The sequence below is a fragment of the Salvelinus fontinalis genome, chromosome 1 (assembly GCF_029448725.1).
Source record: "Salvelinus fontinalis isolate EN_2023a chromosome 1, ASM2944872v1, whole genome shotgun sequence".
Classification (NCBI taxonomy): domain Eukaryota; kingdom Metazoa; phylum Chordata; class Actinopteri; order Salmoniformes; family Salmonidae; genus Salvelinus; species Salvelinus fontinalis.
The window spans coordinates 68,097,731-68,241,909 of record NC_074665.1 but is presented as its reverse complement, the minus strand read 5'-3'; the positions used below and the strand labels follow the sequence as shown (position 1 = coordinate 68,241,909).

General features: G+C 43.2%; 7 protein-coding genes across 19 annotated transcripts in view; 4 read left to right on the top strand and 3 right to left on the bottom strand.

Annotated features, from left to right (window-relative positions):
• LOC129860553 (E3 ubiquitin ligase RNF157-like) overlaps positions 1-32,571 on the bottom strand; it is a 36,009-nt gene extending 3,438 nt beyond the window's left edge. The window contains exons 1-17 of one of the 8 annotated variants that reach the window (XM_055931074.1): positions 32,048-32,571; positions 29,396-29,514; positions 24,771-24,859; positions 24,363-24,512; positions 23,943-24,060; positions 23,689-23,799; positions 23,241-23,288; positions 22,957-23,028; positions 21,034-21,193; positions 20,692-20,804; positions 13,515-13,747; positions 11,924-12,026; positions 11,735-11,843; positions 11,409-11,617; positions 4,767-4,815; positions 2,929-3,036; positions 1,451-1,485 (exon numbers count right to left, since the gene is read on the bottom strand). In XM_055931074.1, the coding sequence (XP_055787049.1) occupies positions 1,451-1,485; positions 2,929-3,036; positions 4,767-4,815; positions 11,409-11,617; positions 11,735-11,843; positions 11,924-12,026; positions 13,515-13,747; positions 20,692-20,804; positions 21,034-21,193; positions 22,957-23,028; positions 23,241-23,288; positions 23,689-23,799; positions 23,943-24,060; positions 24,363-24,512; positions 24,771-24,859; positions 29,396-29,514; positions 32,048-32,135 (1,914 nt within the window). In that variant the 5' untranslated portion in view covers positions 32,136-32,571. The remainder of the gene's footprint in view (positions 1-1,450; positions 1,486-2,928; positions 3,037-4,766; positions 4,816-11,408; positions 11,618-11,734; positions 11,844-11,923; positions 12,027-13,514; positions 13,748-20,691; positions 20,805-21,033; positions 21,194-22,956; positions 23,029-23,240; positions 23,289-23,688; positions 23,800-23,942; positions 24,061-24,362; positions 24,513-24,770; positions 24,860-29,395; positions 29,515-32,047) is intronic. The other 7 variants (XM_055931057.1, XM_055931065.1, XM_055931082.1 and 4 more) reach the window with 7 other exon arrangements.
• A 4,780-nt stretch (positions 32,572-37,351) lies between these two features.
• On the top strand, positions 37,352-42,987 carry LOC129860533 (serine/arginine-rich splicing factor 2-like). Of its 2 annotated transcripts, none has more exons than XM_055931021.1 (3): positions 37,352-37,867; positions 38,485-38,761; positions 40,236-42,987. In XM_055931021.1, the coding sequence occupies exons 1-2, from the start codon at positions 37,512-37,514 to the stop codon at positions 38,726-38,728; spliced, it is 600 nt and encodes a 199-aa protein (XP_055786996.1). In that variant the 5' UTR covers positions 37,352-37,511; the 3' UTR covers positions 38,729-38,761; positions 40,236-42,987. The 2 variants fall into 2 exon arrangements, with proteins under 2 accessions (XP_055786996.1, XP_055786987.1); XM_055931012.1 differs by having other exon boundaries at positions 38,485-38,753; positions 40,236-41,875.
• Positions 42,988-45,816: 2,829 nt separating this feature from the next.
• LOC129860525 (uncharacterized) lies at positions 45,817-69,037 on the top strand. 3 transcript variants are annotated; one of them, XR_008760386.1, is made up of 5 exons: positions 45,817-46,523; positions 64,239-64,398; positions 64,674-64,776; positions 65,734-65,823; positions 67,139-67,227. XR_008760386.1 is itself a non-coding variant. In XM_055930984.1 (4 exons), the coding sequence occupies exons 1-4, from the start codon at positions 46,119-46,121 to the stop codon at positions 67,251-67,253; spliced, it is 783 nt and encodes a 260-aa protein (XP_055786959.1). In that variant the 5' UTR covers positions 45,817-46,118; the 3' UTR covers positions 67,254-69,037. The 3 variants fall into 3 exon arrangements, 2 of the variants coding, with proteins under 2 accessions (XP_055786959.1, XP_055786970.1); XM_055930984.1 differs by lacking the exon at positions 65,734-65,823 and having other exon boundaries at positions 67,139-69,037; XM_055930995.1 differs by lacking the exon at positions 65,734-65,823 and having other exon boundaries at positions 45,819-46,505; positions 67,139-69,037.
• A 9-nt stretch (positions 69,038-69,046) lies between these two features.
• Positions 69,047-77,335, top strand: LOC129860508 (E3 ubiquitin-protein ligase TRIM8-like). The gene is made up of 6 exons (XM_055930947.1): positions 69,047-69,160; positions 71,293-71,928; positions 73,444-73,539; positions 73,710-73,975; positions 74,251-74,366; positions 74,504-77,335. The coding sequence occupies exons 1-6, from the start codon at positions 69,047-69,049 to the stop codon at positions 75,160-75,162; spliced, it is 1,887 nt and encodes a 628-aa protein (XP_055786922.1). The 3' UTR covers positions 75,163-77,335.
• Positions 77,336-86,645: 9,310 nt separating this feature from the next.
• LOC129860544 (ADP-ribosylation factor-like protein 3) lies at positions 86,646-109,625 on the bottom strand. 2 transcript variants are annotated; one of them, XM_055931034.1, is made up of 6 exons: positions 109,312-109,625; positions 94,889-95,032; positions 88,794-88,910; positions 88,605-88,655; positions 88,312-88,497; positions 86,646-88,210 (listed from the first exon to the last, which is right to left on the bottom strand). In XM_055931034.1, the coding sequence occupies exons 1-6, from the start codon at positions 109,312-109,314 to the stop codon at positions 88,163-88,165; spliced, it is 549 nt and encodes a 182-aa protein (XP_055787009.1). In that variant the 5' UTR covers positions 109,315-109,625; the 3' UTR covers positions 86,646-88,162. The 2 variants fall into 2 exon arrangements, with proteins under 2 accessions (XP_055787009.1, XP_055787018.1); XM_055931043.1 differs by lacking the exon at positions 109,312-109,625 and adding an exon at positions 95,518-95,612.
• Positions 109,626-109,722: 97 nt separating this feature from the next.
• sfxn2 (sideroflexin 2) lies at positions 109,723-115,665 on the top strand. Of its 2 annotated transcripts, XM_055930970.1 has the most exons (13): positions 109,723-109,843; positions 111,379-111,487; positions 112,572-112,875; positions 113,260-113,430; positions 113,566-113,664; positions 113,784-113,859; positions 113,950-114,035; positions 114,144-114,204; positions 114,331-114,397; positions 114,594-114,643; positions 114,848-114,897; positions 115,064-115,111; positions 115,229-115,665. In XM_055930970.1, the coding sequence occupies exons 3-13, from the start codon at positions 112,721-112,723 to the stop codon at positions 115,326-115,328; spliced, it is 963 nt and encodes a 320-aa protein (XP_055786945.1). In that variant the 5' UTR covers positions 109,723-109,843; positions 111,379-111,487; positions 112,572-112,720; the 3' UTR covers positions 115,329-115,665. The 2 variants fall into 2 exon arrangements, with proteins under 2 accessions (XP_055786945.1, XP_055786935.1); XM_055930960.1 differs by lacking the exon at positions 111,379-111,487.
• An 8,175-nt stretch (positions 115,666-123,840) lies between these two features.
• Positions 123,841-139,807, bottom strand: LOC129860504 (metalloproteinase inhibitor 2-like). The gene is made up of 5 exons (XM_055930934.1): positions 139,277-139,807; positions 129,537-129,637; positions 129,321-129,429; positions 128,552-128,676; positions 123,841-126,594 (listed from the first exon to the last, which is right to left on the bottom strand). The coding sequence occupies exons 1-5, from the start codon at positions 139,404-139,406 to the stop codon at positions 126,397-126,399; spliced, it is 663 nt and encodes a 220-aa protein (XP_055786909.1). The 5' UTR covers positions 139,407-139,807; the 3' UTR covers positions 123,841-126,396.
• Between the last annotated feature and the right edge of the window lie 4,372 nt (positions 139,808-144,179).

Sequence of the window (144,179 nt, the reverse complement as noted above, 5' to 3'; positions counted from 1 at the left end):
TTATTTTGCAACGCATGTGACGTGAGCGGTGTGGTCAGCATGTAACTAGTCATAGAGATGGGGGGTTAAAGGCCTGCTGGGCTGGATGCACATTCAACAAGGGACCAATCCCAACTTCAGAAATGTGCACAAAACACTTTTACTAGACGTGTTTCTCAAGTTGGATTCGTCCATGAAAAACAGGAGAGCTGCGGTAGCTAGATGCAGGGTTGTGTACCAGCCCAACACCGACTGCACCTGAATGAACTAATCAAGGTGTCCTTGAGGATTAGTCAAAATGGGTGAATAAGTGCTGGACTGAAACTAATATAAACTCTGCACACCATTTGGCTCTCCAGGACCAAGGTGATAGGTCACTGCTCTACATCATGCAGCTACTAGTGGTTAATAATAGGTAGTGCATCTTCTTTGTTTCGTTGACGTTGAGTGAGAGGTTATTATCCTGAGAGCCCTCACCGCCTCCCTGTAGGCTGTCTCGTTGATGTTGGTAATCAAGCCTACCACTGTAGTGTTGTCTGCAAACTTGACGATTGAGTTGGAGGCGTGCATGACCATGCAGTCATGGGTGAACAGGGAGTACAGGAAAAGGCTGAGAACGCACCCTTGTGGGGCCCCAGTGTTGAGGATCAGCGGGATGGAGATGTTGTTTCCTACCTTCACCACCTGGGGGCGGCAAGGAGTCCAGGACCCAGTTGAATGCTGAGCTGTAGTCAATGAACAGCATTCTTACATAGGTATTCCTCTTGTCCAGATGGGATAGGGCAGTGTGATGACGATTGCATCGTCTGTGGACCGATTTGGGCGGTAAGAAAATTGAAGTGGGTCTAGGGTGTCAGGTAGGGTGGAGGTCATATGAACCTTGAATAGTCTCTCAAAGAACTTCATGATGACAGAAGTGAGTGCTACGTGGCGATAGTCATTTAGTTCAGTTACCTTAGCTTTCTTGGGAACAGGAACAAATGGTAGCCATCTTGAAAAATGTGGGGACAACAGACTGGGATTGGGATTGATTGAATATGTCCGTAAACACACCAGACAGCTGGTCTGCGCATGCTCTGTGGACGCGGCTAGGGATGCTATCTGGGCCGGCAGCCTTGCGAGGGTTAACACGTTTAAATGTTTTACTCACATCAGAGGAGAGCCCACAGTCTTTGGTAGCGGGCCATGTCGGTGGCACTGTATTGTACTCAAAGCGCACAAAGAAGTTGTTTAATTTGTCTGGGAGCAAGACGTCGATGTCCGCGATGGGGCTGGTTTTCTTTTTGTAATCCGTGATTGTCTGTAGAACCTGTGTTTGAGCCGTTGAATTCTTTGTCTCTATACTGACGCTTTGCTTGTTTGATTGCCTCCTTGCCATGATTAAATGTGGTGCTCCTCGCTTTCAGTTCTGAAAGTGCGAAGTTTAGTGAACAATCTCTAACCTATCAGCTAGCCACAGCTATAGCCATACCTATTCCTCAATGTGCACAGGGCACGAGTCCGCATCTGTCCATCCGAAAGAGAGAGAGAGAGGAGGAGCATCGAAAAGGAGACAGAAAATATTAAATGATGGATAAAGGAGAGAAACAAAGAGAGAGAATATAACACATTTACGCCACAGAGAATTCATCTGACAACAACCACAAAGAGTAGGGAGAGCGAGGTGAGGGGGCAGTGGGGGCAATACGTTGGGAGTTACAGGAATGGGAGGAGCTAAGGCTTCGTCTGCAATTATTATTATTTTTAATTTAGGCAGATTCCTTAAAGATTGACTTCCTTTTAAGACACATTTTTGAGAGTTAACGACGTGGTCTCTTCATTGAAATAACAGACATCCGTTAAAATAGGGAATGCTCTGAAGTAGCCAGACCTCTAAATCTCTGCGTTCACTCTGCAGCCTGAGCTTTTTAATAAAAAGGCCAGAAAACAGGGACTAGTCGTTTGAGAGTTGGTGGCCACAGAAACAGCACCCATATTAGAGTGCTACAGACTTAGAGAAACAAAGCTAAAGTGCAGTTTTTACACCTGTTTTTGGATACTAGTTGTTCTTGCCAAAACCAGCACCTGGATCTTGACACACTGCACTGGGTTTTCTCTTGCTCTTTGCATAGAGAAACAAAGCCTTTCACTCCCCTTCCCTCACTGTAACCTGCTTCAGCACAGCAGAGAGAGGACATCTAGCAAGCGAGGGAGAAGCAAAGGAGAAGGAGAGATAAGTCGCAGACGATAAGCAAAGTGGCTCGGAGCTGGCAGACACTGAACATTAACTTGGAACTCTGGGATGGAGCATAGAGAACAACCACACACCCACGCTCTCACACACACACACATGCTCTCACATACACGCTCTCACACACAAATGTAAAGACACACACACTTTCTCACACACAGGAGCTTTTTGCTGGGAGGAGAGGAGGAAGAGAGTGCATAACTACCCACTACTGAGAAAAACAACAAGAACGAACAACAACCACGGCAGTGAAGGATGGGGGGATGATGAGAAGAAAGAGGCCTCCTGTTCTAACTGCTGAGAAAGATACACTGTCTTGTGTTTGGTATGGATGGATCACCAATTACAGCCTCATTTATTTTGGGTCAATATTTTCTTCCTTCAATGTCACTGAATCTATTTCCTGAGCCATTTGAGATGAAACAACTCTAGTAGACCAACATTTTATGGGGTATATAATCCAATTCTCTCCCCTCTTCACTTTCTCCATTTGTAGTAATTAAAATATCAGCTAGAAACATAGGAACCTCAGTTGACTAAAAACTCTGTCTCCCTCTACCCTCTCCATTGTCTCTCTACCCTGACTTCTGTTCCACTGTTTCTCCTCTCCATGATCCCTCGCTCCCTTCTTATTTCCTTTCACTGACATCCCCATCTCTCCCCCGCCCCATGCCCAGTCTCAGCTTTGATTGGTCCATGTTCAGCAGGTTGCCACTCACCGGCGAATCGGCAGTCGGGAACCTGCTCATTGTCCAGCCCCCCCAAACAGGGTGTGTCGCAGAGGGCGTGATTGTTATTGGCCAACTCTGGACACCTGCTCCGCCCACCTGCAAGCGGGGGCAAAGGTCAAACAACAGTAGCCATGCACAGAAGGGGGTAGGGAGAGGGGGGTGTAAATGGGGGTCAGTAGCTTTTCGATGACTATGCGTGTGTGTGTGTGTGTGTGTGTAAAAGAGTGCATGGGTGAGATGATGTGATGATGGTTAGCATGTGGCTCAGGCTCAGAGGATGCACAAGGAGAAGCAGTGACACACGCGTGCAAACATGCATCACATGCACATGAACATATATAGAGACAGGATTCCTTTGGTTTCCTTATTAACTAATTCATTCATTGTCTGTTTATTGTTCACCACTCCACACATCCACTACAACTGGACTGGAGAAAAATACATATTAAGAAGATGCATGATGATAAAGATAATGTCACAAACAAACACACACAAAAGACACAAACATGCATAGTATTTAAACACACATTCATAAATAACACACACACACACACACACAAACTCTGGACAAACAAACACACACTCACACACACAAACTTTGAGGTCACGCACACGCACATTCACACACACTCAAACTCTGGGGACACAGAGGCAGGGTTAGAGGTTCAATCCCAATTTATCTGACTTTGAATGGTGGAATAGAGGAGGGAAAGCAGAGGAGAAGGAGAGGTGGGGAGGATATGACTCCAAACATATGTGCAACAAGAGAGACACACACAAACACACAAATATACTGTACACACACATTACATATCAGGGTGTGGAATCTAAGCAGTGCATGCAGAGCACAGCAGGCAAACATACACCAGCATTGGAAAACCAACGACATACACATACACACACAGAGCAAACTGAACCAAATGCATATGTGCAAACGGATGATTAGCGATGGTTTCACCGATGGTCAGTGTTATAACACTTTTTATGGATAGTTTGTAGAGCATCTACATATGGACTATCGACTCACTATGTACTAACCCTAGCCCTAACCCTAACCTTAGCAAGCAGTTGCTTATCAACAGGTAGTTTGTTGATAGTATGACCATTGTTCGAGCATCTACAGACGGAAAGTCCAGACTAGCCAAATAAAGTGTGTGACCAGTATTTTAGCCCACCTTATCATTTACAGTAAAGAGAATCTAGCATGGCACCCCTTAAAACACCCTGCCATCTCACTAATAATGAGCTTTATATGGTAGTTTATAGGATAGGGTGCTGTAACAGGGTAGTCAGTCACTAAAAGGCCATGTTAGAAAGGACAAAAGTGGAAATATTGTAAGAATTGATGAGCGAGTAAACCCTGAGACATTTTTTACTTAAATACATGTAGTAATTTGAATTCAAAGTCAATGAAAAGTAATTACTACTTAAAATGTATATGTGGTACTGACTCAAAACTAAATGAGAAGTCACATCAAGTTATAATAACAAATTAACCTTTTTCCCAGCATGCTCTACTGTAGGTATATTTTTGGGAATTGTTTTTAATATCTGTGTTTTTGCATGTACATTTTGTGATGACAGCACATTGGGGTTTACAGTGCAGTGTACAGATGATATTTATTCCCCAATGTAGGGCTTAGGCAAGGAGTTAGTTAGGGTGAGGCTTTAAGTTAGGATTAGTGGGTAACATTGTAATTGTGCTTAGACTGCTATGTACTTCTATCCTTTCCAGCATGGCCAGATAGTGAGGAGGGTAAAGTAGAGAGGGGTCAGAGGTGAGAGGTATAGGTATAGGTGAGAGGTCAATGATAGGTCCTATTTACCCTGCTTGTGGGAAGGAGAGGGGGAGTGTTCCTCTGTGACATAATTTCCCTGTGAGAAGGAGAGAGACAGATTCATGTTGTATTGTATATTTTATTTATTTACATGTTTTAATCTATAGCCATTCCTATAGCCAGCAGCATACCACCCTGCATACCACTACTGGCTTGCTTCTGAAGCTAAGCAGGGTTGGTCCTGGTCAGGCCCTGGATGGGAGACCAGATGCTGCTGGAAGTGGTGTTGGAGGGCCAGTAGGAGGCACTCTTTCCTCTGGTCTAAAAAATATCCCAATGCCCCAGGGCAGTGATTGGGGACACTGCCCTGTGTAGGGTGCCGTCTTTCGGATGGGACGTTAAACGGGTGTCCTGACTCTGAGGTCATTAAAGATCCCATGGCACTTATCGTAAGAGTAGGGGTGTTAACCCCGGTGTCCTGGCTAAATTCCCAATCTGGCCCTCAAACCATCATGGTCACCTAATAATCCCCAGTTTACAATTGGCTCATTCCTCCTCTCCCCTGTAACTATTCCCCAGGTCGTTGCTGCAAATGAGAACGTGTTCTCAGTCAACTTACCTGGTAAAATAAAATAAAAAATAAATAGTTTAGGTACTATATGGTATATGTATCTCTGAATCCTGCTCTTCTGACACAGCGACTGAGAAGTTATAATCTTTTGGCTCTATGGGTAGTTCCTTCACTATGAGGAAACACAAAAACAGTACAGAAATGCACTAAGAAATAATAAGGAACAGCATGTCAGAAAGCTCAATGTGAAGGAAGAACCCATAGAATCAAATCCCTTCTGGGAAAATTGGAACACAAACAACAACACGAAGAGCTACCTATCCAAAATGGAGATGTATGGATAAAACACTTCTCCAACCTTTTTGGCCATATAACAAAGAACATAAATGTATACATGATAATTTACAAAACTTAGAACCAGTTATTAAAAAGTACTACCAGAACCCATTGGATTATCCAATTCCATTGGATAAGCTACAGGACTAAATACAAACCTTCCAACCCAAAAAGGCCTGTATATTGATGGTATACTGAACTAAATGATAAAATATACAGACCATGAATTCAAATGGGCTATTCTTAAACTCTTCAACATTATCCTCAGCTCTGGCATCTTCACAATATTTGGAACCAAATTTGACCCCAATGATTACCGTGAAATCTGCGTCAACAGCAAAATCTTCTACAGTATCATCAATAGCAGTGAAAACAATGTCCCGAGACAATGTCAAATTGGCTTCTTACCAAAATACCGTGCGACAGACCATGTATACACCCTGAACATCCTTACAAATAAACAAAAGCACATTTTTCTAATTTTGTTTATTTAAAATTAGTTGACTCAATTTGGAGTCTGATGTACAAATTGATGGAAACTAGTGTTGAAAGAAAAAATGACATGATAAAATCAATGTACACAAACAACAAGTGTGCGTTAAAATTGGCAATAAACACAGATTTCTTTCTTCAGGGCCGTGAGGTGTGACAGGGATGCAGCTTGAGCCCACCCTCTTCAACATTTATATCAATGAATTGGCGTGGGCACTAGAACAGTCTGCAGCACCCGGCCTCACCCTACGGGACTCGGAAATAAAATGTCTACTGTTTGCTGATGATCTGGTGCTTCCGTCCCCAACCAAGGAGGGCCTACAGCAGCACCTACAGTCCCGTGAAAAAGTATATTTGAGATTCTTCAAAGTAGCCACCCTTTGCCTTGATGACAGCCCTGCACACTCTTGGCATTCTCTCAACCAGCTTCATGAGGTAGTCACCTGGAATGCATTTCAATTAACATGTGTGCCTTGTTAAACGTTAATTTGTGGAATTTCTTTCCTTAATGCATTTGAGCCAATCAGTTGTGTTGTGACAAGGTAGGGGTGGTATACAGAAGAAAACCCTATTTGGTAAAAGACAAAGTCCATATTATGTTAAGAACAGCTCAAATAAGCAAAGAGAAATGACAATCCATTGTTACTTTATGACATGAAGGTCAGTCAATGCTGAAAATGTCAAGACCTTTGAAAGTGCAGTCGCAAAAACCATCAAGCGCTATGATGAAACAGGAAAGGAAGACCCAGAGTTACCTCTGCTGCAGAGGATATATTTATTAGAGTTAACTGCACCTCAGATTGCAGCCCAAATAAGAAGAGACTTACTTCGGCCAAGAAACACGAGCAATGGATATTAGACCGGTGGAAATCTGTTGTTTGGTCTGACGAGTCCAAATTTGAGATTTTTGGTTCCAACCGCCGTGTCTTTGTGAGACGCGGAGTAGGTGAACGGATGATCTCTACATGTGTGGTTCCCACCGTGAAGCATGGAGGAGGAGGTGTGGGGTTGCTTTGCTTCTGAAACTGTGATTTATTTAGAATACAAGGCACACTTAACCAGCATGGCTACCACAGCATTCTGCAGCGATAAGCCATCCCATCTGGTTTGCGCTTAGTGGGACTAACATTTGTTTTTCAACAAGACAATGACTCAACACATCTCTAGACTGTGTAAGGGCTGTTTGACCAAGGAGAGTGATGGAGTGCTGCAACAGATGACCTGGCCTCCACAATCACCTGACCTCAAACCAATTGAGATGGTTTGGGATGAATTGGACCGCAGAGTGAAGGAAAAGCAGCCAGCAATTGCCCAGCATTTGTGAGAACTCCTTCAAGACCGTTGGAAAAGCATTCCAGGTGAAGCTGGTTGAGAGAATGCCAAGAGTGTGCAAAGCTGTCATCAAGGCAAAGGTTGGATACTTTGAAGAATCTAAAATATATTTTGATTTGTTTAACACTTTTTTGGTTTGTACATGATTCCATATCTGTTAGTTCATAGTATTGATGTCTTCACTATTATTCTACAATGGAGAAAATAGTAAAAATAAAGAAAAACCCTTGAATGAGTAGGTACTGTATATACTTATTTGGATGAGATGTGTCCCATTATGTCTGGCGAAAATCAAACATTTCACCCCACAGTAAGAACCTCAACGGTCAAGCATGGTGGTGGTAATTGGTTTGGGAATGCCTTGCTGAGTCAGGACCTGGATGACTTGCCTTAATAAAAGGAACCATTAATTCTGCTCTGTATCAGACAATTCTACAGGAGAATGTCAGGCCATCTGTCTGTGAGCTGAAGCTGAAGCACAGCTGGGTCAAGCAGCAAGACAATGATACGAAACATAATCAATACTGCATGAAAATTGATAAAAAGCAACAAATTTGAAGCTTTGCAATGGCCTAGTCAAAGTCCAGACCTAATCCCAATTGAGATGTTGTGGCAGAACTTGAAACGAGCAGTACACGCTTGAATACCCACAAATGTGGCTGAGTTAATGCAGTTCTGCATGCAAGAGTGGGCCAAAATTCCTTCACAGCGATGTGAGAGACTGATCAACAACTACAGAAAGCCTTTGGTTGCAGTCATTGCAGCTAAAGATGGCACAACCAGTTAAGGGGGCAATTACTTTTTCACACGAGGGAATTGGGTGTTTTTCCCTTTATCTAATAATAGGTTTTGGTTGAAGATCTGATAACATTCAGTATCAAAAATATGCAAAAGTAGAGAAAATCAGAAAGGAGTCAAATACTTTTTCACAACACTGTAGATCTTCTGCACAGATTCTGTCAGACTTGGGCCCTGACAGTGAAACTCAGTAAGACAAAAATAATGGTGCCCCAAAAAAGGTCCAGGTGCCAGGACAACAAATACAAATTCTATCTAGACACGGTTGCCCTAGCGCACACAAAGAATTATACCTACCTCAGCCTAGACATCAATAACACAGGTAACTTCGACAAGGTTGTGAATGATCTAAGAGACAAGGCAAGAAGGGCCTTCTATGACATAAACTCGACGTCCCAATTAGAATCTGGCCCAAAACTACTTCAATCAGTTATAGAATCCATTGCCCTTTATGGTTGTGAGGTCTGGGGTCCACTCGCCAACCAAGAATTCACAAAATGGGACAAACACCCAAATGACACTCTGCATGCAGAATTCTGACAAAATATACTTTGTGTACAACGCAAAACCCCAAACAATGCATGCAGAGCAGAATTAAGACTATAGTTATCACAATCTGGAGAAGAGCTGTTAAATTCCACTATCACCTAAAAGGAAGCGATGCCCACACATTCCACATCAAAGCCCTCATCTACAGATGAGAAGTCCTCATCTACCTAGAGAAGTCCCCTCAGCCAGCTGGTTCTGGGGCTTTATTCACACCCACAAACAGAACCCACAGAGCCCCAGACCAGCAACACAATTAGACCCAACCAAATTATGAGAAAGCAAAAATATTACTATGACACACTGGAAAGAATCAACCAAAAAACAGAGCAAATTAGAATGCTACCTGGCCCTAAACAGAGAGTACACAGTACACACTGAGACTGACCCAAATGTAAGAAGATTCTTGACTATGTACAGACCCAGTGAGCAGAGTCTTGCTATTGAGAGAGGTCGCCATAGTCACACCTGGCTCTGAAGTGCCCACTGTCCACAAAAGGAAACTGAGCTGCACTTCCTAACCTCCTGCCAAATGTATGACCACATTACCACAGATCACACAGACCCACAAAGAATTTGAAAACAAATCCAACATTGATAAACTGCCATACCTGTTAGGCGAAATACCACAATGTGACATCACAGCAGCAAGATTTGTGGCCCGTTGCAATGACAAGAGGGCAACCAGTGGAGCACAAACATTCTAAATACCACCAATATTTATCGTTTATTTATCTTCCCCCACTATTCGTACTACAACTATTTGCACATTGCTAAATCCAGCAGCATACCACCACTGGCTTGCTTCTGAAGCTAAGCAGGGTTGGTCCTGGTCAGTCCCTGGATGGGAGACCAGATGCTGCTGGAAGTGGTGTTGGAGGGCCAGTAGGAGGCACTCTTTCCTCTGGTCTAAAAAAAATATCCCAATGCCCCAGGGCAGTGATTGGGATTTGACACTGCCCTGTGTAGGGTGCCGTCTTTCGGATGGGACGTTAAACGGGTGTCCTGACTCTCTGAGGTCATTAAAGATCCCATGGCACTTATCGTAAGAGTAGGGGTGTTAACCCCGGTGTCCTGGCTAAATTCCCAATCTGGCCCTCAAACCATCATGGTCACCTAATAATCCCCAGTTTACAATTGGCTCATTCATCCCCCTCCTCTCCCCTGTAACTATTCCCCAGGTCGTTGCTGCAAATGAGAACGTGTTCTCAGTCAACTTACCTGGTAAAATAACGGTAAAATAAAAATAAATAAAATAAAGATGTTCGATTGGGTTCAAGTCCGGGCTCTGGCTGGGCCACTCAAGGACATTAAGACTTGTCCCGAAGCCATTCATGCGTTGTATTGGCTGTGTGCTTAGGGTCGTTGTTCTGTTTGAAGGTGAATCTTTGCCACAGTCTGAGGTCCTGAGAGCTCTGGAGCAGGTTTTCATCAAGGATCTCTCTGTACTTTGCCTCGATCACACCCAGTCTCCCAGTCCCTGACACTGAAAAACATCCCCACAGCATGATGCTGCCACCACCATGCTTCACTGTAGGGATGGTGCCAGGTTTCCTCCAGACGTGACACTTGGCATTCAGGCCAAAGAGTTCAATCGTAGTTTCATCAGACCAGAGAATCTTCTTTTCATGGTCCGAGAGTTTTTAGGTGCCTTTTTGCAAACTCCAAGTGGGCTGTCATGTGCCTTTTAATGAGGAGTGGCTTATGTCTGGCCACTCTACCATAAAGGCCTGATTGGTGGAGTGCTACAGAGATGGTTGTCTTTATGGAAGGTTCTCCCATCTCCACAGAGGAATTCTAGAGCTCTGTCAGAGTGACCATTGGGTTTTGGTCCCCTCCCTGACCAAGGTCTTTCTTCCCCGATTACTCAATTTGGCTGGGCAGCCAGCTCTAGGAAGAGTCTCGGTGGTTCCAAACTTCTTCCATTTAAGAATGGTGGAGGCCACTGTTCTTGGGGACCTTCAATGCTGCAGAAATGTTTTGGTACCCTTCCGTAGATCTGTGCCTCGACACAATCCTGTCTCGGAGCTCTACGGACAATTCCTTCAACCTTATGGTTTCGTTTTTGCTCTGACATACACTGTCAACTCTGGGACCTTATATAGACAGGAGTGTGCCTTTCCAAATCATGTCCAATCAATTGAATTTAACACAGGTGGACTCCAATCAAGTTGTAGAAACATCTCAAGGATGAGCAATGGAAACAGAAAGAATCTGAGCTCAATTTCAAGTCTCATAGCAAAGCGTTGGAATACTAATGTAAAGAAGTTTTTTGTTGTTGAAATTTTTAAAATAAATTTGCAAAAATGTCTAAAACCTGTATTCACTTTGTCATTACAGGGTATTGTGTGTCAATTGCTGAGGAAAAACATTTATTTAATCATTTTTAGAATAAAGCTGTAACGTAACAAAATGTGGTAAAAGTCAAGGGGTCTGAATATTTCCGAAGGCACTGTATGTTTCCAATGCCAATACATCCCCATTGAATTGAATTGAGAGAGTGAGAGACAGAGAAAAGAGAGAGGGGGGTATTCTCTATATCACAACAAGCCATTTTTCTAGGAGTACCCCACTCTATCCTCTCTCCTCCCCCTGTTCCCCCTCATGTTTCTCACCTCCCCGTCCTGCTGTGATGGTCCCCGGCTCTCCATCGGTGCGTCCTGGATCTTCTCCCCCTCTGTGTCTCCCCCCTCCACCTCTCCCTCCGGTCCGGCCAGGTAGGAACCAGACATGGAGGACAGGGTGTCAGTGCTGATCTGAGAGTGCTGGCTGTGGGAGAAAGCCATGGACATGACTGACTGGGCCAGGCTACTGCTCACTGGATCTGTGTGGGAGAGAGAGAGAGAGCGAGAGAGAGGAGGAGACAATTAACATGTTTTATAATTTGACACATTGGACACATTTTCCATTGCCCACCCCCTGACAGCCCCAGCAGGACTACCTTCAGGGGAGGTGATGGTGGAGGAGAAAGGTGTCCCAGTACAGGAGGACTGGTCTATGGCTCCAGACGAGGATAGAGTCAGGTTCTCACTCTCTGAAGTTACACCACTCTGGAACAGAGAGAGTAAGGTCAAACATACACCGGACAGACAAACACGCATACACAAACTGTGTCAGAATGTCAGTGTACCTCAAGTTGTTGTTTCCGGCGGCAGGCCTGAACCTCTGATTCACTGTGTTGTGACTTCTTTCCCTCCTCCCCTGGCAGCACCGAAGAATTCTGGGGGGGAGACCTGACACATCCCACAATGCAACCGTCAGAATCATAAACACCACAGCAAACACTAACAACTCTCCCTTTGTCCGGACATAAACACTACATGAATAGTATAGCCCATCTGTGAACACCTGCTCATCGAACATCTCATTCCAAATCATGGGCATTAATATGGAGTTGGTCCCCCCCTTTGCTGCTACAACAGCCTCCACTCTTCTGGGAGTGTTTTCCACTAAATGTTGGAACATTTCTGCGGGGACTTGCTCCATTCAGCCACAAGAGCATCAGTGAGGTCATGCACGGATGTTGGGCTATTAGGCCTGGCTCGCAGTCAACGTTCCAATTCATACCAAAGTTAGTCGATGGGGATGAGATCAGGGCTCTGTGCAGGCCAGTCAAGTTCTTCCACACCGATCTCGACAAACCATTTCTGTATGGACCTCGCTTTGTGCACGGGAGCATTGTCATGCTGAAACAGGAAAGGGCCTTCCCCAAACTGTTGCCACAAAGTTGGAAGCACAGAATCGTCTACAATGTACTTGTATGTTGTAGCGTTAAGATTCCCCTTCACTGGAGCTAAGGGGACTAGCTCGAACCATGAAAAACAGCCCCAGACCATTATTCTTCCTCCACCAAACTTTACAGTTGGCACTTTGCATTCGGGCAGGTAGCGTTCTCCTGGCATCAGCCAAACACAGATTTGTCCGTTGGACTGCCAGATGGTGAAGCATGATTCATCACTCCAGTGAAGGCGTCCAATGGCGGCAAGCTTTACAACCACTCCAGCCGACGCTTGTCATTGCGCCTGGTGATCTTAGGCTTGTGTGCGGCTGTTCAGCCTTGGAAACCCATTTCATGAAGCTCCCGACGAACAGTTCTTGGGCTGACGTTTCTTCCAGAGGCAGTTTGGAACTTGGTAGTGAGTGTTGCAACTGAGGACAGAGAATTTTTTCAGCACTCTGCGGTCCCGTTCTGTGAGCTTGTGTGGCCTACCACTTCACGGCTGAGCCATTGTTGCTCATAGACATTTCCACTTCACAATAACAGCACTTATAGTTCACCAGGGCAGCTCTAGCTGGGCAGAAATTTGACGAACTGACTTGTTGGAAAGATGGCATCCTATGAAGGTGCCACGTTGAAAGTCACTGAGCTCTTCAGTAAGGCCATTCTACTGCCAATGTTTGTCTATGGAGATTGCTTGAATGTGTGCTCGATTTTATACAACTGTCATTAATGGGTGTGGCTAAAATAGCCAAATCCTCTAATTTTGAAGGGGTGTCCACATACTTTTGAATATATAGTGTATTTTCTATTAGCTAAATAGGAAATGAATTCCTATTCAAATGTACAGTATGTTTGTATGTGTCTGCATCCCAAATGGCACCCTACTCCCCATGTAGTGCACAACTTTTGAACAGACCTCAGGTCAAAACTAGTGCACTTTATAGGGAATATGGTGCCATTTGGGACATAACCCATGTCCCCAGGTGTTTGCACCACTTACTTGGAGCCGCTCTTCTTCAGTTTGAGTCCCTGGCTTGAGTTGGAGTGGTCCAGGGGGGACATTGAGTGTGCCGGGGCGGGGTGGGTCTCACTGCTGTAGGGGGGCAGGGTCCCCGAGATGTGGCCCCCAGAGAGGTCCTGCAGAGGGGGAGCAGAGGGAGACACGCTCAGGGGCCCGTTCAGAGCCTCCAGGAGGGACACGACCTCATACCCTGGGGGAATGTGATCCGACACCTGGGGGAGGGTGGGGGGAAAGGAGAGAGAGGAAGGATGTGACAAGGGTAGAAAGAACAAAAAAAAGAGATGAGCTGTTATGTTGCTATACGCCAGCGGTCACTAAACGATTACATTTTTTCATGTTGCTCTGTTGGCGGGAAGGTGCACTTCATTCAGAAGCCCTGCACACCGGGTAGGCAAAGTGTTCCCATTTTGAACCATTTCATCTGTCTGAAAAGACAAACTCCACCTACCCTGTGGACCGGGAGATCTGTGGCTAAATCGAGTGTGCCTACTGCCCTGGCCAATCAGATAGCTCAAATCACCATGCCTACAGCTATATATACAGTTGAAGTTGGAGGTTTACATACACTAAGGTTGGAGAGCTAACCATGTCTTGCTCCCAGACAAACTAAACAACTTCTTTGCTCACTGAGGACAATGCTCGCTTTGAGGACAATACAGTGCCACCGACACGGCCCGCTACCAAAACCTGCGGGCTCTCCTTCACCGCAGCCAATGTGAGTAAAACATTTAAACGTGTTAACCCTCGCAAGACTGCCAGCCCAGACGGTATCCCTAGCCGCATCCTCAGAGCATGCGCAGACCAGCTGGCTGGTGTGTTTACGGACATATTCAATCAATCCCTATCCCAGTCTGCTGTTCCCACATTTTTCAAGATGGCTACCATTGTTCCTGTTCCCAAGAAAGCCAAGGTAACTGAGCTAAACGACTATCGCCCCATAGCACTCACTTCTGTCATCATGAAGTGCTTTGAGAGACTAGTCAAGGATCATATCACCTCAACCCTACCTGACACCCTAGACCCACTCCAATTTGCTTACCGCCACAATAGGTCCACAGATGACACTATCACACTGCCCTAACCCATCTGGACAAGAGGAATACCTATGTAATACCTATGTATCGACTACAGCTCAGCATTTAACACCATAGTACCCTCCAAACTCGTCATTAAGCTCAAGACCCTGGGTCTCGACCTCGCCCTGTGCAACTGGGTCCTGGACTTTCTGACAGGACGCCCCCAGGTGGTGAGGGTAGGAAACAACATCTCCACCCCGCTGATCCTCAACACTGGGGCCCCACAAGGGTGCGTTCTCAGCCCTCTCCTGTACTCCCTGTTCACCCATGACTGCGTGGCCATGCACGCCTCCAACTCAATCGTCAAGTTTGCAGACAACACTACAGTGGTAGGCTTGATTACCAACAATGACGAGACGGCCTACAAGGAGGATGTGAGGGCCCTCGGAGTGTGGTATCAAGAAAATAACCTCACACTCAACGTCAACAAAACAAAGGAGATGATTGTGGACTTCAAGAAACAGCAGAGGGAGCACCCCACTATCCACATCGACGGGACAGTAGTGGAGAAGGTGGAAAGTTAAGCTCCTCGGTGTACACATCACGGACAAACTGAAATGGTCCCCCCACACAGACAGCGTGGTGAAGAAAGCGCAACAACGCCTCTTCAACCTCAGGAGGCTGATGAAATTTGTCTTGTCACCAAAAACACTCAAACTTTTACAGATGCACAATCGAGAGCATCCTGACGGGCTGTATCACTGCCTCGTGCGGCAACTTTTCCGCCCACAACAATAAGGATCTCCAGAGGGTAGTGAGGTCTGCACAATGCATCACCGGGGGCAAACTACCTGCCCTCCAGGACACCTACACCACCCAATGTCACAGGAAGGCCAAAAAGATCATCAAGGACAACAACCACCCGAGCCACTGCCTGTTCACCCCGCTATCATCCAGAAGGTGAGGTCAGTACAGGTGCATCAAAACAACTTCTATCTCAAGGCCATCAGAATGTTAAACAGCCATCACTAACATTGAGTGACTGCTGCCAACATACTGACTCAAATCTCTAGCCACTTTAATAATAAAAAATTGGATGTAATAAATGTATCACTAGTCACTTTAAACAATACCCCTTTATATAATGGTTACATACCCTACATTACTCATTGTAATGTCTGGAGAGTGATGGGTGTGGAGTCAGACGCAGAGAGCAGAAGGTTGACGGGAAAAAGGCTTTAATGTCCTTTCGTAAAGTAACCAGTTACAAACATGGGTGAAGCCCAAAACACAGGCGCAACAAACCCAAAACCATAGTTACCAAAATACCGGACAGCGAAAACCCAAAAGAACACAAACACCACTAACGTAAAATAACAACAAGACCGCACAAACACCAGCGGGCTAAACGAACTTAAATAACACCCATCCCAAAACCCCAACAAGGAACAGGTGAAAACAATTAGACAAAAACAAACGAAAAGGAAAAAGGGATCGGTGGCAGCTAGTAGACCGGCGACAACGACCGCCGAGCGCCACCCAAACAGGAAGGGGAGCCACCTTCGGTGGTATTCGTGACACTCATCCCATATGTATATACTGCACTCTACCATCTACTGCATCTTGCCTATGCCATACGGCCATCGCTCATCCATATATTTATATGTAAATATTCTTATTCATTCCTTTACACTTGTGTGTAAAATGTAGTTATTGTGAAATTGTTAGATTACTTGTTAGATATTACTGCATGGTCGGAACTAGAAGCACAAGCATTTCGCTACACTCACATTAACATCTGCTAACCATGTGTATGTGACGAATAAAATGTGATTTGATTTAAGTCATTAAACCTAATTTTTCAAGCACTCCACAAATTTCTTGTTAACAAACTATAGTTTTGGTAAGTCGGTTAGGACATCTACTTTGTGCATGACACAAGCCATTTTTCCAACAATTGTTTACAGACAGATAATTTCACTTATACTTCACTGTGTCACAATTCCAGTGGGTCAGAAGTTTACATACACTAAGTTGACTGTGCCTTTAAACAGCTTGGAAAATTCCAGAATATTCTGTCATGGCTTTAGAAAATTCTGATAGGCTAATTGACATAAGTTGAGTCAATTGGAGGTGTACCGCTGGATGTATTTCAAGGCCTACCTTCAAACTCAGTGCCTCTTTGCTTGACATCATGGGAAAAACAAAAGAAATCAGCCAAGACTCCAGAAAAAAACTTGTAGACCTCCACAAGTCTGGTTCATCCTTTCGGAGCAATTTCTAAATGCCTGAAGGTACCACTCTCATCTGTACAAACAATAGTACCAAAGTATAAACACCATGGGACCACACAGACGTCATACCGCTCAGGAAGGAGACGCGTTCTGTCTCCTAGAGATGAACGTACTTTGGTGTGAAAAGTGCAAATCAATCCCAGAACAACAGCAAAGGACCTTGTCAAGATGCTGGAGGAAACAGGTACAAAAGTATCTATATCCACAGTAAAACGAGTCCTATATTGACATAACCTGAAAGGCCGCTCAGCAAGGAAGAAGCCCCTGCTCCAAAACTGCCATAAAAAAAGCCAGACTACGGTTCGCAACTGCACATGGTGACTTTTTGGAGAAATGTCCTCTGTTCTGATGAAACAAAAATAGAACTGTTTGGCCATAATGACCATTGTTACGTTTGGAGGAAAAAGGGGGAGGCTTGCAAGCCAAAGAACACCATCCCAACTGTGAAGCACAGGGGTGGCAGCATCATGTTGTGGGGGTGCTTTGCTGCAGGAGGGACTGGTCCACTTCACAAAACAGATGGCATCATGAGGTAGGAAAATTATGTGAATATATTGAAGCAACATCTCAAGACATCGGTCAGGAAGTTAAAGCTTGGGCGCAAATGGGTCTTCCAAATGGACAATGACCCCAAGCATACTTCCAAAGTTGTGGCAAAAGGGCTTAAGGACAACAAAGTCAAGGTATTGGAGTGGCCATCACAAAGCCCTGACCTCAATCCAATAGAACATTTGTGGGCAGAACTGAAAAAGTGTGCGCGAGCAAGGAGGCCTACAAACCTGACTCAGTTACACCAGCTCTGTCAGGATGAATGGGCCAAAATTCACCCAACTTATTGTGGGAAGCTTGTGGAAGGCTACCCGAAACGTTTGACCCATGTTAAACTTCTGACCCACTGGGAATGTGATGAAAGAAATAAAAGCTGAAATAAATAATTTCTCTCTACTATTATTCTAACATTTCACATTCTTAAAATAAAGTGATGATCCTAACTGACCTAAGACAGGGAATTTTTACTAGGATTAAATGTCAGGAATTGCAAAAAACTGAGTTTAAATGTATTTGGCTAAGGTGTATGTAAACTTACGACTTCAACAGTATACAGACCAGTCAAAATTTTGGACACACCTACTCATTCAAGGGTTTTTCTTTATTTTTACTATTTTCTACATTGTAGAATAGCGAATACATCAAAACTATGAAATAACACATATGGAATCATGTACTAACCAAAAAAGTGTTAAACAAATTTTGTAGCCACCCTTTGCCTTGATGACAGCTTTGCACACTCTTAGCATTCTCTCAACCAGCTTCATGAGATAGTCACCTGGAATGCATTTCAATTAACAGGTGTGCATTGATAAAAGTTAATTTGTGTAATTTCTTTCCTTCATAATGCATTTGAGCCAATCAGTTGTGTTGTGACAAGGTAGGGGTGGTATACAGAAGATAGCACTATTTGGTAAAAGACCAAGTCCATAGTATGTTAAGAACAGCTCAAATAAGCAAAGAGAAACGACAATACCTTGTTACTTTAAAACATGAAGGTCAATCAATGCTGAAAATGTCAAGACCTTTGAAAGTACAGTCGCAAAAACCATCAAGCGCTATGATGAAACTGACTCTCATGAGGACCGCCACAGGAAAGGAAGACCCAGAGTTACCTCTGCTGCAGAGGATACATTTATTAAAGTTAACTGCACCTCAGATTGCAGCCCAAATAAATGCTTCACAGAGTTCAAGTAACAGACACAACTCAAAATCAACTGTTCAGATGAGTCTGCGTGAATCAGGCCTTCGTGGTCGAATTGCAGCAGAGAAACCACTACCAGAGCACACCAATAAGACGAAGAGACTTGCTTGGGCCAAGAAACACGAGCAATGGACATTAGACAGGTGGAAATTTGACCTTTGGTATGATGAGTACACATTTTTGATTTTTGATTCTGACATTGTCAGTGATTTATTTTGAATACAAGGCACACTTAACCAGCATGGCTGGTTTGCGCTTAATGGGACTATCATTTGTTTCTCAACAGGACAATGACCCAACACACCCCCAGGCTGTGTAAGGGCTATTTGACCAAGAAGGAGAGTGATGGAGTGCTGCATCAAATGACCTGGCCTCCACAGCCACCCGACCTCAACCTGTCACGCCTGCTACTGCTCCCCCTCTCTGGCGCTCGAGGGGGCCAGGCTGCCCATCATTACGCACACCTGTCACCATCATTATGCGCATCAGCACTTCATTGGACTCACCTGGACTCCTTCACTTTGTTGATTGCCTCCTCTACATATGTCTGCTTCTCAGTTTGTTCCCCGTATCAGCATTAATGTTGTTTTGTTTTCCCTGTCCAGACGCTGTCTGTGTGTTGTTTCATGTATGTTATTTATTAAATGTTCACTCCCTTTACTTACTTTTGTCTCCCAGCATCTGTCCTTACAAAATGCTGACACCAATGTTGGAAGCATCAGGGAGTTTGTTTTGTTTTTTGTTTTGGTTGGTGACGTCGGGTCCGGGTGCCGCTGCCGAAGGAACCGGGGGTGCAGCCGACTCGTCAGGCTCCCACCCCTCAGCCACCTCGTCAGGCTCCCACGCCTCAGCGGGCTCGGCAGGCTCCCATCCCGCATCACGCCTCAGCCGACTCGTCGGGCTCCCACGCCTCAGCCGACTCGTCGGGCTCCCACGCCTCGGCCGGGCCATCAGGCCCGCCCAAGTGGGACGGGGGGGGGGTACTGTCACGCCTGCTCCCGCTCCCCCTCTCTGGTGCTCAAGGGCGCAGGCTGCCCATCATTACGCACACCTGTCACCATCATTATGTGCATCATCGCTTCATTGGACCTGGTGTCACGGATCCCTCCGTAACTTTCATTACGCACACCTGTCCCCTATTTCCACTGATTGTATTTGTATATATGTGCCCTTTGGTTTCCATTGGGCTGTTGTTTATTGTTACTATGTCCGTTGGTGCCTGTGAGTACCTGTGCTGTGTGTTTTGCCTTTTTTGCGGATTGTGCAGATGATTACGGGTCTCGTCCCGTGTGTTAATCATTGTGCGCATGTGTTATTTATTCGAGGTACTCCTCGCTCTTTTGTTTTGGGTTTCTACCCTGTGTTTTGTTACGTGTTTGTATGGTATTCGTCCCCGTGGCTTTACACAGCACACCGTACTTTGGGCTTAATTAAAATAAAATATTACGTATTCCTGTGCCTGTCTCCCGAATCTCTTCATACCAACGTGACACCTGGACTTCTTCACTTTGTTGATTGCCCCCTCTATATCTGTCTGCTCCTCAGTTTGTTCCCCATGTCAGCATTAATGTTGTTTTGTTTTCCCTGTCTGTGTTTTGTTTCATGCTCGTTATTTATTAAATGTTCACTCCCTGTACTTGCTTCTCGTCTCCCAACGTCTGTCCTTACACAACCCAATTGAGATGGTTTGGGATGAGTTGGACTGCAGAGTGAAGAAAAAGCAGCCAACAAGTGCTCAGCATATGTGGGAACTCCTTCAAGACTGTTGGAAAAGCATTCCAGGTGAAGCTGGTTGAGTGAAGATGGTTGAGAGAATGCCAAGAGTGTGCAAAGCTGTCATTAAGGCAAAGGGTGGCTACTTTGAAGAATCTCAAATCTAAAATATATTTTGATTTGTTTAACACTTTTCTGGTTATTAAATGATTCCATATGTGTTATTTCATAGTTGTGATGTCTTCACTATTATTCTACAATGTAGAAAATAGTAAAAATAAAGAAAAACGCTTGAATGAGTAGTTGTGTCCAAACTTTTGGATGTTGCTGTATGTATATATATATATATTTTTTAAAGTGTGTGTATGTGTACATATTACCGAGTGTTCCTCTGAGTCAGAGATCTGGGAGGTGATGACGGGGTTAAATCTGGCAGGAGAGAGAGGACTCAACTTCTTCCTCATTGCTCGGATCTGCAGCAGTGCCCGGAACGCTGAAGACGCATTATAACATGCTTAAGTATTGATGTGAAGGTCTTATGCAGCATTATAGACTCACACAGTCTGCAGATAGGGCAGCAGTTAGCCTGATAACTGAGCATGTATTACTGTAGGTATTGCTATGAAGGTCCTAAGCATCTATTAAGTATTGCTATGAAGGTATTAGGAATGCCAACATATGGCTTACAAAGGTCTTATGTAGCATCATAAACATAGACTCACGCAGTCTGCAGATGGGGCAACAGTTGGCCTGGTAGCGGAGTGTGTCGGCGCAGGCATTGCAGAGACACAGGTGTCTGCAGGGCAGGATGAGTGTGTCGCGGACGTCCGACAGACACACCACACACTCCGCACTGTTATCACTGATCTCATCATCCACAACCTGGGGCCAACATAATCAATGAATCAATACATAAATCAATCAATCCATCAATAAATCATTTACATTCACAGAGCAGTATGGTAGCTTGAGCAAGCAATATTGTAAAAATAAATTCCTTTGCATATTCATAGGAAACAACTTTGCCAGCACTATCATGTCATAAAATAGCCAGATGGAAATGTCATTAGCTAGCAAAGTTTGTCAAAAATAGCTAGCAATGCTAACATTAGCTAGCTAAAACCGGGGGCCTCAGCTCAATCTTAGCTAGCTAGCTAATGTTATACTGCATATAAAGTCAATCTGGAGACATCAAAATGATGAGAAGAGGTTTTCCTACTAGTTATTTGCCTTCCTTTGAATGTCATTGTATTTCCAAGCCACTATAATGCACTTTCGATGAAATATTCTTCAGCGCTAATTGACAATGCATTGAGTAGAATGCTCTGTCGAGCATCAGTCCAAAACGAATGTTCAAAACAATATTGTGACGAAACATGCAACTCATGAATACTCTAATCAATTCTACAGAGAGTGATTTGGAAAGTTTTTTAACAAAAAGTGTTGTGGTCACTACACTGTAACATAAAACTGTAAATTATACGGTAATTTTGGGTATAATCAACAGTAAAATACTCTGAAACGTTTTAGTGCAGCATACTGTAAATGATGGTGCATTGTGGGAAAATGTTGTGGAATTGCTGTATTTCGATTGGTACTCTAATTCTACCCCACAGAAGACATTACTGTACCATATCCTTGGAATGACAAAAATCTTTTGACCACTAGTGGATACATGATATAGTTCCCAAACTTTTTCACTCAGGCCCCCCTTCCAGCACTGGGGAACATCGCGCCCCCCTGTGCTGGTGGCTGCCAAGTCTATTTCTATGGGCACAAGCACTGTTCATGACTCAAGCTGTTCACATCCCTCTTGTTGGTGGGAAGAAAGGGTTAAAGCTTATTTTTGCTGTTTTAAAGCAAATTTTCTTATAATGCTATACATTTTGCCATGTCTAATGTGTATTCATGTGATATTTGAATGACAGGAACATTACTACAAAATCTATGGCCTACAAAAACTAGCTACATTTTTTTAGCTGACATAGGGTAGTTGATCGGAACATTTCTGAAAAGTTATAAATAGCTCTCTAAGATGTGCAATGACTGACATGATAAGAGGAAAACTGATGATGCACTACTCATGAGTATGATGCACCCCCGAATCCCCCTGCCGCCCCCTCCTTGGGGGCACGCCCCACAGTTTAGGAACCCCTGGTATAGGGGAAAAATTGGAGTGGCAACAAGTCTTAAACCTTAAATGGTTGAGCATTTTGCCATGTGCTTTTGGTCTGTTTTGCCCTGTAGTCACTACCAGTTTGGAAGCCTTTGTGAAGGCCTCTAGAAGTGCAAGTGATATAAACACCAAATATTCATGAATAAACCTGCTGTAATGTGTAAACACTTCACCTAGCATCCAACCTGCTTGCACCAATCCCTTGTAATTACAGTAAAATACTGTGAAAAGCAAACTCATCCCTTCCGTTCATTCATTCATTTATTCCGATGTACTTTTTTTACAGTAAGATAAGGTAAATTTTACAGTATTGTACTGTGCTTTGATACCCTATTTATATTACAGTAGGTGAACTGTAATATGACATACATCATTTTACTTTCCACTGAGCTGTCTGTAAGCTACTGTCAAATTCCCAGGAACCCCTTTACAGTGTAGTCCCTAAACAACCAAATTCTCAGCTGTGTACCTTTGATTCTTGGCTATTGTACTTGTTCTCGATGCCGTAGATCTCCTGAAGAAGGTAACTCACTCCATCTACCTGGAGAGGACAGGAAACATGTTGGGGATGAGAGAGAAGGTTTCAGTATAAAACATACCAGGAATGATAGTGAAAGGGGGAGCGAGAGATTGGAAGAGAGAGGGGAAATAGGTAAGCAAGGCAGGAAAAAGGGGTGGTAAGGTACAGTTCAGAGTGAGATGAGAGCAGGAGGAGAGAGAGAGAAGAGGAGAACTTGGTGGAAACAAACTCACCACTTGTTTCTGCTTCAGAGGTTTGACACAGTAGCTTCCATCCATGTGCTGTGGAACAAACAGTAGATACTTAGCCAATGCTTATACCAATCCAGTCCCACTGGACAAAGACATCAGTTCAACGTCTAGTTTTGATTGACATTTTATTGGGTTGTCAACTAACATCAATTCATCGTGAAATCAACATAACATTTAACCACGTCACTGGGTTTTAAAAGTTGAATGAAAAAAAGACAAACATTCCCCAAATTCCTTTATGTTGATGACTCCACTCAGTGTATTTATGTGTTGAAATAATGTGGAAACAACGTTCATTCAACCAGTTTGTGCCCAGTGGGATGCTTTTAAATCCAGAGTCAACTGCATCTCAAAACATGATAGACAAACTTTAAATTAATTGAACACTTGACTTGCAATACTACAGCACATCCAACTCCAAGCTCCTTACCTTTTCAAAGGTGGCCAGAAGAACATGGGAGTGACCCATGTGATCTTCCCCCTCGTCTACTGTCGCTTGAATGACCATGGGAAACACATCCTTATCCATGTCAAACAGCAACTAGTAAGATGGAGGGAGAGCGAGAGAGTGGAGGAAGAGAGAGAAAAGAGGGAGATAAAGATAGGTTATACACTGAAACACACACTTACTTCCTATTAATATGAATAAACACACACTCACACGCTCACACACACAGCCCATACCTCCTCATCGGCCCACTCTGACAGGTTGACGGAGTGCGAGGACAGACAGAACTGCTGACAGACTCCTCTCTTAAAGTGCACCATTTCTGACTGGAGAGAGCTGTCCTGGGGAAGGTAACTATAGGAGAGATACACACTCTTAGAAAAAGAAGATGATATCTAGAACCGTAAAGTGTTCTTCAGCTGTCCCCATCAAAGAACCGTTTGAAGAACCCTTTTTGGATGCAGGTAGAACGCTTATGGTTCCAGGTAGAACACTTTTGGGTTCCAAGTATAACCTGTTCTGTTACCCAAAAGGGTTCTACCTGGAACCAAAAAGGGTTCTCCTATGGGGACAGAGGAAGAACCCCTTTGGAAGCCTTTTTTCTAAGAGTGCAGAAAGATAAACACACAAGCATGCACACACACACACAGACTTACATTGGCACTCCGTTGTGGAACTCCTCTATAGCTTGATAGTAGATGGTGATGGCCACCTGTGTGTCAGCATCGAAGGTGAACTCTATGCTGTAACAGGCTTTGCTTTTCCCTGCCACTTCCTCCCCTGGCAGCTTCAGGCAGTCACTACACCTGCCATACCACACCGAAACACAGCTAGCATCATCTACACACTGTTACAATTAGCATAGTAAGAGTAAAGGGAGTAATCACAGGACCCAGAACCAAAGCTTGCGAAAGCCTCCGGCCAGCTACTCGACTTGGTTCTGGGGGGGATAAGTGGAGATGTTGGACTAGTGCAATAAAACACAGACTAAGCATAAGTGAAATAATAATAATAAAAGGGATATAAACTACAAATCAATTATGTGTTTTGTGAGAGATACTCACCGTACAAGCCTCAGCGTATCCTTACGGATGTTTATAAGGCTTCGTAGCGTCTTCACTGGCTCCTGAGGTGGCGGGGCTGCATAGGGGAACTGTAAAGGAACCAAACACAAAAGGTCACATCAACAACAATATCAACAACAAAAGAGTCACATGATCTGATTTACTAATCACCAAGCCCTTGATCAGTTGAATCAGGTGTGTTAGTGCTGGAACAAAAGCTTGCACACTCTATCTGCATACCCAATTAAAACATTAGATATATTTTCTTTACACCATTTTTTTTTACTGTACTTTACACAATCTTTGCACAAACTGTGTTTTTGTTGCTGACTCTGTGTAAGAAGAAAGTTGTGGGTGGTTAACAGGAAAGGCTCCTGCTGGGCCCAGATTTGTTATTATACTGAATACTGTGGCATTCATTAAAACGCACACACACCAGGAAAATTCTGCTATGGGATCTGTAGAGTAGGAATGACAAGGCTGTTTTTCAGTACAGGGAAGACACACGCATTCATGCACACACACACATAAACACTCCCTTCCCTCTCTCTTTGCAGTCTGAAAATGACTGTATTACAGCAGTAAACTGCTGTTTAAATCCCCAATATATCAGGCCTGAGTGTTTATAGAAACAGCTGTCGAGGTCCAGCCACACACACGGACACACATAATATAGGCTATACATATCTAGTGCAGGGGGACTAGACCTATGCTGCAGATCACAGTTAACAACTCAGGGACAGATGAGAGAAATGTACTAAGTGGGGTAGGGAGATGTGGGTCTGCATTGCCATCTGCTTAGAGAGGGCAGTATGACTCATATAGCAGGATATGAGAGAGAGAGTTTGAACCGCTTTGGCTGTAAGCTATTATGACCCCACTCCTGAAAGCTAAGATCCTCTGGAGCATGGATGTGCTTTCTGTTCCCCTCATAGGAATATAGTTGAATGGCCCTGTCATAGCCCTTCTATGGATAGCCGTTCCACTCCCTATTTAATCTTGTTACTGACTGGGTTCGAACCAGGTCGTAGTGAACCATTCATGTAAGCTTGCGGGATCAGATGAGCAACCTTGGCTGAGACATGAATACGTGTTAGTTTGGCTAATGAGGGTCTAACCCAGGTCTCCTGTGCACCAGATAATGCAACTTTTCAGGTCTTTTCAGACAAGTTACTCGTCACATGAATGTGGTTACCAAACTACCTGTGTTACACTTCTCCCCCCTTTTACCTCCTCCTTGAAGAGACCAAACCTAACAAGGTGAGACCCAAATGCAGACACAGGAGGCAGATGGTTGGAGTCTTACAATGTTTATTAATCCAAAGGGGTAGGCAAGAGAATGGTCGTGGACAGGCAAAAACCAGATCAGAGTCCAGGAGGTACAGAGTGGCAGACAGGCTTGTGGTCAAGGCAGGCAGGTACAAAGTCCAGAATCAGGCAAGGGTCAAAACCGGGAGGAATAGAAAAAGGAGAACGCAAAAAGCAGGAGAACGGGAAAACCGCTCGTTGACTTAGAAACATACAAGACGAACTGGCACAGAGGAACAGGAAACACAGCGATAAATACACTGGGGAAAATAAGCGACACCTGGAGGGGGTGGAGACAATCACAAGGACATGTGAAACAGATCAGGGCGTGACAAAACCAAGTCAAAGGACCAATGTTTAAGGTTTTAGCTCAACAGGCTAACACATTCTTAACCCAGTCAGTCACATGTTAACCTTATAATATCTACAATAAATCAGCCCTGGAATTTCTAAACAACACAATGTAACTCCAAGTCAATCTCACTTCTGTGAAATCAAACTGTCCACTTAGGAAGCAACACTGATTGACAATAAATTTCACATGCTGTTGTGCAAATGGAATAGACAAAAGGTGGAAATTATAGGCAATTAGCAAGACACCCCCAATAAAGGAGTGGTTCTGCAGGTGGTGACCACAGACCACTTCTCAGTTCCTATGCTTCCTGGCTGATGTTTTGGTCACTTTTGAATGCTGGCGGTGCTTTCACTCTAGTGGTAGCATGAGACGGAGTCTACAACCCACACAAGTGGCTCAGGTAGTGCAGCTCATCCAGGATGGCACATCAATGCGAGCTGTGGCAAGAAGGTTTGCTGTGTCTGTCAGCGTAGTGTCCAGAGCATGGAGGCGCTACCAGGAGACAGGCCAGTACATCAGGAGACGTGGAGGAGGCCGTAGGAGGGCAACAACCCAGCAGCAGGACCGCTACCTCACGCCTTTGTGCAAGGAGGAGCAGGTGGAGCACTGCCAGAGCCCTGCAAAATGACCTCCAGCAGGCCACAAATGTGCATGTGTCTGCTCAAACGGTCAGAAACAGACTCCATGAGGGTGGTATGAGGGCCCGATGTCCACAGGTGGGGGTTGTGCTTACAGCCCAACACCGTGCAGGATGTTTGGCATTTGCCAGAGAACACCAAGATTGGCAAATTCGCCACTGGCGCCCTGTGCTCTTCACAGATGAAAGCAGGTTCACACTGAGCACATGTGACAGACGTGACAGAGTCTGGAGACGCCGTGGAGAACGTTCTGCTGCCTGCAACATCCTCCAGCATGACCGGTTTGGCGGTGGGTCAGTCATGGTGTGGGGTGGCATTTCTTTGGGGGGCCGCACAGCCCTCCATGTGCTCGCCAGAGGTAGCCTAACTGCCATTAGGTACCGATATGAGATCCTCAGACCCCTTGTGAGACCATATGCTGGTGCGGTTGGCCCTGGGTTCCTCCTAAGGCAAGACAATGCTAGACCTCATGTGGCTGGAGTGTGTCAGCAGTTCCTGCAAGAGGAAGGCATTGATGCTATGGACTGGCCCGCCCGTTCCCCAGACCTGAATCCAATTGAGCACATCTGGGACATCATGTCTCGCTCCATCCACCAACGCCACGTTGCACCACAGACTGTCCAGGAGTTGGCGGATGCTTTAGTCCAGGTCTGGGAAGAGATCCCTCAGGAGACCATCCGCCACCTCATCAGGAGCATGCCCAGGCGTTGTAGGGAGGTCATACCAGCACGTGGAGGCCACACACACACTACTGAGCCTCATTTTGACTTGTTTTAAGGACATTACATCAAAGTTGGATCAGCCTGTAGTGTGGTTTTCCACTTTAATTTTGAGTGTGACTCCAAATCCAGACCTCCATGTGTTGATACATTTGATTTACATTGATCATTTTTGTGTGATTTTGTTGTCAGCACATTCAACTATGTAAAGAAAAAAGTATTTAATAAGAATATTTCATTCATTCAGATCTAGGATGTGTTCCCTTTATTTTTTTGAGCAGTGTATATTCTAATGGGGGTCAAATTTAGTTTTTGTGTGAAACTCCCTTCTAACGCATCCCGCCATCATCATAGAGGGAAACAGAAGGCATGTCCATGTTCCGGAGAGTGTTAGGTTTCAGGAATGGGGTCATAGTAGTTCATAGCCAAAACATTTCAAATGCTAGAGCCAAATTCACTGGAAGAGCATTTATTCAACATGCCACATTGGCTTCAGAAACCGCCATCAGTTTCTGTTTACCAAAGGAAGCGTTTGATTCTATCTGCTGTCCTCTACCTTTCCTGGGTGGTAAAGTACCAGGATGTCGTCTCTGGTTTTAAATCTGAATTTAAAGAACTGAATTTGAAAACTGAATCTGAATGCATCTGAGAAGTTGAATATATGAAACTTTGATAAACTTGAAATTATAGTTTGTAAACTTAATACACAGACAGTTAATGCAATATCTACCATAATGAAATTGAACAGGCCTATATAAATATATAAATTAATTTGAATATTCAATTGAATTTAAATATAATTTTTAAATGAATGCAATATTCATTAATTTCCACTTCAATTCATGAAATACAAGTTCAATTTACAAATTCAATGATTAAATGTGTACATTACAATTTTAAAAACATGACATTTAAATTCAATTTCCTAATACAAATTCAAAATTATGAAATTCAAATACAATTCCTGTCGTCACTGAAATCGCTCCATACCACACCCCCAGTCTCAGGATTCTATGGTATTCCCCTTGTCCATACAGCAGAGATGATGAGAATTGCAATCGGAGGTATTTGGAACAAAACCTGCCGCCCAAATGGTACCCTATTCTCTATATTGTGCAATACTTTTAAACAGGGCCCATAGGGCTCTGGTCAAAAGTAGTGCACTATAGTGAACAAGGTGCCATTCGGGACCCATTACAACTATTCCCTTATGAGTGTTTGACACACAGTGGAGTGAGTTTATATAGCAAATGGATGTTCCCTTCTAGTATGTGCTGTGCTCTCTAGAACTGGAATTCAGACTGTTCTGAGCATCATAGCCAGGTCATAATGTAGACTCCCCCCTCTTGAGGACAAAGCTGAGCTGCCCTCATCATCATCATCATTATCATAGTCATCATCCACAAGCTTGTCTTAAGAATTAGACAGACGGTATTGTAGCTGGAGACTTAGAAGGTAGTGTAGTGTAGTGTAGTGTAGTGTAGAGTACTGCAGTGTACTGTGTATTGTACTATACTGTGTAGTGTCCTGTGTAGTGTAGTGTAGTGTAGTGTAGTGTAGTGTAGTGTAGTGTAGTGTAGTGTAGTGTACTGTGACAATCCGTACCACCACTGGTCTGGTTCCCAGAAAGTTGAGGTCGGTGTTCTCTCCGAACAGATATCCCTCGGGGTGGGTGGAGTCAAACTTCTCCCCGCCCATGATGAAGTGGCTAGCAAAATAACTTCCTGTGGGGAACAGGAAGAGGAATTGAGCAAACCTGATCCCAAAGATTCCACCTCCTCATATACACAGAAGCCCAATTCTGTTCCTCCCCTTTTACATGAACAGAGGACAGTTACAGGAGCTCATTGAACTAGGTCCAGGTGTTCCAACCCTGGTTCCGGGGAATAGGTTGAGTAGACATTGCCTCTAACCACTGATCTTAGATCAGAAATGTCTTAACCACATATTTTAGAAAATATGCATATAATACATCCTCCAAATGCAACATCTGCCTACGCCCACACATATTGTCTCAATTATTTATTTTAATTCCCTCATACACAAAATTAGGCTTAGCTAATTTCAAAAAGACATCTGTCAATAGCGAATAATCATTCATCATATTCTAAAACCGGTGAAATGTCTAAACTGCATCTGCATACCAATCATTTGATCTCCATCAGTTTCGTGGGAATATGGATTTAGATCTTCTTGAATGATCTCAGCCTATAGTGTAGGCCTAACCAGTGGCGGGCGAAGTCAGAAGATATATAAAGCAATCTGTGCATTTGAACAGCAGCATAAATACTCATATTTCACTTTTGGATATCATAAACCGAATGACCATTTCTGCACTGTTTTGAACAGATTAGAACATACTATTTACCATTTAGAAAGAGCAGCCAGCTCATGAACGCATGCAGATGCAATAAATGAAAACACATTATCTTACTGGGAATAGCTAACATAATGTCACAAAGCATGATGCGCTAGCCAGTTCACTTTCATTCTGAAATAACTTCATATTTCCGAGTTAAAACGATATTAGTTTAGATAGACTTGAAATTGCTCCTTATCAAAGGTAGATAACTAGTTAATTTCACCCAGAAAATGTACCTCTCAATGTTTCTCAAAATTACTGCAGCTCGCTAATTAATTTGATCATGCTTTGTGATACACCCGGTTTTATGCTGTTTTAATCCACACAACACGTCGCCCTATCACCTACAATAGAACATGATGAACACCATGGCATAGTAGAAACAATCAAGTTGGCCAGCCACAGTTATGTTTTTTTGTCCTACCAGATCAACGATGAGAAGGTTCTAGCTTGTGTATCACTCTGTCCTTCGACTGTTGTTGGATATCGATGTCCAGTATATCAGGTCCCAGACTCCCATAACTGTTACGATGATTTATTTACAAGGTAATTACAATGACCTTTTTGCTTTAGCGCCATCTGTAGCTGAAAGAGCAGATCTAGTTTCATGTGCGGAAGAAAGCCGTCTGGAGCGAAAGACTCATTGGGAGACACAATTGAGCGCCCCAGTAGAGTCCATTTACCTTGTGCTGTTAAAATGTATGCTGTGAAATCCTGCGATTTCATTGAGGCAATTCCTCCTCTTAGCAAGTCACTGAGGGGCACAATAGTACGTTTGTTTTTTATCAACTGAGTGTACAAAACATTAAGAACACCTTCATATTGAGTTGCACCCCCCGTCCCCTTCTGAATCATTGTACCATCTAAACCGCTGTGAAATATATTTTACATAACCAAAAATATTGTATTTTCAGGTGTTTGAAGCTGGTGTACAAAACTACAAGTAAAAGATGCAAAAAATTAAGAACGAGAAGCATAAAAATAGTGCACATGAAACAGATCAGCTTCTTAGATTTGCTTCAATGCGAATGACATGTATATAACACATTCTAATGTGAATTTGGTCGGGTCACTCAAAAAGTTACATATTGCAGCTTTACATTTTGGCGCATATTTTTTGTTTGTTCACTCGGCTAATCAACCTACATCTCATAAGAAATTAGGTGGTGTTTTTGGTTCAACAGTAACGTTATACTATGCTATTCGGTTATGTTATGTAGAATACAAATAAAACATTGTGACTTTACAGACATTGATTCAGCTTTGATCTAGACCTAATGGAGCACCATTGTGAGAAGTGTCTAAGCGACGCTTGAGTGCGCTGCAGCAGCACTACACCCCTGCAATCTTCAGTTTGCTCCTTTTTCCTATTTTAATTGGAATTGTAAAAAATGAATGTGGTATAATGCTTTTCAGCGTCATTCTGCTGGGAGGCTGGTGGTCAGGCTGATACTGACCCGACCAACATCACATAGGCCTCGTGTTTTTCCATGTGTGTTTCAAACACGACAATTATATGATTGGCACTCGATGTCTGGTAGACCAGTTTTTTCATGAACGCTCTATTGCTGATGTTTTCTATCCACATTTAGCCACCCTAGCACTGAGGCCTATAGGTGCGGACAGGATGCAGGGCATACGGGGTACCGAACACCTTGTCCTCTGATGTAATGATTGTGATTCATCATTATATTTAAATAATAGATAATACAAATAAGTCATAGGCCTATAATTATCGAATATTAATAAATAGGCCTTATAATATCCTAATAATATATCCCTACGTCTTTTTTCCCAAACCGAGAAGGCAGATATAGGCTGTCCTGGAATATGCTGTGGGTTGAATAGGTTCGCTCCTGTTAGGCTACTGTCGTCTATGGGGAACAGGCACCTACCAGATTTAGGTGGATAGCGGTACACCGAGGTGGATGGTATATCGACCTCTTCCACTCCTGCGTTCTGTCTGCTGGTCAAAGCTCCCATTTCCACATAAAATAAAAGCTCAAATTAACGAACATAACAAGAAAACATTCGCTATTTCTCTAAAACCCCTCTACCCCCTTTCATTTAATCCAGTTCGTGTTGCCATTTCCATTTTTTTAAATCTCGGTTTATGTCCTTGGTTCCCTGCCGGTGGCAGCTATAGCCTAGTTGTGCTCGTTCTGGGATTAGTTGTTGTTCTTGTCTGCTTTATCCAAAGCCCAGTGGGGTTGGTGTTGTCGCCAAAACTGATCGATGGTTTGTTTTCCGACAGAAAAGCAGTAGTATGCATCCCTTTAATAGCAAAGCAATTTATCCATTCACTTCGTGACGCATTCTTCGCTCCAATTCAGCGCGTTTCGGGAAAACGAGGTCTCTCACTATGTATCACTGTCAGGGCCGGCCCTAGCCTTTTGGAGGCCCTATGGTCCCTCACATCGCAGGCAAAACATTTTAGTGGCCCCCCTCTTGACAGAGGAGAGAAATAATTGAAGATTCCTGATACCCCCCCCCCCCAAAAAAAATCTAATTAGGCGTAGAAAAATTTCGGCAGTTTAAGCGAATTTATTTTACAGTACAGCTACTGTAGGGAAGAGCCAGGATGAAAGTACCACGCCCATTTTCTCAAATTACAAGAAACTTGAATTTTGTAATAAGGCATGCACGTGCCCAATACAGAAGATGACCTCCTTGCAAGATATCAGCACGCTGCGTCAACATTTGAAGGTTGTTTTAAGCGAGGTAAAGTAAAAAGAATGACCCAGAAGTTTTTTTTCACTTGTAGAGTTGTGTTTATTTTTTTACGTTTCCAAACATATTTTATTTTCTTAACCCATCTAGTGACTTAATGACAGCATAGGTTTGAAGTATTGTGCTAGCTAGTCTTGGATGCTTGCAAGGAGAAGTTACAGGAGAGAGGGGTGAGACGGAAGTAACAGAACGTTTCTTTTGCCCTGCAATAACTTAGAATGTGTTTTCATTTGTGTTTCACTTCTTTCTTGACAGAATATTGACAGGACATGCCCAGAAATAGGGTCAAAACAGACAGAGCGAGGTTTCATCCAGAGACCTACGAAAGAGCTTCCCAGAAGTGCTGGTAGGAGTCCAGTCAGCCTGGGGTGCAGCAACGGTACATGGTGTGTGCCATGTTACACTCTCAAGATACTGTAGGAGGTTGAAGGATAGTCCTAATGCCCGAATGCCAGCCTACAGAGCCCACAAAGTATTTAGTGAGGAGCAGGAGAGGAGTCTGAAGGAGTATCTGTTAAGGGCTGCAGATATTTACTTGAAGAGGTAGTCTTACACAATAGAAATGGCCCAAAAGGGCATACTCACAATAAAAATAAATTATGTTTAAAAGGTTAAAATGTTTGTTTTTTTAAAGGAAATGTTGTGTTTGTTATTTAGGTAAGGAAATGTGCATATCAGCTTGCCAAACACTATCGCTTCAAGTATCCTGAGACCTGAGACACCAAGGAAATGTCTGGGAAGGATTGGTTCACCTCTTTCCGCCAAAGTCACCCCAGCTTCTTCATCCGCCAGCATCAAGCCACAAGTCTGTCAAGGACGACCAGTTTCAACCCAACAAACCGCTCCCAGTTCTTGGAACTGAACGACAAAGTCTATGACTGTAGCCTATTGCCGCTTTGATGACTTATGATTGGCCAACAACAAGCAACACTCTCATGAAAAGCAAGAGAAGCAGCATAAAATATAAAATGTCTCTCTTTCTCTGCAGCAGTTGCATTTGGAACTGTGCGGGCCCTTCCAGTAAAGTCAGTTAAAATTACACATACCCAAAACCGTGACAATCATATCAGATTCGACCCAGACCCGTAACATTATTTAGAATTCAGGATCCAGACCCACTCGGGTCCCGGAACAGGTCTCGGTATTCGGGTACAGGTGGATCCATGAAGATCTCCAGCAGCAGGTCCAAGTCCAATCCACCTCTGAGGACTTCAGCTCTGCGTCTGTCCGACCTTTTCCCAAGGATGGGCCCAGGAATGATGTGATAAAGGGCCGAAGGAGAAGATCGACTGCCATCCTCAATGATACACCTGTTACAGTAAGTGTGCCCTGGAAGAGGAGAAAATAAATTAAGTGAGACCAAAGGCCAAACCAAAGGCCAAGTGCAGCTTGAATGAGGGCGCTCAGAAGAGAGCTAACCAGAAGCGTCCCACTAACCAATGTCACATGTCTCGTCTGAGGAGTTTTTTGGCTCCTCCAAGCCAGGGTCTCAACTAATTAGGCCTACCTTGAATAATTCTGACAAGAATAGCTCGAGCGCAACTGATTGGTAAGGCATGATGGATTCGGGTAGAATAGTAATTGAAAATGGTGAAAAACATCTCCTACTCCATTGCCATGAAAGTGAATCAGGAAATAATGGTTAATATAGCTATAATGTAACCCATTTTAGTCTGATTCATATTGTAAGGCAACATGTGGATTTTCTCATGGTTCATTTTCATATATATCGAACTTATAGCAATAACAAGCACGTGTATGTGACAAATATAATTTGATTACTCAAATCAACACAAACATGAAATTATGGCTGATAGTACATTTGTTGAAGGTAATATTATTACAAACCAGAAATAAGAGCCCCGAGAAGCTCTATCAAACTCTGAGTAAAGAGGAAAGATCTAAAAGTGTTACTTCTATCCCAACTCTACCCTAATCTATTTTTACCGTACCAAAAATGTTACTGCAATCTAATTTACAGTACCAAGTCAGATACTGTAATCTAATTTCCAGTTCTAATTACAATTACAGCATATAATTGTAATTACCAAATGCCATATAACTCAGTCGAAAGTTTGAATGACATTTACATTTTGGTTATTTAGTGGGCTCATTCAACCAAGGTTGATTAATAAAACACATATCACTGTCATAGCAAGTAAAACATCTCTGTAACCATTACTGAAAATGTTATTTAAGTTAAGGATACACTGGTCTTCAAAATAATTTGAAGGTATGCGTCGAAATTGCTGAGCAGTGTACTTCAAAGCCATGTGCCGAAGCCTGTATCACTTTATCAGAAGCACGTGATCAATGATGTCTGATGCTTTGTTTCATCTAACAACCACCTGATTGGTTTGGTATTGGTTTCGGTAGAAGACAAAAAAGCTACACTGTGCATGCGCTATGGAGTGTGGGACATCATCTATAATAATTTCTCTGCTCTGAATTCTTTTGACATGCAGGTGCCACTAGTGTAAACTTTGTTGATCAAAGCCTCAAGTAAAGAACCTATTTTCGACACAAATGTCTGGAAAGACTCAATGCTTCAGGAAGCTTTGTTTCCGCACCACTAATGAATACTAGGTGTTTTATATCACTTGCACTTCTATAGGCCTAAACAAAGGCTTTGAAATTGGCTGTGATTCCAGGGCAAAACAGATCAAATGGTCATGGTTAAATATTCAACCATTAAACGTTTAAGACCTGCTGCCACTCGGATCAGTCCCCTATATAAATGTAATTGTTAGGGAACTACTACACATATCACTTAAATTGGTACAGGACTCTCAACAAATACGGCCACTTACAAAGCATGCCTAAAAATATGTTAACGAGTCAAAACATTTTTAGCTTACATGAAAACTGCTGATACACAACCACATTTCAAAATTGCACCTTGTGTATTCTAGTATTCTAACACTCAACAGAACGTTGAGACTGCCAATTGAGTTCCTAAATATATATATTTTTTACTTTGTTGAGGCCGTGGGGCCCTAAGCGGTCGACTCGACTAGGGCCGGCCCTGAGCACCATATAATGGTCCACATATTTTCTGTTCCTTCTCTCCCATTTGTATGGCTGTGCTGGGATGCTGATGGCTAGGTTGAAGATTACATATATTTTCGACCAAGGCTGATGGCTATCTGTGCTCATGCTCTCCATGCTCTTGCCCCAAAGAACAAATCTAATGGCTACCCATGACGTCATGCACAAATCCGAACAATGGGTTCTGCTATGGGTTTTGCTCAGTACAATTCAGCAGGCAAGCAGTTCCCACTGGTTTGCTATAACTTGACCTTCCCCAAACGTGGGAATCACTGCCATGCTACAGCAGATGATGGCTTAATAATGCAATGCAAGTTGCGTAATTATATTTATCTATCTATCAAGTCAAATATATCTTTTACATTTAGAAAGAAATAGATAAACAATCAGCTTAGGCTACACAAATATTGATATACAATTCGACAATAAATATATAGGCCTGTTTTGTGTTAGAACATGATACACACTGGTAGCATCCTACATAGCTAGTCTAGTGTAGCCAAACCTCCAAAAGCAACTTTTTTGTCTCCTCATACAGTAGTAATAAAGGCCCAGTGCACTAATTCTGTTGAAAACAATATTTTCTAAAAAACTCAAACAAATTTGTATTCTGATTTATCAGGGGGTGCTTCAGCACCCGTACTTCTCGCGGCTATGGTTGTTAGGGAAGCCTAGATCACAAAGTGCCTATGTAACCAATGTGAAATGGCTAGCTAGTTAGCGGGTGCGCGCTAATAGGTGACGTCACTCGCTCTGAGACCTTGAAGTGGTTGTTCCCCTTGCGCTGCAAGGGCGTGGCGTTTGTGGAGCAATGGGTAACGATGCTTCGAGGGTGGCTGTTATCGATGTGTGCAAGAAGGTCCCTGGTTCGAGCCCAGGTAGGGGCGAGGAGAGGGACGGAAGCTATACTGTTGCTCCTTTCCAATAAATATCGAGGGTCTAATTCTTTATGCGGATTTTTAGAATATTCGCATGAAAATCTCTTGCCAATTGGAAGAAAACCTACTGTAGCTAGAGTTACACGAACCAGACAGTTTTCACAATTATATGCAGCAACATATCATAGTGAGACTCCAAGTTTACTTCGATATGATGGTTATTATATAAGTATTTGTGCATTAGGCGTTCCACCACCATTTCTCGAATCATTCATTTTACTGACACAAAAAGATCCCACCATGTCTAACAAGCAAATCATCTGTCAGCATTTATAACATTGTAACGAAATGTACTGTTTCCATCACAGCTGCCGTGATTTTTTAAAATATGGTATGCCTTACTGGCATAAAATCTGGATGGAAACGTGGTTTCTGTTGTTATTTTCATCTTGATACGGTCAATTAGCATTCTAACTGTTCTGCCACTCCAATCCGCTACGGCGCGCTGTAGTTCCAAGACGGAGTAGTTATTAACCCGCCTACCAGCCAACACAAAAAGGAAGCTCCTGAGCCGCCATTTCATATGCGAGCAGCTGAGAGAACGGGGTGAGTTGGGAATACAAATCAGCAAAACAAAAACAAATTTAGTCTACAATAACGATTTTTAATCTTCGTCTGGCTATCTCATTTTTGGGGAGCAAAGATGAGCTACGGAAGGCCTCCGCCCGATGTCGAGGGTATGTCCTCGCTCAAAGTGGACAATCTCACGTACCGGACTTCGCCTGAGACCCTACGCCGAGTTTTCGAGAAGTATGGCCGGGTGGGAGACGTGTACATCCCCCGCGATCGGTACACCAAGGAGAGCCGCGGTTTCGCCTTTGTGCGGTTCCACGATAAGCGCGACGCTGAAGACGCGATGGACGCCATGGACGGGGCCTTGCTCGATGGGCGGGAACTGCGAGTGCAGATGGCGCGATATGGCCGTCCACCAGACTCCCACTTCGGGCGCCGAGGCGGCAGTGGACCCCCAAGGAGGCACGGAGGCTACGGGCGCAGGAGGTAACCTCTGATTCCAGTTTTAGTTAACATTGTAGTTAGCCAAGTGTATCTAGCAATTGTAATATTGATGTAACTACAATATACTGGCCAATTTCAGCTAAATGTGCAATAGTTTTTACTTTAGCTAGCTAGTTTAACTTTTTATAGTTAACTTAACGTAGCTAGTTGACAGCACATAGGCCGGCAGATGGCGATAGAGGTATTTCATTTTACCAATCCAAAGGCAATGTATTCAGCGGCATACACATATCCCCGTGGACCGATTTTGTACATAAAATATTCTCCATTCAGGCTGCAAAGGTGTTGTTTTTCTTAACTCTATTTAATGGCAATAAGGCGGGTAAAGAGGAACTAAAACCTTTGTAGTCTGAATGGAAATTGTTCTGTAAAAACCAGTCCACGGGGGATATAGCCAGCTACATAAATTCCTATTGGATGGTAAGATGAAGCAACATGATATGGCCTTTGGGCAAGTTAGCTAGCTATTACGTTATCAGTTGATTTTGCAAGCTGCAATTGCAAATCTCTAATTAGTCAATAAAAAACAGACTTGTATAAACCAAGTTGCAGTTAATTTTATCTAGCTAAACATGACATTTTCTTCTGACCCTCCCCAGTCGTTCGGCCAGCCCCCGCCGGCGAAGACACAGTCGTTCCCGAAGCAGGAACCGCAGTCGTGGCCGCGACTACAGCCGCTCACGGTCTCGTTCCTACTCTAGGTCCCGTTCCAAGTCCCGCACACCCCGCAAGAGCAAGTCCCCATCAAGGTCCCGCAGCCGCACCCCGCCTTCTAACAGAGGCTCACGGTCGAGGTCCAAGAGCTTGCCCAAATCCCCCGATGACAACGGAACCGAGTCTTAGTAACAACAGTTCCAACCCAGACCCAGTAAGACGGTACACAGGGCATGGAAGAATGGGGGTGACCATCAGACAGCCTCATATGTTTGAGTCATAGAGATAGTTATAGGATGCCGCATTGCATCTGTCCTGTTATGGTGTCTGTGAGAGCATGTGCAGTGCCATTGAGGCCATCTCCATACATTTTTATTCTACTATGAGTTAGTAAACAAACTGAACGGTTGGTGATTTGCTGCCACCTGCAGTTATAGAATGTTTGCTCACTAGTATAATTAATTTGCTGTTGACCTGGATGCAATTATGTGATCCTTAAACCATTAGTCCCAACCGGTTGACTACAAAGTGATACAATTCCTCAATGGTGTTGCCCATGCTAAAACTGGCTTCTGGGCACCAGTCTGTCTATGGTTTGAGTATAGTTTGCTGAATGTAGGGCACATAATTACGTAAGGAACAATTATAGGAACTCTATGGTAGGACACTACAGGACAGGTTAAATTCAAATGCAGTTGGACAGTGTTCTGCAACCTTAATAGTCCTTTGAATATTAGTGTTTAGTCACCAGAGTTGCAGTGTACCAGTCAATACTTCAGAATCCTGACCCTGGCATTTTACTTGGTGTTGTAGAGGAAACTGGAAATGTAAGTAGTGTACAAAACAAACGTTAAGTTGTGTGTAGAACGTGCAAGCTACACAAAGTAAAGTCAGGAAATAGAGATGGATATCTGCAGTGCACACTGAATGTGCCCACAGATCTAATCAACAGTGTGTGGGTGTCTGCCAATGTTTTAACCACAACCAAACTGTCACATCAGCTAACATTGGTTTGGGGTGGATGTTATCTGCAGGTCAGGGGTATAGTTGGCCAAAATTGTTTACAACATTTATAAAATGTGCCAAGGCTTATATATTTTCTTTTTTTTGAGATTGGGTATATTTATTGCGGGGTGCTAAAATCAAACATTCGTTTACCTATATGTGGAATTCTCTCCTCCAAGCTGCGGTGTCCTGTTGTCAAACCGAGAGGCTGTGGGGGTGTGGCAGATGGCAGTGTAAGAGCAGTTAGTGTGTTGTGACGCGACCTGCCTGAGGCTGTTGGTGGGGGGCGATGGCGGTTGCTATGGAGCAGGGCGGTGCGGTGGTCCGTGCTGTCAGTTGGTGAGGTACTGTATGTTCACAGGACCACAGACAGAATGCTGCTGGCTGTACCGATGTGTGTCTGGTCTCACTGGTGCAGGGGGGAGGACCCCAAGGTTTGTTGTCCAATAAATGCCTGAGTAAAAATAGGAACAAATTGAGTGGTAGCTGTGGGTGGGGGGCCCTTGTAGTGTGAAGACATCCTACGTTGTTAGGAACTCTGTTCTATGCCAGTAACGTGGACAACTGACGAGCCCTCAGTGGAATGGTTAAGGGGTGTTTTCTGATTTTAGATTGAGAACAGTTGGTTGTGTCAAACTAGCAACCTACCCTTTGACCTCCACCAATGCAGCTTGTCTTGTTTTCTTTCCAGATGTCAGACGATTGAGACTTCTTCTCTGTGGACGTCGACCAGAGCTTAAGTCTGCCAGTGGACACCTCTCTACGCCTAACAGAATACTGACCAAAAGGTTGTGACTTGGTCTTAAATGTTTTGGTTTCAGTTGCCCAGAAATAGACTGTACTATATATTTACCAATGCGTGTAATGCCGTTGACTAGAGTGAAGGACATGTTTTCAGGTGAACTGTATTTTGTCTCATTGTTAGTGCAGGTTTGTTGTATTTTAAATCAAATTAATCTTATGAAGTAGCCCCCCCTTTTATTTATTGAAGCCCTTATTTAGTAGTCTAATTCTCTACAGAAGGATTCCCGTATTGAGTTACTGATGTTCTTTTGGAGAGTTGAATTTAGCAGAGTTACCCTAAAGAAAATGTTCTGTTATTTTCTAAGCAAAACCAGCAACATGTAGAGGCAAACCATATAAGCCAAGATTGTATCAAAAATATTTAACATTTTATGTAATTCGCTAACCTAACTAGGAGTGCAGATATTGTTTTTTTATGTATGTATGTACACTGAGTACACAACATTAGGAACACCTTCCTTATATTGAGTTGCACCTCCCCCTTTGCCCTCAGAACAGCCTCATTTCGTGAGTGAATAGACTCTACAAGGTGTAGAAAGTGTTCCACAGGGATGCTGGCCCATGTTGACTCCAATGCTTCCCACGGTTGTCAAGTTGGCTGGATCTCCTCTGGGTGATGAACCATTCTTGATACACACGGAGCTGTTGAGCATTAAAACCCCAGCAGCGTTGCAGTTCTTGACACAAACCTGTGTGCCTGGCACCTACTATCATACCCTGTTCAAGGGCACTTAAATCTTTTATCTTGCGCATTCACCCTCTGAATGGCACACACAATCCATGTCTCAATGCTTAAAAAATCCTCCTTTAACCCATCTCCCCTTCATCTACACTGATCGATGTTTCTTTAGCAAGTGACACCAATGAGGGATCATACTTTCACCTGGTCAGTCTGTCATAGAAAGAGCAGGTGTTCTTAATGTTTTCTATACTCAGTGTATATTGTTGATATAAAAAGTCTCTGGTATGCATTTACTTTCCTGTGAATTCTAATCCCCTCTTGTGTCATCTTTTGTGCACTAGGCGCAGTTGTGTAGCAGTTGAGTATTGCTGGTTAGCTGTTAAGGTGCGACGCAGTGCTGATGGTGAGGTGGCAGTGCAGTGGCTGGCGGGGGTGTTGCGGTGCCCGGTGCCGTTGCCGCCCTGTTATCGACTTGGTGCTGCTGCCGTTTGATTTATTCTTACAGACCAGAACCAGGCAATCACTGCTGTGGTGGCAGATCTGATCATCCCATCTCTCTCCCTCTGTCTTATGGTCTCTTACCATTGTTGATGTACCAATACTATCCTCTTCCTCCATCCCTAGCCTGGTGTAACCAGTCTGATCGCTGTTTAACATTTTATTATCGATCAGGCTGGTTCCACTACCCCCCCCCCCCCCAAACTGTGGTTTAGTCCTCTGTTGTACCCAGTGTTGATGGAAGAGTCTCATGGCTCGATAAAGGGTGTCCCATTAGCTTGATAAATTAGTCTCGCAAGATGTCTTGTAAATGCTCCAGGTGAAGGCTAATAAAAATGTCAAATTTGTTTTGTTATGAACTGTTATTCAAGCAAATCTTGCGAGAGCCTATCTATTGTCAGCTTTGCTCCTTCAGAGCTAGCCAAGACAAATTAATTGTTATTGAGCCAATACATTTGTCACCATAATCCTTGAGTTAAAAGCCGAATACAAACATGGTTTCTTGCGTAAGGTGAGAGCGCCAACCTAAACATCCGTAGTGGGAAAGGTACCCAATTGACTAAAAGTGGCAGACCACGTAACAACACCTGCACAGGATCGGTACATCCGAACATCACACCAGGTACAGGATGTCAACGACAACTGCCCGAATTACACCAGGAACGCACAATCCCTCCATCGGTGCTCAGACTGTCTGCAATAGGCTGAGAGAGAAGCTGGACTGAGGGCTTGTAGACCTGTTGTAAGGCAGGTCCTCACCAGACATCACCAGCAGCAATGTCGCCTATGGGCACAATCCCACCGTCGCTGGACCAGACAGGACTGGCAAAAAGTGCTCTTCACTGACGAGTTACGGTTTTGTCTCACCAGGGGTGATGGTCGGAATCGCGTTTATCGTCGAAGGAATGAACGTTACACTGAGGCCTGTACTCTGGAACCGGATCAATGTGGAGGGGGCGGTGTGTCACAGCATCATCGGACTGAGCTTGTCATTGCAGGCAATCTCAACACTGCTTTACAGGGAAGACATCCTGACATGATCCCAGCCATATAGCTCGTTCTGTGCGTGATTTTGACAGGAATGTCAGTGTTCTGCCAGCGCAAAGCCTGGATCTCAGTCCCTGTTGGATAGGAGGCTGAGGGCTAGGGCCATTCCCCCCCAGAAATGTCTGGGAACTTGCAGTTGCCTTGGTGGAAGAGTGGGGAAACATCTCACAGCAAGAACTGGCAAATCTGGTGCCGTCCATGAGGAGGAGATGCACTGCAGTACTTAATGCAGCTGGTGGCCACACCAGATACTGTCTTACTTTTGATTATGACCTCCCCTCCTTGTTCAGGGACACATTCCATTTCTGTTAGTCACATGTCTGGAACTTGTTCAGTTTGTCTGTTGTTGAACCTTAGGTTCATACAAATATTTGCACATGTTACGTTTGAAAATAAACGCAATTGACAGTGAGGACGTTTCTTTTTTTGCTGCGTTTAAAATAAAATTAAGCTACCCAGTAAAAAGTACTACTTGAGTAGAAGCCTAAAAGTATTCGCTTTTAATACACTTAAGTATATTTTAGCAATTACATTTAATTTTGATACTTAAGTATGAGGTGAAAGTATAAGTCATTTAAAATACCTTTTATATTATGCAAACTAGACGGCACAATTTTCTTGTTTATTTTTAAGTTACAGATTGTCAGGGGCACACTCCAACAATTTACAAACGAAGCATTTGTGTTTAGTGAGTCCGTGTTTGTGTGAATTGAACCATTGTTCTGCCCTAAGCGTTCACAATGTAATGACTACTTTTGGGTGTCAGGGAAAATGGAGTAAAAAGTACCTTGTTTTCTTAAGGAATGTAGTATAGTAAAAGTTGTCAAATATAAGCAGTAAAGTACAGATACCCCAAATAAACTACCTTAGTAGGCTACTTTTAAAGTATTTTTACTTAAGGACTTTACACCACTGCTGAAGGTCACTGACATGATTCAACCTAGTTGTTTTCCCTGAGTTCCTGTTGTCTTGAAAGCGCCATAAATCCAGAGACTGACAGACTTTGACTTTTGTCACAAAGAAGGACCGATCTTCCTGTTCAAGTGAGCACAGCACAACAGTGAGTCCAAAAATACATCTTGTATGCTGTTGCATAAAGGATGTAATATGGCAGGATATATATATATATATATATATATATATCTCAGCCTAAGCATTTGGTCCCTCTCCCCCTCAGAATTTAGCCTGCTGTTCTGACTTGGTGGTGCACATTTAGCCTATAGCATGTTTTAGAGAAATGTCATTGAATATTGTAAGAGCGTTCATTGTCTGCTTATATGCCCCTGTTATTTATCCTACGGTTCTGACTTGGTGTACAGGGAGAATACTGTAAGAACAGCCCATGTTCTGAATTCTGTCGTCCATTTCAAAAGTGTTTAACAAATGGGCATATCGATTACGTCCGTCTTAGCTCGCTCATTAATGTCTTAAATCGACAATACGGCTTGCCTCTTATCTGCTCCACTCATCGTTCCCTTATGCCATAGTTTGTATCTCAATTTACCATACAAATGTACCGTACAAAAAGCTTATTTCTCAAAAATGTTGTGCACAAATGTGTTAACATCCCTGTTAGTGGGCATTTCTCCTTTGCCAAGATAATCCATCCACCTGACAGGTGTGGCATATCAAGAAACTGATTAAACAGCATGGTCATTACACAGGTGCACCTTGTGCTTGGGACAATAAAAGGCCACTAACATATGCAGTTTTGTCACACAACAAGTCTCAAGTTGAGGGAGCATGCAATTGGCATGCACAAAAGTACCATTATGAGATCCTGAGACCCACTTTTCTTTTTAGGTATGAGACCAACAGATGCATATCTGTATTCTCAGTAATGTGAAATTCATAGATTAGAGCATAATTTAAATTGACTGATTTCCTCATACTGTATGAACTAACTCAATCAAATCAACTAAATTGTTGCATGTTGTGTTTATTTTAGTTCAGTATATATAATGTGTTTGGGTCTGTAACCATGTTTGCAAAGTTCAGTAATAGACCCATATAATTCCGGTTGATATTGCGAGGGTTGGCTTGTTTGCGCAATGCACTGTCTGTGCGTCAGTATAGGCCTATTGTCTGATAAAGTGGATCTTCGTGATTGTATTTTCTCTTAGACCAAATAGGGCTAATAAAAGACTACAAATGGTAGGCTAACCGTGTCTCTCGCTCCCTCTCTCGCTGGTGACTTAAAGAGTAAAGTTAAAGCCTCAACCTTTTGCTGAATTTGTCTGAACTGACATCTGAATTTCTGTCGGTGTCCATTTTGAAAGTGCTGAACCAAGTCCTACCTCGTCACAGCTCATTTGCTTGCACTTATACTTAGAGCTATGTGTTAATGATAAGAACAAACATTAATTTACTTAACATTAATGTAATAATGATTGTGTGGTTCAAAAGTCAAAACTCATGTCAGTATTCGTTATTATTGAAGGAGAATGCGGTTCTTATCGAGTTACACAAATCCACAAGGAGTCGTAGAAACCATACAGTGTATTCAGACCCCTTTACTTTCCCCACGTTTCAGCGGCAGGGAGACTAGTCAGGATCGAGGGAAAGATGAACGGAGCAAAGTACAGAGAGATCCTTGATGAAAACCTGCTCCAGAGCAGGTGAAGGTTCACCTTCCAACAGGACAATGACCCTAAGCACACTGCCAAGACAACGCAGGAGTGGCTTCCGGACAAGTCTCAATGTCCTTGAGTGGCCCAGCCAGAGCCTCTGGAGAGACCTGAAAATAGCTGTGCAGTGACCCTTCCCATCCAACCTGACAGAGCTTGAGAAGATCTGCAGAGAACATTGGGAGAAACTCCCCATATACAGGTGTGCCAAGCTTGTAGCATCGTACCCAAAAAGACTCAAGGCTGTAATGAACTGTTTCGCCGCCAGAGGCTCCACTGATAGCCAGATGTAGCGGGGCAATAATTCAGTAAGGTGTCAGGACAGCTTTATGTAGGCCTTAAGTTTGTGGGCACCGTTTGGCACCGTTATAGTGCAATTCATGTATTCGTGTTGTGTAGTGGCTTTGCTGGCATGCAATATTTACATGCTAAAATCGCCATAGGTAACAAGTATGCTTACTTTCCACTGATAGTAGGTGCTTTACAGGTAATCCTAAGTGAGAAGCTTGCAATGTGATGGTCACCCTATTTATCCTGTCCTGTGTGTTTTGTGCTGCTTGGGTGAAGCTTTCCTAAAGCATTAGCTATGGAGGCGTGGCCTTAAATTACGTTTCGTTTCGAGGCGTGTCAAGGCGATCAAAGTACAGTACATTTTTTCTCCCACTGTCTCGGAGCTACAGTGGACACGGTTGTCGGTAGGCTAATATTACAGCAACAAAGCCAACGGGATGCAGGGTAGGCAAATCGACTGACAATCGCAGGAGTGAGGATACCAGGGAGAGGGGGTTTTAACGGTATTTCTCAGGTATAGGCTGTAGAGCCTACATGTTTTAGAACAGACAAAAATAGAAGACAAAAGGACAAACGGGTCATATTTTGCTGGCTCGAAAAGTCGACTCGCTTTCAGTCTGCAACAATGGAATTAAGTTTTATATTGCCTGCTATTCTTTTCACGCTGTTCGCTATTATTCTGGTGACAACATTGTTCAGTACCAACGATACTTCGACTGTCTCGTCCTCTGGCACTGCTGCATCCAAAGCGTATCACTCAGGGGAGGGATCTTTGGCGCAGTCCGGGAGAGAGGTGGTGAAAACGGGATTAGCTAAATCAGGACCGTCGGTAAATCTTACGGAGAAACAGGGGACAGCAGCAGGACTAACCTTAACGGACAAATCGGAGGAGGACAGTGAATGTCGATCTGTCGGAAAAATAATGGATCCGGTGGCAGCGGACAGAAGGACAGTTGAGGAGGAGGGGCTGCCCGCTGCAGAAGTTAGGACCCATGCTGCTCACGAGAAAAAGGTGAAATCTGGCATTATGGTAGGCTAATATAATGTGCAGTATGAGTAGTGTATATGCCTAATATTTTATCAGGTTTGGGAGTAGCGGATTACAAAATAACTAGATGTAATCCGTTACATGACATTTAATCCGATTACATATTTTTGAAAACATTACTTCTAGGATTACTTTTCAATTCAGAAGGGATGTTTGCGGGAAAAAAATGACACTTTTCTGAATAGCTAGGTTTCTATCCAAGTGGTGACAGATTTGAATGGAAATACTCTAGAATCCACATAAGAAAATGTGCATTTTCCAACCAGTGGTGTTTTCACCAAATATACTTTTGCTGATAAAATCTGTGCTTGATGACAGTGTGCACAAATTTGACTTTTTCAGTTTAAGTTTATGTATCGAATAAAAATCTAAAATTCAATATGTTTCCATCCCATTTTCAACTCTTCCTATAGTTGTCACAAAAACGGTTGCTTTAAAAGAAAATGTGCCTACTGTGCAGGCTAGGGTGTGCAGGTATAGTCTACACATGAGATTATTATTAACAGGAGCGAGATTATTTTTATTTGTCAAACGGCAGCCAAACATCGATGATCAGGTCACCAGAATAAGATCCTCGATATTTATTCCATTGGCAACAGATTTTCATGCAAGTATAAAATAAAAAAATCGGCATAAAAACAATATGCTAATTTTCTCACCAGAGATGTCTTTCCATCAAATTGACTTGTGGATAAAAGTCTGTGCGTGATGACGTAGTCCACATACAAATACATTTTGCGGTTAAATTCCCATGTACCTAATAAAAAAATAGAAATTAAATGTGTTTCAATCACATTTTCAACATTACTGATGGTTTACTCAACAACAAAAAATGAGTTATAGCGAGTGTGTCTACTCTGGTATTGGCAGGTGTGCTCTAGCCAACAGCTCACATAAATCATAAATAGTGCGGACAGACTACCAACATGAGATTATTATGGACAAATTAGCAAGATTATTTTTATTTGTCAAAAGGCAGCCAAGCATAGATGATCATGTCACCAGAATAAGACCCGTTGATATTTATTGGAAAGGAGCATCAACCTCATCACCTGGCACGTTCACCACCCCTTGAAGTTATTTAATCTGTAGTCTAATAAACTGTATGCTTTCCCGAGTTGTAGTGGACATTTCTAGAATAATTAATTTGGACATTTCTCGCATAATTCATTTTACCGACACAAAAAGAACGCACCATGTCTAACATATTTATTTGGTCGACATTTGGAACGTTTACTTACAATTTTCTGTTTCTTTCATGACATGTTTTATCCGAAAAGGACTTTACTCTCATAAAAAGGTTGGATGGAGACCTGGTTAGTGATACCAAATTAATTTGATGGATCGTGGGAAAAGAGCAGGTATGGGTTTTTGTAGGCTACAGTCTGTCTTCCAATGGTGCGATTGCTGTCGGCATCCAAAGATGATCAAATTTGAATAAACACTTGGACGTAAAGACGACAGCAGTGGTGTAGACTACGGGCGATACGGATATAATTATTATTGATATCTACATAGCACATTGATGGGAATCACACTGCTGTTCTCTCATTTAGCTATTTGCGCCTTACCGATTGTGGTTGTTGTGGATGGCTGTCCACAAATGTATGTGTATTTTAACCCAATAATGGTTGAATTGAAGAAGATGAATCTACCTTTCAATCGTTGTTTTTGCGACCAGTGGAACAATGCGCTCTTGCATCAAACGCAGTCCGGATCCCAAACTATGGAATAAAAGTTTAAGGGACTTCCTCTCTTCTGAACTGAACCGTATTGTAGTGCTCCAAAAACGTGTTAATTCAAGAAGTCCACGAGTAGGGCTTTTATTGCTCAATCTAATTCGTACTGATTCCCCACCCCCCACAAAGTCCATAGGCCTAACTGCATATGCGCAAACTCGCGCACTTTTGATATACTTCCACAGCTGGAAATTATCGAGATATCAAAGTGTCACAAACAAAAAAGTTAACAATGGGCCTATAGCAAATGCTGCGCATGGCATTAATTGTTCATATGCAAATAGCACTTTTCGGTAGTGCTCAATGCATGCCATTCCAAAAACAGCATTCATTTTTCAACTCGACGCAATGAGCTCAATCAGTCCTCCATGACAACAAAATAATAAAATAATCTGATTTTGTGGCTGTGCCAGCTACTGGCCACTCTGCAGAACTGCCTCCAGAAAAAGATTCATGACGAAAATCGCTAGTTTGCGCCTCTTAAGGGAAAAGTAATCAAAGTAATCAGATTATGTTACTGAGTATGGGGTTAAGATAGCTAGGTGAGACAACAACACATTACAATTGTATAAAGTACAGTTTCCCTCAACAGAATACACTACTTCTCTCCTTGGTCAGGTAGGTATTGCAGGTAATGCCCATTATATGCAGCTTTCTGGACCAATAAATTGACACTGTTTGCTACACAGCCAACTCAATCGGCTTGTTCGCAATTGCAGCTGACAGTGCAGGCGACTGTCGACTGACTGATTTACAAAGAACCTTGCATCATAAATAATTCATTATTATTTGTAGATCAGTCATTCACAATTTACCCATGATACCTTACGGTTTTGATTCTCTTGAACACGGCCATTGACAATGGGCGCGTTCGAGAGGATCACTATTGTCAAGTCGGTGACCATCTGTTGGTCAACACCTTCAAAAGTGTGTTGCATTATGTTAAAAATAGTACGACTTGTGCCGACATGTTGACTGCATAAACTTTACATAAATCGTGATCAAAGGTCATGATGTTTTGACTGCAAGTTTCTGCAGTTGCTCTTCACCAACGTTGTACTGCAGCCATCGCCTGCATTGTGGGAGGCTCTATTGTCAATCAATCATTAGGGTGTTTTTGTTTGACCCACACGGATGTGACCAAAGACATGACTGAAACAGGAACCAACTTCATGTAGGCTTTACAGTGGATAGCCTATATGCAAATAATTATGATTTTTGAGGCTCTCTCTCTCAGATTGTACAATTTCAGTGTATGGTGGTTGGTGCCATGTGTAATTTGGCATTATAAAGAAAACCACATTAGTGTCTGACTTTTGGCTGTCGCAGATGCACCTCCATTGACTTCACCCCTCAACTTTTATCTACAATCGTTTGCTTTCGCCTTACCACTCAAACACACACATTCTCACACGGATAGGCTACAAGAGCCTTGGCCAATACATCACAAATGTCATATTTCTATGGTAGAGTAAATCACCTCTAACTGAGTCATGTCTATGCCGCAAGTAACCTAGTCTACAAGCATGCCTCAATTATTTGCTGAAGTGCACAGTGGGTGGCAGTCCAGTATGGCACTGGATGAACCATCACCATAGATACTGAGGAGAAACCATAAAGGTGTGAAACACTGGGGTGTCAGTACCTTGGAGAGAGGTAAGATGTGTGACATACTGCACCCCAGCACAGAGGGAGGGAGACTACCTAAGCCTGTGTGATTGTAAAGGTGACACATGGGGAGAGTCAAGTGCCAGGTCAGCAGCCTGCCGAGAGAGAGGTAACGAAATGGGGGAGGGGAGTGAGGAGTAGATGAGACTAGGGCAGTCATGACATTTTGTCAAGCCGATTATTGTCATGCAAATAGCTGCTGGTCTTGTGATAATTTACCATTAACTTGAGTGATTTAGCAGATGTTCTTATCCAGAGTGACTTACAGTAGTGAGTGCACACATTTTCATATTGGTCATATAAGCTAGATCCTTGCAATGTCTCATTGAAGATCTATATAACTTTTCTGGACTCTGGACTAAAACCTAATTATGATAAGTGTACAATATTACGTATTGGATCTTTATAAAATACAACTTTTACATTACCTTGCAGTTTACCTAAAGAATGGGCTGACGGTGAAATAGACACACTTGTTATTCATATCATAAAAGATAGAAATGAGCTCTCCACAATACATTTCAATAGAAAACGAATATTAATAGACAAGACCCTGCAACCATGGAGAGGTAAATATGTCTCTATTTATGGAGAAATTACACTGATGAACTCCTTAGTCATATCTCAGTTTACTCACTTACTTAGCCTACTCCTGACCTGTTTTTCAAATCATACGAGCGAAAAATATTTTGTTCTATCTGGGATGCTAAACCAGATAAAGCGGGTTGAGATGATTAAATATAAAAGCACTATACCTCTCTATAAAAGCTTCACTTACACAAAAGTTTTACTTGAAACCTAAATGGTTCTCAAGTAGATTACTAAGAAAAGCTCATCCATTGTTTAAAAATTGCCTTTTTGCTTCTGTGCCGATTGCCATGTCTCATTTTCAATGAATTGAAGATTAAACGTTTTTCAAAGTGTCTCTCTTTTTCGAACAAGCATTGCAGAGCTGTTTACAATTTCAATTTCATCCCCCTGAAAAGATAGAACAAATATTATAACAAATATTATGGTTGAACTCAAATGTACTGGTTGATAAAATACCTGTATTTATGGAAAAGATGTTTGAAAGGGGTATTTTGTTTTAAAATTATGATGTAAATTGGAATGGTAGAGTTATGTCTTTCATGGAGTTATCAGAATTATATGGGAAGGTCGGCTCAATCCAAGATTACAACCAATTGATTACAGAATTACTACAAAAATGGAGGAGGCAGGTGGCAGCGGGAGGAGGTAGGGAATTGGTCTATCTGCCAAATATAAACAATCAAAACTTGCTGAGGAATAAAAATAGATTTTTGATGTACCAATTCCATGGTACTGGGTGTATGAGTTGATATATAAAATTACGCAAGATTCAAGACTTCGTGCCTTTCAGCTAAAATTATTGTACAGAATTCTTGCCACCAACAAAATGTTGAATATTTGGTGCATACAATCATCAGAGCTCTGCAGATTTAGACCATTTGTTTTGGTATTGCCCTGTGGTAGCCTGTTTCTGGTCTCAAATTCAGGAATGGCTGAAAAGCACTACAATAATCTAAAATTGACACTAGAAATGCATTGTTGGGAGATCTGGAGAGACCGGGTCAGTCAATTACTAATATACTAATAATCTTAGCAAAAGTATTTATCTTCAACTCACAATCTGTGGATTCAATTCGATTAGATAGATTCAAATTGTATGTTAAACATCACAGCGTAGTTGGAAGAAATATGGCGCATAGAAATCCGAAGAGGGTGGCCAGCAGAGATATGTGGGATGGGTTGAGGGAAGCTGAGGGTTGGGAAGTGGAATTGGAGACAAGTAGGAGTGGAGTTGCTAGGTGGGGGATAGAATGACTGTCAAAGTTAAAAGTCAAAAGTAAAGTCAAATAAAAAAAGTAAGTTTGAATGACACTGAGGGGCAACGTTGTTACATCTAATGCCTGTTTGCCTGAGGCGGATGCCGCGCAGGTGTTTGTACACGTGTACACATGCATATACACACACTCACATTCAAATGTGCACACATACACACATGTAAATAGTGCCATACGTGCACTGAAACGTATTCAGTTGGCCTTGCTGTTATGATTTTTTGTTTTTGCAAAAAAATCTTTTGTTTTTGCATTGTTTTTCTCCTTTTTCTCTTTTGTTAATTTTGTTGGTTGTTGGTGCATTGGGAGACGGTGGCTTGAGGGAGGAACTTGGGCCGGTGGCTGATAGGTCGCTGGTTCGGTCCCCATTTTGACCCTGTGGGAGATCTGTCGACGTGCTCTTGGGCAAGGCGTTGACCCTGGTTGTTTCTGTGGGTCGCTCTGGATGGGAGTCTGTTAGATGACTGAATGTAATGTAAATGTTGAGCGGCTTCACTGCAAGTAGATTGTATGTTTTAATATTCAATAATAAAAAATACTAATTAAACATCAGTGGCGACCCGTCATTCAGGGCAGGTTGGGACGAGCCCCACCTGTTTTGAGCCGTACCTGTTTAGCAAAATACAGTACATATTTATATTTATATACTGTACATATTCACGCCTTGGATGCTGCCATAGATTTACATTAGAAGTGCCCGCCCAAGAAGGCACAAGGTCATTGACCACAGATAAAATGACATCAAATCATGTTATATCTACTGTAGCTTTGATTAGACTGATCATGTCAACATCATACTTAAAAAATCTTAGCAAGCTAGCTAGCTAGACAAGCAGTCATCATCATGAATCACGTTGACAATCTACTGGTAAATACCTTTCAATCCTTGTCATATAAAGATAAATAATATACTGATAAAAAAAAATATAAACGCAACATGCAACAATTTCAATGATTTTACTAAGTTACAGTTCATATAAGGAAATCAGTCAACTAAAATAAATTCATTAGGCCCTAATCTATGGATTTCACATGACTGGGGAGCCAGGCCCAGCCAATCAGAAATAGTTTTTCCCCACAAAAGGGCTTTAATACTCCTTAGTTTCATCAGCTGTCCGGGTGGCTGGTCTCAGACCATCCCGTAGGTGAAGAAGCCGGATGTGGAGGTCCTGGGCTCGCGTGGTTACACGTGGTCTGTGGTTGTGAAATTAACATTAAATTATCTGGCAACAGCTCTGTTGGACATTCCTGCAGTCACTATGCCAATTGCAATCCTTGATACATCTGTAGCATTGTGTTATGTGACAAAACTGTACATTTCAGAGTGGCCTTTTATGTCCCCAGCACAAGGTGCACCTGTGTAATGATCATGCTATTTAATCAGCTTCTTGATATGCCACACCTGTGAGGTGGATGGATTATCTTGGCCAATGAGAAATGCTCACTAACAGGGATGTAAACAAATTTGTGCACACAATTTGAGAGAAATAAGCTTTTTGTGCGTATGGAACATTTCTGGGATCTTTTATTTTAGCTTATGAAACATGGGACCAACACTTTACATGTTGCGTTTATATTTTTGTTCTGTATAGATAAAACATATCGGTGCTCATCGACCATTGGACATAAACGTTACAAAACAAGTCAGAAATCACAAATTCAACAATAAGTGGTTTGGAAGGAATCAGTGGCTAACCGATGCAAAGCAATCAGTATTTGGCGGAGAGGGTGTATGGTCCAAGTCTGGGTTTAAGGATCTAAAACATCTGTCTGAAAGGGTATCTTTTCCAACCTTAAAAGGATAAACATTCACACGTAACACCATGGCCAGATTGAATACATTCAGCATGATTTCAGCCGGGTTCATAACAACTGAGAACTCAAAACTGGGATATCTTTGACTTTGGTGCTTTCAAGACAACTGGGAACTCGCATAAAAAACGAGCTCATACTGGGAAAATACGTTTTGAACGGTCATCCAACTCGGAGTTCCAAGTCAGGAACTCAGGTCTCTTTCTAGAGCTCCGACTTTCCGATTTGAAGATCACTGACGCCATGATTCAACCTCGAGTTCCCAGCACCATAAATCCAGAGAATGCCAGATTTTGATGACAAAGTTTGCCCACAAGGACAACCTTCCTGAACACTTTCCTGTTCAAGTGAGCTCAGCACAACAACAATGAGTCCAAAAAAAGGCCTACTCCTTGTATGCTGCTACATAAATGATGTAATATACCGGGGATATACAGTGCCTTCGGAAAGTATTCAGACCCCTTGACTTTTTCCACATTTTGTTACATTACAGCCTTATTCTAAAATTGGTTAAATTGCCCCTCCCCCCACCCCCATCAATGAACATACAACACCCCATAATGACAAAGCCAAAACAGTCTTTTAGAAATTTTTGCAAATGTAAAAAATAAATAAATTAAATATCACATCCCGTTGGCTTTGTTACTGTAATATTAGCCTACCGACCATGTCCACTGTAGCTCCCAGACAGTAGACAAAAGGTACTTTGATCGCAGTGACACGCCCCATAGCTAATGCTTTAGAAAAGCTTCACCCAAGCAGCTCCCAAACACACAGGACAGGATAAATAGGGTGACCAACACGTTGCAAGCTTCTCACTTAGTAGGTGCTTTACAGTTAATCCTATCAGTGGAGAGTGAGCATACTTGTGACCCGTGGCGATTTTAGCATGTAAATATTACTGGGGCAAACACATGCTAGGAAACCACTACATAACACTAAACAATACATTAATTGCACTATAACGTTGCCCACAAACTGTTAGGGCCTACATAAAGCTGTCCCGACAGCACCACTTTCCTTTAAGCACTATGGAGTGAATTATTACACTGGCTACACCTTGCTATCAGCGGAGCCTCTAGAGGCAGCGAAACAGTTCATTCAGCCTCATTTACTGCATTTAAAAAAAAAACATAGCTAATATGGCTGAATTGATTAAATACATACGTTTGGTAAGTATTCAGACCCCTTACAAAAAAAGATTGCCATTTTTAAACTGCTGTAAAAGTGCAGTAACTGCAGTCAACTGGTATTTTGGACACAGTAAATGCAGAATAACTGCATTGTACTGCAGTTGAACTGCATATATACTGCACTCTAGCTGCATTTACACTGCAAAATTACTGCAGTAAAAAACTGTTATTTTGGACGCAGTATTTGATGCAGTTATACTGCACTCTGAATGCAATCTTTTTTCGTAATGGACACCTTGACTTTTTCCACATTTTGTTACGTTACAGCCTTCTTCTAAAATTGATTAAATGTTTTTTTCCCCTCATCAATCTACACACAATACCCCATAATGACAAGGCAATACAGGTTTTTATATATTTTTTGCAAATGTTTAAAAAATAAAAAACGGAATTATCACAGTGTATTCAGACCCTTTACTCAGTACTTTGTTGAAGCACCTTTGGCAGCGATTTACAGCCTCGAGTCTTCTTGGGTAGGACGCTACAAGCTCAGCACACCTGTGTTTGGGGAGTTTCTCCCATTCTTCTCTGCAGATCCTCTCAATCTCTGTCAGGTTGGATGGGGAGGGTCGCTGCACAGCTATCTTCAGGTCTCTCCAGAGATGTTTGATCAGGTTCAAGTCTGGGCTCTGTCTGGGCCACTCAGAGAAGCCACTCTTGCATTATCTTGGCTGTGTACTAAGGGTCGTTGTCCTATTGGAAGATGAACCTTCGCCCCAAATCAAATCAAAGTTTATTTGTCACGTGCGTCGAATACAACAGGTGTAGTAGACCTTACAGTGAAATGCTTACTTACAGGCTCTAACCAGTAGTGCGAAAAAAGTTGTGTGTGTGTGTGTAGGTAAGTAAAGAAATAAAACAACAGTAAAAATACATTTGAAAATAAGAGTAGCAAGGCTATATACAGACACCGGTTAGTTAGGCTTATTGAGGTAGTATGTACATGTCGGTATGGTTAAAGTGACTTTGCATATATGATGAACAGAGTAGCAGTAGCGTAAAAGGAGGGGTTGGCAGGAGGTGGGACACAATGCAGATAGCCCAGTTAGCCAATGTGCGGGAGCACTGGTTGGTCGGGCCAATTGAGCTAGTATGTACATGGATGTATGGTTAAAGTGACTATGCATATAAGATAAACAGAGAGTAGCAGCAGAGTAAAAGAGGGGTTGGGGGGGCACACAATGTAAATAGTCCGGGTAGCCATTGGTTACCTGTGCAGAAGTCTTATGGCTTGGGGGTAAAAACTGTTGAGAAGCCTTTTTGTCCTAGACTTGGCACTCCGGTACCGCTTGCCATGCGGTAGTAGAGAGAACAGTCTATGACTGGGGTGGCTGGGGTCTTTGACGATATTTAGGGCCTTCCTCTGACACCGCCTGGTGTAGAGGTCCTGGATGGCAGGCAGCTTTGCCCCAGTGATGTATTGGGCCGTACGCACTACCCTCTGAAGTGCCTTGCGGTCAGAGGCCGAGCAATTGCCGTACCAGGCAGTGATGCAAACGGTCAGGATGCTCTCGATGTTGCAGCTGTAGAACCTTTTGAGGATCTCAGGACCCATGCCAAATCCTTTTAGTTTCCTGAGGGGGAATAGGCCTTGTGGTGCCCTCTTCACGACTGTCTTGGTGTGTTTGGACCATTCTAGTTTGTTGGTGATGTGGACACCAAGGAATTTGAAGCTCTCAACCTGCTCCACTACAGCCCCGTCAATGAGAATGGGGACGTGCTCGGTTCTCCTTTTCCTATAGTCCACAATCATCTCCTTAGTCTTGGTTACGTTGAGGGATAGGTTGTTATTCTGGCACCACCCGGCCAGGTCTCTGACCTCCTTCCTATAGGCTGTCTCGTCGTTGTCGGTGATCAGGCCTACCACTGTTGTGTTGTCTGCAAACTTAATGATGGTGTTGGACCCGTGCCTGGCCATGCAGCTGAATATCCATGTCGTCATTCAGCCACGATTCCATGAAGCATAGGATATTACAGTTTTTGATGTCCCGTTGGTAGGATATTCGTGATCGTACCTCGTCTAGTTTATTGTCCAATGATTGCACGTTGGCGAGTAATATTGACGGTAACGGCAGCTTTCCTACTCGCCTTCTGCGGATCCGGACGAGGCATCCGGCTCTACTTCCTCTGCGTCGCTTCCTTATGCGAATAATTGGGATGTCTGCCCTGCTGGGTGTTTGGAGAATATCGTGTGAGTCCTGCTTGTTGCTGCTGTTGTTGTTGTTGAACAAATCTTTGTCTAATCCGAGGTGAGTGATCGCTGTCCTGATATCCAGAAGCTCTTTTCTGCCGTAAGATATGGTTGCAGAAACATTATCTACAAAATAATTTACAAATATCGCAAAAGAAACACATAATAGCACAATTGGTTAAGAGACCGTAAAACGGCTGAGGTCCTGAGCTCTCTGGAGCAGGTTTTCATCAAGGATCTCTCTGTACTTTTCTCCGTTCATCTTTCTCTTGATCCTGACTAGGTTCTCAGTCCCTGCCGCTGAAAAACATCCCCACAGCATGATTCTGCCACCACCATGCTTCACCGTAAGGATGGTGCCAGGCTTCCTCCAGACGTAATGTTTGGCATTCAGGCCAAAGAGCTCAATCTTGGTTTCATCAGACCAGAGAATCTTGTTTCTCTTGGTCTGAGAGTCCTTGAGGTGCCTTTTGGGAAACTCCAAACGGTCTGTCATGTACCTTTTACTGAGGAGTGGCATCTGTCTGGCCACTCTGCCATAAGGCCTGATTGGTGGAGTGCTGTATAGATGGTTGTCCTTCTGGAAGGTTCTCCTATCTCCACAGAGGAACTCTGGAGCTCTGTCAGAGTGACCATCGGGATCTTGGTCACCTGTCTTTATGGTTCCAAACTTCTTCCATTTAAAAATGATAGAGACCACTGTGTTCTTCGGGACCTTCAATGCTGCAAAACAATTTGGTACCCTTCCCCAGATCAATCTTGTCTCGGAGAACAATCCTGTCTCCTTTCACCTCATTGTTGATTTTTGCTCTGACTGTCAACTGTGGTACCTTATATAGACAGGTGTGGGCATTTCCAAATCATGTCCAATCAATTGAATTTACCACAGGTGTACTTCAATCAAGTTGTAGAAACATCTCAAGGATTATCAATGGAAGCAGGATGCACCTGAGCTCAATTTCGAGTCTCATAGCAAAGGGTCTGAATACTTATGTAAATAAGGTATTTCTGTTTTTTTATATAGAATAAATTTGCCAAAATTTCTACAAATTTCTTTTTTGCTTTGTCATTATGGGGTAGTGTGTAGATTTATGAGGGGAAAAAATATGTAATCAATTTTAGAATAAGGCTATAACGTAACAAAATGTGGAAAAAGTCAAGGGGTCGCAATACTTTCCAATTGCACGGTATGTATACTGTAGCTAAAACAGTAATACTAAATGTATGTTGTGTAGTAAGCTGTTAGTAGCCCATGTGTCTCACCCTAACACGGAACCCAAACCGGCTGCGCGCGTGCGCCATCGTGTGCTATTGTGCATAAATTTATTTTGCCCCCCCCACACCAAACGTGATCACGACACGCAGGTTAATATATCAAAACAAACTCTGAACCAATGACATTCATTTGGGGACAAGTCGAAAAGCATTACACATGTATGGCAATTTAGCTAGTTAGCTTGCACTTGCTAATTTGTCCTGGGATATAAACATTGAGTTGTTGTTTTACCTGAAATGCACAAGGACCTCTACTCCGACAATTAATCCACACATAAAACAGCCAACCGAATCGTTTCTAGTCCTCTCTCCTCCTTCCAGGCTTTTTCATCTTTGAACTTATATGTTGATCGCATCTAAACTTTCATAGTATTACCACGACATCCGGTAACAAAGTTCGTCTTTCAATCACCCATGTGGGTATAACCAATGAGGAGATGGCACGTGGATACCTGCTTCTATAAACCAATGAGGAGATGACTTTCAGAGCGATCTGCGTCAGAAATAGGAACAATTTCTATTTTAGCCCTTGGCGTCGCAGACTCTCGTTGGCGCGTGCGAGCAGTGTGGGTGCAATAATTGAATAACATGGATTTCTAAATTTATTTTGTGACGCTCGTGCACGCGACGTGTCCGGTCTGGTCAGCATGTAAGAATTTGGTCCCTCTTCCCTTCAGAACTTAGCCTATACTGTTCAGACTTTGTGGTGCACATTTGTATTTTTGTATTTATTAAGGATCCCCATTAGTTCCTGCCAAAGCAGCAGCTACTCTTCCTGGGATCCAGCAACATTAAGGCAGTTATATACAATTAAAGAATTACATGACATTACATTTAAAAACACTTTTTACACATTAAGTGTCTTCCCTCAGGCCACTACTCTATCACATATCTACAATACAAAATCCATGTGTACGTGTGTGTAGAATGTCTTATCATGTGTATGTGATTCTGTGCCTGTGTGTGTGTCTCTTCACACTCCCCGCTGTTCCGTAAGGTGTAGTTTTATATATTTTTTATCTGATTCTACTGCTTGCATCAGTTACCTGATGTGGAATAGAGTTCCATGTAGCCATGACTCTATGTGGTACTGTGTACCTCCCATAGTCTGTTCTGGGCTTGGGCATTGTGAAGAGATGTCAACACTTCAGCATGTCAACACTTCTTACAAAAACAAGTAGTGATGAAGTCAATCTCTCTTCCACTTTGAGCCATGAGAGATTTACATGCATATGATTAATGTTAGCTCTCCATGTACATTTAAGGGATGTTCTTTTTTCCCAAGGTTCCTCTTTGTGACACCTGACCACACAACTGAATAGTAGTACAGGTGTAACAAAACTAGGGTCTGTAGGACCTGCCTTGTTGATAGTGTTGTTAAAAAGCAGAGCAGTGCTTTATTACTGTTGTATCAACATGTTTTGACCATGACAGTTTACATTCGTTATTATGGAAAGTGAATGCATTTTTTTTTTAGTTACACAAACACACAAGGAATCAGTAAAAACAGTAGGCTATTTGTTTAAGCAAGTCAGCCATATTAGCTATGGTTTTTAAAAAGGCAGTAAATGAGGCTGAATGAACTTTTCCGCTGCCAGATGAGGCTCCGCTGATAGCCAGGTGTAGCGGTGGTAAGGATTCACTCCAGGTGTAGAAAAGAAAGCTCCGCTGTCGGGACAGCTTCATGTAGGCCCTAACAGTTTGTGGGCATCGTTTGTCACCGTTATAGTGCAATTAATGCTTTGTTTAATGTTATGTTGTGTAGTGGCTTTGCTGGCATGCATCTAAAAAAAATTGTTGGATTTGCCCCACCAAGATTGGGGCAAATGTGTACAAGCCCTATACAGGCCTCCATGTGTACAAGCCCTATACAAGTGCCTTTGGAACATTTACATTTAAAGATACACTATGCAGAAATCGCTCAGCCATTTTCTGGTTGCTAAAATTCTACTAGTTTACCTAATTTCAGATTATGTGACAAAACAAGAAAGTATATTGTAGAGAATCATCTAAACTGCTGTGAAACATATTTTCAATGACCAAAAATATTGTATTTTCTGCTGTTAAACAAAACTTAAAAACAGGAAGTATAGAAATAGTGCACATAGAATAGTTCTACCACTTTTTAGACTTGCAGATCTATAACTTACATTTCTATGGGAATTTTGTCAGGTCACCCAAAACGTTACTTAATGCAGCTTTAGAAAAGTATAATAAATCCATTTAATATACACTATCACAATAAATCCATTATATATTTTAGGCAGGTCTGAAGAAACATGATATGAAGGAAATATATTTCAGAAGAACCGAACACAAGTTGGCCTACTGTATGTTATCTGGCTATGCGCCATGGCATAGGCTGTAGGCCAGTTCATTTAGCAGACAAGATATTCTTATAAGTTCCGTGCCAATTATTTTATATGACAGTGCCATGTTGAAAGTCAATAAGTTCTTTAGTAAGGCCGTTCTACTGCCAATGTTTGTCTATGGAGATTGTATGGCAGTGTGCTTGATTTTATACATCTGTCAGCAACAGGTGTGGCTGAAATAGCAGATTTCATAGTAAGAATAATATAATTGAACTTAGCTGAATAAAATAAAAAGGATATTTTATTTTATTCCTGAGAATAAAAAAGTATGCAAATGAAGTGGCTCTGTTGAGTGTAAAAGAGATAATTTGAAACAGGTCCTATACACTAGATGAAGAGTTATTTGTCAAATTTGAATTATACAAACCTTAGAATGTCTTAAAAATATAAACATATATGGGCTGCAAAGATTATAGCCTATTGACTATTTGAAAAAGTCGCAAAAAAGCTTGTACTCTTTTCCTTGGCTAAATCAAATCAAATTTTATTGGTCACATACACATGGTTAGCAGATGTTAATGCGAGTGTAGCGAAATGCTTGTGCTTATAGTTCCGACAATGCAGTAATATCTAACAAGTAATCTAACAAAGTAATTAACAAATTCACAACAACTACCTTATACACACAAATGTAAAGGGTTGAATAAAAATATGTACATATAAATATATGGATGAGCAATGTCTGTGCGGCATAGGCAAGATGCAATAGATGGTATAGAGTACAGTATATACATATGAGATGAGTAATGTAGGATATGTAAACATTATTAAAGTAGCGTTATTTAAAGTGACTAGTGATACCTTTATTAAGTCAATTTATTAAAGTGGCCAGAGATTTGAGTCTGTATGTTGGCAGCAGCCTATCAATGTTAGTGGTGGCTGTTTAACAGCCTGATGGCCTTGAGATGGAAGCTGTTTTTCAGTCTCTCAGTCCCAGCTTTGATGCACCTGTACTGACCTCGCCTTCTGGATGGAAGCAGGGTAAACAGGCAGTGGCTCGGGCGGTTGTTGATCTTTTTGGCCTTCCTGTGTAGCTAAGGCTGTACATTGTGTTCTTTCATCAAGTGATCATATTTTCACCCATGAGACTATTCTCAATTTAATATTGTCTTTACTAATATGTCAAATGTGTTTTGATTTAGAATGGCCCATTATCAAATGGGCAGGAACAAGGGCAGGGAAAAAAAGACACATCATTGTGTTATTGACTGTACATTTGTTTATGTGTAACACAACAAACAAGTTGACACTATGTTTGTTTACTCCATGTGTAACTCTGTGTTGTTTGATTTGATCACACTGCTTTGCTTTATCTTGGCCAGGTCACAGTTGTAAATGAAAACTTGTTCTCAACTGGCCTACCTTTATTTATTTCACCTTTATTTAACCAGGTAGGCAAGTTGAGAACAAGTTCTCATTTACAACTCGACACATACAACAACACAGAGTTACACATGGAGTAAACAAACATAGTGTCAACTTGTTTGTTGTGTTTTGTGTACGTAACTGCTCGCGTGTGTATGATCATGCAAGCATTTCACTGTCAGCTTTTGTACATGCTGTAAACTGTGCACGTGACGAATACGTTTAATTTGATCTTGCTATGTCTAGTTATTATCTGTGCATACCTCTTGATTGTGTGCTGGTAACAATAAAACAAGTCTATATACAATGTGTGCAAATGAGGTGAGATAAGGGAGGTAAGGCAATAAATAGGCCATGGTGGCGAAGTAAATACAATATAGCAATTAAACTCTGGAATGGTAGATGTGCAGTAGATGAATGTGCAAAGTAGAAATACTGGGGTGCAAAGGAGCAAGATAAATAAATAAATACAGTAGGGGATGAGGTAGTTGTTTGGGCTATTTACAGATGGGCTATGTACAGGTGCAGTGATCTGTGAGCTGCTCTGACAGCTGATGATTAAAGCTAGTGAGGGAGATAAGTTTCAGTGGTTTTTGTAGTTCGTTCCAGTCATTTGCAGCAGAGAACTGGAAGGAGAGGCGGTTAAATAAATACCTGGTGAAATAAAGGTGAAATAAAGAAATAAAAATAAACACTCTGATAGCGAATGGAGGCCACTTTCCCACATTTCGTTTTTAAGCCTGGTAGGCTTCTCTGGTTTTATAACGGAGCAGCTGAGAAATAAACATAGTAGCAGTTGGGGCCCTCCTCTTTTTAGTGTCAACCATCGAAACTCTGCTTTCACATGGGACTGCATATAAACTCAGCAAAAAAATAAACGTCCTCTCACTGTCAACTGCGTTTATTTTCAGCAAACTTAACATGTGTAAATATGTGTATGAACATAACAAGACTCAACAACTGAGACATGAACTGAATAAGTTCCACAGACATTTGACTAACATAAATTGAATAATGTGTCCGTGAAAAAAAGGGTCGTCAATATCAAAAGTAACAGTCAGTATCTGGTGTGGCCACCAGCTGCATTAAGTACTGCAGTGCATTTCCTCCTCATGGACTGCACCAGATTTGCCAGTTCTTGCTGTGAGATTTTACCACACTCTTTCACCAAGGCACCTGGAGGTTCCCGGACATTTCTGGGGGGAATGGCCCTAAACAGGCGTTTGCGCAGTGGATGCGGTTTGATGTAGTTTACAATTAAAGTTACCTTTTAAAAAAAATATATATATATATTTAACGAGGCAAGTCAGTTAAGAACAAATTCTTATTTATAAAGACGGCCTACCGGGGAACAGTGGATTAACAGCCTCGTTCAGGGGCAGAACGACAGATTTTTACTTTGTCAGCTCGGGATATGATCCAGCAACCTTTTGGTTCTGGCCCAACGCTCTAACCACTAGGCTACCTGCTGCAGTATATCTCCGACTTCTATGCTCAGCTCTTTTGCCGCCAGTTTCTCTCATACAATGCGTCTATCCCTCGCAGAGGGAGACACATTCATAACTAGAGTGTAGAGGCCTGTCCGCTGTCCCGCCATAGATGGAGCCCCATCTGTGCAAAAGCCCACCATTCGATCCCATGGAATCTGTTTTTCGTGAATATAGTTACGCAGCACACTGAACATCCCCTGTGCCGTTTCATGCTCGGGAATCGTGAGACGGAAGAATATGTTCTTGTGAATAGCATCCCCTGACATGTATAGCGAACATAAGTCAATGTATGGGAATCTGGGCCCTCACAACTAACGTCCATTTGGAGAGCATTAGGAGTTTTTGAGTTGTTCAGTCAGAGTTTCCTCTTGATTGCTAGCAATAGCATATATTCTTTATTGCAGTGTTATCTGACAAAGGTATTGATGTGAGTTTCTGTGCCTCTGCCTCCCCACACATTGTTTTAACCATATCAATTGCAGCCAGTAAAATCAAAGTCTCTGCAATAGTGTGTGGTTTCATAGCGTAGCGGGCCTAGCCATTCACCATGGGAATAATATATATATATTATTTATTTATTGTCTCCAGATTTTGGGAATTCTCTTGTGACCCCATTTTCATATCAGGCGAACCCACGTGGGGTCGCGACCCCTAGTTTGGGAACTGCTGGTTTAGTCCAATGTTTCTCAACCTCTCCCTCTCACTTTCTGTCTCTCTTCCTCTCTGACAGTCTGGCCAACGGTACTCGACCTCAAACACTGCCTCAGCGCCAGTGGATATTCCAGGTAGAGACTTTGGTCACCTACAATTCCCTGAGGGGGGGTCGTTACTGTGCCCTCTCTCCTACCGACAGACAGGGGGTGCCACAGAGAGCCCAGAGTACAGCAACGGTGAGTAAGCCACTGCTTCAATCACTGTGGATAGAGAAATGGCCAGCAACTTTGGTCCTGTTGACATATACAATTTGCCAGCTTTTTTTTCAGCCTAGCAATAACACACCCTGATTTCAGCTAATCAAGGTCTTGGTGATCAGTTGATCAGTAGACTCAGGTGTGTTAGTATTGGCTGGGAAAAAAGCACGCACAGCATGTAGTTCTCCAGGACTTGGGCTGGTGAATGACCACTGGGATTCAAACAGCACCAAGAGAGCCTTTTCTCTCAGCAGATATGGAGGAAGTGGAAGTGCCCCTGAAATACGTCCCCGGCATGCTGCGGACCAGCCAGATGGAGAAGATGATGACCAAAGAGGAGCTGGAGGAGGAACAGAGGTCAGTGCTGGGCTGCATCTCAATACTCTGACGTGGCTTCCTCTCCTAGTCTCCTCCCCTTTCCCCATATTCAACTGCTACTGCATACCAGCAGTAACTGGCCGTGTCCGAATACCCACACTTGCGTTCTAATAGTAGGCTTTTTGGGTATGCGAATATAGAACGTTTTATAGGATGTGACATTTTCAAAAGTTAGTATGCTTTAAATGCCAGGATGACATACTAATTTCAGCTTTTCATCAAGTAGAATCTGCTGTACACTTTTGAAGAATACAATTGTCTTTTCAGACCCATGTGTGTTTGACAACAACTGATAATCAGAATAGGGGACACACTCTACCAAAACAAATGAATGGCGTGGAACAAGAACAATTGCGCATTACATGGCACTTTCTCAGTATGGACGAGCTTAGTATGTTGATATTTGTTACTTACTGCACACATTTTAACTAAACAGTACATCCTAAATAGTATGTAGTACGATTAGTACACAGTATGTAGTTTTAGTAAGTAGTACGCAAGACCGATTTTGGACATGGCCATTATAAATTGTCTTTCCCACTGTTTAACCCTCTCCTGTCCAGCGTCCTCTGCTACCTTACAGCCCCTCTCCTCCTCTCCAAGCGTCAGTGTGTGTCAGTGTGTGTTGTCTTTGTGAGGCTGGCTGTGCTTAGCAGCTGCTTCTATCCACGGCACCACTGGGGACTTAGGACCAGGGCCCCGAAAACAAGGCACAGGAAAGAAAGAAAGAAAGAAAGAAAGAAAGAAAGAAAGAAAGAAAGAAAGAAAGAAAGAAACACCCCCATGAGTTGAGGGAGATAACACAAAACTGACCTTAGATCAGTGTTCCAGGGCAGTTTCATCTTACTCCAGCAGAAACCTAGGCCTCCTATTCAGAGACCGACCCAGGCCTGGTGTCTGTCTGTAACATCTGTGTCCTGCTCTCTATTTCTGCAGGGTAGAGTTCACCACTGACTTTACCTCTCTGTAAGTCCCTCGGACAGACAGACAGACATGCAGACAGACAGGGGCTGTAGTAAAAACATGGTAATGTATGAACATAAGAATTGCGCTAATTCATTAGGGTCGTCATTGCCTGACCATGCTAGAACGGATGGATGTGCTTAAACTCTAACCTCCGATGTGATTTTTAACCTTAAACTAAACTGACACCAAAAAGCAAAGGTATTTAAAAGTTTCAGTTCTGAAGCTCCTTGTCTTTTCAAGCATGGCCATCTAGTGACCTACCATCCAGTCCCCTGGTCTCACGCTTATACCAGATGTCTCTCAACTGCATTCCTCGAGAGACCAGCAGACGCTGCTGCCCTCAAGGACTGGACCAGTCCCATATCCCCATGTCTCTCATCTGTACCTCATGCTCCTCAACCTTTACCCCCCCCCTCCTCCTCTTTCCTGCTCCATCCCCCCAGCTCCCCTGAGGACGTTGCCATGGTTCCCATGTGTTAAATATTAATCAGGTGTTTCTCAGGGGTGGGTAAGGTGTTGATTGGGACATAACATTTGAGGGATCACCTCAAACCAGATGATACTTCCCCTATTTGATACAACTCATATGACAATTCCCCATTTGACCAAGAGGTGGTGCATTGCATCACCAAAAGCAGTTTGCCGTTTTTTGTCATGAGTCTTGTTCTGGAGGCAGCTCTGCAGAGGGGTCACTAGAGCATTTTTTATTTTATTTTAGAGCTGGCACAGCCACAGTCATAAAAGCTGATATGAAACTTAACCTTAACACTAATCCTAGCCACACTGCTAACCCTAATGCCTAACCTTAAAAACGGTCATGAATTTTTACAATATAGACAATTTTGACTTTGCAGCTGGCCCATCTAGCGGAAATCGCTTAATTCTGCCTCCAGGACAAGACTCATCCCAATAAATGTCAATCCGCTCACCAAACTCTATTTGGTAATTATTTTGTATCTGGCTTGCTGGTTTGCTGATTTAGAGCAAACAATGCAATTATTTCATTTTGTTTCAGATTTGATCCAAACAAGGCATGTAGGATGATTGTATGATACCACCTGGTCATATATTTTTGTTTTTAGAGATTGGTTCAGTGGCCATTTTGCTCACACCATAATCCCTGTTCTGTGTTGGCTGTGTTTCTCCATGCTGCACTTGGCTGTGTTGGGCTGGGCTATACCATCATCTAGCTTTGCTGACCTATGTTCTGCACTTGTATCATGAACCACTTGTCGTTAACCATCTGTGCATGTGTGTATACTAGAGTTTATTTTTTTAAACCTGCCTCTGTCCCTGTGGGCTCTATCTCTATCATTGACCAGGTGACAGCAGCAGGGTGGAGACTCAGATTTGTTTACCTGTGTGTTTTTCCCAGGGTGCAACGGGAGCAGCTGGCAGCCATCTTCCAGCTGCTGAAGGAGAACCAGGAGACGTTTGGGGAGGTGTCAGAGGGAGACGTGGAGGAGCAGCTCAGACTCTACTCCATCTGATCCCCTACTCACACCCTACTACAACTGACTACAACATCTGAACCCCTACTCTACTACAACTGACTACAACATCTGAACCCCTACTCTACTCACACCCTACTACAACTGACTACAACATCTGAACCCCTACTCTACTCACACCCTACTACAACTGACTACAGCATCTGAACCCCTACTCTACTCACACCCTACTACAACTGACTACAGCATCTGAACCCCTACTCTACTCACACCCTACTACAACTGACTACAACATCTGAACCCCTACTCTACTCACACCCTACTACAACTGACTACAGCATCTGAACCCCTACTCTACTCACACCCTACTACAACTGACTACAACATCTGAACCCCTACTCTACTCACACCCTACTACAACTGACTACAACATCTGAACCCCTACTCTACTCACACCCTACTACAACTGACTACAGCATCTGAACCCCTACTCTACTCACACCCTACTACAACTGACTACAACATCTGAACCCCTACTCTACTCGCACCCTACTACAACTGACTACAACATCTGAACCCCTACTCTACTCACACCCTACTACAACTGACTACAGCATCTGAACCCCTACTCTACTCGCACCCTGCTACAACTGACTACAGCATCTGAACCCCTACTCTACTCACACCCTACTACAACTGACTACAGCATCTGAACCCCTACTCTACTCGCACCCTGCTACAACTGACTACATCATCTGAACCCCTACTCTACTCGCACCCTGCTACAACTGACTACATCATCTGAACCCCTACTCTACTCACACCCTACTAGTTTGCTGTACTACGTCTAACTCTACTTTCCCCAAACTCTACTCTGTTAATCCCACATGAAACTGACAATGAAGATTAAGGGGGCATTGTTTCAATGGTCCACTCTATTTTGAACCACATACCCTTCTCTGAAGACTCTGAGTCGTTGAAATAACCAATAAGGTTTTGGATAGTTGGACCTGAGTCATTTGATTGGTCTGATACAATCTAAGACAGTGGTATTCAAAGTCGGGGTCGCGACAAGGGAACTGCAGTGGGGTCGCCAACATGTTTTAGTTTTTTTGTATAGTTTTTCGTAACAAAAAATCAAGATTACACATTATTGTATGGGCCAATATACAATATAAAGTTTTTGAGAAAGATCATTTGAAAAATACAATTTTATTGAGTAAATGTATTTATTGGTTTCTTCATTTTGATAAGATATGAAAATGTAATTAATATAATTTTTTTTGTTGATGTAAAAATCTAAATTTACAGATTTTAAGGTGTTGTCATTAGATTTGGGGTGGAGTCGCGAGATATTATTGGGAGAAAAATAAGGTCCCGACTGAGAGTTTGAATACCACTGATCTAAGAGGTTCTTATACCGTACACACCCATGAAAGCCATTAGTTTCGGCAAGCCTCATGGTGAAACAACATACACTTATCTGAATGCACCTTACTACTTTCACCTATTCCCTACCTTTCCTCGCCCATATCCTTCTCTCACCCATCGCTATCGCTCCTCACCCTTTAGATATCTCAGATAGGGGGGAGTGAGGCCTAAGGCCACTACACCTGTAATAACATCTGCTAAATATGTGTATGCAACATATACCATTTTATCTTATTTATTTATTAAATTGGCTATTTTTTTTATGATTTATCTTTGAATCATGTATATTTTTTTGGGCCTTTTAAAGATTTCTGTGGAGAGAAACATTGAGTATAAACAAACATTTTCCTATACTTGTGAAAAATAAAAACGTATCGTAATTTCTTAATAGATATTTGAATATGCTCCTCTCCAGTCCTTGCTCATCAACGCCTTCCTTTAGAAACGTGATACGCATAGGTTGTGTGACAGGTCGCGTGATGCTAGAGGAGCAACGGGACCAGCCGGAAGGAGGGGTGAGCCGATGTTTAACCCGATTGAACGACTAGTCTATCTAGCTAGCATTCCTCCTTGCTCCGACGTTGAGTTAGAAAGAGGGAGAGAGAGATTTAAAAACGAGGGTCGCAAATTAGAATTCAGAGACGAATTGGATTTGAATGGTCAAGGCAACTCGGCTATTAACAACGGGACTGAAGGACTCGAAAAATGGCCACATATACATCGCTGAACCCGAAAGAACTGACGAGGCGTGTTTGAACGCGACGGAATCTTTTTGTTTCGGTGTGATTAGCAAACCAAACGAGTTTTGGGAATAACCGAGGCCCTATATCCTCGGTGGATTCTTTTTTTTTTGGATGAGGAGCGCAAGATTGATGACCGCTACCTTTAACAAGGCCAGAATAGCGACATCCCCTTTAAATAAGATTAGACTGGTGCATTTATATGTAATAATATGTAAAACCGTGGTAGTCGTAAATATTGTAACGTAGTCTTACTTGTTTGTGCAGTGACAGAAAATTGTGAGATGACTTCTCAGAATTAAAGCGATTTCATTAACCTTACGAAGTCAGTGGAGTGAAATGTTTTTAGCTGAACGTGAGCTGATAATAGTTATGATCCGTCCCTGATAAACCAAAGGAATGAAGCCAGGACATATCTTTGGGCCTGGATACGTTTTGATCGGTCTGTGTGTATGATCCGAAGGCTCGCCACAGAAGCCAACATTCCAGTGGATTCTAAAAACCCTGGGCTTTGTTTTATGCTTATGAACTGAAGTCGGTTACACCATAAACTATGCAGTAAATCGCCTTCTAACGAAGTATTGTTGGACCTTTTTACTAATTAAGTCTTTTAGGCCCAAGTAGCCGAGAAGAAAGAGTATTTGGTGAGTAAAGTCTAGGCCTTGTGTACAGATATGCGAGTGTTGCCTGTGAAAGCTTTATAGCTGACGACGTTACACATCAAACAAATAGGCTGTAGTTATGTCGCTATTGTGGGGATCAAAGTCCGTCGCAACGTGGTGCAATGTTTATTGAAGGGCTAAGGACACTTGTCACATGTATCTGATTTGCAATCCTTGTATTTTTGTTTCATCCTTTGTACCAAAAAGCTCTCACGAGCGTAATCGTATTAATTGTGAACGTACCCAAAATAGTCGGTGTATTATTGGATGAGAGGATAAAATAACAATTAATGTGCCCTTTGCAACATCGGCGTTGTATCAACCTTGGGCAAGCTTCATCGATTTACAGATGGCTTTATTCAGGGTGACGGTATAGGAAGAATTTCAGCAACGCAATCTTTTACTTATGTTCATTTCTGGAACTCAATCGATTGAGGAACAAACAAACATAAGCGGACGAGGAAGTCAAGGCTAGCTTGTCAAGCTAAAGTAAAGGGCTACGCAGAAGGGGAGAGAAATGTGAGCTTTCGTCTTTCATCAGCTGTATAGAAATAAATTCGTCTCGGCGGTGATGTAACCATACAAACAACCCTAATTTAGACCGATTCAATTTAATGTCTGAACCGTGTTGCTTGGTAGATCTATGTGCCTTTATTGCTATCATACCGTAGCTGGAAATACGAACAATTTAGCTGCGAGAACTAGGCCTAGGCTATACTACGCACAAAGTGAACCATTCGTCAGCCGTTACAGTAGCCGGTTATTGCCTAACCGTGTGATTTCAGAGAAACGAAGGCCTTGCTAACCCTTTACGGTAATTTGCATAACGTCAGCCCGGACCGTGTGTCGTAATCACCGGGGTGTTTTCATCGTTTCCCTGAGGCCTTTCCTGGTGGCTGTGGAATCTGCCTAGGTTTACCTGCTCTGCACAAACAGGATGTGCACTGCTGCCTGGATTTAAAGCAAGATTTAAAGCAATAGTTGAGAGCTGAGGACATTCACCAGTCGGTTGGACTTAACTGTTTGAAAGTGCTAGTGATAATAATAACACTATTTCTGAGTTTGTTGCACAATAGACAAATATCACTAAAGGACTAGTAACATACTAACATACTGGACTTTCTGTATACAGTCATAGGTCTTCCCTCAGTCCTCAAGACATTTGATCTATAGTCAGGGGCTTAGTTCATGGCTACAAATCCAGTCAATCCATAGGATTGTTTTTTTGTTTTTTTATGTGAGAAGGTCTTCGTCGCGTGTCTGTCCGCCGCTCCCAAAATGGCCTCCAACATGGCGACCTCCGACCTGTCCGAGACATGGAGGAACTGTTTCGAAGAGGAGCTGATCTGCCCCATCTGCCTGCACGTCTTCTCCGAGCCTATCCAGCTGCCCTGCAAGCACAACTTCTGCCGGGGCTGCATCTCCGAAGCCTGGGCTAAAGACTCCTCACTGGTCCGCTGCCCTGAGTGCAACCACGCCTACAGTCAGAAGCCTGCTCTGGAGAAGAACCACAAGCTGTCCAACATCGTGGACAAGTTCAACGCGTTGTCTGTAGAGAAGGCCGCCTCGCCGGTGCTGCAGTGTATTCTGTGCCGCCGTGGCCCCCCGCTCCCGGCTGTCAAGGTTTGCCTGCGCTGTAGCGCCCCCTGTTGCCAGAGCCACGTCCAGACACACCTGCAGCAGCCCTGCTCCGCCCTGGGACACCTGCTGGTGGAGGCTGAGGCAGTCAAGGCCTGGACGTGTCCTCAGCACGACGAGTACAGATTGTACCACTGTGAGGCAGAACAGACAGCCGTGTGTCAATACTGCTGCTTCACACGATGCCATCCCAGTCACGGACACGGAGTCACTGACGTGGAGCTACGCCGCAACGATATACGGGTAAGACTAAAATCTGTCTTTTACACACACTCCTTTGATTTAAGAACAAAGCGGCTCAAATTGGGGATAAGTGTGTGTGTCGGAGTGTCAGTCCTCGAGTGTATGTATTTTTCCATTTTGATCCAATCCAACCCCCATTCTCATGTGTTGAGAGTGACAAACAATGTGTTGGAGGGGTGGAACAATGAGGGGTCTAAGCCAGCCTTATCTCCCCAGCACAGGTGCATCCTCGCCTGGGACCGCCAGCCGGGAGAAAGGGGGGTTGTATGGAGGGCGAGGAATTAAGTGAGATTCTTCACTCTGTTCTGTGGTACAAGAGGAGGAATGGTTGTTTATGGTTTCCTTTTTGTTTTCTTGTGATTCTCTTATTTTCTGGGTTCTAGAAAGGAAAGCTGTGGTTGGTGTAAAAACTACCAACTATCCCCAGGTTGGGGATATGAGGGGCTAGTCAGTCATACAGGCTTTTCTCCTGACTCATATTGGTGACTACTTCTGGCCTCTGACTCTGTTTTATGGCTCTGTTAATACTCAGTGTTCATTAGCTTGTTAGTAGCCTACTCTCTGTCTGTGTGTCTCTGTGTGTGTGTCTCTGTGTGTGTGGGGGTTCAACCACATTGGAAGGGTTAGGAAGGTTCTTGTATAACAAACTACAGTGTGAATTCCTGTCCAGATTTTTTTCCCCCCCTGTGGCTGACTACCATCTCCATTTGTAATGAGTGACTGGGGAGGCTGAAGTTAATGTACTGTGACATTGTTACTGCTTAAGTGCATCTTGTGGTGGCGGCAGAGGGGGTAGAGATGCTCCCCATAACCTCTCCACCATGGTCCCCAGCTCCACCCAACCTCCCCAGGGCATGACTGACCTACCTCCCCATATCACTCTTCTCCACTGGTGGTCCTGGTGGAAAATATGTTAGATATGCCATTTCTATCCATCAGTCACCCCCCCCCCCCCCAGTACCCCTTAAAGGTACTGAACATCCCCCATCCAAAGAGGTCCCCCCCACCATCATCCCTGCCCCAGGCTTCTGCTCTGAGCCTGAATCTATCAGCATTCAGGTGACAAACCACTACTACCGTGGGCATGCAGGAAGATACTATAAGAGCAGTGTCTTGCCATACTTATAATCTTTGCCCCCAGGAAGTGTAATTGTGGCGTGGCACTCTGGTTTGGCCAATCTGGGCATGTGTGTTGTAGCCGTGCCAACACCAGCCCAGAATAACTAGTGTTTTGACAACAGTTCCATGAGTGGGGCTAGTGTATGTGGTGTTCTGAGAAAGGAGGAGAGAAGAGTATCTCTCTCGCTCATTCCTCATTCACCAGAAATAGCGATTGGTTGCCATGACAGCTCCCTCCCTCAGATAAACTGTTTGTTAGATGGAGACTAAATTGGCTGCCTCAGCCAACTAGAGGCCTGATGGCGTTTCTCTTCTCATGATTTTATTTTATTTGTTCAGCTATGTATGAAGAGTTATCGAACCCAACTATTAATGACATTACCGTTTCTCTCTCAGCAAAATCTATTGCGGCAGCAGGAGAGGGTGGAGGAGAGAGTTCAGGACATCGATGAGCAGCTCTGTAAACTCGACTCTGACAAGTGTGTGGTGGAGGTATGTCTGATTTCTCTCACAAACACTCTCTCTCTCACACCTCAGCCAGTGAGCACAGGCTGCACACACCCATGCACATGCATGTATACCAGCGACGTATGTGTGTGTATAACGGTGTGTGTGTGTGTATAGCAGTGTGTGTGTATAACGGTGTGTGTTCTCTCCTACAGGATAGAGTGTGTGAGCTAAAAGAGGAGGTGCGTGTGCAGTACCAGCGGATGCAGCACTTCTTGGAAGAAGACCTGTCCCGAACACTGGAGGTTCTAGAGCGGGCGCGTTCTAGGTTCTGCCAGGAGAACGCGGGCCAGGTTCTAGCTCTGGGAGAACAGAGACACGAGGCCCAGAAGCTGCTCAGCTCGGTCCACACGGCCTTCGGCAAGGCTGAGGAGCTGGGCTTCATGAAGAATACTAAACCTGTCAAGATCCTCATGGAGAGGTGAGAGATACAAAAAGGCACTTACAGAAATGGCTTATTGCACACATTACAACTGTAGTCATGTTACAATTGTCATGATACCATTACTATTTTATTTATATAGAACAGAATTCCAAACTCCTTACATATCTTTTTATGACAGGATCAGACATGTAGCAGGGAGACAGAGTAGAGAGCAGAAATGCGCAGGGCTCATGCGGGGATCGAACCGGAACTATATTTTTAATGGAGCGCTAATATACCAGGCTTGTTGCATACATATTTGTGTGTTGCAGGTCTCAAGCGTGCGTGGGAAGTGCGCTCCCTCCCTACAAGGTGGGCAGTCTCAACTCTAAGTTGTTCCTGTCAGAACTCTCCAAGAGAGAGAAGAGCCTACGGAAAACACTGGAAGGTAGGATCAAGAGAATCATCTTTACAGAATCTTCACACCTGTATCTGATTGTTTGTGTTGGTAGATCAAGGGAATTCATATGTGGCTTTGTAAGTCTGATCCCCCTTTTTCTCTACCTCTCTCCCTCCCCCCTCTAGCCCCCCTAGCCCCTCCCTCCTCGTTCCTCCAGTCCGTCCAGGCGTATCCCAGCGGCCTTGGCTCCGGGGCAGAGAAACGCAAACACTCCTCTGTGTTCCCAGAAAGCAACGGAAGCGCCGGGAAAACATCTGCTTCCGGGTTCAAGGACTCATCATCCAAGCAGCCCTACCTAGGCCCAAACTCTGCCCCTGGGGAGGGCCAATCCTCTAATCAGCAGCCTCTGGTTCCCTGTGGCCCCTCCCACATGAACGAAAATGGCGGAAGTGGAAGTGGCTCTCTAACAAATCACCATTCAGGGTCTGTGTTTGGTCCCTCCCACTTTCCCCCTGCTGGCGGTAGCTCCTCCCATACTTCTCAGCAGGCAGTGCTCCCCCAGTATGGTGGGCGTAAGATCCTGGTGTGTACCATGGATAATTGCTACTGCTCTGGGGTACCCTCTGTGTCAGGCCACCGCGGCCACCCTCCCTACCCACGTTCAGGCTCCTTTCCCTGGGTAAGCACCCAGGACTACCCCCCTCCCCCTGGCCTGGCCTCTGGAGCTCCAGCCATGCAAGGGCTGGCTGTCAGAGACTGGATAGATGCACAGCAGACGCACAGACACACAGACTTCTATGGCCTGTATGGGCAGCCCTCCACCAAGCACTATGTCACCAGTTAACACGCATACATTTATCTATACACACACATACTTCTACAGTCAAACGGCTCTCTACTACCCACTACGCTACTAGTTAAATAAACGCATGTCTACACATGTAGACACACACAGAACCTACATACATACAGGTACACACAGACGTTCACTTCTACATGTTATACGGACAGTCCTCTGCTAAGCACCATGTTACAACTCGTATAGATGCACTTACAAGCACTCTCGGGGGCGGGGTTGACATGTATTCGTTTTCTCTGTCAGACAGACACACAGTGTACTGTATGATGATATACGTCTCTTTGTGCAAAAACTGTTGTGCAGAAACGTTTTAGCGACATCTCCTTCCCCGTTGTAGTGAGATCGATAGCCTTATGTTATAATTATTTTCCATGTTTATTGAACATGGTCTGATAACTGTAAAGAGAACAATGGTTTATTACTGTTACAGCTCTGGTTTTGTCTCCTCTCCTTGCTGAGTTCAGGGATGTACTGTGCAGCTTGAACACACTCGCTCTTCCAAGTTCTCTTCTGTGTGTTGCTGGGACACCATTTCTATGCACTTTGGGGGGGGGGGGGGGGGTGTGTTGGGATTTCTCTCTGTGTAGAAGTTGCTCTGTAGACAGGTCTAGGATTAGCTACCCTCCCTGTAGACACAGGTCCAGGATCAGCTGACCTGTCCCCCAGTCCAAACCTTAAACATCAGTGGGTCAAATGGCAGAAACTGTCCCTAGATCAGGGTTTAGGGGCAACTGTAAACCTACTTCATTATGGACCTTCTTTATTCCCATTGATCCAAATCCCATCAGAGAGGGGATCCGACCCCCTTCCTTTGTGCTGCCAGGCTTCCCATCGGATTGAATTCTTCCATCTGAGAGAGCTCCTTTTTTAGTTTTATTAATATACGGATCATGACACAAGTGATTCCCATATGGCATGTGAGTAATCATACCATATGAGCAGGTATCATGTTTGTCTTGAAGACAATTGGACTCGTAGACAGGATGGTGGCTCGGCGAGCAACTACATGGCCTGGACTGTACTGGACAGACCAAACAAATCAACTCAAGCATCTGGGAGTGTGACGGTGACAATGCGTTAATAATGTACTTCCTGCAGGGTGATGTCACTTCCTTTTAACAAGCACACGCTCTTGGCTTCCTGTTTTGCAGCTGTAAGCATGCAGGGAAGAGTTTTATAAAGCACTCTGGAATAAAAAATAAATAAAACAAGAAATGGGAAAATAAAAAGATGAGTGGAAGTAATGGTTGAGGGTTTTTTTCATGAACTTTTTCTAAGAGAAACTGGACTGTTTGACTTAAGCATTGGTTTAAACAAATATTGGAAGGGAACTGTTACAAGAACAGTTGACCAATAGAGAAAAAAAATGGGAGACTTTTTTTGTAAATATTTTGAAGTGAAAAATAAAGGACGTCAATTGGAGGGTTCCAAATAAATCAAGGCATTTAATTAAGTTACTTCCCTCCATTTCTTGATCACAACTCAAGTCTCTTCCTCTTTTCTCTTGTCGGCCTTTATTTTCAGATCTGTCAAGTAAATAGTTTTACTTATAGATACTGAACTACACTTATACATTTATGTGGATGCTACCATGATGACGGACAATCCTGGCTGAATCGTGAATATTGATGAGTGAGAAAGTTAGACGCACAAATATCTTACCCCCAAGACATAACCTCCCACCATTACAATAATAGGTGGTGAGCATTTTTGGCAGGGGGGGTTATGATATTTGTGTGTTTAACTTTCTCACTCATTATTCACGGTTCATTCAGGATTATCCATCATGGTAGCATCCACATTCATGTAGAAGTGTTTTTAAACATATTATATTCTTATTTACATTAGGTGACCCCAAAATGACTACATGATTTACCGTTCATTTCTTTTGGGCACTAAATAATCTGGAACAACCAAAACAAACAGCATATGCATCCAACAAATGTGTCGAGTCACAAGTTTGATGTAGTCATTGTGTGCTATGAATATGGGACCAAATACTTAACTTTTCACTACTTTAATACACATGTGAATTTGTCCCAATATTTTTGCTCCCCCAAAATGGGGGTGAATATGTACTAACAGTGATGTAATTTCTAAAAGGTTCACCCAATATGCATGAAAATACACTCATTAAAGCTGACAGTCTGCACTTTAACCTCATAGTCATTGTTTGATTTCAAATCTGGGTATAGAATCAAAAGAAGAGAATGCTTCACTGTGCCAAAAATTAGAGGGCACTGTAAATCTCATTGCTTGGTATGTAGTGGGTTGAAGGGGAGACTCCCATAAGAATACAACCACCACACATATTGTAAGACATCCAACTGACCCTGTCATTTACTGGGTGTTTGTCTGAGTGAAGCTGCCAGAAGACCCTGTGGTCAGGGGTGGTAGACATACAGTAAAAATTGTGCTGCTCTTTCTCTGTAGTGATGAGTCGGGTGGGAGCCTCCCTCCATCTCACACACTGGATCAAAGTCGTTCAGCTCTGTCTCTGGTGGAGTCAGGGGTGGGGAAGTTGGTAAAACCTTGAGGATAGGTTATAAAGAAAGCTGAGCTCCAGTTAACAAACTGGTTGGAGAAGTCATCTTATCTCTGAGGCGAGGTTGGTCTGTGGAGGGCCAGGCGCCTGAATCTGGGTCAGAATCTTGGGTTGGCTGTCCGCCCCCTCACCCTTACAGCTCACACACACAGTCGTCTGTTAACCAGAGAAATTACCGAATAAGAAACTGAGATCCACCCACTTCGCCCACCAACAGAACTACATACTAACATCAGTAGTGTAATATCAGCAGGTTTTTATTGCAGTGAAAACTTCATGGGTAGTGGAGGCACATCTGAGAAAGAGAGAGAGGAATCTGTCTATCAGGGTGGGTGTGTTTCAGGCTGACTAAGCTGTAGCTTTAAAGCTTTCTGCCACCTAGCACTTTGGACCTCAATCCTCTTCAGCTAGCAGAGATGATCCACTATTGTGTGTCAGAGAGAGTTTTTATTTTTGTATTAGTATTTTTATTAGCCTATCAGCATGCTAGCTCATTCTCCTTCGGATGATAACAGTAACTTTGTTTTACATTTGAGTTCTTTACAGCTATTTTGTTACATATACATTATCAATACATTTCACATTTATGATATTTCTATACACAGTATTACATGACAGAAAATAGTTTGATTTACACATTAAATGGTCCTCAGAAATGTCCGGTATACATGATACAGTACATGGTCTTTTTGGTCATAACTATTACAGATCATGAGCTTTTAGCATAGGGGTGATTTTGTGTATGTGTGAAGAGAGGAGGACATTACTATCTGCTCGTCGTCAACCAGGTTTGGCTTGACTAATACGTTTCTTTAAACCCATATTCCTAGCTAGGCCATGCAGGTTCACTAATCTCTCCATCATCAGCGTGTCGATACCTAGCTCTGGTCCAGGGCATTAGTGTGGCTTGCTAACGCTGAGCTCAGTATTAGCAAGCTGCACTTAATGCCCTGGACCAGAGCTAGTTGATGTACGATGGGTTTGACAGTGATGTGAATTGTAGATCAGATAATCTGCAGCAAAGCACGGAGTTTAGGCTGACCCTGGCCAACAAACAGTATCACATGACTCTGTTAATAAACGAGCCAGCATAGCACCTACAGATGGTCGCCTCGCTTCGAGTTCTTAAAAAAACTATGCAGTATTTTTTTTTATGTATTATTTCTTACATTGTTACCCCGGGAAATCTTAAGTCTTATTACATACAGCCGGGAAGACCTATTGGATATAAGAGCAATGTCAACTTACCAACATTACGACCAGAAATACGACTTTCCCGAAGCGGATGCTCTATTCGGACCACCACCTAGGACAAGAGAGCTAATTCCAGTAGGTGATCCAAAACAACGACGCAGCAGAAGGAGCAGACGAAGCGACCACCTGGCCAGCCTCCGCAGACGTGCACACCGCTCCCGAGTATACTACTAGCCTATGTCCAGTCTCTTGACAACAAGGTAGATGACATTTGAGCAAGGGTTGCCTTCCAGAGAGACATCAGAGATTGTAACATTCTCTGTTTCACGGAAACATGGCTCTCGGGATATGTGGTCGGAATCAGTTCAGCCACCGGGCTTCTCCATGCATCGCGCCGACAGAGATAAACACCTCTCTGGGAAAAGGAAGGGCGGGGGTGTATGCTTTATGATTAACGACTCATGGAGTAATCATAACAACATGCAGAAACTCAAGTCCTTCTGCTCACCTGATCTAGAATTCCTTACAATCAAGTGCCGGCCATTTTACCGGCACTGGCGAGATAATTCTCGTCAGTTAATCGTCACAGCTGTGTACATTCCCCCTCAAGCAGACACCAAGACGGCCATCAAGGAACTTCACGGGACTATATGCAAACTGGAAACCATACATCCTGAGGCTGCATTTATTGTAGCTGGGATTTTGAACAAAGCAAATTTGAGAACAAGTCTACCTAAACTCTTCCACCATATTGATTGCGCTACGCGCATGCGCAATACCCTCGAACACTGCTACTCTAACTTCCGCGATGCATACAAAGCCCTCCCCCGCCCTCCCTTTGGCAAATCCGACCATGACGCCATCTTGCTCCTTCCGTCTTATAGGCAGAAACTCAAACAGGATGTACCAGTGACGAGAATCATTCAACGCTTGTCCGACCAATCGGAAACCACGCTTCAAGATTGTTTTGATCACGAGGACTGGAAGATGTTCCGGTCAGCCTCAGAGAACAACATCGACCTATACGCTGACTCGGTGAGTGTGTTTATAAAGAAGTGCATTGGAGATGTTGTACCCACTGTGACTATTAAAAGCTACCCTAACCAGAAACCTTGGATGGATGGTGGCATTGTCGCAAAACTGAAAGTGCGATCCACCGCATTTAACCATGGAAAGAGGTCTGGGAATATGTCTGAATATTAACAGTGTATCTATTCCCTCCGCAAGGCAATCAAACAAGCAAAATGCCAGTACAGGGACAAGATGGAGTTGCAATTCAATGGCTCAGAAACGAGACGTATGTAGCAGGGTCTACAGGAAATCACGGACTACAAAAAGAAATCCAGCCATGTCACGGACACCGACGTCACTCTTCCAGACAAACTAAACACCTTCTTTTTCCGCTTTGAGGATAATACAGTGCCACCGCCGCAGCCCGCTACCAAGAACTGCGCCCCTCTCCTTCTCTGTGGGTGACGTGAGTAAAACGTTTAAACGTGATAACCCTCGCAAGGCTGCTGGCCCAGATGCCAACCTAGCCACGTCCTCAAAACATGCGCAGACCAGCTGGCTGGTGTATTTACAGACATATTTAATCTCTCCCTATTCCAGTCTGTTGTTCCCACATGCTTCAAGATGGCTACCATTGTTCCTGTACCCAAGAAGGCAAAAATAACTGAACTAAATGACTACCGCCCTGTAGCACTCACTTCTGTCATGAAGTGCTTTGAGAGAATAGGCAAGGATCATATCACCTCCACCTTACCGGCCACCCTAGACCCACCTCAGTTTGAATACCGCCCCAACAGGTCCACAGATGACGCAATCGCCATCACACTGCACACTGGCCTATCCCATCTGGACAAGAGGAATACCTATGTAAGAATGCTGTTCATTGACTACAGCTCAACATTCAACACCATAATAGTACCCTCCAAGCTCATCATCAAGCTGGAGGCCCTGGGTCTCAACCCTGCCCTGTGCAATTGGGTCCTGGACTTTGACAAGCCGCCCCCAGGTGGTGAAGGTAGGAAACATCTTCACTTCGCTGACCCTCAATACTGGGGCCCCACAAGGATGCGTGCTCAGCCCCCTCCTGTAATCCCTGTTCACCCATGACTGCGTGGCCATGCACGCCTCCAACTCAATCATCAAGTTTGCGGACGACATAACAGTAGTGGGCTTGATTACCAACAACGACGAGACTGCCTACAGGGAGGAGGTGAGGACACTCGGAGTGTGGTGTCAGGAAAACAACCGCTCACTCAATGTCAACAAAACAAAGGAGATGATCGTGGACTTCAAGAAACGGCAGACCCCTATCCACATCGAAGGGACAGCAGTGGAGAAGGTGGAAAGTTAAGTTCCTCGGCGTACACATCACGGACAAACAAATGGTCCACTCACACAGACTGTGTGGTGAAGAAGGCGCAACAGCGCCTCTTCAACCTCAGGAAGCTGAAGAAATTTGGCTTGTCACCCAAAACCCTGACAAACTTTTACAGATGTACAATTGAGAGCATCCTGTCGGGCTGTATCACTGCCTGGTACGGCAACTGCACCACCCTCAACCGCAAGGTTCTCCAGAGGGTGGTACGGTCTGCACAATGCATCACCGGGGGCAAACTATCTGCCCTCCATGACACCTACAGCACCCGATGTCACAGGAAGGCCAAAAAGATCAAGGACATCAACCACCCGAGCCACTGCCTGTTCACACCGTTACCATCCAGAAGACGAGGTCAGTACAGGTGCATCAAAGCTGGGATAGAGAGAAACTGTTTTTCAGTCTATCTCAAGGCCATCAGATTGCTAAACAACAATCACTAATTCACAGAGGCTGCTGCCTGCATTGAGGCCCAATCACTGGCCACTTTAATAAATGGATCACTAGTCACTTTCTACAATGCACTCTAAATAATGCCACTTTAATGTTTACATATCTTACATTACTCATATCACATGTATATACTGTATTTTATACCATCTAATGCACCTTGCCTATGCCGCTTGGCCATCGCTCATCCATATACTTACATGTACATATTCTCATTCACCCCTGTAGATTTGTGTGTATTAGGTAGTTGTTGGGGAATTGTTAGATATTACTGCACTGTCTGAACTAGAAGCACAAGCATTTCACTACACTCGTTAACATCTGCTAACCATGTGTATGTGACAAATCAAATTTGATATGCTAACCCTATTATCTGTAGCGCTCATGGGAGGATAGACTCAGGAAGACATGGGCTTGGTGGGTGAGGTAGGAAGATGTATGAGGTGTATTGAGAGTATGGTTTGATTTATCTTAACATTTCAAAGTGATTCACATTCTTATAATGCATGATCCTTTTCCCCTCCACGTCTCCCCCACCTTCTGTACCACTCCCACCTATTTCCTATCTGTTGGTGGGATATGAAATCTGTTTCCTGTTTCATCTGTAATCATCGCAACTCAGACCTGATTGGTTGAAGAGAAAGAGGCCGGTATGAAGCATGCTGGTCTCTCTCTCTCGATTCAAGAGGAGAAAAAGGCAGTAATCCTGTCACCTCAAAGATAGGCATCACACTCCCCTCTGTGTGGCTCCTCACGTTGCCCACACACACACACAACTTTTATGCACAGATAAACCAACCACAGAACTTAGTCATTCAGATTGTTGAAGATAACAGGCCTTAAAGGCCCAGATTGTCCTGTATTTTATATCTATTTTCACACAATACATTTTTTAAATTTAACCTCTTTAACTAGGCAAGTCAGTTAAGAACAAATTCTTGTTTACAATGACGGCTTACACCAGACAAACCTGGATGATGCTGAGCTAATTGTGCGCCGCCCTTTGGGAACTCCCAATCACGGCCGGTTGTGATACAGCCTGGATTCGAACCAGGGTGTCTAATGACGCCGTAAGCACTGAGATGCAGTGCCTTAGACCGCTGCGCCACTCGGGAGGCTGGAATAATACTGTGAAATAGTGAAAATTATCATGCCTTTTTAGTGTAAGCTGTTTGAAAGACTGCCTGAAATGTCAGCCTGTTAGGGTGGGACGGAGTTTTTGCCTGCCTGGTGACATCCAAAGACGGTAAATTAGTTAATAGACCAATTAGAAATAGAGTTCCAAACCTTTCTGCCAATAACAGATTTTTTTTTCCCCCCGCTGCCCACACAGAAAACTCACAGAAAATTCTTGCTTGAGAAATCACTATGCCGAGTTGCTATTTTTGACCATTTTAATTGAAAAGATTCACAGTAAGGTACACTATATATACAAAAGTATGTGGACATCCCTTCAAATTAGTCGATTCGACTATTTCAGCCACACCCATTGCTGACAGGTAAAAATTAAAATTGAGCACACAGCCATACAATCTCCATAGACAACCATTGGCAGTGGAATGGCCTTACTGAGAGCTCAGTGAATTTCAACATGGCGCCGTCATAGGATGCCACCTTTCCAACAACTTTGTTCGTCAAATATATGCCCCGCTAGAGCTGCCCTGGTCAACTGTAAGTGCTGTTAATGTGAAGTGGAACCGTCTAGGAGCAACAATGGCTCAGTCGAGAAGTGGTAGGCCACACAAGCTCACTGAACGGGACCGCTGAATGCTGAAGCGAGTAAAAATCATCTGTCCTCAGTTGCAACACTCACTACCGAGTTCCAAACTGCCTCTGGAAGCAACGTCAGCACAATAACTGTTCGTCGGGAGCTTCATGAAATGAGTTTCCATGGCCGAGCAGCCACACATAAGCCTAAGATCACCATGCGCAATACCAAGCGTCGGCTGGAGTGGTGTAAAGCTCGCCGCTATTGGACTCTGGAGCAGTGGAAACGCGTTGTCTGGAGTGAGGAATCACGCTTCACCATCTGGCAGTCAGACGGACGAATCTAGGTTTGGCAGATGCCAGGAGGACCCTACCTGCCCCAATGCATAGTGCCAACTGTAAAGTTTGGTGGAGAAGGCATAATGGTCTGGGGGTGTTTTTCATGGTTTGGGCTAGGCCCCTTAGTTCCAGTGAAGGGAAATCTTAACGATACAACATACAATTACATTCTAGACTATTCTGTGCTTCCAACTTTGTGGCAACAGTTTGGAGAAGGCCCTTTCCTGTTTCAGCATGACAATGCCCCCGTGCACAAAGCAAGGTCCATAAAGAAACGGTTTGTCAAGATCAGTGTGGAAGAACTTGACTGGCCTGCACAGAGCCCTGACCTCAACCCCATCAAACACATTTGGGATGAATTGGAACGCCGACTGTGAGCCAGGCGTAATCGTCCCACATCTGTGCCCGACCTCACTAATGCTTGTGGCTCAATGGAAGCAAGTCCCCACAGCAACGTTCCAAAATCTAGTGGAAAGCCTTCCCAGAAGAGTAGAGGCTGTTATAGCAGCAAAGTGGGGACCAACTCCATATTAATGCCAATGATTTTGGAATGAGATGTTCAACGAGCAGGTGTCCACAGTTTTAGTCATGTAGTGTACTTAATTGTTACCCAGAAATGATTTGATATTGAGATAAAAACTGCTGCTCTGTGCTCAAATATGTCTTAATTTTTAAAAATGTAACTAGGCAAGAACAAATTCTTATTTACAATGACGGCCTACCAAAATGCCTCCTGCGATGAATAAAAAAAAAAAAAATGTTAAGAAATATAGGACAAAACACATCACTACAAGAGAGGCAACACAACACTACATAGAGACCTAAGACAACAACATAGCAAGGTAGCAACACATGACAACACAGCATGGTAGCAGCTCAACATGGTAGCAACAACATGGCAACAGCTCAACATGGTACAAACATTATTGGACACAGACAACAGCACAAAGGGCAAGAAGGTAGAGACAGCAATACATCAAGCAAAGCAGCCACAACTGCCAGTAAGAATATCCATGATTGAGACTTTGAATGAAGAGATGGAGATAAAACTGTCCAGTTTGAGTGTTTGTTGCAGCTCATTCCAGTCGCTAGCTGCAGCGAACTGAAAAGACAAGCGACCCAGGGATGTGTGTGCTTTGGGGACCTTTAACAGAATGTGACTGACGGGTGTTGTATGTGGAGGATGAGGGCTGCAGTAAATATCTCAGATAGGGGGGAGTGAGGCCTAAGAGGGTTTAAATAACCATCAACCAGTGGGTCTTGCGACAGGTATACAGAAATGACCAGCTTACATAGGAGTATAGAGTGCAGTGATGTGTTCTATAAGGAGCATTGCTGGCAAATCTGATGGCCGAATGGTAAAGAACAACTAGCTATTGTTGATGTAAATTGAGAAGAGCGGGGGCCTAGGATCGAGCCTTGGGGTACTCCCTTGGTGACAGGCAGTGGCTGAGACAGCAGATGTTCTGGCTTTATACACTGCACTCTTTGAGGTAGTTAGCAATCTAGGCCAAAGACCCCTCAGAGACACCAATACTCCTTAGCCGGCCCACAAGAATGGAATGGTCTACCGTATCCAAAGCTTTGGTCAAGTCAATAAAAATAGCAGCACAACATTGCTTAGAATCAAAGGCAATGGTGACATCATTGAGGAACTTTAAGGTTGCAGTGACACATCCATAACCTGAGCAGAAACCAGATTGCCTACCAGAGAGAATACTATAGACATCAAGAAAGCAAAAAAGATTTCCCAACACTTTTGATGAACAGGGCAAAATAGAAATAGGCATGTAACAGTTTGGATCAGCTTGAACTCCCCCTTTAAAGTCACATTAGAAGGGGTGGGAGATGAGTAAATGATGGACAGGCAAGGAGGCATGGCTGAGTCAAATAGGAATCCTGACTTAATGAAGTGGTGATTAAAGAGCTCAGCCATGTGCTTCTTGTCAGTAACAACCACATTATCAACATTAACGGACATGGGCAGCATATTACACCCTATTACCTATGTAGTGCACCACTTTTGACCAGGGCCTGAAGGGCTCTGGTCAAAAGTAGTGCACTGTGTAGGAAATAGGCTACCATTTGGGACGTTCCCTCTCGGTCTGTGCACAGAGATTTGAAGACATCTACACTTTGATCTTAACGTTGTAGCATAAAGATCTAGTTTAACAGACACTTTGATCCAAAGTCACATACAGTTAGCAGCATATATATTCAGATAGTGCCTGGCCCAAGTAGGAATCGAGAGAGAAAGAGTGTTTCACAATGGGTCTTTGTAAGAGCACAGAGACCTTTTATAGTCCCACAAGCCACAAGCCCTCAGAATGCATCGCTCTCTCACACTCACACAGCTGGATGTCAGTGTTTTATGGCCAGTGTTCTCTCCCCTGTAGCAGATGCAACACCCTCACAACTATGTGCAGCAGGCCTGAACCAACCACGGCACAGCTGTGGTCTGACTAGTAGTTAAACATAGGCCTGTAGGAGTCGACTGTGGCGGAAGGCTGCCACACACACACACACACACACACACACACAGAGGGAGCTGCCCCATTCAGGGGCCCAACCAGCTGGGCCTTTTCAATGTCAAAACCAGCTGACCCTACCTGTGTGAGGGGAGGTTGGTCTGTGACCCCACCTGTGTGTGTGAGACGCTAGTGTTTCGGAGATGTAAAGGGCTCTGGTGCGGGATCTCTCCAAGGACTGGCAATGACAAGGGTATTGGCAGTGAAAATGTAAAGTGGTGTCCTCCATAGCTCATCACATAGAACTGTGCGTGTGTGTGTGTGTGTGTGTTGGCTGGGCCTCTTTATACTTCCACTACAGCCAGCTCAGAAAACAATGCAACTTTTCCCATCACATTTTATTCACGGACCTTCAATCCTTGGACAGATCACATTCAAGAATATCAAAAGGAAAAAGCTTTGTGTAAATGCCCTCTAAAACCCAAGACAATGAAACACTTGAGAAATACACTGTCATTTATCCCTGTTAAAATCTATCAACACCAGTGGAGGCTGGTGGGAGGAGTTATAGGAGGACGGGCTCATTGTAATGGCTGGAATGGAATGTCCGGAACAGAGTCAAACATCTGGTTTCCATGTTTGATACCGTTCCAATTATTCCAGTCTGTCCTCCTATAGCTCCTCCCACCAGCCTCCACTGATCAACACATACATTACAGGTGTAATATATACTCTACTGCATGCCCATAACATAACATATGAATAGGGGTGGCAGGTAGCCTAGTGGTTAGAGCGTTAGACTTGTAACCGAAAGGGTGCAAGATAAAATTCCTGAGCTGACAAGGTAAAAATCTGTCCTTCTGCCCCTGAACAAGGCAGTTAACCCACTGTTCCTAGGCCGTCACTGAAAATAAGAATTTGTTCTTAACTGACCTGCCTATTTAAATAAAGGTAAAATAAAAACATATATGGGGGCAAGTTATGTACAATTGATCCTCAAAATGTAGTCTTTTTCCATTTGATTTATTAGGCTTTGTCCAAAATGGCACACTATTCACTAGATAGGGCTCTACTCATATGGGCTGTGGTCGACTCTAGTTCATTATTTAGGGAACAGAGCGCCATTTCAGAGTTGCACTAGTGTTTTTTATACATATTAACACACGTATCCTTTTCACAGGGGAGTAAATCACAGTATACAATGTTGCCCTGTCATCCTAGTAAACCATTAACCGTAACCACACACCGTATCCGTTATTTGTAAGCAAATTACCCTCTACTTCACCATAAATAGAGAATTACATAAATATACCCTACTTCCAACAGAACTGCAGCGAGAAAAGAGCTTGGAATAAAAAACTGAGCAAACTGTACGAATAAGAAAAAAATGTGGAAAGAGAGGAGAAAGAGATTGAATGAGAGGGGGAGAGAGGTAGTCTGGGTAACAGTCTGTTTTGCTATCATTCCACTCCTTGCCACTCCTGTTATGCTTTGGCATACAGTATGACAGAGTACAAGGAGTGGAATATAAGACAAACGGACTGGTACCCAGGCTAGGAGAGAGGGAAGAGAGGCTGGTGTTGTGGTGAAGGACAGTAGAAAGGTCTGGAATGTCCTGGGGCGGAATTTCTTAACAGGGTGGAGGTCATATGGTTAGGCTGGTGGGTCTCCTGGGATGGGTTTCCTTCCCTTTGTACCCGCAAATACAAATACTCAATTTTGAAGAGCAACAATGGAAGTTGTAGTTCTAGCGAGAATTGTAGTTTAGTAAACAATGTGTAGTGACCAGCAAGGCAGTTAAAAACTTTCTTCAAGTCCATGTTTAGTGTGTACATTCACAGGTACAACCCGTCCTCCCACAGGCTTAGGGTGTGTATGAGAAAGCAGACCGCTGTGCTACTTCTTCTTAGCATTGACACTCTTGCAGACCCAGTTCATTCCGTCCTGAAAGGAAACAGAAAAAATTAAATGTCCCTTCCTGAAGTGAAAACATGAATTGACCCCAACCCCTGTTGTAGATTGATGGGTTAGGGCTGGTGTCTCACCTGTACCCCCTCTCCAGTGAGGGCGGAGCAGGACTGGATCTGCCAGACGCGGTCCCGGATAGTGTGCAGGTTGAGTCCCTCAGCGATCTCAGAAGCTGGGGCAGCCGTCAGCAGGTCTTGCTTGTTGGCAAAGATCAGCACTGGAACCCCACTCAGCTTCTCCTCATCCAACAGCTCAGCCAGCTCCTAGAACACAAACACAAATCAGCATGGGATCCCAATATAAAATATGTATACGTAGAATGTGCACATTACACAGCCCACAAACATCACTGAAGAGAAAGAAAACTCACCTGTCCCGTCTCTTCAAATCTTTTTCTGTCCGCACTGTCGATGACGTAAATCTGAAATACGGTAGTATCTCCATTCAAAATGATTAATCACACACTACTAGTGGTGTGTGTATGTGTATACACACACACACGTATATATAAATATAAAAGTCATACCTCCGTAAAGGAAGCTATGGTTGAGCCACTCACCAGCACGTCAGTGTTCTCAAAGTAGTTTCTCCAGTAGGGTCTGATCTTCCTCTGTCCCCCGATGTCCCACACATTCAGCTTAAAACCCTGAGACTGAACACTCTTTATGTTGAAGCCCTGGAGAGAGAGGGGGCGGCTTGGGTTTAGAAGTGTTAGGGCTCTATTTTAACAAACCTAACGCAATGGTAAAACTAAGTGCTTGCAGCAGGGATGGGTTTCGCTGAATAAACAAGCTGTAGGTGTGACGAGGGCTTGGCCACTCAATGGCCAATCAAGGTGTTCCATGGCTTAACACTGGATGAGTTTCTCTCAAGTTCTGTAGGTTATTGACGACTAACATACTCTTTCACGGAATCATGGCTCTCTCCGGATATACCGTCACCATCTATACCGCCAGCTGTGTTCTCAGTACACCGCGCAGACAGGAATAAAGAACTATCCAGGATGAAGAAAGGCGGGAGTGAATGTTTCATGATTAACTACTCATGGTGTGATTGTGATAATGCACAGAAACTCAAGTCCTTTTGTTCACACGACCTAGAATACCTTACATTCAAATGCCGTATTACCTCCCAAGGGAATTCTCTTCGGTTATAAATCACAGCCGTGTATATTCCCCCTCAAGCCGATACCACGACGGCCCTCAAGGAACTACCCTGGACTTTGTTCAAACTGGAAACCACATAACTTGAGGCCGCATTTATTTTAGCTGGGGATTTTAACAAAGCAAATTTGAGGAAAACGCTACCGAAGTTCTATTAACAACCTGACTGTAGTACTCGCGCTGCTAAAACACTCGACCACTGCTACTCAGATCATGACTTCATTTTGTTCACCCCATCCTATAGGCAGAAACTCAAACAGGAAGTGCCTGTGCTAAGGTCTATTCAACGCTGGTCTGACCAATTGGAATCCAGGCTTCAAGATTGTTTTGATCACACGAACTGGGATATGTTCCTGGTAGCCTCTGAGAATAACATTGACGTATACACTGAAACGGTGACCGAGATCATCAGGAAGTGTATGGAGGATGTTGTTTCCACTGTAACTATTAAAACCTACCCAAATCAGAAACTGTGGACAGATGGCAGCATTCGCACAAAACTGAAAGTGCGAACCACTGTATTTAACCATGGCAAAATGACTGGGAATATGGTTGAATACTAACACTGTAGTTATTCCCTCTGTAAGGCAATCAAAACAGGCAAAACGTCAGTACAGAGACAAAGTGGAGTCGCAATTCAACGGCTCAAACACAAGACGTATGTGGCAGGGTCTACAGACAATCACGGATAACAAAGGGAAAACCAGCCACGTCGCGGACACCGACGTCGTGCTCCCGGACAAGCTAAACACATTCTTCACCCGCTTTGAGGATATCCCAGTGCCACCGACGTGGCCCGCTTCTAAGGACTGTGGGCTCTCATTCTCTGTGGCCGACATGATTAAGACATTTAAACGTGTTAACCCTCGCAAGGCTGTCGGCCCAGACGGCATCCCTAGCCGCGTCCTCAGAGCATGCGCAGATCAGCTGGCTGGAGGTAACTGAACTAAATGACTATCGCCCCGTAGCACTCGCTTCCGTCATCATGAAGTGCTTTGAAAGACTAATCATAGATCATATTACCTCTACCTTACATGCTACCCACTTCAATTTGCATACTGCCCAAATAGATCCACAGACCATGCAATCGCCATCGTACTGCCTTATCCCATCTGGACAAGCTGAATACCCATGTAAGAATGCTGTTCATTGACTATAGCTCAGCCTTCAACACCATAGTACCCTCCAAGCTCATCAATAAGCTCGGGGCCCTGGGTCTGAACCCTGCCCTGTGCAACTGGGTACTGGACTTCCTGACGGTCCGCCCCCAGGTGGTGAAGGTAGGAAACAACACCTCCGCTTCGCTGATCCTCAACACAGGGGCCCCACAAGGGTGCGCGCTCAGCCCCCTCCTGTACACAACAATTGTCGTCTACAAACTTGGCGCCGGAAGAAATGGCAGCAGTTTTACGGGTGTCTAACCAAATGTGTTTTTTCCCGCGTTATTTGTAACTTATTTTGTACATAATAAATCTGCCACCGTAACTTACGGCAAAAATGAGCTTCTGGATATCAGGACAGCGATCACTCACCTCGGATTAGACAAATATTTTTTTCTTCAACAAGCAGGAAGCACAGGATATACTGCGAACACCCGACAAAGCCAACATCCCCGTTATTGGCAAGAGAAAGAGACGCAGGTACAGAGGACACAGAGCGGGGTGCCTTGTATTGATCCGGAGAAGGCGAGTGAGAAAGCTGCCGTTACCGTCAATATTACTCGCCAACGTACAAGCATTGGACAATAAATTATACGAGGTACGATCACGAATATCCTACCAAACAAACATCTTATGTTTCACGGAATCGTGTCTGAATGAATGATGACATGGATATTCAGCTAGAAGGATATACGCTGCACCGGCTAGATAGAACAGCACACTCTGGTAAGACGAGGGGGAGGGGGGGGGGGCGGTCTGTACATAAACAACAGCTGGTGCACGAAATCTAAGGAGATAGACTATAGACCACACTATTTTCCAAGAGAGTTGTCATCTATACTTTTTGTGGCTGTTTATTTACCACCACAGACGGACACTGGCACTAAGACCGCAGTCAGTCAGCTGTATAAGGAAATAAGCAAACAGGAAACCGCTCACCCAGGGGTGGGGCTCCTAGCGGCCGGGGACTTTAATGCAGGGAAACTTAAATCAATTTGACCTAATTTCTATCAACATGTTAAATGCGCAACCAGATGTTATCCTCCTGATTCCTGCTTACAAGCAAAAATTAAAGCTAGAAGCACCAGTGACTCGGTCTATAAAAAAGTGGTCAGATGAAGGAGATGCTAAACTACAGAACTGCTTTGCTATCCCAGACTGGATTATGTTCCGGGATTTTTCCGATTGCATTGATGAGTACACCACATCAGTCACTGGCTTCATCAATAAGTGCATCGAGGACGTCGTCCCCACAGTGACTGTACGTACATACCCCAACTAGAAGCCATGGATTACAGGCAACATTCACACTGAGCTAAAGGGTAGAGCTGCCGCTTTCAAGGTGCGGGACACTAACCCGGAAGATTATAAGAAATCCTGCTTTGCCCTCCAACGAACCATCAAACAGGCAAAGCGCCAATACAGGGCTAAGATTGAATCATACTTCACCGGCTCAGACACTCGTCTTATGTGGCAGGGCTTGCAAATTATTACAGACTACAAAAGGGAAGCACAGCCGCGAGATGCCCAGTCACACGTGCCTACCAGATGAGCTAAATCACTTCTATGCTCTCTTCGAGGCAAGCAACACTGAGGCATGCATGAGAGCATCAGCTGTTCTGGACGACTTTGTGATCATGCTCTCCGTAGCTGATGTGAGTAAGACGTTTAAATAGGTCAACATTCAGACGGATTACCAGGAAGTGTGCTCCGGGCATGTGCTGACCAACTGGCAGGTGTCTTCACTGACATTTTCAACATGTCCCTGATTGAGTCTCTAATACCAACATGTTTCAACTGACCACCATTGTCCCTGTGCCCAAGAACACTAAAGGCAACCTGCCTAAATGACTACAGACCCGTAGCACTTACATCCGTAGCCATGAAGTGCTTTGAAAGGCTGGTAATGGCTCACATTACCACCATTATCCCAGAAACCCTAGACCCACTCCAACTTGCATACCGCCCAAACAGATCCACAGATGATGCAATCTCTATTGCACTCCACACTACCCTTTCCCACCTGGACAAAAGGTACCCCTACGTCAGAATTCTATTAATTGACTACAGCGCAACGTTCAACACCACAGTACCCTCAAAGCTCTATACTAAGCATAGGATCCTGGGACTAAACGGCTCCCTCTGCAACTGGATCCTGGACTTCCTGACGAGCCGCCCCCAGGTGGTGAAGGTAGGTAGCAACACATCTGCCACGCTGATCCTCAACACTGGAGCCCCTCAGGGGTGCGTGCTCAGTCCCCTCCTGTACTCCCTCTTCACCCACAACTGCGTGGCCAGGCACGACTCCAACATCATTAAGTTTGCCGATGACACAACAGTGGTAAGCCTGATCACCGACAACGATTAGACTATGACAAGGCACAGAATGATTAGCATTATTATAATGACATGTGCAAGGGGTCAAGTCAACATTAGTGGAATCTAGTTCAGCAGTAAGCTAAAGTCAGATGGAACAAATTGAGTTGTCTTCACTTAAGTTTGAGCTAAATAGGTAGTCGGTAAATGCCATTTGTATAAAACAACCGGTATAATGTAATTTAGCAATATTCCATAGTGTAAAAAAAAAAAAGTTAAGACACTGATACACCTATAGCCTATAGGTAGGAGGTCAGAGACCTGGCCGGGTGGTGCCAGAATAACAACCTATCCCTCAACGTAACCAATACTAAGGAGATGATTGTGGACTACAGGAAAAGGAGAACCGAGCACACCCCCATTGTCATCGACGGGGCTGTACAGGAGCAGGTTGAGAGCTTGCTGCTACTCTCTGTTTACCATATATACACACCTTAACTATACAGTCATGTACATACTACCTCAATTAGCCCGACTAACTGGTGCCTGTATATAGCCTCACTACTGTTATTATTCACTGTCTTTTTACTGTTGTTTTTTATTTCCTTAAATTATCTATTGTTCACCTAATACCTATTTTTTTTTTTTTTACTTAAATGGCACTGTTGGTTATGGTCTGTAAGTAAGCATTTCACTGTAAGGTCTACACCTGTTGTATTCGGTGCACGTGACAAAAAAAGCTTTTATTTGATTTGTAGGCCTGATTACCAACAATGATGAGACAGCCTACAGGAAGGAGGTGAGGGCCCTGGCGGAGTGGTGCCAGGAAAATAACTTCTACCTCAACGTCAACAAAATGAAGGAGCTGATCGTGGACTTCAGGAAATAGCAGATGGAGCACCCCCGTATCCACATCGACCCGACCGCAGTGGAGAAGGTGAAAAGCTTCCTTGGAGTACACATCACCGACGATCTGAAATGGTCCAACCACACAGACAGTGTGGTGAAGAAGGCGCAACAGCATCTCTTCAACCTCAGGAGGCCCGAAGAAATGTAGCTTTGGCCCTAAGACCCTCACAAACTTTTACAGATGCACAATTGAGAGCATCCTGTCGGGCTGCATAACCGCCTGGTACGGCAACTGCACTGCCTGCAACCGCAGGGCTCTTCAGAGGGTGGTGCGGTACGCACAACGCATCACCGGGGGCACACTATCTGCCTTCCAGGACACATACAGCACTCAATGTCACAGGAAGGCCAAAAAGATCATCAAGGACATCAACCACCTTAGCCACTGCCTGCTCACCCCGCTACCATCCAGAAGGCGAGGGCAGTACAGGTGCATCAAAGCTGGGACCGAGAGACTGAAAAACTGCTTCTATCTCAAGGCCATTAGTCTGTTAAATAGCCATCTCTAACTGGCTACCACCCGGTTACGTAATTCTGCACCTTAGAGGCTGCTGCCCTATATACATAGACATGGAATCACTGGTCACTTTATTAATGTTAACATACTGCTTTACTCATTTCATGTGTATATACTGTATTATATTCTACTGTATTTTAGTCAATGGCACTCCGACATTCGTCCTAATATTTATATATTTCTTTATTCCATTATTTTACTTTAGATGTGTGTGTATTGTTGTGAATTGTTAGATATTACTGCACTGTAGCTAGAAACACAAGCAGTTCGCTACACCCTCAATAACATCTGCTAAATATGTGTATGTGACCAATAAATTTGACTTGATAAATACCAATTCGACTGGGGGCACAGAATATTCTCATCGTAGTCCATTGTGGATAGATAGTACAGTTTACAGTATTAAATAGCATAGGCTACAGTAACGAGTCATAAAAAAAAACCATCCACTGTTTGCTCAATATGTTGGAGTGCTGACAGGCAACATCTTAATTGGCTTCAACAAGTATTGACCTTTAAGCATTGCACTTCTACCGCAAATTTAAAAAAAAAATACTAGGCTCCCCTAAAGGTGTGTGTTCCTCATTACCTGTGTGGGAGTGATGTGACTGATGTCCTCAGAGGCCAGTTGTTTCAGTAGCGTGGTCTTTCCTCCGTTGTCCAAACCCAACAACAAGATACGAACCTCCTGATCAGGTGTGCTCTTTAGCTTTCGAAGGATTGACAGCAAACCCTGCAATATATCAAAACACAATCCATTATGGGTTATCCTGAGTCGTGACATGACCAACGGAGGAGCAACAGGAGCATAACGTTACCTGCTATTTGCCAGAAGATTCCGATCCTACCGTTATGCTCGTTTACAAGGGTTCGGAACGGAATCATGGTTACATTAAAGGAAAATCCACCCAAAACAAGTAATAACTTTAATTTACAGTGTTAAATAACAATGTGAAAACAATATTTTTTTGAGAACAAATGTTACATTTTGGCGTTATAATAAGGTTGGTAGCAACATGGAAAATCGTGGTGAAAATCTGTTGCAGCTCAAATAAGACTACAAATTCCACAACGCAATGCTCACTCTATGGGTGGGCTAGCTAGCAAATGTAGCTACACACAATAATACCAAAAACAATATTAGCATGTAAAATAACAAGTTAGCTGTAAAATAGCCTAAACAAACTGCACTATCAATTTAGGAGTATACAATCTCACCATATTCAACCTGCAGATAGATGTGCCGCTAACATTCGGCAACAGCAGATATACTTTTGAGGAAATGGGAAAAGTTTCCCATGCTACATCAATGGGCCGTGCGGTGCATTCTGGGCGATTCTGTGACAAGGGGCGCTCTCCTTTCGTGAATGGGAAAAAAATATTTTTAATAATTGGCTACAAAGAGATCTTTCTATACTTGGGAGAGTACTTCTGTCCAAGGCAAAGGGACTGTCTCGTTTTGTGTACCCCTCATTATCGTTATGTGAAAATCCAGCTACTTGTAAAGCGATCAATAAGACCTTTCTTGACTTCATCTGGAAAAATAAGTCTCACAAACTAAAAAAATCTGTCCTTTCTAACAAGAGCTGAAGGCGGTCTAGAAGTGTTGGATTTTGTTGACATAAATAACACTTTCAAGATAAACTGGTTGAAAAAAAATGTTTAATCAATACTGATTCAATATGGTATTTCATTCCAAATAATGTGTTTAATAAATTGGGAGGTCTTCAATTTTTACTGAAATGTAATTATATTCCTGAAAGATTACCTGCTAAATTGGCTAGGTTTCACCAACAACCTTTAATGGCCTGGAAAATATGTTTCCTGCACAATTTTTCCCCACATAAAGCTATTTTGTGGAATAATTCAGACATAACTGTAAGGAATAAGTCATTGTTCTACCCCAGCTGGCATGAGAGGAATATTGACTTTGTTTTTGATATTTTCGACAACAAGGGTAATATTCTCACATATGAACAATTTATAACATTGAAAGAGTTTCCAATACCTTCCAGAGAGTTTATTTTTGTGATCAAAGCCATTCCCGGAGGTCTAACTACACTTATGAAAACGAATCTGCGAATTTGGGAATGATCACAAACTTTATCCAGAACTCAGATTGGAAGGCGTGGGCTTACTTGAGAGATCTTGTTGTAATAAATATATAAAATACAAATTCTTCATTCACAAAACCAACTTACACCGAGAGGAAAGTTTTTCTGGAACCTGCTTATTACTGACATTATCTGGAAAAATGCATGGTTAAGGCCTTACAAATACTGTATATGAAACAAAGTTAAGGAAGTGAATACAATTGCACAAAAAAAAAAAGTTTTATTATTATTTTATTTCTATTTTTTGTATGTTTGAGTATTTTCTTGTTAATACCTGTGTTTTGTTTTGTTAGACATGTTTGATGTAGCAATGCAAATTGATTTTTGTATTTTGAAAAAAAAAATGAGTGAATGGGAGTCTTGGGCGCTAGCTTAAAAACCCAACATGGAAAACAATTTTGTCAACAAGAAGCACAACATTACAAATATTTTCTTAGATGTGAGATAATTAACCTGCTATCTGTAATATTTTATAGCTTTGGAATCGTAACATTACGTACTTTCAAAGAAAATAGGCACGTTTCTTGAGACGGGATTACGTGACGAAAAGTTTAGCAACCGCTTGACGCAGCATGTCAACATCAATGCGATTGGTCGACGGTCTGCTGGGTGGGGCGTTATGTTCCTTAATTAATTAGATTCCTATATCTTTTCTATAATAACTCTGGCAAAGGCACCATGCTATGCACCCTAAACTAAACAGGCAGACAAATAAGAAAAATGTTTTAGACGCTCCGTTAAATAAATAAAAAGATCGAGTTAGGAATATCGCAAAAAGATTATCAATGGCTCATTCGAAAGAGGACATCGGCCAATATTTAAATAATTTTCGCGATCTAAAAGTCTTATTAACTTCCAGTATTCCTATTAACTTCAAATGTAGTGAGAGCGACTATCACAGTGCCACGTCAAACCGACCGTATTTCTGCCTGCTTTTGAATGCCAATAACTCAGATACACAAACTTGAAATGACCCGGGGAATCGATAGAACATCACTCGGAGACGCACAAAAACAATATAACATTCAAAATGGGTGAATCTTTCCTTTAAGACACCATGGAGGTGGCGCAAAATATACAGTACCAGTCAAAAGTTTGTCATTCATTCCAGGATTTTTCTTTATATTTTTACATTGTAGAATAATAGTGAAGACATCAACACGATGAAATAACACATATGGAATCATGTAGTAACTAAAACTTGTTTTAAACAAATCTTAATATACTTTACATTTAAGATTCTTCAAAGTAGCCACCCTTTGCACACTCTTGGCATTCTCTCAACCAGCTTCATGAGGTAGTCACCTGGAATGCATTTCAATGAACAGGTGTGCCTTGTTAAAAGTTCATTTGTGGAATTTCTTTCCTTCTTAATGTGTTTGTGACAAGTTAGGGGGGGTATACAGAAGATAGGGCTATTTGGTCAAAAGTCCAAGTTCATATTATGGCAAGAACTGCTCAAATAAGCAAAGAGAAACGAAAGGCCATCATTACTTTAAGGCGTGAAGGTCAGTCAATCAGGAAAATTTCAAGAACTTTGAAACTTTCTTCAAGTGCAGTTGCAAAACCATCAAGCGCTATGATGAAACTGGCTCTCATGAGGACTACCACAGTAAAGGAAGATCCAGAGTTGCTTCTGCTGCAGAGGAGAAGTTCATTACGACTTAACAGCCTCAGAAATTGCAGCCCAAATAAATGCTTCACAGAGTTCAAGTAACAGGCACATCTCAACATCAACTGTTCAGAGGAGACTGCGTGAAGCAGGCCTTCATGGTTGAATTGCTGAAAAGAAACCACTACTAAAGGACACCAATAATAAGAAGACTTGCTTGGGCCAAGAAACACGAGCAATGGACATTAGACCGGTGGAAATCTGTCCGTTGGTCTGATGAGTCCAAATTTGAGATTTTTTGGTTCCAACCGCCGTGTTGTGAGAAGCAGAGTAGGTGAACAGATGATCGCCGCATGTGTGGTCCCCACGGTAAAACACGGAGGAGGAGGTGTGATGGTGCTTTGGTGACACTGTTGGTGATTTATTTTGAATTCAAGGCACACTTAACCAGGGAGGCTGTTTTCATGTTATCCAGAGCGTTGGTACTGTAACTGTGCTGCTGGCAACAATTTAGTTACGCTTTTTTGCCTATGTTTACTGACACCGGCCATATTCAACAGGTGTTGAGTGTTCGTAAATTCATCAGTTATTCTGCGCTCTGGCACACAGACGAGAGTGCTCTGAAATCGAGTAGATGGCCTGACTGAATTTACGAACGCATCTAAAATGGTTACTTACATAGTGGAGTATTTTGTTAAGACATGTAGCTAGCTAGCTAGCTCTGCAGGTAGCTAACCAACCAGGTTCAATGTTAGTTAGCTAACATTAGGCTATATCTAGCTAAGCAAATGGCTGTGAGATACAAATAATAAGGTCATACACGTAACGTTAGCGAGCCAGTCAGCTAACGTTAGCTTGCTAGGTAAACAATGAACCAATCACAACTCATGATGTTAGTACCTTGCATGAATCTGCAGGTAGCTTAGCTAACCAACCAGGTTCAATGTTAGATCGCTAACATTCGGCTATAGCTAGCCAAGCAAATAGCTCTGAGATACGAATAATATGGTCATACACGTAACGTTAGCTAGCGAGCCAGGCAGCTAATGTTTGCTAGCTAGCTAGATAGACAATTAACCATAATCACAACTCATGACGTTACTATCCTGCATGAATCTGCAGATAGCTAACCAACAAGGTTCAATGTTAGCTAGTTAACATTAGGCTATAGCTAGCCAATGGCTCTTTCTGTCAAAATTAGAAATGTGTCATATCTGAAAATGTAGCTAGCTAGACTATAGACTATCATTCCTGGTTGGATCTCTCCGCTCTGATGCCATGGTTGCCCTTAGTTTGAATATGTAATCCTGAGACACGTGTTGTTTTCTCAATCTCCTTAGCTATCATACTCGAAATCCACTGATTTCAAAACTCAGTCCTCCAGAAAGTGGAGAGCAACACTTTTGCAGTTTGAATACACGATACATGAAAAAAAATCCTCGGTAGAAAGGATTACCTAGACATACTCAAATAGACAGAAGTGTGCTATATGGCAGACCAATCCCAAATCATCTCTCGGCATGTCCATCCCACTCGGGGCGGCAGGTAGCCTAGTGGTTAGAGCGTTGGGCAGGTAACCGAAAGGTCGCTAGATCAAATCCCCGAGCTGACAAGGTAAAAATGTGTCCTTCTGCCCCTGAACAAGGCAGTTAATCCACTGTTCCTAGGCCGTCATTGTAAATAAGAACTTGTTCTTAACTTCTTATGGCTGCAGGGGCAGTATTGAGTAGCTTGGATGAAAGGTACCCAGAGGTGCCCAGAGTAAACTGCCTGCTCCTCAGTCCCAGTTGCTAATATATGCATATTATTATTAGTATTGGATAGAAAACACTCTGAAGTTTCTAAAACTGTTTGAATGATGTCTGAGTATAACAGAACTCATATGGCAGGCAAAAACCTGAGAAGAAATCCAAACAGGAAGTGGGAAATCTGAGGTTAGTCGATTTTCAACTCATCGCCTATCGAATACACAGTGGGATATGGGTCAGTTTGCACTTCTTACGGCTTCCACTAGATGTCAATAGTCTGTAGAACCTTGTCTGATGCTTCTACTGTGAAGTGGGGCCGAAGGAGACGGGAATGAGTCAGGTCTATCATGACCTGACCATGCGCGTTCACATGAGAGGGAGCTCTGTTCCATCGCACTTCTGAAGACAATGGAATTCTCCGGTTGGAACTTTATTGAAGATTTATGCTAAAAACATCCTAAAGATTGATTCAATACATCGTTTGACATGTTTCTACTGACTGTTACGGAACTTTTTGACATTTCGTCTGCTTTTAGTGAACGTGCTTCCTGACTTTGGATTTGTTTACACGCTAACAAAAATAGCTATTTGGACATGAATGATGACATTACCGAACAAAACGAACATTTCTTGTGGAAGTGGGAGTCCTGGGAGTGCATTCCGACGAAGATCAGCAAAGGTAAGTGAAGATTTATAATGCTATTTATAACTTTTGTTGACTCCACAATTTGGCGGGTAACTGTATGGCTTCCTTTTGTGACTGAACGCTGTTCTCAGATTATTGAATATTGTGCTTTTGCCGTAAAGCTTTTTGAAATCTGACACAGGGGTTGCATTAAGAACAAGTGTATCTTTAATTCTATGTAAAACATGTATCTTTCATCAAAGTTTATGATGAGTATTTCTGTTATTTGATGTGGCTCTCTGCAATTTCCCCGGATATTTTGGAGGCATTTCTGAACATGGCGCCAATGTAAACTGAGGTTTTTGGATATAAATATGAACTTTATTGAACAAAACATATTTGTATTGTGTAACATAAAGTCCTATGAGTGTCATCTGAAGAAGATCATCAAAGGATAGTGATTCATTTTATCTCTATATCTGCTTTTTGTGACTCCTGTCTTTGGCTGGAAAATGGCTGTGTTTTTCTGTGATTTTGCAGTGACCTAACATAATCGTTTGTGGTGCTTTCGCTGTAAAGCCTATTTGAAATCGGACACTGTGGTGGGATTAACAAGAAGTGTATCTTTAAAATGGTGTGAAAAACTTGTATGCTTGAGGAATTTTAATTATGAGTTGTTTGAATTTGGCGCCCTGCACTGTCACTGGCTGTTGTCATATCGATCCCGTTAATGGGATTTCAGCCATAAGATTAAACTGACTTTCCTAGTTAAATAAAGGTTTTTATTTTATTATTATTATTATTTTTTTTAAATCTCAGCCAATTATGGCTAGCGGAAAAGTTGCCAACTTTTTCTGTGCCTAAACCAACTAGGCTCGTAATTTAACAATTTTATTCGTATTTACAGATGGCATGCAAGGTTATTAATAAGGCACATGAAAGTTCACATGTTCGAGAAGGCCTTTCTGCCAGAAAACGTATTTTGATAAAAAAATATATATATGTTCAAACGGCTCTTCTGTGAAGTAGTGACAAGCGGCATACGCCTAGTTTCCTCAAACAGCTTCTTGGGTTACTACATGATTCAATATGTGTTATTTCATAGTTTTGATGTCGTCACTATTATTCTATAATGTAGAAAATAGTAAAAATAAAGAAAAACCTTTGAATGGGTAGGTGTGTCCAAACTTTTGACTGGTACTGTATGTGTTGGACAACATACCTCAATGGGATATGCCACTGTATGGCAAATGTTACCTTTATCCACACTGATACATTGAGAAGATTGAAATACTCCTAGTTTTCGGAAAACTGCGCTTTTCGTGCTCATGCTAGCTAGCAGTAGCCACTGCAGACATTTTGGAATGGCACGTCGCGTTGAACAACAAAGTAGCTGATCGGCCAATGGTGCCATTTCAAAATGGCTGCGGTGGCTACTGCTAGCTAGCATGAGGTTGAAAAGGGCCGTTATCCAGAGAAAATAGCAGCATTTCAATCTTCTTGATCTATCAGTGTGGATAAATGTACAATTTGGAGTACAGTGGCATATCCCATCCCTGCTTTGAGGTACGTTTTTCAAACCATATCTCGGGCCGGCTCCACAGTGTCTTAATGTAACCATGATTGCGTTCCGACCCCAGTGCAGCTCAGAGTAAACAAGTGTAAAGGTAGGGGCAGAATCGTCTAGCAAGCCTGCTATTAAAAATGTTGCTGCCATCTTGTCTATTTCAAATCTTCACTCATTGATTGAGACAGATGGGTGTCCACCCAAAAGTGCCACTTCATGTTGACACTCACCTGTCTCGATCAATGAGAAGATTTTAAATAGACAAGATGGCGGCATACACATTGTTGGATTACTTCAGGTAGCTAATTTTTTAAAATTGAATTACGGAGCATTTTCTAAACTCACACAAACCCCCTGTAACTAGACGTTTAGAAGACATTGGCTGTTTTCCATGTCTAGAATTGAGGAATCGTTGCCAAGTTAAGGTTAGTCAAATTATCTGTGCTATGCAAAACAGTACCTAACCTATAATGGATGTTCACGTCAGCAGGTTAACTAGCTATTAAAATTAGCCAACTATTGTACCTGTAACGGATGTGAAATGGCTAGCTAGTTAGCGGTGGTGCGCGCTAATAGCGTTTCAATCGGTTACGTCACTCGCTTTGAGACCTAGAAGTAATGGTTCCCCTTGCTCTGCAAGAGCCGCGGCTTTTGTGGAGCGATGGGTAACGATGCTTCATGGGTGATAGTTGTTGATGTGTGCAGAGGGTCCCTGGTTCGCGCCCGGGTCGGGGCGAGGTGACGGACGTAAAGTTAAACTGTTACATACCTAGCTAGCTACTTGCATCCCTCCACAACAGGCTGAACAGATGCCTGTGACTCGAGAGGATGCGCAGAGGATAGGGCTGGGAGGTATACCGTATTTTACTACACACCGGTATTGATGCACGGACCGTTTTTTTTTTTTTGCTTGACCACGAGACACTTTCGTTCAGTCTGCATGGTCAATGCAGCACATACAACAATGCTGTTTCCAATTTGATCTTAATATAAATCCACAAGCGTTCTATAATTAAAATATTAGTTTGTGTTTCTTACATCTACAAACAGCTAGTTTGTATTTTCTTAGCAAGTTAAGCTAAATCGTGTTAGCCACTAATGCTAATCACTAGTTAGCTGGCTAGCTAATAAAAGTACTGAGTCTGAGCAAACGTAGCTAGCTAATACACCTTGATACCAGTGCTGGTGGAGGCCTAAATCAGCATGTTATTTGTGCAACAGTATCTTCTAAATCAAAGAGGAATAGGCGAAGCATGAATATGTTGGCTATATAAATAAAGATTTAATGTAGCCAAAGATTAGTGATGGGTCGTTCGCGAACTTGTAGGTGAATGTTGGGAGCCGGCTCGCATATCAGAAGAGCCGAATCTATTTATATATATATAAAAATAAAAACAAGATATGAATAATCAAAATATTTAAATGACTAGAATTAACTCATTCAAAGAACAAAAAAATAAAAAAATAATATAGGCCTAAATGCTCAAGCGCACACACATTCGTTCTGACTGTCTACTCAGACTAACAGCCCCACCTGTTGCTCCTGTCAATCAGACACGCAGTGTCAACCAATGAACCAAAGATGCGTGAGGGAGGGCCGAGCCAACTCACTCACAGTCACACACTTAGCAGCCGAGGAGAGAGAAGGACAGCTGTGAAAACAACAGCTGGAAAATGAGTCGGAAGCACAGTAGCACTTGGATGCATTTTAATAATGTAGACAATGTTAGAGCACAGTGTAGAATTTGCCAAAACAAAATCTCATATAAAGCCGGTTCTACGCACAACATACACCGGCATATGCGAACTGCGCACCCAACTGTGAAGCTAGCTGTAGTGGCGCTTCGAGAAACTAGAGGGCCTGCTAGTGATAGTGGTGGAGCCAGCACCTCCACACGTGACGATGTATCCACTCAGTCAAGTAGGCCTACTCCGCCTCCCGGGTGGCGCAGTGGTCTAGGGCACTGCATCGCAGTGCTAACTGCGCCACCAGAGTCTCTGGGTTCGCGCCCAGGCTCTGTCGCAGCCGGCCGCGACCGGGAGGTCCGTGGGGCGACACACAATTGGCATAGCGTCGTCCGGGGTAGGGAGGGTTTGGCCGGTAGGGATATCCTTGTCTCATCGCGCTCCAGCGACTCCTGTGGCGGGCCGGGCGCAGTGTGCGCCAACCAAGGGGGCCAGGTACACGGTGTTTCCTCCGACACATTGGTGCGGCTGGCTTCCGGGTTGGAGGCGCGCTGTGTTAAGAAGCAGTACGGCTGGTTGGGTTGTGCTTCGGAGGACGCATGGCTTTCGACCTTCGTCTCTCCCGAGCCCGTACGGGAGTTGTAGCGATGAGACAAGGTAGTAATTACTAGCGATTGGATACCACGAAAATTGGGGAGAAAATGGGATAAAAATTTATAAAAAATAAAAAAGTAGGCCTACTCCGCGACCCACAGCTACGCAGTCTTCTATCGACCAGTTTATGACAAAGTCTATGTCTGTAGCAAAACAAGGCCAAATTGATATTGCATTGGCTAAAATGATTGTCACAGCTTTCCAGCCATTTTCGATCGTGGAGGACAGAGTTTTAGAAATTATAGCAATAGTCTAAATCCAATGTACACAATTCCAAGCAGGAAAACCCTTTCAAAATCACTTAGTCCACAACTGTACGAGAGCACACAGGCTTCAGTGTGGGAAAGAGTCCAAAAAAAGCTACTGCAGTTTGCCTTACCACTGACTGCTGGTCATCAAGGGTAACCACTTCTTACATGTCGGTTACATGTCACTTCATTGAATATTTTTTGATGTCTAGCTGTCTTCTGGACTGCTTTGAGTTCAGCTACAGATACACCTCAGAGAACTTGGCAGAGGAACTGTTGAGAGTGCCAGAGAATGGCAAGTAGATGGGAAAGTGGTCTGTTGTGTTAAGTGACAATGCAGCTAACATAACCAAAGCCATGAAAATGTTCAAATGGACCCATCATCCATGTCTTGCCCACACAATCAACCTGATTGTAAGAGATGCTCTGAAGGTGATGAAGCCCACTGTGGACAAAGTGAAAGCAGCTGTAGAATACTTCCACAGGAGCACAGTAGGTGCTGAAAAACTAAAGTCTACACAATGCCAGATGGGGATGCCTGAGCTGAGGCCTAGACTGCACTACTAGGTGGAATTCAACATTTTATATGTTGAAGCGGTTTCTTGAGTCAAAGGATGCCATCATCTCTACCCTGGCCATTGTCAATGCACCTGTTGATGCTCTGACCCAAGAGGAATGGGAGGTGGTGGAGGAGATGTGCAGAGTCCTGGAACCCTTTGAGCAGGTCACTGTGGAGATCAGTGGAGAGAGGTACAGTATGTAGTTATTACTACATCATTATTTAATCCAGTATTATATATGTATATGAGCAGTCGATGAGAATGTAATATCAGTAGATAAAACATGAACCTGAACTATTAAGTTACTGTTCTCTCTTTTCAGCTATGTGACAGCCTCAAAAATGATACTCCTGTGTAAGGGTCTGCAGCAAATCACAGCCAGCCGCCAGAGAGAAGCAAATGTAACCACAGGACATGTGACAGAGTTTATGGACACCCTATGTTCATCAATGGACAGAAAGTTCCACAGAATGGAATATAATCACGTGCTATCAGAAACCGCTGCACTTGACCCCAGGTTTAGGAAGTTAGCCTTCAGTGATGCCAGAGCGATTGATGAGGCTCTTCAAAGAATAACCTCAGCAGCAGGGAGGGACAGCCCCAGCAGTCAGCTGGCTCAGGCACCAGGGCAACAGGAAGAAGAGGGATCAGATGGAGCAGAAGCACCAGCAGTAGTGCCACAAACGTCTGCTGTTTGGATGCTGTTTGACGAGAGAGCAACTGGGGATGCAGCACAAAGCAATCCCTCAGCAGATGCCATAATGGAGGTCCGATCCTATTTGCAGGAGCCCCTCCTCCAAAGATCTGCAGATCCTCTGAGCTGGTAGAAGAACAAGGCCTCTGTCTACCCACGGCTTACTAAAGTCATGACAGGGAGACTCAGCATAGTGGCCACATCCGTTCCCTCAGAGGTTCTTCTCGAAAACAGGACAAATAATTACAGAGAAAAGAAACCGCATCAGCCCCTCGAACGTGAGGCAGCTTGCATTTCTGAATGCAAATCTCTCATAAAAGCAAATTATGGTCAGCATTGCTGTGTGCTGCTGGTTATAACGGGCGGCAGGTAGCCTAGTGGTTAGAGCGTTGGACTTAAGATCAAATCCCTGAGCTGACAAGGTAAAAATCTGTCGTTCTGCCCCTGAACAAGGCAGTTAACCCAGGCCGTCATTGAAAATAAGAATTTGTTCTTAACTGACTTGCCTAGTTAAATAAAGGTAGAATAAAAAAAATATGGAAATAAAGGAGAGAAAAGAGGGACCAGTTTTGCACATTGTTATTTATTTTTCTCTGATATGGAACAATATTCTATTATTATGTTGTTCAGATTGTATTCGTTTTGAATTGTTACATTTATATGCACTTTGTTTATATAGATTAAAAAAGTTATACTTTAGAGGTCGACCGATTAATGGGCATAGCTGATTAATTAGGGCCGATTTCAAGTTTTCATAACAATCGGTAATCGGCATTTTTGGACGCCGATTACATTGCACTCCACGAGGAGACTGCATGACAGGCTGACCACCTGTTACGCGAGTGCAGCAAGGAGCCAAGGTAAGTTGCTAGCTAGCATTAAACTTATATTATAAAAAACAATCAATCTTAACATAATCACTAGTTTAATACACATGGTTGATGATATTACTAGTTTAACTAGCATGTCCTGCGTTGCAAATAATCAATGCGGTGCCTGTTTAATTTATCATCGAATCACCGCCTACTTCGCCAAACGGGTGATGATTTAACAAGCTCATTCGCAAAAAAAAGCACTGTCGTTTCACCCATCAATGCCTTTCTTAAAATAAATACACAAGTATATATATTTTTTAAACCTGCATATTTAGTTAAAAGAAATTCATGTTAGCAGGCAATATTAAATAGGGAAATTGTGTCACTTCTCTTGCATTCTGTGCAAGCAGAGTCAGGGTATATGCAGCAGTTTGGGCCGCCTGGCTCGTTGAGAACTGTTTGAAGACCATTTCTTACTGACAAAGACCGTAATTAATTTGCCAGAATTTTACATGATTATGACATAACATTGAAGGTTGCGCAATGTAACAGCAATATTTAGACTTATGGATGCCACCCATTTGATAAAATACGTAACGGTTCTGTATTTCACTGAAAGAATAAACATTTTGTTTTCAAAATGATAGTTTCCGGATTTGACCATATTCATGACCTAAGGCTTGTATTCCTGTGTGTTTTATTCTTTTATAATTAAGTCTATGATTTGATATTTGAGCGGTGGTAGGCAGCAGCAGGCTCGTAAGCATTCATTCAAACAGCACTTTCCTGTGTTTGCCAGCAGCTCTTCGCAATGCTTGAAGCACAGCGGTGTTTATGACTTCAAGCCTATCAACTCCCGAGATTAGGCTGGCAATACTATAGTGCCTATAAGAACATCCAATAGTCAAAGGTATATGAAATGCAAATGGTATAGAGAGAAATACTCCTATAATTCCTATAATAACTACAACCTAAAACTTAACTGGGAATATTGAAGACTCATGTTAAAAGGAACAACCAGCTTTCATATGTTCTCATGTTCTGAGCAAGGAACTTAAACTTGAGCTTTTTTACATGGCACATATTGCACTTTTACTTTCTACTCCAACACTGTTTTTGCATTATTTAAACCAAATTGAACATGTTTCATTATTTATTTGAGACCAAATTGATTTTTATTGATGTACTATATTAAGTTAAAATAAGAATGTTCATTCAGCATTATTGTAATTGTTACAAATAAAAATCGGCCAATTAATTGATATCAGCTTTTTTTTTGGTCCTTCAATAATCGGTATCGGCGTTAAAATCATAATCGGTCAACCTCTACTTTAAATGCACTTGTGTTAATAGAATCCTTTTTTAGATTTATTTCAATTTGTGGGATGCTGCCGTTTTGCAAATTGTTATTTATTTTTCTTTGATATGGTGCAATATTCTATTATGCTGTCCCGATTGTATTCATTTTGAATGGTTAGATTTATATGTACTTTGTTTATATACATTAAAAAGTTATACTTTAAATGCAAATGTTTAATAACATTATTTTTCATAACAAACCAATGCATTTTTAAATACATTGTGGTTAAGGTATAGTATGATTTCATTTAATAATTTAATTATACAATTGTTTTAACACCAATCAGTCAAATTATCGCAAACTGTTTGACTTGAAAAAATACAAAACATATTTTATTTAAAGAGCCGTTTGTGAGCCAAAAGAGCCGGTTCTTTTTGGTGAGCTGAGCCGAACGAGCCGGCTCACTGAAAAGAGCCGTAATGCCCATCACTACCAAAGATTATAGGGTCGTCTAGGAAACACGTTACATCCCTTTGGTTCCTACCCGGTTACAATTACTCGTCCATGGCATTTATTCGTTGTCATGTAAAACAACACTGTATTCAAAGTGCTCACTATTATTTATATTCTAAATATAGAATTACAATAAACATTGTATTTCCACGATTCCAAAAGTTCACCCAAGTGTTTATCTAAATCGCAATTGCAACGTTTGGTTAAAAATAAAGTCTAGTATTTTTCCCCATATCGTGGCAGTGTGGAAATGATCTCAAATGAGTGCAGGAAATGCAAGAAATTATTTTAGGTTGAAGTTGAATTAAACAGTATAAAACAATCTGAATGGAGAAAGACCCATTGAAATAATTTTGAATATATGTGTTGCCACCCTAGGGTCACGCACTACTCATACAGCAAATGTAGAACTTGTATTAATCAAAAACATAAAATACCGTCAAATTTGAAAAATACCATGATATGATATTTTGGCCATGTCGCCCAGCCCTAAGAGGATACATCAAATAGAGATTTATTCTCGAAATAATGACGCTCTCTTCAGGATGACACAGTGGTTTCAAAGAGTGAAAGTGTTCTGAAGCGACTGAACTAGCTAACTAATTATGTAGCTAGCAACAGTTTGAATTGAGTTTACCTCGCTAGTTAGCTATACTACTAGGCTGCACATCTCATAATGATGCTAGCTAAACCAATAGAGCAACAAGACAGCTGGCGCAGCAGTCACCTTTTCCAACATCTTAATTTTTCACCAATTTATGAAGGGTACAGTGGCAGTAATTTGAAGAGGAAAAAATGCAATAGTAGTGTTTATTATGCATTTATTCGGTTCAATCTACATTATAATAGCAACGTATCACAGTAAATTTAACTCACCATATTGTTGCTTTAGCTAGCGGTCTATCTTCCCAAGACGCTGCCGAGGTTACTAGGGCGTGATGACGTTTTACACAAACTCATACGTAAAGCAACTGAATTTATCGTTACAATTAGCCACTTTCGCTAATATCAAAATCTCTGTGAACAAAACATTCCTCACTTCAGAAATACACTGTGTACTAGCGGAGGCATAAATACCAACACTGTGTATTTATCTATATTTTGTATTTATCATTGTGAGGTCGCTTTAGCCATAATTATGTATTTTGCCTTTGCTTTAGAATTACAAAGGTAAAGATCTACTGCACGCAGAGTTAAAAGATGAGATGACTGAAAGTCCATATGAGTATTTATTAAAAAATATATATATTTATTTCAGGAGACCAACGTTCGGAAAGGGAGCTGCCCCAGGCTGTGATTGGAGGAAGCGGTGCCACGTGCACCCTCCCCTACTACACCAACTGCTGAGATCTTGACTAGAAACATTGAGCAAGTTACATTGTATTATCTTGCAGTCCAGCGCTGAAAGGTAACGTATGTTTCTTCAGCTACTTTGTTGCAGATATTGATACAGTTAGTGTTTTTGTTGCCAGCTATCTCTTCTCTAATTTCTGGACAAAGCTGCTAGCATGCTTCGCAAAATGCGGGTAACATGACAGGCAAATTGCATCAGTCTGAATGATAGCTTTACGGTGATTTCAAGAATGTCACACAATTTTTGTTGGTTTTATTTAACTAGGCATGTCAATATGATGGGCCAATGCATAATGATGAGTGCAGCTGTTCTAGACTTGCAGAGGCACAGGGTGGATGTCAACAATTAATCTAGTTTCGACAGTCTTGCACAATTGCTTTGAATCTAGCTAGCTAAAGTTACTTGTTTACTGCTGCAGTTAATTGCACATCGACATGTCTTTACTAAAGCCTTTTTAGGTTATTAGTTCTCTCATGGTTAACTACAGACTCGGAGAATCCAATTTATCTTTGCTTCTTCTCCTCATTTCCTTTCCTTTATTTGCACCTTTCCTTTCCTTTGCACCTTATTTGCACCTTTCCTTTATTTGTTCTGAAGAACAGGTTTCGCTTGCATGTCAACCCATCCACATTGCTCCCATAGACCTTAAAACCAGTAGCTAGTGTTAGCGTTTACGTCATCCACGTAATCCTAAAAACATCTCCCGATGGTGCATGAAGCCGGAAGTGTTTGAAATTGAAGCATGCCGCCTTCAAAAATCTCTGACTTCCGGGCGTTCAAGACATCTGGGAACTCGGGAAAAAAACGATCTCCGACTGAGATTTTCGAGTTGTTCTGAATGCGGCATTTGAGTAGAGAAACCAGCCTAAGTCATGTCACGATTCCAAAGCTATACGATATTACTAGAACAATTTAACTATCTCGGAAAAGATTTGTAATGTTGTACTTCTTGTTAACGAAATGCATGCTAATGTTTATTTTTTGACCTAGAGCTCAATTCACTCATTGAAGGAGCGCGCTCCTTATCACAGAATCTCCCAGAATGCACCGCGGGGCACATTAACAAGGCGTGGGGGTTAATAAGATTCTAATGGAGTTTCCCATCTCCTCAAAAGTATCTCTGGCTGAATGGCACCAGCAAAGGATTATGGTCGACATAGTTGTTTTCATCCTGCCTGAGAGTCAACCAGAGCCTCTAGACTGCGGCCCATGGTTGGTCTGTCAGCACGTGGTCCTGTGTGACAACAAATGTAGTAGTCAGAATTGATCACTATTTAATGAAATATCTCAATTTGTAGATACATTTCCAAGAATTCACAGTGGGGATCGAACATGACCATATTAAACAGATTTTAGAGCCCCAAAAAGTTGTGACAATCGTAAATTACATAGGGCAGATCAGGGCTTTTGGACCGCTATGTTGCTACGCAGTAGCCAACCAGTAGAGCTTGTGACTTCACCCTCCAGACCGGACACTTGGGGGCCAACTGTCCAGCCACACCCACAAACATTTATTTTCTGCGATCATATAGCAGCGTAAGAATTCAGTTTGAGTTGTCAAGCAAAGGTTTCACACCCTGTGTTTTCAGATCATTGCAGATGAAGGAGAAGAGAGGGGCCACAAGAGTATTGAGATGCAGCCGTTGATGATTGAAGTCCAGTCTAACTAGCCCGCCCTGGGGGAAATATATTCCTGTGGTTGATAATATCCTTACTTTATTCTCAACCTCATCACATCACACGCTTTCAGGCTTCTCTTCAACTCTGACCCCCTTGTTATTAATTCACATCTTCCTCCCAGTCCTCTCTCTCCCTCGGCCCTTACTCTCTATCTCTCTTCACACCATTCATACAAAACGTTTGTTCATTAATTCATGTTTATTCATCCATTGACTTGGTCAGTGATATAGTGATATATCGCTGTACTGAGATGCTGGGCTTGGTCTGGGTTCATTCCTGCTCCTTGTGCAGCTACAGCAGAGAGTGTGCATGACCCTGCTGTTCAAACAAACAGCTCTGACCAGCTCTGGATCCAGCCTGCTTCTAGCCTGGCTGTCCTGGGCGCATTTCAATACTCTCTAGAATGGCCTCCTTTCCCTCCTCGCCTAGTCTTTTTGCATGCACTGCTCTGATCTATAAACCTTAGAGGTTATACTTTAATCTGGAGATCTGTTTGAATTTATCCAGTTTTTTTTTTTTTTTTTACATCAATACAGATAAAAGAAAGGAGACAAGTAGAGGAAGCCACTTAGACTATTGAGATTAACCCTGCTTAACATACTGTTTTTTTGCTGCTGCAGATGCTACGTACTCTCTCTGGCTGTTTGAAATGGGTAGGAAGGAAATGCTCTGATGCAGACAATGCCACACTGTGACCCCAGATTAACTTTGAGGGAACTCTGGAAGGGTGGTTTATCAATTAAACTGATTCTGTTACTCAGTCTCCTGTGAGAGAATAAACTCTGGTTAGTTGTTTGCTGAGTGAGAGAGACACACAGACACCGCAGGAACCACAGGGAGGGCTGCCCCAAGGCTGGGTTCAACAGTTATAGCTCTCTGCTCTGAGCAGGTCTGATTGGTTAGAAAGTAGTTTACCCAGAGAACCCTGGGAGGATAGATTTTATTTTTTACAAAGGATACTGAGGATGCAAGTTATATCTTACTGTAATAATATACTGTATGTGGTCCCTAGATTAGTCCTACACTTTTTTAAGCTTACACTAAAGTCAAGGCTATTCTAACAACTGAAAACAGAAAGACTCATGTGTTTCTGTCTTTACAGAGGCAGACTGGAAGGGCTGAGTGGACCAGGTTGGTACAGGACCAAGAAGCCAAACATTGACTGCAGGCTCGACTCGGTTTGGGACGGGCGAGGTGGTTTGGAGACCATATTTGTGACTTTAGACCTAGGTTGTGAGGTGGAGGGTCGCGATGGCAGTGAGCGGGTTTGACATTGACGTGCCACGGTGGGATCAGTCCACGTTTATGGGAAGATTGAAGCACTTTGCCAACATCACAGACTGGAGGACAGCACTACTGCCGGACTCACGACTGGATGAGGCTAAAGCGCTGGTGGAGAGCTGCAGGTAACGCACACAGACACCACGAGGTTAGAGCATTTGACCAGTAACCCTAAGGTTACTGGTTCGAATCCCAGAGCCGACAAGTAGAAACATCTGTTGTTTGTGCCCTTGAGCAAGGCACTTAACCCTATTTGCTCCAGGGACGCCGGTAAAATGCTGGACCCTGGCTCTGACCACAACTCTCTGCTGGTGTCTCAGGTGGAGTTGGGATATGCTAAAAAAAACTATTTCAAATACACATTTGTACTTGTGTCTAATTGGACAAATATAATTAAGCACCCACCAAATTATATTATTATTATGCCACTGAAGTTGTAATTCCAGTATGTCTACAGTTTTTGTTCCCTGTGATGAGAATTTGGGTTCTGTGTGGATCTCCTGTTCTAGAGCGGGGTCCGTTCCCCCTGGCACCACAGAGGAACAGCTGCACTACGCCAAGAAGCTCTATGACTCTGCCTTTCACCCTGACACTGGCGATCGCATGAACCTGATTGGTCGAATGTCCTTCCAGGTGCCCGGAGGGATGGCCATAACGGGTGGTATGCTACAGTTTTACAGGTACACACACACACACACAGATTTGACAACAACAGATCTTTAGGTTAGCCAACCATAGGTGAGTTTGGAGCGATGACTTCTAATCCTACATTTATATTCCTCTTTCCATCATTTTCTCGTTCTCTTTCTCTCTAGGACAGTCCCTGCTGTAGTGTTCTGGCAGTGGGTGAATCAGTCGTTTAATGCTCTGGTCAACTACACCAACAGAAATGCTGCTTCCCCCATCACACCCAAGTACCCTGCAGACCACACACACCCACACACTGCTGTGGTGAATGTATTGCAATGTACATGGAGAATATTAAGAGCTATTTAAATGTCGTTAACTCAATCTATTTTCTCTACCTCTTCAGTCAAATCGGAGTAGCCTATTTAACAGCAACTAGCACTGCTCTAGCCACTGCTGTGGGACTCAACTTCTACACAAAGGTACAGTTCAAAGAACACAACACACAGACTGGTTTGATTGATTACATGTTCAACTTCCCCTTACCGTCTTGTCTCCGCCCTCCTCTGTAGAGAGCCCCTCCGCTGGTGGCGCGCTGGGTTCCGTTTGCAGCTGTGGCGTCCGCTAACTGTGTCAATATCCCAATGATGAGGCAACAGTGAGTACATACTCAATTGAAGTCACTTGAGTATTAGCATCTATACTGATAGTGTATTGGCATCCCCCATGAAGACAACATTGAGTTGTTGACCTTCTCTTTTCTCAGGGAGCTCCTGAATGGCATAGCTGTAACAGATGAGAATGGAAACAAACTTGGCCATTCCAAGGTAGCAGCACTGGGAATGTCTGGATAATTAAATATTCTACTAAATATCCTATTTCTGACTGTTACACAAGAGCAGACAAATTACGTTGTACCTACACCGCCGTTCCCACATTTTCTTTCTTTCCAGAAAGCAGCTGTGAAGGGCATCACCCAGGTGGTCATTTCCCGGATTACCATGGCAGCACCGGGCATGAGTACGTTTCAGAGGTTTAAGGAGGAGGGGAGCTATAGCGTTTGAGCTCATTCCTAGCTCCATAGACAATGGAAAGTGGAGCTGTGTTGGAGTGTGACCCTGTTGCTCCCTTCAATGACTTATTCCTCTCTTGTTTCCACCTGCCACCCTCTACTTTATCACATTTTTTTTCTCCTTTTCCCCCTCTCTTCTCCTAGTCATTCTCCCCGTCATCATGCAGAGACTTGAGAAATTCAAGTTTATGCAGGTGGGCCTTTTATTGAAATACACCAAATACTGCTACTAGACATGCATAGGCTAGCTAGCTACACAATTATTGAATAAGCATTCCTAGTTACAGTGCTATTGACTAAATATCCACAGTTATGTTGTTCTTGACTAAACATGCTGACAGTGTAGATTCTGTTGCATTGCAGTTTATTGCTAACAAGCTCTGTCTTTCGGTTAACAGAGGATCACCTTCTTCCACGGACCTTTACAAGTCATGATGGTGGGAGCGTTGTAAGTAGGACTGTTTTAGGAGGTTGCACCAGGAAGATTTGTTTGGTTCAGGGTTTTTTGGAGGGCCTGGTCAAAAGTAGTGTACTATGTAGGGAATAGGGTACCCTTTAGGATGCATTGTACATGTCTCAGTAGGCACAGTCACCTAACTATGTATGTTTTGCAGCCTGGTCTTCATGGTGCCTGCAGCCTGCTCCCTGTTCCCTCAGCAATGGTAAGTAGCCTGTCGACTGGGCAGCATTCAGTTTTGCGCCTTCATGATGTTAGTAGCTGTTTTAGTATTAGGCTCTCCCTTGGTTTAGGTCTCACTCTTCCTCTCCCTTTCTTTCAGCTCCATGGCTGTGTCTAAGCTGGAGCCAGAGCTAAGGGAGTCCATCTTGTGTCGTTATGGGGACAGTGTACAGTACGTCTACTTCAACAAGGGCCTATGAATACACGCACACCTGCCTTCTTAATCATTGTCCAATCAGGGAGAGCATCTGAATGTTTTTATAAATGAGCCAATCAGCATCTTCGGTTCATAGGATAAATAGCTTTCTCCTTGTTTGTCTTTGTCTTTATTTTCAAATAATCTTTGTTATTCTAGGAGAGATGTTCTTAAAGAGTTCAAATGTGTGTTTGAATTCTCTTTTTGTACCACTAACCACCTTTTAATGCGAGTAAAGTACATGTTGGATAAAAAAAAGTCATGAGGCCTGATGGAAACAGAAAATTTGTCTGTAAACTTTTGAAATGTTGACAAAACAATATACACTTGACACGGTGGGATCTTTTTTGTGTCTGTAAAATTAATTATGCGAGAAATGGTGGTGGAAACACTTATGTATAAATATTGATAATAACCATCATATTGAAGTAAACTTGATATGTTGTGTGGTCCTCCCACTATGACTCAGAAAAGCATACAGTTTATTAGGTTACAGAGGAAATAAGTTGTGAGTAACTGATGAAAGTGCACGGTGAGGAGCTTGATGCACCTTTCCACTAAATATCGAGGATCTTATTCTGGTGCCATGATCGATGTTTGGCTGCCGTTTGACAAATATAAATATACTGAACCAAAATATAAATGCAACATGCAACAATTTCAATGATTTTACTGAGTTACAGTTCATATAAGGAAATCAGTCAATTTAAATATATAAATTAGGCCCTAATCTATAGATTTCACATGACTGGGCAGGGGCGCAGCCACGGGTGGGCCTGGGAGGGCATAGGACCACCCACTTGTGAGCCAGGCCCATCCACTGGGGAGCCAAGCACAGACAATCAGAATTAGTTTTTCCCCACAAAAGTGCTTTATTGCAGACAGAAATACTCAACTTTTTTTTGTTGTTGACAAAAACAGCAGTAGAGTTGAAAATGCAATGGAAACCCATTTAACTTACATTTTTTATTCAGTCCATTGGAATTTAACTGCAAAAGTTATTTTATATGCACTATGTCATCATGCACAGCCTTTTATCCGCAACAAGTCAATTTGATGAAAACATATCTCTAGTGGGAAATAAGCTTTTTTTTATGCAGTTTTTAGAATATTCGCTTGAAAATCTGTCGCCAATTGAATGGAAACTTAGCTACTATCTCAATGTTAATGTGCTACAGTGTATAATTCAAGTGATGCTATTCATCATGTACAGTTTGTACTGTCTGAATATCTCCAATCACACATTCCATAACTGGCTGGAAGGACAATGACTTCCTATTTCCTATATAGTCCACTATTATTGACCAGAATTAGAGCACTATATAGCGAAATAGGGTGCCAGTTGAGAAGCAGCCTGTGTTAGTGACTCTTGACCTTGGATTCAAATATGACCAACTGTGTGTACACCTCAGTGTTGGGTGGAAATAAAGAGTAGTGTATTACTCAAACAATGTAATGCCATATCAGGAATAGATCATTACTTAAGCCGTCATGCAGGTGTTCTATAGAATGTTCTTAGGTTTTGCCCTCGGCTCTAGTCATAAGTGTTCTGAGTCTATGGTTCCACAGTTTTTAGTGTTCTAGAAGGTTTGTGTTCACATGCTCAGAAGTGACGCAATTGAGTTGTGAGGAAGTCAATAATGACAACCGATTGTTATTGACAAGTAGAATTGATTCTCATTGACTAAGCTGCCTTGTTGCGTGCGAGGAGTCTAGTTCCACCTTCTCTGTACTGCAGTCACGACACTGTACTGAGGTATGTTGTGGTGATACAAAAGAACCACCAGGGGGCAATGTTTCCTTATGGACAGATCGGCTACACACCTCAAATATATTTATAACTAACCCAGTTTTCAATGGGAGCAAATTAAACATGGTGGGCAGAACAAGCATAAGCTAGCGAGATCCTATTGGCGCGTTCTAACATGTATTTGCATATTTTCGGTAGGTCTGAAATGCTCGTGGGCATTAACTCAATTTGCCCTTGCACTCCTTGTAAACGACGTAATTTTGAGAAACATTGGCAAAGGGTCACATCTACAAAACTTAGCGCACTCTGTTCGTAACATATTTTAGTTTTTGGAACAGAACTGTATTGAGATCGGGTTTTTCTTCAATTAGAATAACAGAATGTCGGCTCAGCTCCATACTCCCACTGTCGGCCACTGGGTTTACTATCCTCATCATATTTGGTGGGGAGTGGAAATTCCAACCGGATGTTTCAGATTTATACAGCAGGTGAAATCTACAACAGGTGTAGACTTTACAGTGAAATGCTTAATTACAAGCCCTTAACCAACAATGCAGTTTTAAGAAAAATACCTAAAGAAAAATAATAAATAAAAGGAACAAATAATTAAAGAGCAGCCGTAAAATAACAATAGCGAGGTTATATAAAGGGGGTACCAGTACAGAGTCAATGTGCGGGGGCACCGGTTAGTCGAGGTAATTGAGGTAATATATACATGTAGGTACAGTTATTAAATTGACTTATGCATAGCTAATAACAGAGTAGCAGCAGCGTAAAAGAGAGGGGGGGGGGGGGGGGGTAGAAGCTGTGGTCTTATGGCTTGGGGGTAGAAGCTGTTTAGAAGCCTCTTGGACCTAGACTTGGCACTCCGGTACGGGTTGGCGTGCGGTAGCAGAGAGAAAAGTCTATGATGAGGTTGACTGTAGTCTTTGACAATTTTTAGGGCCTTCCTCTGACACCGTCAGGTATAGAGGTCCTTGATGGCAGGAAGCTTGGCCCCAGTGATGTACTGGGCCGTACACACTACCCTCTGTAGTGCCTTGCGGTAGGAGGCCAAGCAGTTGTCATACCAGGCAGTGATGCAACCAGTCAGGATGCTCTCGATGGTGCAGCTGTAGAGCCTTTTGAGGATCTGAGGACCCATGCCAAATCTGTTCAGTCTTAGTTTTGATCACGTTGAGGGAGAGGTTGTTGTCCTGGCACCACACGACCAGGTCTCTGACCTCCCTATATGCTGTCTCGTTGTTGTTGGTGATCAGGCCTACCACTGCTGCCTCATTGGCAAACTTAATGATGGTGTTGGAGTCATGCCTGTCCATGCAATCATGAGTGAACAGGGAGTACAGGAGGGGACTGAGCACTTATCCCTGAGGGGCCCCCATATTGAAGATCATCGTGGCGGATGTGTTGTTACCTACCCTTACCACCTGGGTGCGGCCCGTCAGGAAGTCCAGGATCCAGTTGCAGATAGAGGTGTTTAGTCCTAAGTTTAGTGATGAGCTTTGAGGGCACTATGGTGTTGAACGCTGAGCTGTAGTCAATGAATAGCATTCTCACATAGGTGTTCCTTTTGTCCAGGTGTGAAAGGACAGTGTGGATTGCAATAGAGATTGCATCATCTGTGGATCTGTTGGGGCTGTATGCAAATTGGAGTGGGTCTACGGTTTCTGGGATAATGGTGTTGATGTGAGCCATGACCGACCTTTCAAAGCACTTTATGGCTACAGACGTGAGTGTTACGGGTCGGTAGTCATTTAGGCAGGTTACCTTAGTGTTCTTGGGCCCAGGGACTATGGTGGTCTGCTTGAAACATGTTGGTATTACAGACTCAGAAAGGGAGAGGTTGAAATTGTCAGTGAAGACACTTGCCAGTTGGTCAGCGCATGCTCGGAGTACACATCCTGGTAATCCGTCTGGCCTTGTGAATGTTGACCTGTTTAAAGGTCTTACTCTCATCGGCTGTGGAGAGCGTGATCACACAGTTGTCCAGAACAGCTGATGCTCTCATGCATGTTTCAGTGTTACTGTACTTTAAAGGTCTTACTCTCATCGGCTGTGGAGAGCGTGATCACACAGTTGTCCAGAACAGCTGATGCTCTCATGCATGTTTCAGTGTTACTGTACTCGAAGTGAGCATAGAAATAATACAGCTTGTCTGGTAGGCTCTTGTCACTGGGCAGCGCTCGGCTGTGCTTCCCTTTGTAGTCTGTAATAGTTTGCAAGCCCTGCCACATCCAACGAGCATCGGAGCCGGGGAAGTACGATTAGATCTTAGTATTGGCGCTTTGCCTGTTTGATGGTTCGTCGGAGGGTATAGCGGGATTTCTTATAAGCTTCCGGGTTAAAGTCCCGCTCCTTGAAAGCAGCAGATCTACCCTTTAGCTCAGTGCAGATGTTGCTTGTTATCCATGACTTCTGGTTGGAATATGTACATACAGTCACTGTGGGGGCGACGTCATCGATGCAGCGCATTATGGTGTTTTTGTTTGACCCACTTGAATGTGACCAAAGACATGACAAAAACAGGAACTACATTTACCGTGATTACAGTGGATATGTATAAATGAATGTGGTATTTGAGGCTCTCACCAATTGATAGTACAATGTACACACACACATACATTCACTGGCCAGTTTATTAGGTACAGCACCCAGTTTATGAAAATAGAGCGCTCCTACAGACAGTGAGTCACATGGCTTGCTATATAAAACAGGCAGACAGGCATCAAAGGATTCAGTTACTATTCGATTGAATGTTAGAATGGGCAAAAAGAGTGACCTAAGCGACTTTGAGCATGGTATCTCCAGTATCTTATAAACAGCCGCTTACCTGGGCTTTTTTAATGGACAACAGGGTGTAGGGTTTCCCGTGAATGGTGCGTCAAACAAAAAACATATAGACAGCGGCAGTCCTGTGGACGAAACAGCTCGTTGATGAGAGGGGTTGAAGGAGAACGACAAGAATTATGCAAACCAATATGCTGGCCATAAACAGACAAATAACGCTACAGTACAACAGTGGTGTGTAGAACGGCATCTCGGAACGCACGTCGATCCGTGTCACGGATAGGCTATTGCAGCAGAGTTCCACTCCTATCAGCTAAAAACAAGAAGAAGCGGCTCCAGTGGGTACGTGATCACAAACACTGGACAATTGAGTGGAAAAACATTTCCTGGACTGACGAATCCCGGTTCCTGTTCAGTCATGAAATTTAATTTGTCCCAAAATCAAAATGAAAGAAAAGTTAACTTGCAAATTCATTAGGCTATGGTGTGAAATATGCGTTTAGTAGTGCCGCTATTATTTTATTACTTATCGTTAATCAGTTTAGTCAGTTAAGAACAAATTCTTATTTACAATGACAGCCTTCCAAAAGGCAAAAGTCCTCCTGTGTGGACAGGTGCTTTTTACCCACTCCTATCGATGTATTTATTTATGAAGTCATAAAGTGTTACATTGCATTATGTTTAAAATGCATTCTGTCATTACTGATATATTTTAACACTGCTATTTAAAAAAAACAAGTTGTAATTTATAAAATTTTGCATTTGTTGTCTTCCTCAAATGAAGGGGACGATGATGCAATCTTTGCAAGAAGGACAGAATCTGATTTCATTGGTCCTTAACTCAGTAATTTCATTCAGGGTAAGTGAGTTAGCCTGCCCCGGAGCAGGTTAGTTCTGAATGATTTGTTGCCATAGAAATGTACCTGGCTAAAAGGTGAGACACTTTTGTATGACCGCTTATCCCAGGTTGAAGCAAAGTAACCTTGCTAACTCCTCAAACCTGCTTCGTAGGATTCTCCTCATGGCTCTCATCTCCTCCAGGTAGGCTGATCCGTCATTGTTGATAATCAGGCCTACTACTGTTGTGTCATCAGCAAACTTGATGGTTGAGTTGGAGACGTGCGTGGCCATGGGTGAACAGGGAGTACAGGAGGGGGCTGAGCACGACACCCCTGTGGGGTCCCCCAACAAATCAAATTTATTTATATAGCCCTTCGTACATCAGCTGATATCTCAAAGTGCTGTACTGAAACCCAGCTTAAAACCCCAAACAGCAAGAAATGCAGGTGTAGAAGCACGGTGGCTAGGAAAAACTCCCTAGAAAGGCAAAAACATAGGATGAAACCTAGAGAGGAACCAGGCTATGAGGGGTGGCCAGTCCTCTTCTGGCTGTGCCGGGTGGAGATTATAACAGAACATGGCCAAGATGTTCAAATGTTCATAAATTACCAGCATGGTCAAATAATAATAATCACAGTAGTTGTCGAGGGTGCAGCACCTCAGGAGTAAATGTCAGTTGGCTTTTCATAGCCGATCATTAAGAGTATCTCTACCGCTCCTGCGGTCTCTAGAGAGTTGAAAACAGCAGGTCTGGGACAGGTAGCACGTCCGGTGAACAGGTCAGGGTTCCATAGCCGCAGGCAGAACAGTTGAAACTGGAGCAGCAGCACGGCCAGGTGGACTGGGGACAGCAAGAAGTCATCATGTCAGGTCGTCTTGAGGCATGGTCCTAGGGCTCAGGTCCTCCGAGAGAGAGAAAGAAAGAGAGAATTAGAGAGAGCATACTTAAATTCACACAGGACACCGGATAAGACAGGACAAGTACTCCAGATATAACAAACGGACCCTAGCCCCCCGACACAAACTAATGCAGCATAAATACTGGAGGCTGAGACAGGAGGGGTCAGGAGACACTGTGGCCCCATCTGATGATACCCCCGGACAGGGCCAAACAGGAAGGATATAACCCCACCCACTTTGCCAAAGCACAGCCCCCACACCACTAGAGGGATATCTTCAACCACCAACTTACCATCCTGAGACAAGGCCGAGTATAGGCCACAAAGATCTCTGCCACGGCACAACCCAAGGGGGGGCGCCAACCCAGATAGGAAGATCACGTCAGTGGCTCAACCCACTCAAGTGACACACCCCTCCTAGGGACGGCATGATCCCATGTTGAGGATCAACGAGGCGGAGGTGTTGTTGCCTACCTTCACCACTTTGGGTCGGCCCTTTAGGAAGTCCAGTACAAGATTCACAGGGAGGGGTTCTGACCCAGGGCTCTGTGCTTAGTGATGAGCTTGGTGTTGAAGGCTGAGCTGCAGTGGAGGAACAGCATTCTTACATAGGTACAGTATTTCTCTTGTCCAGGTGGGATAGGGCAGTGTGCAGTTCAATGGCGATTGTGTCGTCCGTGGATCTGTGGGGGCGGTATACAAATTGTAGTGGGTCTAGAGTGTCGGGTAAGGTGAAGGGATATGGTCCTTAACTAACCTTGCAAAGCAATTCATTATGACAGAAGTGAGTGCTATGTGGCAATAGTCATTTAATTCAGTTACCTTCACTTTCTTGGGTACAGGAACAATGCTGGACACCTTGAAGAAAGTGGGGACAACAAACTGGGATATGGAGAGACTGAATATGTCCATTAAAAACTCCAGCCAGCTGTTCTGCACATGACACAGCTTGGGATGCCGTCTGGGCTGGCAGCATGAATAGGATGGGGGGGGATGAAAGAAAGAGTGGCTTACTCACGTCAGCCATGGAGAACCTGAGCGCACAGTTCTCATGAGTGATGGGGGTCCACGTTGGCGGCTCAATGTTATTTTCCTCGAAGCAGGAGAAAGGTGTTTAGCTTGTCCTGGAGCGAGGTGTCGGTGTACGTGACGTGGCTGGCTTTCTTTTTATAATCTGGCATTTTCTAGAGTCTCGTGTCTAAGCCGTTGAATTGACTCCACTTTGCCCCTGTACTCTCGTTTTGCATCTTCAATTGCCTTAATTAAGGTCATAGCTGGTTCTGTTTGTACACGTCTATGTTCCCAGTCACCTTGCCATGGTTAAATGTGGTGGTACAGGCTTTTAGTTTTGCTCAAATGCTGTCATCTATCCACAGTTTTTGGTTTGGATCTAATCATCACAGTGGAAACATCCACTATCCACTTCCTGATGAACCCAGTTACAGAGTCAGTGTATTGATACTATTCTCACAGGGTTACCCGGAACATTTCCCAATCCACGTGATCAAAACAATCTTAAAGCATAGATTCCGATTGGTCAGACCAAGTTTCTGCCTATAAGTGAATGGAGGAGAGCAGAATGGAGGCATGATCTGATTTGTCAAAGGGAGGGAGGCGGAGGTCCTTGTAGCCAACCCGGAAGGGAGAATAGCAATGACTAGCGATTCCTTGATGCATTTCGCAGTTGTGGTACAACGGAGAGTTATGCACAAAAATAAATGTGAGGTAGTATTTGAACCAGGCAATAATCTGGCCAGTGAGACACGACAGCTCCATGTTAGCCACCATACACTTCACCATTTACATAACGGTATCAGCACACCAAAATGTCAATTCCCTGAGCAGAAAAAAAGCAGAACATTTCTTGAAATGTATTTAATCCATGTTAACATTTAAGCCTTTTGATACATTTAGAATGGCATTTCCAACATAAGGCCACATTATTGACCACTGCAAGAATAACAATCAGCACCTAAATCCATTTATTAATATCATGAAAAATTCAGTATACTTTATTCTTTTGAATGTAACCACAAGCATGCTCAAGTCTAAATTGCCCTCCCTGTTCTTTAACCAGAAAAAGTGCCTCAAGTACTCTGTGCAATTTGGGATGCAGGCTCCGTTTTCAGACCCAAAACAGCGAGAATCTCTATTTAGTCAGCACCCTGTAGTGGTGCAACATGGGAAACACTAAATCAAGGGCTGATAACTATCAACAGCACAGAGACACACAGAGAAAGTTATTATTTCAAAGGTTTGGTTTTATTTGATAATACTGTTGTAAATTTTTGTACATTGGCTGAACGTCCACAAGGGACTTACACAAAGCACATGCATAGTCTGGTTGTCTTCACACCCACAAAATCCCATCAAACCTTCCCTACCAACTTAGCACGTGTACATCTGAAAGCATTTGATAAGGTAGAAGAAATATGGTATTACTAAGGGATTGCCTCCTGAAAGATAGAATGAGCACCATGTTTCTTACATCCAATCCTCTTTAGATCTATGCCAGTGCCTTCCTTGCAGGTAGGCAACTAGGGGTGAGATTCACAGGAGGTTGGTGGCACCTTAATTGGGGAGGATGGGCTCCTGGTAATGGCTGGGGTGGCATGAGATCAAATATATCAAACACAGTTTCCATGTGTTTGATGTCATTCCATTGACTCCGTTCCAGCCATTATTATGAGCTGTCCTCCCCTCAGCAGCCTCCACTGGTGAGATTCTTTCTCTCACATGCTCCCAGCGCAAGAAGACTTTCACCACTTTAAAGAGAAAGACAGACTTGATAGGGGGGAAAAAATAATAATGTAATAGATTTAACACTGGAAAACTAAATGTACTGAAAATGGAAAGTCCACTTTTAATTTATGCTTCTGTTATTCCATCATAATTTAAATCCAAATTAATATAGCAATCTACTGAGGAGTATGTGCCCATCTGACCTCAGAAGATGCCATTTCATGTTGATGTGGTTTCCTGAGAAGTTACACTTCTCCAGGCATTGTGAGATCTGATCACCTGCGCAACGCAGTTAAGACGACCTGGAATGTGGCCTAGCTGTCTGGTTGAGTCCCATAAGACACCCTTTGTAGTGCCACTAAAAAAAATATATATTCTCCCTTTTTCTCCCCAATTTCGTGGTATCCAATTGGTAGTAGTTACAGTCTCGTCTCAGGCGAAGGTCGAGAGCCCTGCGTCCTCCGAACCACAACCCAACCAAGCTGCACTGCTTCTTGACAATGCACATCCAACCCGGAAACCAGCCGCACCAATGTGTCGGAGGAAACACCGTACACCTGGTCAGCGTGCACTGCGCCCGGCCTGCCACAGGGGTCGCTAATGCGCGATGAGACTAGGATATCCCTGCCAGCCAAACCCTCCCTAACCTGGACGACGGGCCAATTGTGCGCCACCCCATGGGCCTCCCAGTCGACAGAGCCTGGGCTCGAACCCAGAATCTCTGGTGGCACTGCATAGACCACTGCGCCACCCGGGAGGCTTGTAGTGCTACTTTTGACTAGGGCCCATATAGTGCACTATATAGGAATAGGGTAACATTTGGGATACACAGTCTGCCTGACTGCAGTACGATATTAAAAACACTATAGAGAATCACAGTTTGGTCTTTACTGGAATTCCTCTTCAAAGTGCAAATCTAGTTCTAATGATGCAAATAACAATAATTATTTTTAAAAACAAAAGTATATGCATAGGTACTGTACAGCAATCTAGGGGGAGTGGGTGGAGACAGGGAGGAGGGGTGAGGGGGTTGTTGAGTCTAGAAGGGCCATCGAGGGGAGGGGGGGGGCATAACGGTGAGGGTTATGGGAGAGGGGTAATGTGGTACCATAGGCATCCATCTCTATCACATGCCATAGACTGGTCCGGTGAGACATGCATTCTAGAAGGTTCTTTTAAAATGTTGTTATTCCCATATTTGTCTCTGACTGGGATGCTTTGGTTATTCAGACAAAATGAAATGCAACCATTTATAAAAACTAAACACCTTTCTTACCAAATGTCTATTAGAACAAGCTGGGAAGTCCCGCCTCACCATCAATCTGATTGGTCCTAACAGCATGGTTATGAGAAGCAACAAATAGCGTTTGACTAGTTAAAAAGAAAAAAGGCATCTTGGAATATGGCTTTGAAATCAAACAGAATGAGGAAACATAAGTAATGTTGAGCCATCATTGAATAGATATGGAGTCGTTCTAACCTGGGTAGTTTGACAGGGATAGAGAGCGCACTACTTTCGACCTGGGCTCTGTTACCATTTGACATACCCCCAAAAAATAAAAATCATCTGTCCTCCTGACGCCTGCCTCAGGGGGATGTGACATCATCATCACCACCACACGACCAGGATATGGGTCTTGTGGCACTAAATAGCTACACAAACATCCTGAGCCCCTGTCTAGCGCCTTCCCCTAGCCTCTAACCCTTCTGTGATTTGCAGTCCTGAAGGAACCAGATGGGTGTAAGCAATTTGACAAATACCATTTAGGGGGCTAGGTGGAGCCATCACCATACTATTAATATATCCAGTCCCTTTAGATCTGCAAACACAAGGGGTAGTAGCTAGGAGTTGTTTTTGGACCAGTAAACTATTAACCGAGCTCTCTTAAATCATTCAGCTTTGCCTTGTTATATTTTATGTGTATCAAATTAATGTTGTCCTGTCACACAGAACTTATTTTCTCCCCTAATATTTCATGAAATGTAGTTAAAAACCTTTTTCTTTAATCAGGTTGTGCAGTGGGCAGCTGGAAGGGGGTAGGGCCAGAAAGTGATTAGGGGTCCTCGATGTCCAGGAACTCCTTCTTGGGCGGAGTCACACCGCGATACCAGGAACAGGAGCCATCGGCCCTCTTGACACAGGTGTAGTGGTTAGCTTGGCGACCGTGCACCTGCTTCTCTATCATCAGGTCTGTCCACAGACACTCCTCTGGAGCAGAGATGGCACAGGGCAGGGACGGGCAGCGCACAATCTACACAGAGACAGATACACAGGTTAAAAGGACCAAGTACCTTACTGTAATAGATCTCAATTTAAAAAGGAATTATCAGGATTTCTGCATAAATTAGTCCATTTTATCTGATCTTCATCTTAGTCACAACAATAGACAGTGTGCTTAAACAAATAACAAATAGTATGTCTATATTGAATACATAATTTAAACATTCACAGTGTAGGTTGGAAAAAGTATGTGAACCCCTAGGCTAATGACTTCTCCAAAAGCTAATTGGAGTCAGCTAACCTGGAGTCCAATCAAAGAGACGAGATTGAAGATGTTGGTTAGAGCTGCCTTGCCATATATAAAAAAAAATAAAAAAACTACACAATGAGTTTGCTATTCACAAGAAGCATTGCCTGATGTGAACCATGCCTCGAACAAAAGAGATCTTAGAAGACCTAAGATTAAGAACTGTTGACTTGCATAAAGCTGGAAAGGGTTACAAAAGTATCTCAAAGCTTTGATGTTGATCAGTTCACGGTAAGACAAAATGTCCATAAATGGAGTAAGTTCAGCACTGTTGCTACTCCCCCTTGGAGTGGCCATCCTGTAAAGATGACTGCAAGAGCACAGCGCAGAATGCTCAATGAGGTTAAAAAGAATCCTAGAGTGTCAGCTAAAGACTTACAGAAATCTCTGGAAGATGCTAACATCTGACGACCCTACGATACGTAAAACACTAAACAAGAATGGTGTTTATGGGAGGAAACCACAGAAGAAGCCTCTGCTGCCCCCCCCCCCCCCCCCCCCAAAAAAAAAAACATTGCTGCACGTCTGAAGTTTGCAAAAGTGCACCTGGATGTTCCACAGCGCTACTGGCAAAATATTCTGTGGACAGATGAAACAGTTGAGTTGTTTGGAAGGAACACACAACACCATGTGTGGAGAAAAAAAAGGCACAGCACACCATTAAAACCTCATCCTAACTGTAAAGTATGGTGGATGGGAGCATCATGGTCTGGGGCTACTTTGCTGCCTCAGAACAGATTTCGATCAGACAGAAAAATGTATTCCCAAGTTCATCAAGACATTTTGCAAGAGAACGGTAGGCCATCTGTCCACCAATTGAAGCTCAGAAGTTGGGTGATGCAATAGGACAATGACCCAAAACAGAAGTAAATCAACAGAATGGCTTCAACAGAAGAAAATACGCCTTCTGGGGTGGCCCAGTCAGAGTCCTGACCTCAACCCGATTGAGATGCTGTGGCATGACCTCAGATCAATTCACACCAGACAGCCCAAGAATATTGCTGAACTGAAACAGTTTCGTAAAGAGGAATGGTCCAAAATTCCTCCTGACTGTTGTGCAGGTCTGATCCGCAACTACAGAAAATATTTGGTTGAGGTTATTGCTGCCAAAGGAGGGTCAACCAGTTATTAAATCCAAGCGTTCATACTTTTTCCACCCTGCACTGTGAATGTTTACATGGTGTTCAATAAAGACATGAAAACGTGTAATTGTTTGTGTTATTAGTTTAAGCAGAATGTTTGTCTATGGTTGTGACCTAGATGAAGATCAGATCAGATTTATGCAGAAATCCAGGTATTTCCTAAGGGTTCACATACTTATTCGTGCCACTGTAGCTTTTTTAGCAAAAAAACATGCTAAATTTTGCCAAGTCAGAGTAGGGAGGGGAAAACTAAAAACTAGCTGTTATTATTGGCAGAGAGGTTTGTTATTGGTCTATTAACCAATTTGCACTGTAAAGCCGAAACTCCCGCCCAAGCAAACCTGCTGATTAGAAGGCCCTCTGTAGATAGTTGAAAATACAAAATCAGGAAATAACTGATAGAAAAAAAAATTACTTATTGTACAACAGCTGATTGAAACTATGATAGAAAACAGGGAAAACAGAATTGACTGCACTGAGCCTTTAAAATTGGTTTCCCTATCCATCTACTCCTTGCTTCCCACCACCTCCCTCCCTACCTTGCAGTCACAGCCCATCTGATAGCGCTGAGTCAGACTCTTCATCTGAGTGGGGCTCATGGACTCCCAGGGCGTGATGTAGTCACACAGGGTCACATGCATCTTCCCACCTGCCTCCACCTTGCCTACAGGGGGCAACAGAGGGAGAAAGAGAAGGAGAGTGAGAGCGAGGTGGGGGGTGGGTGGGGTAAGGAGAGAAAGAAAGGTTCTCTAAAACAGCAACAGATGTGGTTCTGAAACATGATAACTGAGTCACTGAAATCAGACAGTAGCTTTTCTTTCACTCGCCTCCCCCCCTCTTTAGATCAGGGCAGACAGCGATAAGAAAATGGAGGAGAGGTGGTGAGAGACGAGAGGGGTGAGTTGTTGAAATGCTTGTCGGACAGAAACTGGTTTTCACCATACCGAGGTCCGTCCGGAGTCCTAAAGAATCCAGAAGGAAACGCTAGCCTCAGCAGTTCCTGTTCTGGTGTTCCCTGTAATTAAGCTGAGTGTGTGTGTAGGGAAACCAGAGCGTGCATGATCTAATGCCCCTCTGTGTCCCTCTTTAGGTCTACTCCAGTTGTGCTCACTCAGCACCATCTAGCATAGCCTCATCCCAGAGCTGTTTGTGCCGTCTTGCCAACCCCTATGGTCATTGTAATACCAATAACCGTAGGAGTAGGCACGAGAACAAACAGCTCTGGGATCAGACTACTTCTAGCACACAGCAGCGGGAGATTATTACGCCAGGTCATCAGTGTCTGTCAGGTCAGATGACTAGCCTTACCGGATATTAGGTACTCCTTCTTGCCGCTAGTATCCAAGGTAACGCCACACACAGCAGAGACCGGTGAAGTGAAGATCGCCTCAATGTCCTGTTCAGGACCCTTAAACATCTACAACACAATAACAGGTAAGGGGTTAGATGAACACAGGTCTTATATCTAACAACCCCAGGTCAGGGGGGGGGGGGGGGGGTTCAAGTTCATGGATGTACTCTCACCTTGATCTGCTTGACCTCATACTGGATCCTCTTGATGGGGTTCCCATAGATATCATTCCCAGTATCCACCTCCATCTCCCCCACCACCTTCGCTCGGATCACTGCAGGGAGACAGATGGGGTCAGAGGACATCACACACAACAAGCAAGCTTCTGTTTGAATACTTCCCTCAACAGTACAGCTCTTTAAACCACCTGCAGATGGAGCCCAGGCAGCCTAAACAGCCTCTACGGCAGCTTGTCGTTCCTACATCAATAAACCCCAACACAACCCACAATACAGCGAGTCAAAACAACTTTGTTTTGACTGTTTCAGGTTGTGAACTAGCTGCCAGTACCATTCCACATCACATCACGATTCGTTAGCACATATTGGCAGGGAGGGATGTGTGCTTTCACTGATAAACAAGGGAGTGATTGAGGCACATTATCAAGGGAAAGGGAGTGTGCGCGCGACAGATAGCGAGAGACAGGGACGGCAATAGCGAGAGAAAGAAATCAGAACACAATTTAGTGACACTATCCTTTCTTCAGAAAGTATGAACGAGCTGTAGTTCCTGTGTGTGTGTGTGTGTGTGTGTGTTAAAGACCTCTGACTACATCATGCTTCAGCTATGGGAAGGGAAAATATGAGCAATACGCAATAACATAAATTCACCAGAGAGAAACACACACACACACTCCACAGGGGTGACTGCCATTGCTCTACACCCTTGGGTTCTCTTTATGGCATGGAACAGACAAATACAGAGGAGTTCAATGCTCCCCCCGATCTTTCGCATGCTTTTCTGCACATATAACCACTTCAAGTTCATACACATGGCGCTGACTGAGGCTGATGCAAAACACACACGCCAGCAGTGTACCTGGCTGGCTCCCTCGCCTGCATTCCGTGGAGTTTTTCCCCTCTCTCGTTTCCTGACCTCATTCAGGCCCAGAGGCTAATGAGCACTAAGGACACTGGGTATACAACAGGCTAGAGAGAACTAGTGATACATTTTTGGGGGATATTGTTACATATCGGGATATTATGCGACAAGATATCGTTTTGACAATGTCGCAATATTATTTTTGCACTAGTTGGCTGCAGTATTTATGTATTTCCATGACTGATCCAAACTCATTTTCTCGTGGCTTTCTTGTCCCTCTGCAGCAGACATACAGTGAGCAATTTGTTTGGACTATGGAATCGCAATACATATAGAATCGTGAGAATAGCAATATATATTGTATCGGCACCTAAGTATCGTGATATCGTATCATGAGGTCCCTATCAATTCCCAGCCCTAGAGAGAATGCTCAGCTCAGGGAAAAAGTGTAGAGGCAGCAGGTAGCATAGCAGTTAAGAGCATTGGGCTAGTAACCGAAAGGGCGCGGGTTCAAATCCCAGAGCTGACTAGGTGAAGAATCTGTCGATGTGCCCTTGAGCAAAGCACTCAACCCTCCTATAAGTCACGCTGGAAAAGAGCGTCTGCTAAAATGTAAAAGTGATTCAGGACTGCTGCCTATTTAACGACTTTTGCAGGAATTATGTTTTCCTAAATAGGCACCATTTCCCCCCTTGCTATTTTTTTTAACTAGGTCACATGAGCACCCCATGTTGAGAGTGCAGCAAAAACTCTAGGGTAGCAGAGAAAGCTAAGAGGTTTAAAACACAAAGACCATAGCTATGTAGAATTACTTATACATCACCAGCACTAAGCAATGCCTTTCCATGAAAACCATCCTGAGTTCCCCCAACCCTCACTCCACCACACCACTCTCCCCATCAGAGCAGTGGCTCTAGGAGGTGACATGGCCTCCCCCTTCCCAGCCCCTGCTGGAGCAGGCTGTGAAGTCCCCGGTCTTTCCCAGGGAATAAAGATGTAACATTAGCTGTAAGAAATCTGGTGCAATGCATCACTTCCCACTGGTTGATTCAACATTGTTTCCATGTCATTTCAATTAATTTACATTGAACCAACGTAGAATAGCCATGTGCCCAGTGAGTTCACTTCAGAGTGATGCTTTTGTTGTACATTGTCCCTGTCCAAATAAACGTAATAAATCAAATCTGCCTACAAGCTAGACATGGGAGCAGGGACGTGTGTGTGACACCAGGGACAAGTGTTAATCATTTAGCTGTTAGTGTCACTACTCTGTGTGTGTGGGCTGCAGAGGATACAGACTCAGTGTTGTCAACTGGCGTAGTACACCATCCTATCATACCATCCTCTCCCTCTTATTTCCTCTGAATATGGACGGGAGCATAGCTTAAGCATATTCTTGGCCTCGCTCTGCAGTCTAACTCATTTTGATGAGCTTGGTGGGACTGCTACACTAAGGTATGTATGCATGTATGCTCAAAATGACCAGGACACAGAGGGATTCTGAAGAGGAGCGAACACTTGAAAGTCACAGGGTGGGACACTCTAACCTCGAAGTCAATGGTGTTTGTGTTCATTTAACTAGGCAAGTCAGTTAAGAACAAATTGTATTCATGCACTGTTGGAGCTAGAAAACCAGCATTTCGCTACAGCCGCAATATCATCTGCTATACACGTGTAACAGTATAACTTTAGTCCGCCCCCTCGCCACGGGCGCAAACCAGGGACCCTCTGCACACAGTCACCCACGAAGCATCGTTACCCATCGCTCCACAAAAGCCGTGGCCCTTGCAGAGCAAGGGGAACCACTACTTCAAGGTCTCAAAGCAAGTGACGTCACCGATTGAAAGGCTATTAGCGCGCACCACCGCTAACTAAACCGCCATTTCACATCGGTTACACATGTGACCAATAAAATGACATCCGTGTTAGTGAGCATTTCTCCTTTACCAAGATAAGTCATCCACCTGACAGGAGTGGCATATCAAGAAGCTGATTAAACAGCACAATTATTACACAGGTGCACCTTCTGCTGGGAACAATAAAAGGTCACTATAAAAATTTGCAGTTTAATCACAACAAAGCCACAAGTTGAGAGATTGTGCAATTGACATGCTGACTGCAGGAATGTCCACCACAGTGTTTGCCAGAGAATTGAATCTACCATAAGCAACCTCCAACGTCGTTTTAGAGAATTTAGCAGTACGTCCAACTGGCCTCACAACCGCAGACCAATTGTAACCACGCCAGCCCAGGACCTCCACATCCAGCTTCTTCACCTGCGGGATCATCTGAGCCCAGTCACCCAGACGGCTGATGAAACTGTGGGTTTACACAACTGAATAATTTCTGCACTAACTGTCAGAAATTGTCTCAGGGAAGCTCATCTGCTTGCTTGTCGTCCTAACCAGGGTCTTGACCTGAATGCAATTTGGTGTCGTAAGTGACTTCATTTGGCAAGTGCTCACCTTCGATGGCCATTGGCACGCTGGAGACGTGTGCTCCTCATGGATGAATCACAGTTCAAATGTACATTTAGTAGACACTCTTATCCAGAGCAACTTACAGGAGCAATTATGATTAAGTGCAGATTTTTTACCTGGTTGGCTCAGGGACTCGAAACAGCGACCTTTCGGTTACTGGCCCAACGCTCTTAACCGCTAGACTACCTGCATCAGCCATACAACGTGTATGGCATCATATGGGCGAGCGGTTAGCTGATGTCAATGTTGTGAACAGAATGCCCCATGGTGGCGGTATGGTAAGGGGCAGGTATAAGCTATAGACAATGAACACAATTGCATCAGTCAATGGCAATTTGAACGCACAGAGATATCGTGACGAGATCCTGAGGCCCATTGGTTTGCCATTCATCCGCTGCCATCATCTCACTTTTCAGCATGATAATACACAGCCCCATTTCGCAAAGATCTATACACAATTCCTGGTACTGAAAATGTCCCAGTTCTTCCATGGCCAGACATGTCACCCATTGAGCATGTTTGGGATGCTCTGGATCAATGTGTACAACAGTGTGTTCCAGTTCCCACCAATATCCATCAACTTCGCACAGCCATTGAAGAGAAGTGCTACAACATTCCACAATCAACAGCCTGATCAAGAAGGAGATGTGTCATGCTGCATGAGGCAAATGGTGGTCACACCAGATACTGACTTGTTTTCTGATCCACGCACCTACCTTTTAAAAGGTATGTGACCAACAGATGCATATCTGTATTCCCAGTCATGTGAAATCCGTAGATTAGAGCCTAATGAATTCATTTAAATTGACCGATTTATTTATATTAACTGTAACTTAGTAAAATCTGACATTGTTGCATGTTGACTTCATATTTTTGATCAGTGTACATTTGGTTAAGTTGTCCACTAACTTGAATTCAACAACAAATGTCACCATATCCAAAAAATACACAATTCCCTTATGTTGATGACTTTGAAACTCCAATATTTTTCACGTTGCTTCAACGTTATATTGATTTTTGTTGCTTAAGTGACGTGGAAACAACGTTGATTCAACCAGTTTTTTCCCAGCAGAATCTCTTTGAAGTGGTTTGTGTGTCGGTCTGTTGCTGTCCCACTGCATTAGTTTGGTGCGAAGCGGGAAAACCCCAGGAACATTCCTGTCATTCCTCGCAGCTACACCCCTCAGAGGAAGGAGGGAAAGAAAGGAGGATAGAAAGAGAGAAAGAGCGAGAGGGGACTGGTGTGAGTAGTTCTGAGGGATTGTAAAGCAGAATTTATACTACCCTGTTAAGTCCATCTTAGTCTCCCTTGCTCGCTCACTCTTTATGTCTTCCTCTCATCCGGCTGTGCCACGTCCACAAACCAGGCGATACTCCTAGCCCCACAGCAGACGCTGAAGCACTGTAAACTCATAGGGGACTGTGTGCAGCATTTCCCCTGTATTAAATTTAGCAGCAGCACACCGCCACTGCTAAATTGTTGCTGTCAGACACAAAAAAAAAAAAAAAAAAAAAAAAGTGGACACTTGCTCATCAAACATCTTATTCCAAAATCATGGGCATTAGAGTTTGTCCCCCCCCTTTGATGCTATTACAACCTCCACTCTTCTGGGAAGGCTTTCCACTAGATGTTGGAACATTGCTGCAGGGACTGGCTACCATTCGGCCACAAGAGCATTAGTGAAGTCAGGCACTGATGTTGGGCGATATGGCGTTTCAATTCAGGTGTTCAATGAGGTTGAGGTCATGGCTCTGTGCAAGCAAGTCAAGTCCTTCCACACCGATCTCGACAAACAATTTGTATAGACCTCGCTTTGCGCACAGGTGCATTGTCATGTTGAAACAGGAAAAGGCCTTCCCCAAACTGTTGCCACAAAGTTGGAAGCACAGAATTGTCTAGAATGTCATTGTATGCTGTAGCATTAAGTGTTCGCCGTCAATGCTCCAGTCCAATGGCGGCTAGCTTTACGCCACTCCAGCCGACGCTTGGCATTGCGTATGGTGATCTTAGGCTTGTGTGCAGCTGCTAGGCCATGGAAACGGATGGAAATTTCATGAAGCTCCCGACGAACAGTTCTTGTGCTGACATTGCTACCAGAGGCAGTTTGGAACTCGGTAGTGAGTGTGACAACCGAGGACAGACACTTTTACGTGCTTCAGCACTCGGCGGTCCCGTTCTGTGAGCTTGTGTGGCCTACCACGTCGCGGCTGAGCCGTTGTTGCTCATAGACGTTTCCACTTCACAATAACAGCACTTACAGCTGACCGTGGCAGCTCTAGCAGGGCTTGAGGTGTGCACACAGTCAAAAGTTGACACACCTACTCATTCAAGGAGTTCTTTAAATTGTACTATTTTCTACATCAAAACTACACTGCTCAAAAAAATAAAAGGGAACACTTAAACAACACAATGTAACGCCAAGTAAAACACACTTCTGTGAAATCAAACTGTCCACTTAAGAAGCAACACTGATTGACAATACATTTCACATGCTGTTGTGCAAATGGAATAGACAAAAGGTGGAAATTATAGGCAATTAGCAAGACACCCCCAAAAAAAGGAGTGATTCTGCAGGTGGTGACCACAGACCACTTCTCAGTTCCTATGCTTCCTGGCTTATGTTTTGGTCACTTTTGAATGCTGGCGGTGCTCTCACTCTAGTGGTAGCATGAGACGGAGTCTACAACCCACACAAGTGGCTCAGGTAGTGCAGTTCATCCAGGATGGCACATCAATGCGAGCTGTGGCAAAAAGGTTTGCTGTGTCTGTCAGCGTAGTGTCCAGAGCATGGAGGCGCTACCAGGAGACAGGCCAGTACACCAGGAGACGTGGAGGAGGCCGTAGGAGGGCAACAACCCAGCAGCAGGGCCGCTACCTCCGCCTTTGTGCAAGGAGGTGCACTGCCAGCGCCCTGCAAAATGACCTCCAGCAGGCCACAAATGCGCATGTGTCTGCGCAAACGGTCAGAAACAGACTCCATGAGGGTGGTATGAGGGCCCGACATCCACAGGTGGGGGTTGTGCTCACAGCCCAACACCGTGCAGGACGTTTGGCATTTGCCAGAGAACACCAAGATTGGCAAATTCGACACTGGCGCCCTGTGCTCTTCAGATGAAAGCAGGTTCACACTGAGCACATGAGCACATGTGACAGAGTCTGGAGACGCCGTGGAGAACGTTCTGCTGCCTGCAACATCCTCCAGCATGACCGGTTTGGCGATGGGTCAGTCATGGTGTGGGGTGGCATTTCTTTGTGGGGCCGCACAGCCCTCCATGTTCTCGCCAGAGGTAGCCTGACTACCAATAGGTACCGAGATGAGATCCTCAGACCCCTTGTGAGACCATATGCTGACACATGCACATTTGTGGCCTGCTGGAGGTCATTTTGCAGGGCTCTGGCAGTGCACCTCCTTGCACAAAGGCGGAGGTAGCGGTCCTGCTGCTGGGTTGTTGCCCTCCTACGGCCTCCTCCACGTCTCCTGATGTACTGGCCTGTCTCCTGGTAGCGCCTCCATGCTCTGGACACTACGCTGACAGACACAGCAAACCTTTTTGCCACAGCTCGCATTGATGTGCCATCCTGGATGAACTGCACTACCTGAGCCACTTGTGTGGGTTGTAGACTCCGTCTCATGCTACCACTAGAGTGAGAGCACCGCCAGCATTCAAAAGTGACCAAAACATAAGCCAGGAAGCATAGGAACTGAGAAGTGGTCTGTGGTCACCACCTGCAGAATCACTCCTTTTTTTGGGGGTGTCTTGCCAATTGCCTATAATTTCCACCTTTTGTCTATTCCATTTGCACAACAGCATGTGAAATTTGTCAATCAGTGTTGCTTCCTAAGTGGACAGTTTGATTTCACAGAAGTGTGATTGACTTGGGAGTTACATTGTGCTGTTTAAGTGTTCCCTTTATTTTTTTGAGCAGTGTATGAAGTAACACATATGGAATCATGTAGTAATAAAACTCGCTTCAAACAAATCAAAATATATTTGCTTTTCTTCAGAGTAGCCACCCTTTGCCTTGATGACAGCTTTGCACTTTTGGCATTCTCTCAACCAGCTTCTCCTGGAATGCTTTTACAACAGTCTTGAAGGAGTTCCCGCATATGCTGAGCACTTGTTGGCTGCTTTTCCTTCACTTTACAGTCCGACTTATCCGAATCTATCTCAATTGGGTTGAGGTCAGGTGATTGTGGAGGCCAGGTCATCTGATGCAGTACTCCAACACTCTCCTTGGTCAAATAGCCCTTACACAACCTGGAGGTGTGTTGGGTCATTGCCTGTTGAAAAACAAATGATAGTCCCACTAAGCGCAAACCATCACACCTCCTTCACGGTGGGAACCACACGAGGAGATCATCCGTTCACCTACTCTGCGTCTCAAAGACACGGCAGTTGGAACCAAAAATCTCAAATTTGGACTCATCAGACCAAAGGACAGAGTTCCACCGGTCTAATGTCCATTGCTCATTTTTCTTGGCACAAACAAGTCTTCTTATTTGTGTCCTTTAGTAGGGGTTCCATTGCAGCAATTTCACCATGAAGGCCTGATTCACGCAGTCTCTTCTGAACTGTTAATGTTGACATTTGTCATTTACTTGAACTCTGTAAAGCATTTATTTGGGCTGCAACTTGAGGCTGGTAACTAATGAACTTCTCTGCAGCAGAGGTAACTCTGGGTCATCCTTGCCTGTTGCAGTCCTCATGAGAGCCAGTTTCATCATAGGGCTTGGTGGTTTTTGCAATTGCCCTTGAAGAAATTTTCAGAGTTTCTTCCAGACTGACCTTCATGTCTTAAAGCAATGATGGACTGTCATTTCTCTTTGCTTATTTGAACTGTTCTTGCCATAATATGGACAGTCTTCTACCAAATAAGGCTATATTATGTATGCCACCCCTACCTTGTCACAACAAAACTGATTGGCTCAAACGCATTAAGGAAAGAAATTACACAAATCAAATAAGGCACACCTGTTAATTGAAATGCATTCTAGGTGACTACCTCATGAAGCTGGTTGAGAGAATGCCAAGGGTACAAAGCTGTCATCAAGCCAAAGTGTGGCTACTTTGAAGAATCTCAAATAGATTTGTTTAACCCTTTTTGGTTACTACATGATTCCATGTGTGTTATTTCATAGTTTTGATGTACTCACTATTTTCCACATTGTAGAATGATAGTAAAAAAATAAAGAAAAATCCTTGAATGAGTAGGTCGTCCAAACTTGCGTGGTACTAATATATAAATAAAACACAAAACAAATTGTTTAATAACTTTGATGGAAAAACACTGTACACTTAAGAGTATAACCAGACAAAGTTTGTAGAAAAGATAGAAATATATTTAATTCAATCTTTGATAAATTGAAATCACCACAGAAAAAGCTCAAGCAATGAAACCAATTGATTTTGTTTGAGCATAACACAATTAGCCATGGCAAAATGTGTAGAATTGTAGGAAAGTAGCCCCTATTGAGCCAGAAAAAAACCTTGCTTATTTCTAATTGCAAACCTGCCTGATAATATTGTATGGTGCCATGTACAGGCTATGGTAAAAGAGCCTTCATCATTTTTTGCCAATATTGGGCTCATTTTTGGGCCAGGATTATAGAGTTGGTGTTGGCATCATTAATTTTCATTCACTGGAGTAAAAGTAAAAAGCACCAGAAATTCACTTCACTGTCCTACAAAAAAAAAAAAAAATTATATATATATATATATATATTTTTTTTTCAATAAACACATTCCGGGGGGCATGTTCCCATGACCCTGCCACGCTTTTTGCCACCATATGCAAAAAAAGTCTAAGGGAAACAAATGGTATGCATGTGTCACCTCTGCATTACTATCAGACCCTGTCCTACACGTCTGCAGAATTCTCAGGTGGAAACAACGCAAGCCTTCAGATCTCTCAAGCAAAATTACTAATCATCTGCTTACATTTGAGGTTGGAAATTGGTCAATCAATTCTCATCAGTCAACAGCCAGTGTGGAAAAGAAGGGTGGTTCTATGTCATTTCAGCAAACCATGACACCAACCATCTCAGATTGTTATGAAATTTGTTAAACATAAAAATGTTTCCGGAATGCTTGTTTTAATATAATTTCATGAGAAATTAAGCTGATTGATTGCACCCAAATTGGCCATTTTAATTTAAAGTATTTAACATATTCAATAAATATAGTACCCAACATCCGAATTGGAACAAACTTTTTCTAACAATGAGTAAGACCCTGAAGAAGTGACCAAATCTGCCACCAGTAGCGAATTTAGGAAAACAGACAGAACTGGCAAGTACACTGCTACCTTAAAGGACCAGACCTCTTGACAGAGGCTATAGTAATGACGTAACAGAAGGTACACGTGAGGGCGTAGCCTGTCAATCACTTACCTACGTCCGCGTTACAGAAAGCCTGTTGCGGGTGCACGGGTGCACAGCTGCAAGCTTCCACTAGCTCCTCTGCCCGCCACAAAATCAGTACCGTCAGCGTACAGAGGACGCCGTTAATTGACAACGCCATTTTCTCCCGCGTTGTTCACCTTCCTTTGAAATGCGGAAAAAAAAGTGTCCCTATTGAGATTGAAATCCGCTGAGCGCTGTCTGTGTGCGTAGGCTATATGTGTGTGAGTACAGCTACAATGCGTGTGTTGCTCCGATACCAATGACAAGAATAACCGAAGAAGACCGCAGGTCCTGGGTCCCCACACGCAGTTTAGCAGTTCTGAGCAGGAGGAAACGAAAATCCACCTTTAGAACGTCGTGAAGGAACCGCTGCTGCACTGTCCAACAGTGCGACCGTTCACTGGAGTCTGTTGCTCTTCATTTCGGGATCAGCTGGGTTTTAAGGCTGCTGCATGTTGGACTCCTCCCCCCTCGGCAACGATTCGTCCTGCGGTAGGCGCTGAAGCCCTACGTTCAAAGTTTTCCTCTCCTCATATTCTCCTCTCTTCTGAATCGCATCCCTCTTCTCCGTCTGTAGGTGCTGCTGACGTTATCAGCATATTCAGAGAGAGTGAGAACATTGTAAATACCACCAATATTTATCTGTTTATTTACAGTGAACATATTCATACCCCTTGACTTATTGCACAGTTTGATTACATCTTTGTTATCTCACCCATCAACCCACAACACCCCATAATGTGTGTTAGACATTTTAGCAAATTTATTGAAAATGAAATACATAAATATCTAATTTACAGAAGTATTCTCACCTCTGAGTCAATACATGTCTTTCTGGGTACATCTAAGAGCTTTGGACACCTGGATTGTACAATATTTGCACATGATTCTGTTTTAAATTCTTCAAGCTCTGTCGAGTTAGTTGTTGCTCATTGCTAGGCAGCCATTTTCAAGTATTGCCATATATTTTCAAGCCAATTTGTGTCAAACTGTAACTAGGCCAGTCAGGAACATTCAATGTCATCTTGGTAAGCAACTCCAGTGTATATTTGGCCTTGTGTTTTAGGTTAGTGTCCTGCTGAAAGGTGAATTTGTCTCCCAGTGTCTGTTGGAAAGCAGACCGAACCAGGATTTCCTCTAGGAGTGTGCTTGTACTTAGCTCTATTCCGTTTCTTTTTAACCTAAAAAACTCCCTAGTCCTTGCCGATGACAAGCATATCCATAACATGATGCAGCCACCACCATGCTTGAGAATATGAAGAGTGGTACTCAGTGATGTGTTGTTGATTTTGCCCCAAACATAACGCTTTTTTTTTCAGGACATAAAGTTAATTTCTTTGCCACATATTTGCAGTTTTTTAGTGCCTTATTGCAAACCGGGATGCATGTTTTGGAATATTTGTATTCTGTACAGGCTTCCTTCTTTTCAATCTGTAATTTAGGTTAGTATTGTGGATCAACTGCAATGTTGTTGATCCATCCTCAGTTTTCTCCTATCACAGCCATTAAACTCTGTAACTGTTTAAAAGTTACCATTAGCCTCATGGTAAAATCCAGAGCGGTTCCCTTCCTCTCCAGCAACTCAGTTCGGAAAGAGGCCTGTATCTTTGTAGTGACTGGATGTATTCATACACCATCCAAAGTGTAATTAATAACTTCACCATGCTCAAAGGGATATTCAATGTCTGTTTTTTATTTTTTATCCATCTATCAATAGGTGCCTGTCATTGTGAGGCATTGGAAAACCTCCCTGGTCTTTGTTGTTGAATCTGTGTTTGATATTCACTGCTCGACTGAGGGACCTTACAGATAATTGTATGTTGCACACAGAGTGAGTCCATGCATCTTATTATGTGACTTGTAAAGCAAAGTTTTACTCCTGAATTTATTTAGGATTGCCATAACAAAAGGGTAGAATACTTATTGACTCAAAACATTTAAGCTTTTCATTTTTTATTAATTTGTAAACATTTCTAGAAACACAATTCCACTTTGACATTATGGTGTATTGTGAGTAGACCAGTGACGCAAAATCTCAAGTTAATCATGAAGGCCTGATTCACGCAATGTATCTTCCCCCACTATTCGTACTATAACTATTTGCACATTGGTAAAACACTGTACATAGCTGATAAATACACTGAACAAAAATATAAACACAACATGCAACAATTTCAAAGATTTTATATGAGTTAGTATGCAGCCCATTGAAGAACTGGGACATTTTCAGCTTACAGCAATTATGTACAGATCATTGCGAAATGGGGCCGCACATTATCATGCTGAAACATGAGGTGATGGTGGCGGATGAATGGCACGACAATGTGCTTCAGGATCTCGTCAGGGTATCTGTGCATTCAAAATTTCCATCGATAAAATGCAATTGTTTCATGGTCCATAGCTTTTACCTGCCCATAACATAACCCCACCACCCCCATGGGGCACTCTGTTCACAATGTTGACATCAGCAAACGGCTAGCCCATACAACGCCACACACTGTCTGCCATCTGCCCGGTATAGTTGAAACTGGGATTCATCTGTGAAGAGAACACTTCTCCAGCGTGCCAGTGGCATTTGCCCACTGAAGTCAGTTATGACGCCAAACTGCAGTCAGGTCAAGACCCTGGTGAAGATGATGAGCATGCAGAGGAGCTTCCCTGAGACAGTTTCTTACAGTTTGTGCAAAAAAAATTGATTTGCAAACTCACTGTTTCATCAGCTTTCAGGGTGACTGGTCTCAGACGATCCCGCAGGTGAAGAAGCCGGATGTGGAGTTCCTGGGCTGGTCTGGTTACAAGTGGTCTGCGGTTGTGAGGCTGGTTGGACGTACTGCCAAATTCTCAAACATTACATTGGAAGAGGCTTATGGTAGAGAAATTAACATTTTAGAGTGGCCTTTTATTGTCCTCAGCACAAGGTGCACCTGTCTAATGACCAAGCTATTTAATCAGCTTCTTGATATGCCACACCTGTCAGGTGGAAGGATTATATTGGTAAAGGACAAATGCTCACTAACAGGGATGTAAACCAATTTGTGCACTAAATTTGAGAGAAATAAGCCTTTTGTGTGCATGGAACATTTCTGTGTTCTTTTATTTCAGGTCATGAAACATGGGACCAACACTTTACGTGTTGAGTTTCTATTTTTCAGTATAAAACATTTGAAATGTCTTTATCTTTTTGAAACCTTGTTTACTGTTAATTTCTAATCGTTTTTTGTTGATGTTGTTTTTGTTTCTTCTCACTTTTGTTTATTGTTTATTTAATTTGCTTTGGCAATGTATACATACAGTATGTTTCCCATGCCAATAAAGCACATTTGAATTGAACGAGAGAGAGAGAGACCCTCTGAAAGGTCAGAACAGTAGTGGTTTTCTTTTGACCCCACTGTGCGCTGTCCCTGACCCCTGACCTGATAGAGATAGAGGTCAGGATTTACATCAGGCTTTCGACACTGCGGCTGTTGGTCACCAGAGTTAGGATTTCACGGCCGACAGTTGACCTTTAAAACAGAATATGTTGACGTACATCTATGACAACAGTTGAATGTATGGGGACACCTCTGGAAGTGACACACAAGACATAGTATGACAGACAGTTCAGAAGTACAAATATGTGTCACTGTCACCATGGAAACCCCAACAGGGCTGAGTCAACCCAATCCAGACAAATAACCTTTTAACCCTGCAGAACTTATCTTTCCCCCTTTATAAAAAGACACAAAAGCACATACACACACGTTTAAAAAAAAAAAACTGCTGCTGTATAACAATGCAATATAGTGTCTCGACTATCTGGATGTCCTGTTGGTGTAGCTGATGTGCAGGGTGTGTGTATGTATGTCTTTGTTTGTGGGTGCGTGTGTGTTTGTGAGAAAGAGAGAGAGAGAGCAGGGCGGACAAATGTACTTTAATGGCTGTGGTGATCGACTCAACTGGGAAACTATGCAGAGAATGTGCAGTGTGTGCCCAGAACTGGTGGTTTAGTCATCTTTCTGCTCTCCTCTCGCTATGAAATGACCCCAAAACAAGATGGCTGCTCAGTAGTCAGTGATCATAGTCCATTTGTAAGCACCAACTCTATCAGCACAGGCAATTAACCGTCATGATAATAAGGTGTGTATGTGTGTGCATGCAAGTGAGTGAGTGAATCAAAGCTAGATTCCGGTCTGACAGCAAAAGTGGATGTTCCATGTCTCAAGCAAGGCTCATCATCACGTGAGGCTGCAACACTACTTTTAACTCTTCTGCTTTCTGATGATAGGATGTTAGGGGGTGAGGAAATGCAGATAATATACAGAAGCTGTGCCCAGAGGAGTTGTGTAGCAATACCAGGGCACGAGAATTGTGAAAGGGACAGCTTAGTTGGTACACACTCACACATACAAATGCATTTGCTGGTACACAGCTTCTCAAACACACACAGGTAATCACACACAGACGCAACCTCCCATTGCTGTTTTTCTCAGTCCATGGTGAGATTTTACAACCACTTTAGTTACTGAAATGTATGAATCGTAAATGTAAATAAGGATGTTTTATGAATGTTGAGGAAAAAGCTTTTGTCACTTGGAGCAATAGCACCACCGTGTGGCAGACAAGACAGAGAGCAAAACAGTTGGCTAAAACAGACCTGGCAACCAGAGGGGTATACTAGAAAGCCATTTCAAAGAGTTACACACATACACCTTAGCCAAATACATTTAAACTCAGTTTTTCACAATTCCTGACATTTAATCCTAGTAAAAATTCCCTGTCTAAGGTCAGTTAGGATCACCACTTTATTTTAATTATGTAAAATGTCAGAATAATAGTAGAGAAAATGATTTATTTCAGCTTTAATTTCTTTCATCACATTCCCAGTGGATCAGAAGTTTACATACACTCAATT

Bases quoted from the DNA above. Each gene is read 5' to 3' on its own strand.
- LOC129860533 (XM_055931021.1), top strand. From the start codon at position 37,512: ATGAGCTACGGAAGGCCTCCGCCCGATGTCGAGGGTATGTCCTCGCTC. The intron at 37,868-38,484 runs GTAACCTCTGAT...GACCCTCCCCAG, and splicing joins GGAGGCTACGGGCGCAGGAG to TCGTTCGGCCAGCCCCCGCC.
- LOC129860525 (XM_055930984.1), top strand. From the start codon at position 46,119: ATGGAATTAAGTTTTATATTGCCTGCTATTCTTTTCACGCTGTTCGCT. The intron at 64,399-64,673 runs GTGAGTAAGCCA...TTCTCTCAGCAG, and splicing joins GAGCCCAGAGTACAGCAACG to ATATGGAGGAAGTGGAAGTG. The intron at 64,777-67,138 runs GTCAGTGCTGGG...TGTTTTTCCCAG, and splicing joins GAGCTGGAGGAGGAACAGAG to GGTGCAACGGGAGCAGCTGG.
- LOC129860508 (XM_055930947.1), top strand. From the start codon at position 69,047: ATGCTCCTCTCCAGTCCTTGCTCATCAACGCCTTCCTTTAGAAACGTG. The intron at 69,161-71,292 runs GTGAGCCGATGT...TTATGTGAGAAG, and splicing joins GGGACCAGCCGGAAGGAGGG to GTCTTCGTCGCGTGTCTGTC. The intron at 73,540-73,709 runs GTATGTCTGATT...TCTCTCCTACAG, and splicing joins CTGACAAGTGTGTGGTGGAG to GATAGAGTGTGTGAGCTAAA.
- LOC129860544 (XM_055931034.1), bottom strand. The intron at 88,656-88,793 runs GTGAGTGGCTCA...ACCGTATTTCAG, and splicing joins TTGAGAACACTGACGTGCTG to ATTTACGTCATCGACAGTGC. The intron at 88,498-88,604 runs GTGAGTTTTCTT...TTTGTGTTCTAG, and splicing joins GATTTGAAGAGACGGGACAG to GAGCTGGCTGAGCTGTTGGA.
- sfxn2 (XM_055930960.1), top strand. From the start codon at position 112,721: ATGGCAGTGAGCGGGTTTGACATTGACGTGCCACGGTGGGATCAGTCC. The intron at 114,644-114,847 runs GTGGGCCTTTTA...TTCGGTTAACAG, and splicing joins AGAAATTCAAGTTTATGCAG to AGGATCACCTTCTTCCACGG. The intron at 114,898-115,063 runs GTAAGTAGGACT...TATGTTTTGCAG, and splicing joins GTCATGATGGTGGGAGCGTT to CCTGGTCTTCATGGTGCCTG.
- LOC129860504 (XM_055930934.1), bottom strand. From the start codon at position 139,406: ATGGCGTTGTCAATTAACGGCGTCCTCTGTACGCTGACGGTACTGATT. The intron at 128,677-129,320 runs GTAAGGCTAGTC...TGCCCCCTGTAG, and splicing joins GAAGGAGTACCTAATATCCG to GCAAGGTGGAGGCAGGTGGG. The intron at 126,595-128,551 runs GTAGGGAGGGAG...GTCTCTGTGTAG, and splicing joins AGATGGGCTGTGACTGCAAG to ATTGTGCGCTGCCCGTCCCT.